Below are 109,398 nucleotides of genomic sequence, written 5' to 3'. Positions count from 1 at the left end.
CACTACCTGCCTGGGGAATGGTATCCAGGTCTCAAAATTAACTACAGAAAATTTGTGCTGTCACCTTACTGAAGTCGCAGGCTCACCCAGTGGTAGGCACTGAATTAGCCTTAAACTTATCTGCACTGAATGACTGCATCTCCTGAAGAAGTGGTGTGAAGAAAGAGATAAAGAGATGACTGATTTCAGTGGTTCAGGAAAGGACCATGACCCATTACTGTAATCCAGCATTTTCCACAGATATTCCCCCAAGACTTCAGAATTATTTTGAATGAGATAATGAGAGAAGTGAGTACAATATGACAGTAAAACTGTGAGTAGACTTATGGTATCCTGAGAAATGCTTCCAGTCCAAAGAGAGAAAATCACAGGGGGACTTGGCTACATTTAGTTATTTATCAGGATGCTTCTGTATTGATTGGGTATTTAGTTCTTCCTGATTTTGACTTTTAATTTCCAGAGCCTAGGGTGACCTTATGGGAACAAGTATATACGTATACCTTTAGTGGAAAGTTATTTAAATTTAACTACTCTATTAAAATGTCCTTCCTGCAATAAAATTTTATAGTGGTCTTACTGATATTCCTGCCAGTGTTTTATATACCAAATATAATTTTCTGATTGTTTTTCTTTGAGAGGAAATATGATGATTCCTAACTTTTTTTTTTCTTTTCCCCATTAAAACTGGTAAAACACAAATAAGTATTTAATGCAGGTCAGTGTTTAGCAGGGATGTTATACACACGTATGGTCTGCTCCGCTCCAGTATGGATGCAGTAGCCTCAGCTCACTTGCAGTGTTCTGCTTTCCTTAAAGGCAGATCTTTCCCTAGCAATTAGGAAATAAATAAAAATTACTCGTTGACAAACTTGCATATTTCTTAATCAGCAGAAACTTTACAGCACTCAGGGGGATGCTTGTGATGACTATTTACGAATAGCAAGGTACCTTTGTAGCAGCAGCTTGGGGGAAGCATTTACTGTCACCTGCTGTATATCATATAGAGATTTTTCCTTTTTATAAAAATACATATTTTACAGGACATACACATATTTTTCTCATTTAGGCCTGTGTCTGAAATAATACCAGGCGCAGTTTACAGAGCCATCATACAGCATGAGGAAGGGCACATAAAGGGAAGTGAATAATGTCTCAGTTCCTCAATCGACTCTTAAATGATGTTTTAACCAGGGCTCTGCTCCCCTTTGTTAGATCAGGAGAAAGGCTGGCAGAAGCATCTGCCTCAGGTAAACATGAAATGTAGAAATACAGAAAGTACACCTGCCTGCCTTAGCTCCTGATTTTCCATCCTCCCACCACCTGCATTTCCCTCTGTAGTGCTAAGCTGTAAGAGCCTTGCAGGGTTACTCTCCAGCTCCTCTGAGGATATAATTCTCTCCTAAGTGGGGTCACAGTGACAGCAAAGTCACATTCAGACCTCCTGCTTGGCTTCAAAAGCACTCAGGCAACAGAGAGATACCCTGTTCCAGCTGCAGTTGTTCGAGTGGCAGCAGGTGGAAGTCCTGACCAGAATCCCTCCTGGATCTGTTAGCAGATTTGATTCTGGATGGGCTCGGTTCAGAGTAAAGCCATTTCACCCTCCCTGCCGTTGTGCCTTGCCCTCTCCCTCATGCAGTTACTGAGCTGCTAACCCCAGCTATCCCCATCCCACAATTCAGATGCTCCAGCCACAAACCTAAGCCCATTTACCAAATACACCTACAGACCACTGCAGAGAAGTTAACTATCAGTACCTACAGTACCTACATCCCCTTGGAGATGTCACAGTGAGGAGCAAAGACCAGCTTCCCTGCTGCTTGGTGTCCCAGAGCCTAACCAAGCTCTTGTTCCCCATGGGCCTGCCTGCAGATGACATGTTCTACAGCCCAGCTGCTCATAACAAGAATGTGTTCTTCCCCTCTTCCCCATCCCGAAAATTTTCCTTACTCAGTCTAGGTGCCCAATGTTTCTCTGTGCTGTTGCTAGTTGAGGTTTCCAAGAAATGCTGTATTTTGCCTTTCCCAGAACAGATACACACTCTGCTCTGCACAAGACCTGGGCAGACTGGTACATGCCTTTTTCTGTGCTAAAGGAGCTCATGGCATTGGCTCCAGGCACTAGGAAGGCTTTGATAGTGGCACCAGGGAGGTGCAGAATCCTAACACGTGGATCCAATGGCAACAACTGGTGATTTTAAAATTGTGTTGGCACTTAAGCACCCCATGAAAGGTGTTTTGGCCTTAACTTACTTGTTAAGAGAGAACTGAGTCTTTTTAACTTCTAAATTCACTTCCTTCCTTCACTCCCCAGAAAAGAGAAGAGAGAGGAGGGCTTGGCAAGAGAAGGTCAAAGAGCCCCTTGGAGAGAGAAGGCGAGAGGGGACATCCCAAGCTGGTGACAGCACTGGCAGGCTGGGTGCAAGAAGAGTGCTTCTGAAGAAAAGCTAAGTGGAGCAGACACAGGATCCAAAAGCCAGCAATACCCCTGGTTTGACTCATAGCAGGCCGAAGCCAGCCCCCAACAGCTGCTTGAGGCACACTGCGACACACAGTTTCAGATCAACTTTTCCAGTACGAAGGCTCTATACATATATATTCCATACACAGTGTTGAGATCTAGAAAGCTTTATTTGCCTTACTTCGTTATATTTGAGTCTAAATTCTCGTAACATCAAACAAACAGGACAGGATCCAGACTAGTGGTTAATTTTTCTGCTCCCAGACAGTGGTCAGAAAGGGATGCTCCAGCAGGAGATGCTCAGGGACCGTGAGTTCTCATACAGCACCTTCTGCCCCTGAATGTAGCTACTCACTTCCCAGCTGTTGCAGGAAGGGAGGGTTGTATTGCTTACTGCTTGGCTGTCATTTCATCCAACTACTTCTCATAGTTTTTTAAAGCAAACCTAGAAATGTCTGAATCATGCAAGTCTGAACAAAATTATTTATGATGCTATTTTTACCAGAAAGTCTTTATCAAACAGTTTCCAATATCCAAAGTAGTGACAATGCAGCTGAGTTTTCATGTTGGGACCTACTGCTCAACATTTAGCAGGAGATCACTGCTAGGGTTACCTTCTCTTTTAAATAAGGCAGCTCTTGTTGGGAGCTACCATCTGTTCTGTGAGTCTCCACCTACCTGCCAGCATGGCAGTGTGACAGATGGATTGACTTTTAAGATCAGAAAAGCCAGAGAGATCAATTTTGATGGGAGCTTTAGAGCTGCTAACTAGAGAGGTGATAGTTAACTATCATTTGGAACAAGGCTGACCCCCAGAGGATTCCTCAGGCTACCTGGGTATTTTTTCTAATATGAAGGGTTGACAGATTTGATTTTCAATGCCTCTGATCAATCCCTCTAAAAAATCAGAATAATCCAGTAGACCTTTACCTGCTTTACCACTCTGCCGTAAGGGCGTATGAGCTGATGTTTGCAAAACAGGAGACCCGAGACACTGACTTCTAACAAAGTTTTGTCAGTACATAACTGTTGAACATGATTTATGACTGATTCTTATCAAATACTTCAAAGGGAGTTAGAGGAGAGTGGTATGAAATGACCCAAGGCTCTGTCATCCACCAGCACAGCACTGCAGCTTTCTTGCATGGAGCATAAGGAGAAGTACAAAACAATCCTATCAGTGTGCATGAACTGAGACTGAAGCAGCTGCTGAATGTTTTCAATAGACTTCCTGGTAATGGCTGGTACAATTTCATTAGGGCTTCTCATTTTATTTAATAAAACATTGGATGGTTTTATTTGTAATACAGCCACAGGTGCAGGAAAACAAAAGGCACATTTCCTGATCGTGTCCACAAAGAGTCCATTACTGACTGGCTGACACAGCAGGCACTCGTTTTGCCATGTGTGGGCTTTTTTTATGTGAAAATAATGATCACTCAGAAAAATAATTGTTCTGTGATAAAAAACTTTTGAGAGAGGAATTAGCTTAAAGTTAGTAATAGCACTACGCAAACAGTTTCAGTTTAAGTTACAGTACAAAGACAGCAAACAACACTCAGTACACACTGATCATGCTTTAGATACAGATCAAAGTATTCTCTACAGGTGGTAACCACTATTAATCCTCATCATGTAAACAGAAGCTGAACACAAAAAAAGGCTAAGCCAATGATCCCTGAAAGTACCTCGTTGCCTGGATCCTGTAAAGGATGAAGGTGCTTACAAGACAACTCCTGCAGTTTACCTTTACTAGTCAATAAATGAAACACAGAATGAAATGAAACACATTTCATACTAGCCTTAACAGTAACACCTTATTTTACCTTCCTGGCATATGAGACTTCAACCAATAATTAATAAAGGTTCTTAGCTGGCAATCACAGCAGCCTAGAATGGTCTGGGTTGGAAGGGAGCTTAGAGATAACCTAGTTCCAATCCCCTGCCACAGGCAGGGACACCTTCCACTAGGCCAGGTTGCTCCAGGCCTCATCCAACCTTGAACACTGCCAGGGATGGGGCAGCCACAGCTTCTCTGGGAAACCTGTGCCAGTGGCTCAGCACCCTTACAGCTAAGAACTTCTTCCTTATCAGAAGATGTAGTTCTGTTTCTTCAGATTGAGGGTGGGATTGAAGTTACACTTCCCCTACTTTTTATCTTCCTTTTAAATGAAAGCACCATTACAGAGTTTAAAATTGAAGTCTGTGAGAAGGTAGTAATACACTAAAAGGTGGCAAAAGATTACTGGCTGCTTTGTTGTTTGTGAGCAACATAACAAGAGTAGGATCACACCTTGCACGCTGTGTTGGTTTCAGTCTTATTTTATTTTCTTGTCATAGTGCCCAGCAAGCCATGAATTGGGTTTTATAAATTACTGTCTCATGTGACACAGTTTTCAGAGACTTGATCTGCCCATCCTCTTTCTAGTTCCCAGAAAAATTATTTGCATCAAAGCCAAATAAACCCCACAAACCCAAAAACCAACTAAGACTACAGTGTCATCATGAGCACAGGCAAAGGCTACACCTGCAGTTACACAAATCAAGGAAACACTACTTTGGAAAATTGCATCAAGACATCAGCTGTGTACTGCATTTACCAGATTTTCACTGAATAAGCAGTTAGAATTCTCTAACAAGCTACCTCCAAATGAAAATTACTATAGAAGTATTTACAGGTTCTTCCCAACAAGAGCCTTCTAAGAACAAACCTCTTAAGATGAGCACCTCAAATGATTCAAATCAAGATCCAAATGCACATTATTAGTTAAGTACTTTATTAGAGACTGAAAATCTCCATAAACACCATACTGTCTTTCTGAGCCATGCAGCCTTTCAGGAACAGCAACTCCCCAGCCGCTTGCTCATCAGCCATTGTAAAACTCCAGTGGCTAATCCTGTGCTGACAAGGCATAAAATCTAACAGATCATTAAACATGCTCAGCAAGGCAACACCCAGTTAAAGGCACATCCAGGAAAAAGAAAAGGGTACAGGAAAGGGTGTACCAGATTGGCACTCATTTCCTCATACAAATATACTCCAGGGATGACATTCTGCACTCAACATGGTCTATTGCCAGGTCTGCTCATGGCTGTCATGTCCATTCATCTCCAGCCTGAGCCATGCCCAGCTCCTTGCTGCTCAGGACACTGATTCTCCATAATGATGTTTTTCCAGGAATTCCCTTTGCAGAGTACAGCTTTGCCCATACATGACAACAAAATGCATAACTACGCATTTGACCTCCCAGTCTTGCTCCCACATGGCTTGAGGTGTCCACAATGTCAACGTAAGATTTATTGAAATACACAAGGTGAGGTTTACATTTATTCCTTATTCTGCTCAACTGAATAAAGGGGCAGATGGCAACTAGTTTCTGAAGCACAACACGTCCCAGACAGAAATTGACGGGGAAAAGTAAAGATTCAGTTCTAACTACATAGGAAGCACAACCTGTACTCCTTCACGTAATGTACATTCATTATCTACACCTACCCATGTCTGAAGGAAACTTCCTGGCTCTGAATCAGCCAACACCAAGGATGAAGCAGAAACAACATTCAAAAACTGCTGTTCCCCACTGGTCATTCTAAGGGACTCCCACAGTCACAGTGAACCATGGGGCTGCAATGCTGAGTTCCATCATGGAAGGGAGGAGAGGGCAGAGACCAAGATCTGTTCTGTGAGAACTCTGTTTGGTCATCCTTAAGTTAGATTTGAAATTAGAGGGACTTTTTTTTTCTCGGTCCTTTGCCTTTTGTCCTAAAATCCTATCCTTACAGTTAAGCAAAAATGAGCAACCAGCAGCAGGAAACAGTCTTGAAGAAGGAAGGAAGCATCTATGCAAATATCTTGTGACTGCAGGGGACATAGAACCACAACATCATGATCTGAAGGCTACACAAACTGCTTTTGCAAGACGTTTGCTGTATCATTTCATGAACCTTCTTCCTGGAGGGAGGCCATCTCCTGTCTTTATTTTCCACACACAGCTGCCTGCATGCAAATATAAATGAACTTCTTAAGCCTGATTCTTGCTGCACACAAACATAAATACAGTGTCTTCAATGAAGCAGGATGGGCTCAAGGCATTGTTTACAGAGTATGGTATTTGTCAAGTACCTGCAAGTTTTCCTACAGAGCTGCAATTGAGCCCATGCTAAAGAAGAGCCAATACTGAGTGTAAGCAGCTTCTAGCACAGCAAGAAGGACCTGCCAGCCCTAAGCAATGCCTTTGTTTCCCAGGGCATCCCATCTCACGTTATGATTTCTATGAAAAACAGGAAGATGACATGTTGTACTCAGGAGCAGAAAACAATCACCTGAGAGTAATCAGTGAGTAATAAGCGAACTTTCAAAGCAGCAGCACAGAGGGCATTGGGGGAGGGAAAGGGAAGCCATGAAGTAGTCCCGGCATTAATGCAGGATGTAACATGGGCAGCAAAGTGCTCCTGTGGGCCACACTGAGGAGCCTGCTCAGAAGGCTCACTGAGAATGGAGCAGACGTATGGTGCTGCACACTCTGAAGACCACACTCATTAGGATTCTTAGCAGCAGAAAAAACTGTCTGAACTGTCCCCATCCCTTCCTGGTTGCTCATTTCCACTGCCCTGGGTATCTATCTCCCCACACAGGCCAGTGCCACAGTTTCTGCAGTCATAAAGCCAAACATGATCAGAAACAAAACAAAAAAAAACATCGGAAAGAAACTATCCAAACAATTCCTTCACTACCACTGGGAAAGCCACTGTCACTGCTTTACTTTGGATTAGAACTAAGAAAACATAGCTGCTCAGCATGTACAGTACCCATCTCAGGTGTGAACATCTTGTTACTATATCACACAGTCCTAGCAAGTACAGTTTGAGTAAGTAAATATTGCCAGTGTGAATGTGAAAGCTGCTTCAAATTACTTTAAGCGCTCACATTTCTTTTCAGAATACTGATCATCTCAGTTTTCCACCCAAAGAAACCCAATTCTTTTTCTCCCTGAAGTTATTTAATCCTTGAGATGAACCATGGACAGAGAAGAAGATGGAAAAAGAAAAAAAAAAAAAAGCTCTACTTACATCTGAATTTAATTCCAAAGGTTAGTTGCTTTCAGAAGAGGTCCTATCAGCCACTTCTCTACACAGAGATCACACACAGCTAGACCAGACACGGATTTGCAGTCTACCCTGCAAGAAGGACAATAAACGTTTCCCTCCCAGTGGCCACTAGACATGCTAAACACGTAGCTGGTCTGTAAGCAAGTCTAGACCCAACAAGATAGGTTGAATTCAGTGACATACAATAAACCAAAAAGCTCCTAAAGGTTTAGCTCCCCTCATGAGGTCCCAAAAATCAGGTGTTCTGCCTCAGTTTCTCAGGCGGTCCAATCTGCAGGAAGTATCTAAATGATGTCATTTATTCCCACCAGTACCTCATTTTTGAGAAAGGCAGGATGTTAGGACACTACTTTTCCCAGATCATCTGGAGACTCACACTAGCAACTCCTGCCCAGTGAATGAGTCTGGACAAGCATCCCATGGAGGCAGAGGAGTGGCAGCACGGGGCTCCAGCCTGTCCAGCATAAGGCAAGTGCTGCAGCATTGAACTCACAAGCTTCCAAGCCTCTTGTTAGATTTAGCCTTGAATTACCAAAACCATAAAGAGAAAAAGCTGTATCGCATACATGCAGAGATCAGGAAACCACTGCCCATTAACCTGAGAAGCACAGCTCAGGGCTCTCAGCAAGCCATTCCTTGGGATGTGCTCCTATCCTACACATGCTGGTAGATGGAAAATAAAAACAACAAATGGAAAAGTAAATGACTACTTTGATCTGAAGAGGCAAAAAGCTGCTACTGTGGATTCTTAAATTCTATTAAGTAGATTGCTACAGGGTGGACAAGCTAAAAAGCAGTCCGTTTAGATCTGGTACATACTTTCAGGATTATCTACTAAAGCATCATTATCGCAAAACAGATAATGGGCATTCCCCAACTTCTCTCCTAAACTCAATTGTTAAAAACCTCTGAGGAAGATGGAGTTGAGAGAGCCATTTGTAAGATTTTTTTTTTTCCAAGATAACTTTCACAGTAAAATATTGCTTAATATTTACTGTATAGGCCTTCAGCTGTATCAGTACCAGAATGTAGTTTCCAGTTAAATATTAAGTTCCCGTGTGGAAGAGAATAAATATACAGTACTGAAGGGTTTGTACAATTTTGTGTTGTAACTCAAAGCCAGATGTGTCCTATAAGACCATGACATGATGTTAAAAATGTGAGCTGTATTGCAAATACACCAGTGGCTGACTTCTGCAACCACGGACTCATACACCGCCAGGCTGGAAGCGACCTTAAGGATCATCTGGTCCAACTGTTTGTGTCAAAAGCACAGGCTAGATGAGACGTCATAGCTCCCTGTCCAGCTGAATCCTTAAAGTATTCAATGCCAGGGAATCCACCACTTCCCTGGGGAGATTATTCCAGTGGCTCCTTGTTCTCATGGTGAAAATAATTCCTATTCAGATTTGTTTAATGGCTTAATCAGTGATAAAAGTAGAGCTATGCTGTAAAAAAGGTGACTAGTCATGTCTTGAGAGGCATACTGCGTTCAGTGTGGGACGGGTAACAGGCGTGTTGAAGCCCGGAGACAAGGGCATTACAGGTGCCCACGCGCTTGCCCATGGAGGGCTCCATGGATGGGGACAGGAGCGTTCTTCCAGCTGACAGACCAGGGGAGAAACAGAAATCAGTTTTCCGCACGTCCTCAGGTTACTTCCATGGACACCTCTGGGAGAGGCCCAGCATCCGCACTCATCCTGACCAGCTCCGTGCAGGTGACACGGGTGCCCGTTTGCCAGCAGGGCTGAGTCCCGAGGCCGGCCCGGGTGGGTGAGCACACACTGTGTTAACACAGGGCTTCGTGAGCCAAACCCCCATGGCCCCTGCCACAAGCGGGCCGCTGCCATCAAGTACGGAGGGCTTCAGGCGCCAGCAGTGAGGACCCTGGCTTCCGCGTGCACCCGCCGAGGCACCCTCAGCGCCCCACCGTCACTCGCTGCCTATGTTCCGCGCAGGTTAGAACGGAAAACGCTTGTCTGACACGCACACAGTGAATGTGCCCCGCCCTCACCGCTCAGGTAGCGACAGGCGCTCACCTCCCGCGCCCGGAGCCGTTTCACTTCCCTCAGCCGCAGCGGGGGTGTGCGGAGGGCGGGATTAAACACAGCCCTTTTCCTCCAGGCGGTTACGCTTCCCCCGACAGGAGCTTCTCACCGCCGCGAGGAAGAACCCGACCCAGCCGGCGCTGTGCGCTGAGGAGCCCCGCAGGAAGCTGCCGGGCGCCACAGCCGCTCGTCAGCGGGTGCCGAGCGGCCGGACCGGCTCCGCTAAGTGCGGGCCGGGGGGGGGAGCCTGGCCCCACCCGCCCCGCCCCGCCCCGCGCGGCGAGCCGAGCCCAGCCGAGTTCAGCCGTGCCCGTCCGCACCCCGGCAGGGTCCCCTCACGATGCGGAGCGGCGCAGGCGGCTGCCGCCTGAGGGGGAGCCGAAGGTGGCCGCAGAGCACGCCGAGGAGGAGTGCGGAGGGGCGGTGGCTGCAGCAGGTGGGTTCTTGGGCGAGGAGGGGCCGGCCCGGGGGAGGACTCGCGGCGGGAGCTGCTCCCAGCCCGGGCACCAGTCAGAGCGTCCCTCTTCCGCCGGCTCCCTCTGGCCGGAGGGACACGCTCTGTCCCTGAGGCCGGCGGGGGATTCCGGGGGACGGGAAGGCGCTGACAGCCCGTGGCTGCCGGAAGGAGGGTGCAGGGGGGACGGCAGGCACGGGTTCTGTCCGCGCCGTTCTGCAGCGGGATTAACGCCGCTTCTGCTGCTCTGCCCGGGGCTTCGCACAGCCGACGAAAGGCCTGACCTGTGCACAGGTGACTTTGCGTTATGATAATAATAACATTACAAACGGATTTGAGTGATCGCTTACATAGCATGACCCTGGTCCGTGTGCAGGTTGCCTCCTTTCTGCATACGCAAGTGCAGCATCCAGTATATGAAAGGGAAAACAGAAGTCTGGTTTAAGTTGCAGTGTAAAATGTGTTCGGTTTAGACGGTGAAATGTGCAGATGAAGAGTGAAGCAGCAAGCCCTTGTAACTGAGCGCAGTGGGTGCTTCTCGAGTTGTACTGCCAAGTACTTGGGGTTGTTATAACTCCGCTTTTCAGGAGACACTGACTCAATGTTCACCAGTTCTGGCAAGCTGGTAATGAAATGTAGGTGTCTGTTTAAATACAAGTGCATCACTGTTAACAGAGATCCTGGCTCTTGGCTTCTCAGCTTCTCAGCTTTCCTCTGCTGTTGCTGAGAATGCTGGCACCATCCTGCTTCTCTAGTAAAGAGAAGAAAGCACATACAGCTTTGTCTAATATGTCTTGCTGATGTACACGAAGCAATCCTGTGTTCATTTTCCTTAGGAATGAAAACACAGAAGAGTTATCATAAGGAAGTCCAAGTGGAAAACATCTGTTCTGAGGTGTCTATCACAGTAGATCATACGTTGCTGAAGGACGAACAAAAAAGCCCAATCAACTAATGAAGTGTGTGTGTGCTTTGGATCTGAAAAAAACCGATGATTTGGGTTGATGCTTTTTCTGCTTTCAGGATATTTCTGCAGTCTGTGTTCCAGAGCCCTGAAACACCCATCCCTCTGCCTGGATGGGCAGAAAGACCCCCCATGCTTTGTAAAGGAAAGGAACACAGACTTACTTTCTAAACCTTTCCTTAGGAAAGTAGCTAAAAAGTAACTTAGATCTATGTTGACCTTTTAACTCTTGAGAATATATATCTGAAAAACATAAAATTTAGGCAGGACAACTTAATGATGTGTCACTGGGCCTATTTACTCTTAATTAAGGAGCCTGGAAAATTCAGATGTAAATGTGGTAGTTGCTGTGATGGAGAATTAATTAATTGGTAGAAGTACCCAGAAATAAGTTTTTACAAGCCTCTTTTTGACTTCCCAGTTATGAAGCACTGTGCCCTGTGATAATTCCTTTGCTGGTCGCACCACTGGAGGATGGCTGCCATACTCTGTGAAAATTGCCCTGGTCAGCACCCCTACACCCAGGTCAACCAGCCGCTGGAGATCAACTGCATGCTGCTTTTGATTATGTTTGGAAAAGTGTTCCTTGATTTCTTCATGTTGCAAGTTAAGAAAACAACCGTGAAAGTCAGTTTTATGGGATACTTCTGTGTTTCACTGGCGCTTCTTGATTTCACACTGCTGATGAGTATCTCCTTCATTTTTTATTTTGAAGACTTTGCGCTTTGGGGTGTGCGATTTACAAAGTACCACATTTGCCTGTTCACTCAGGTGATTTCTCTTACCTATGGTATTCTTCATTACCCAGTGTATCTTGTGGCTGGCCTGGATTATTATATTACTATAGCCCAAACTTCTCAGGTGCCTAAAAGAGGTCAAAGATTACTTTATGTGTTTGCTGTGGTCACTATATGGCTTTCAGGGTTTTTTTGTATTCTGAAAGTTCCCACTATCTATGAAGAACTAGACACTCAGAACCATTTTTCTCCTTATCGGTGTCCCCTCTATGCCAGCCTGCAGAGTTACTCAGTCTCCTGTGCCATGATGCTGCTTACAGGCACAGCTCTCCTGGCCTGTTGGAAGGAAGTTACAACCATGCTGCTATCTGTCAGGCTAATATCCTTTGCCAGTCAGCCTGTTCTGATGTTCTCTTATGTGTCCAACAACAACAGCGCTTACTTTAGGTGGCAGCTCCTGACCAGACTCCTTATCTGTTTTCTTGGCACTTGGGCACCTTTTGTTGTTCTTCAAATCATCATTTTGTTTCTCGGTGCTCAGATTCCAGCCTACATGGAGATGAATGTCCCCTGGCTGTACTTCATCAACAGCTTTCTCATCGCGGTAGCATACTGGTGTCGGTGTCACGATGTTGAAATGACAGAGGAGATGTGGTCTACAGATCCATTTGTCAGCTGGAAATTCTGCTTTATCCCATTTAACAATGAAAGCACAGAGACAGCTGATAAACCAGGCACAGTGATTGTAATCTGCTAATGAGCTGCTGACTGAAAAGACTGCAAATAAGTGCTGTGCAATAGGAGAGTGTCCTCACAGATAATACAGGAAACATCTCCAGAGCAACAACCAATGTAGGAAAGTCCAGGACCCACCACCATTGCACCAGAGCCTGGGACACACCGGGTTCCAGTGGGCAGGGAACGCCTGCCAGTTCAGAGAATTTGACTTGAATGTATGGGTTTGAGGAGACCACTACTTGTAAGAAACAAATTTTCGATAAGCCTCATGTTTATGAGTAGGATTTCACACTTCCTGTAACTGGAATGAGCTCAGGTTTTGTAGTACAGAATGCAATAAAGCCTTCTTTAAAGCTGGGGCCCTTATATCCACGTTATATCCCCATGCTAACCTACTGTCAAAGCTTCAAACAACTGCTGTGAGTTTTTGAAGCGTATTTTCTTGTTAAAGTGTGACTTATTGTCAGTTTGATTGAAGTTAAGGGTTGTTGTCTGTTTAAAGATAAATAAATTGTTTCAGTTAATGTAAAGCAACTTCTACAGCTATAGGAAAGCTGGTGACATTTTGTTGTTTCTTTTCTATACCTCCAGATAAATACATGCCCAAGGTGAAAGAATGGCCAAAATTATTTTAAACTAATTAGATTTGAAGTGGGACTGCTTCAGCAGGGGAAGAATGTGTCAGGCTTCTAGCTAAAATACTCTTAATTTTTGAATTCTTCAGTTGTATGAAGGTCTGATTTAATTTTGTAGAACAGAAATAAGTGATACACAACCAAAACAGACAAATGGAAGTAGCATTTATTTCTGAAGCACTGAACTCACAATACAGTGTTGTATTGAAATAGAAACTGTAAGTAACTGATGCTGCAGGTTGGTTAATCCTTCGCCCAGACCCATGGGGAACAATGGTATCACACAAGAATACTCATTAAGAAAAATCTGCAGGTAACAAAAGGTGCAATTACAAGCAAGTTCAAGCAGCATAGTATAAGGTGCTTTGTTTCAACATCTGTATGATGGATTTATCCATTAACAGGCAGATTAAAGAGATTTCACTTCTACAGGATCATAACAAAGGAGAGAATCTAAAATTCATTCACATGCCAGTTGGTAATAGGAAAGTGCTTTTTTTATAAAAGAAGATTCGCAAAGTGAAGATCCTGTTTTTTACATAGTTCACCGTGTGCTCTTCAAATGTAAAATTTCATTTTGGGGTTATAATGTACACTACTATGTATCAATTACAGACATAAAATTTAACTGTAGAATTTAGTGCTCCATGGGCTAAAATTTCCTATAAAAGAATATTCCAGTATATCACTCCGTAAGAATGCCCAATCACATCTCAGTCATGTATTACAGTTTCGCAGTATATCAAAGTCCAGTTGCCATTCTGATTTATTACTTCACCCCACATAGTGCTTCTTTCACCCACAGTCTGTGGTAAATTTCTCTGAGGTTTCAGTGATGTAACTTTAAGCAGTAGAAAATGGGTTGGGTAAAATCTGTTAAAAAGGCCATAGAAGGGATAGTAAATGATCAAAAACTGGATTTTAAAACTAGCACGGTAAGAGGAGGCGATGCTTAGCAACATAGCTCGGAGTGCTTGGCACCACAGATTATTTCATCCTTTATGCTGGAAAATCTATTTGGAGGAAATTCTATGTTAAAAGCAGGAAAGCAGAGACAATGTTAACGTGAAAAAGCAACCTTAAGCAACCGCTTGCCATTCTCTCAAATTGCAGTTGCTGTTATTTAGCACTTGAGATGCTATAGGATAAGCCATGTCTAAACACATTTTTTTTTAACACAGCATTTCTTCAGGTTTTGTATGAACTGGACACCCACTGAAATGGGGTTGACAAAATATTTATAAAACCTAGTTCTATTTAAAAACTGGCAAATACCTCAAATACAGCAATGCACGAGGCACTGCAGATCGTGAAGTAACTAATCCCTACAGACCTGACAGGCAAGGGAAAACTCCTAAAGTTAATTTAACACCAGATGAAGGCAAAGTTACTTTCAAGAACACTTCAGATGCTTCTGTTTTATGTGGTTGGTCTCACTGTTCTGATTCATTAAGGTCTGTGGGTGATGCACTTCTTGCAGCTCCAGCTGGGTAAGGCTGCTGACATACTTTATCAGTGTGGTCCGGCTTATCAACCCCTAATTAAAGTTTACACAACCCCATCTATCTTGCTGTGGCAGAACTCCTATGGCTGCTGCAGTGCTTCTAAAGCCATTTTAAGGTTTTAAAATCTTAGCTTTTACAGGGAAGACGTAACATGCAGCCAAAGCAAACATTAACATAGTGATGTTACAGCACTGTATCACTATCAAATCCATCTTCCATACTCTTGGGGAAGAAGAGCCGAAGAGAAAAGCTTGGCTGTAGTGGCACTGCAGGTCCTCACATAGCATCTAGCTGTGGTGCCTAAGCCTGCTAAGTAACTAATTCAAAATATAATAGCAACTCTTCTTGTAAGCCCACTTTTATCCTTGATTTTTTAATGGAGGGAGATTCTTCCTAATAACTAAGTCTTTTCTCTTTTGTCTGTTTCTGGGAAGTCCTAAGAGTGAACCTGAGTCCAGCCATACAACCACAAACCATTACCCTACAATGGGATCTCAGTTTCATTGCCAGACAGAAAGAGGAGAGAAGCCATGCTAGGAAACAACTACAGACAGCCACTGAGCTATCTCCTTAGTACATTACTTCTTTTGCTGAGCCAGTATCTAATGGCCTTATATGATTCAAACACTTTAGTCTTTAATTCTTATAGGATTATTTGATATTAATGTCAAGAGCAGCTAAAGTATTAACCCTTTGTGAGGAACTTCTGTACTTTCCTCTTATGAAGGATCCCTTAAAAAACCCCCCACACATTAATGAGATATTCTATGTCTCTTCAACCTTAAATAGAAGTATTTGGCACTCATTAATAAATCCTTTCTTTCTTTACACACATCTTTCCTGATCAATACTGGTTTGTTAACACTGTGACACAAACACTACTTAAAAAGGAGGCTGGGTGTGCATAATACCTCGTTGTTATTTCAAACATCCAACTTTGCACAAAGCTGCCAGAGAACAGCAGCATCCTGGCTGCTAGCACTAGCACACTACCCAGGTGGCTGAGGACAATGCACAAGCCTTACCACAGGCTGACTTGGCTTCACCAACAAAGTAGATATGCTTCATGAATCAGTTATATTTGTGCTTTAGCCTAATCCCATAATAGCAGGCATACGTGCTTTGGTACCTATAACCAATACTGTAAGCCTTTTGACAACCCTACAGAACACTACAGTGCTTTTTACACCCAATTGAGATGCTCTAAGTGTTACATGTTACACTTTAATGATACTTATCGCTATGAATGTCCAGTTCTGCTGAAATTATACTTCCTTCTAGATGGAAAAAAATTCCCTTTAGATCTCCTTTTTCTAGCTGCTTATTGTGCACAGTAATTTGGGATAATTCAGCAGGAAGCTTTAACATTTTTTAACTTGAAATCTGTTTATAACACTGACTCCTGGAATTGTGCTTTGGAAAAGTCAGATCAGTGGTTACAAAAGGTAGACTGTGAGCTTACTACATACCTCCTATTTCCTTCTTTTTCCTTCCACATTACTGTAAGTGATCAGTAAATAATACCCACAACTTTCAAGGGAATGAGTGGGCATGTGCAAGTTTCAATGCAGAGGTTACACAAACCTATAGAGTGGCTTTAGGATGGGGCCTTTAATACACGTGGCAGTGCTGAGACAAGTAGAGGACAAAACACTCCAACCAACATAGCTGATACCCATCAAGGCAAAAATCAGTTCAGAAATTAATTCACTACAAGCAAGTACTACACCCGACATTGAAATTACACATTTATAGCTTTGTTCATACCTGTTCTACTTGGCATTCAACAGAAACAGTGTCTTTAAATGAAAGTACTTTAAAATGCTAATTTCTCTTCATCGCTAATAAATTAATATGGGTAAATGTTTAAAAGAAGTATCCTACATAGATTCCTTTGCAGAGTCATTATCTGCAACCTAGAGCAATTGATGAGTAAAAGTCTAGATACAGAGTTGTCACTTAACCAAATACATGCTAACAGGACATTTCTATGCAATACTGCTAAGAAAATAACCCTGCAAGCATTTATACACATGCTTAATTTTGGTATGAGTAGTCTCAATACAATCAGGAGAACTACTCATGATATAAATTATGTGAATGTCTAATTATTTGCAGAACCAGGACTTGCAATACAGCTGTCATTGAATTCTTTGATCACATTTGTCAGTGCATAAGAAATTTCTTAAGCTATTGAGCTGTAAGTTTGTGTATCAGTATTGTGGTATTAAGATGGGAAGTGTCATCTGAAACTGGCAGTAGTTTGAACTGGTATGCCAGGCAGTGACATACTACACCCAGCAACGTCTTACTACATAAAAAAAAAAATTGTCTTATACATGAACATTTCCTTACAGCTAAGATCAAGGTGAAGAAGTTACACAACAGCTGTCATAAACCTGCTTATTCCATTCCTTTCCTCTTCTAACTGCCACACCTGCAGTTAGAATGGACTGTTCCATCTGTTCTACTCAGAAGGCTGGATTCCCACTCGTGATTTGTCCAAAAAGAAGTTGGGGGGGGGGGGGTGCGGAACTGCTTTCAAAGGAAAGAAATGGGAAAATAGATGCTTGCAGGATATAAAATTTCTATCTGGGATATCTCATTGACACAAATCTAGCAAAAGTTTTACCATCCCCATTAACACAGCTTCATTTCTGGAAAAAAAGTATGCTGGATTAACAGGTAAAGGATGGATTTATGATGCAGTCTCCTTGAAAACCCTGAGGATCCAAGACAAATGGCAGTTTAGTTTGGCAAGATGGTTATTTTTTACTCTCAATATAAGCAAAGGTGATAAAAGTCTTATAAATGCGCCAAATGTGAGGCAATGGGGGCTGTCTGGGAGAAGTTATCCATTCACTGGCAATGCTTGTTTTTGAAGCAGCAGCAGCCTGGAGCTCCCAGAGGAGGTGGCCAAGCTTCCCTGTCAGAGTGCTCTGCTTCTGCTGCAAAGCAGGGTTGCTGAGTGATAAAAACTAGATTAAGCAGAGGAGTCTGCATATCCAATTTTGGCCATTCAGGTTCATTTCTTTAAAAACCAAAATAAACTCTGAAGCCAAGACAAGTGTAGTAGTTAAAACTCTCTTGGAAGAGATCCTTACAGTCACATTCCACCTAGTGCTCTGCCAAAGGGTTTTACCCTGAGCTAATTCTGCAGTCTGCATTAAGGAGCTGATTAAGAGGGAGACCAGTGGAGAAAAAGTGAAAAACCAATCACACCTCTCTTTTAAGCTAAGATCCTACAGCATCCTGTAGTCCTTTCTATAGGAATTGAAATATTGCAGGATTAGCATGAGATGTAGCCCACAACAGCAGCAGTCTGAATACAGAAAACAAAACCCCAGGAAATAAAGCTAACAGAAAGGATTTCTTGTAGACACACCCAGCAGAAGCAAGTGTTAAAAAATACTCAATTAAAATCTGCAATACTTCCTCTTTTGCAAGAGGTAATAGCTTAATTTGTGGGGAAAGCCATGGGAAATGGTCCCATAAGCCTGGGAAAGCCTTGGGAAATGGTCCCATAAGCCTGGGAAATCCTCACTGATCTGAACAGAAACAAGCGATTGGTATGTACAATGGTTCTGGAGGAATATCACTCCAAGGATTGTATTGCTTTTCTGAGTAAACTCAAAAGCTTCTGATGTACACTTCAGTTGCACTTGAGTTTTCCAGTGTACTTGCATGTACAGCTGTGGTATTTTTTAAAACCAATTTTACTGATACAGCTCTACTGGCTACCACTCCAACACGCGTGCATTTCTATCACTAGAGGTAGGTGCAACTGTGTCTGCTTTTAAGTTCTTGTTTAATGCCAAAATCAGTGAAGGAGAAAGCACTTTCAGGATACATAAGGCCCACATTCTTAGTTGCTGCATTCATGAATATTTAAAGCATAACTCACTATCTGTGGCTCTCCCAAAACAACGGGAAGTGTAGCGTACCAGAAGAACCAGGACATATGTGCATTAATCAGGTCTACTCTGAGCTCCTGGCATCTGTCAGTAATTATGTCCAAGAGTTGTACATAAGCACTGGCTGTAGAAGGTCTCCTGAAGCTGTCTAATAAAGCAAATTAGAACAGCTGTGAAATTTTCATGCATGTAACACTGTGGTTAACTGCAGGTCTAAATAAGACTCTTAAGTCCATGTTTTCAAATATGCGTTAAGCCATTATCAAATCACATTTACGTGTACTTGCTTTTTACATTGCCAAGGGGCAGTACAATCAGAAGACACCTTAAAAATTAGCCAGTGAAATTTTCATATAAAAATAATATAACTTTAAGACAAAAGCCAAAGAATAAGTATCTAAGATATCTTTAGTCTTCAATTAGCTCATTAAAACAGAACATATCCTTTAGAACATATGTTACAGATATGCTACATGTTTTATCTTACAGAAATGCTACAAATGGGAACCTACTGTCTCCATCATTTGAATATCTTTCCAATGAACATTGCCAAACATTGTGCCTTCAACTACAAAGTTTATTTTACAACAGTAACTGAAGACAGAGAACACAAATTAGAAAGTGCTTAGCAACTTCCCTCCAAAATAAACCCAGACATCAATTAATTCTCTACAGCCTTTGGTGCCATTTGGATAAGGCTCTCACTACATACTAGCACGCAACAGCAACGGGTTGTCCTAACTTCGAGCTTCAGTGATTAATAAATTATTAATAACATCTGCTGTTAGTAAGCTCAAACAGTTGTAATTAAAACCAATGACTCTAATGTTTATCTCTGGAAGATAGCAGTAGAAAGTCTGTTAGCAGAAACAAAGCAAGAGTCTAATTAAAGGAAAATGAAGCACAGAGTTTTCTGTAATCCCAATTTACTCTTTAAAGTCATCAGTTAAATAATATACATATTAATCTACCTGTCATAAACCTTCCTTTCAGCCAGTGTATGTGCATTGACTCCTTTTGATCTAGGTCAGCAGTTCTCAAACTTTAGATCAGTGACTCCTTTTCAGGAATACTTTACAGTCACCCTGAATGTCTCCCTACACAATCATATATTATGCATTAGTTTGCATAAAATACAAAATACATTATTTGCAGACACATACACATACTTAATTCAAATATACACAACAACTTTATCAGCACATGTGCCCTTCTTTCCCTGTTTAGGGATCTTGGTCTGTACATAATGGGAGTGGAGCTGCGAAAGGGAGGGAACAGAAGGTACAAAATACATCCATACATATATGATGGGAAGCAAAGGCTAAGAAGGTGCTGCTGCCTCAGCCCAAGCAGCTTCTGAGAGTGTCAGTAACTGGGGAAATGCGTACTTTTTCTACACAGCATGCGAGAGAGGGAAGATGGAGACACTAAAACCCCACCGCCTGGGGCTGCAGTGCTGACATGGAAATCTCTTGCTAGAAGGACAAAGCAGGGCCCCCAGCAATTTCCTCCAGAACTGCCTAGTGGCAGCACTCCTCCTACTGACCCACAGCTCCAGGGTCCCTCACTGCAGCAGCAGCCACTTCTACATCCAGCTCTGAAGGGACCTCAAAAGAGCAACTCACCATGCTCCTTCCTCAGACTACTGCAAGCCCAGCTCATGCTGGCCAGTGGACAAGTAAAAGGTGCTTGGAAGCTTCCAGTGAGGCAATAGGAATGCACTATAGAGAAAGACAAGTTAGAAGAGGTATCAAGAAAAAGAGCATCTGAGCTATGCCATCCCTTCTCTACCTCCAGTCTTTGAAGTATGCTTGTCTCAACATGAGCTAATTCTGGATGCAGTTTTTTCAGCTGGTCACACCTAGGCATTTGGGAACCTGAACCCTGAGTGTTCTCACACCTTCTCAGGATCCATTCTGAACCCCCATTTGAGAACTGCTGGTCTAGTTTAACTAGCAGCATGCAGAACTACAAACCTAACAATTTAATGCCCTCTTAGTGCATAGCAGCATACAAAGAGTAAAGTAACATGTGCTTCAGTTACCTCTGGCAAGACTGTTAAGCCATTGCATTTCAGTAGCCTGATGATGAGGATTTTGGTGAGGCGTCTACATGGTTTACAGTATTTCCAGACTTCAAGAAAATACTACAGTGGCAAAGATAAGGGTAAGCCTACACAAGGAAAACTAGCTGCCAACCTACCCCTTACAATTTGCTCGAGACTAAAAGAAACAACTGAATGCATAGCATTTTACCGTTATTAGTACTTCCACAGGGTCTGTGGACACTTCCGTTATTTCAGTCCAAAACCTGCTGTATGTGGCAGAAATCTTTCAGAATACAGCAACACAATTTAAATGGTGTTTAGGCTGGGGTGGGTGCCGGGGTGTTAAGCTTATAAAGTACATGTTGGGGAATATTTAACCTATCACAGCATATTTCACTTCATGTTTTTGCATGAACTACCACTTCAACTCAAAGTATTACTCAGGCTTTACCATGAACCTATTAATTGTTGGAAACTACAGAGTATAGTAGTATAAACCTGGTATAATCAAAAGTACATTTTTAAGTCTTTATGTGGGGAAACCCCCACATATTTAACAAAACATCACAGTAACACTCATGCCACAGTGAAGATGTTGGCGTATTACTGTCAGTTCTGTCACTGAGAAACTGTTGTTTAAACCTTCATGTTCACCCCCTAGGATTCTTTCAATGAATTGATACGTGCACAGATTTTCAATGCAGGTCCAAGCTTAATATTCATTGCACTCATAAGGTGATCCTCCTTCAACAAGAGGAGAGCTTGTCCATCAATTTCTTGTGCTCTAAATTCATCCGCAATATCTTGACAACCTACAAGGAAACAGAAGAAAGAATTACTGGGTTAGAAATGTGCATTCTTAGACGCAATGACTGTCCACACTAGAGCTTTTCAGCTACACAATTTCCAGTGGTCATCCCTTCAGCTTGGCCTAAGACACATGCAAGAATTCAGTATTAGGATGGGAACTTCTGAGATAATCTGAAAGTAATTATTACTACAGCCTCTTAATTGCATTGTAATTATTGGACAACTACTCATTGGAAATTTCAAGTCTTAACAAAGACATCTTTCTCATTTCCTTAAGAGGAACAACCACCATGATCTCACAGTTGGAAGACACTAGCAAAATACTGCTGAAATAGCAATCAAGTAAGAGCATAATTCAAGTGGGCTCTTTCCAGCACTAAAAAGATACACGCATATTCTACAACTCACTGAGAAAATTTACACAGCTACAATTTCCAAAAGGTGTTAATTCCATCTGTATGTTACCATCACTGGGTTAAGTAAACAGAACTTTGATTTATGGCTTTAGCATAACAGTCTCATAATGACATTCGTCATCAGTTACCTCAGTGACTATTCTATACACAGCAGCAACTCCCTTCACAAGTGCAATTTTAAACAAGGTGAATTTTAAAATAAATTACACTCTTTTTCTGAACATGAAATAATATGGTCTCAGGTTAAGGCCTACAATGTAAGAAAAAGGACTATTCATGTGTGGGACTGTCCCAGGTAATTTAGGGCTCCTTTCCACTGAAGAACACTGTGGAAACACAAGATTCCTCAAAAGATGTTCTGGAGATCTGTTAAGTAGAAACAGTTAGTTATGCCTGGATGTGTGGCAGCTTTGTTACATGGACAAAAGTCTTCTAACAGTGTGGATAAGAACACTCATTGTCAGCTGTTTATGTGAAGCTTCTTTCCCCAAAGCTATGTTTTTCAATATACTTATGTTCTCAGTCCCCTGGTCTCGTCATCTATTTCAGAGCCTTTCAGACACATTTTAATTTGTGTTCAACCTAGCATTCCTGCTTTCAATTATTCCTCAGTTACGCATTTTTTTTGGGCATTTTTATATTTTCCCCTGTTCTAAAAGTATACTGTTTCAGAGATATGAAAATACTCTGAAGAACTCCTTTTCCACCCCGGATGACAGGAATTAACTAATTTTGTTCTTTTGTGTATTCAGATTTAAATTCTAGAAAGAAGAGGTAGTCCAATTTCCTGCTGGATTAGAAACGTAAGAGAAACCGAAAGGACATGTGGAAGAAAGTATCAACATCCAAACCTTAATTCGTTTGGATTATTACTGTCTAGTGGTCATAACGTTCAAGGTTGGACAATGTTAGCTTTTCACAAAGACAGAAGCACATTTTTTTTTCAATGATTTGTTAATTAATTTTAGTATCTTATTAATTGCAGACCTCATGCAATAATTAGCTGCCACCCTATTAGGGAAAAATTAAAAGATAATCTGAAGAGGAAAAGGTTTACCGTAAAATAAGGCTATACCTCTAAACCTCTGTAGTTCAGGTTACAATTGTATAAACTACAGTCACAAAGGTACAACAGTTAACTAACTGTAGCAGTTAACTAACTTTTAATCAGAACGAAGGGCTATTTCCCACAGCATTTAAAACAACATAACTTCAATAAACAACAAATTCCCAGTTCTTGGGAATTATTTATTGTAACAAGAAATTAGAGTGGTATCTTTTCGGGGGGAGGGGGCGGGTGTCACAAATAGTATTTCTATAGCCACTAAAGCCATTAAAATGTTTTAGAGCTTGCATGTGTCCCATAACATTTGCTTCCAGTATTTCGGGTGCAGTGATACACTAGTGCAGTGGAGCTACAAACTGTACCACACTCAATAGGAAAACATTTTTCAGGAGCCCAGAGTTGTCAGAGAGCACCTTGGCACAGTGCTGCCAATTGCAGCTATCAGGTGAAGATAATGCTGCCATTAACATGAAGAAAAATCTTAAGACAATTGATCATTCTCAGAAGGATTTAAAAGTTCTAACATCATAACAAAGATTATTATTTATATGTTGACAACAGACAAAATTATGTCTGACTTGAGACCTGAACATGGCAATTGTCACACCACAGCATTTACAAAGAAACTGAGAGATCAAGAGGTTTTACATTTAGGAACAAAAGTGGTCCTATTACAGTAGATTACTGGTTGTAGTTGCAGCGTTTTTTTTTTTTTTCTTTAAGCAGGATATGAAGCATTTCAATGAACTTCTCCTAAAATACTCTTCATCAAAGTGATTTTGGAAAAGCAAAGGATGAAAGTTGAATGTATTTAAGTCCCTTCATCCAAGCACACTGTGTATTCTTAAGCACTTTAGCAATTGGTTGTTGTGCAATAACTTGGCTAAAAAAATGACGGGAAGTGGGTGAAAGACCATTAATCTTGCAGCTGAAGAAAGAAAGGAGGAGCAAATCCACTAGGACTTAAACTGTTGTTGTCGCTTCCCCCAGAAGAAATGAGCGTTCACAAACTTCAGTTCTCCAAAAGGCTTCAGAGGAGTTCATGGAAAGCCTGACAACACTTGACTGCAGTCAGGTCTCAGCTAAAGACTCTACGCAGAAAGCGGTAAATCAAAACAGATGTCCCTGATGTTTGTGAAAAGCTGACAAATCACTGTCTCCTACAACATGGCAGATGGTCTGCATGGACGCCACCAAGTATATGTTGCACAATAGCAGAATGAAAGTCAATTACATTAGTTCTTGTATCATTCAACTCTGGCAGCATCTGAATAATATTTTTTCAAGACAGTGGCTTGAGAATATATTGAGCACAATAAACCCTCAAATTGCCAAACAACATGAATCTAGCTATATAACAATCAAAGCTCTGGCAGGTTCTGAATATAATTTTAAATACCTATTGAACTTATGGGTTTTTTTAAACAAGTATTTAATATGGATGGGAATGAGTAATTATAATAAATTTTCATTAAATACAGAGAAATACAAAGCTGCTTAAAATCAAAGATTACCTCTTTTATAGAATATAGAAATACCCCCACCAAAATAACCCAGATTTAGCAGCTGGTAAAGTATTGTAAAAGTAATGGTTTCAAAACAGAAACCACGTTTTAATATTTTTGTTTTTGTACTTGGAAGTGAACTGTGTTTACGTGGTACTTCAGGTTTTCTAGGACAAGAACTACTGCTTATTCTTTGCAGAACCCTGGATCAGGAATTTACGGAATTAACTAGAGCCTCAAATCTATAAAAAAAACAGCAGCATTACAGTTACATCCCAATAACACAGCTGAAGTACAGAAACATGAATGACTATGTCTCAAATCTAAGGAGCTTTGCTTGTTTTTACAGACATCACTGCAGGTTCCCAAAGCAGATGATGTAACTTGATTGCAAACCTATCAGAAGAAACATACTTCATAGTTTGCCATACTTGCAGTATGTCATACTTGACATACCTCAAGGATGACTTTTGCTGATTTAAGACATCCCTTACTCAATTCTTTGCCTGATCCACTTTATAAAAGATTTTTATCCACTTTATAAAAGATTTTTTCATAACAATGCATATGACTTAGCAATTCCTTACAGGTTATCAGCCTGATGGGATACACACACACAAAAATGGTTTAGCATTCCAGAAGAAGTAGAAAATCAAGAACAGACTTCACCTGGTTTCAATGTTTTGACACGTGAGTTACATGGGTAAGCAACAAAAATTCTTGTATGACTGCTATTGTGGAGACCTGCCTTGTTAGCTGGAAGGGTTACAGTATCTGATCAGATAGAATGGCTCCCTTGGGAAAGAGAGGTAGTGAGCCTTTAGAGCTTGGGATAGTTAGGAAATGCGACATAAGTGTCAAATAACCTGAAGATGACAGAAAGGTAACTGTGAACACTGAGCTAAAGAAAAGGTTTGTAAATAAGGAGAAAGAAGATTATTTCTTTCTGAGATTAGACTGCATCTACCAGTATACAGAGTATACACAGAAGTCCTCTGCATTTCAGTTACTGAGCAAAACTATGCAAAACAGTTTAACTTCATAGATGAAACTTGCTTATTCTTTTTTAATGACTTAGGACAGGTCTTTCAAATTTTTCAGTTGTATAAAGGGAAATAACTCTCTCCTTTTTCTACTAAATAAGCAGTAAGTAAGGAGAGAAGAGAAGAAGCAAGCATAAAAGGGAGGAAGCATGTCTGATCTCTCACTGACCTCTTGAGAGAAGTCAGATTGAAGGGAGGAACAGTTCTAATCTCCATCAGCTGGGATGCAACAGCAGGAGTGGGACTAGTTCTATCAGCATGGGATTTGTGCTGAAGGAACAAGTAAGAGGAAACAAATCACATTCCAGTTTCCATCACCAACTAAAGAGTATAGCAGTTCTGTTACCACACCACCTCATCACACTGATGTTAAAAAGCAAAGAACTTCACTGTTAAAAAGAAAACTGGAACGAGTTATTACACATTACATACCAGGCAAAGAATGTATAAAGGCCCAAACTTCATCAACAGTCCATACTGATGGGTCAGCTTGCACCACTGGTAATAGGCCAATGCTCTCTGGCATTTTCCTAATTCTTAGTTCCCTAAGTTCACGTTCTCTCTCTCTTTCACTCTGTCTTCGCAGACGGGTGGTCATGGCAGCTGGAGCAGCATCTTCACGAGGAGCCATATCTTCTTCTGGGGATGGGTAAGTAATGGGAAGCTGAAAAATGCAATACAAACACACTACAGTATTAGATTTTATTTATAACTCCCCTAACAATGCCATAATTTTAAGCAAATATTCCACAGACCTGTCTAAGAAAATGGTCTCGTGATGCCCCATCAGGGCCACTCGGTCGACGCCCGCGTCGCCCAAGACTTTGGCTATCTGATTTCCGATTCCAGCGACTGCTCTTGTCTGATGCAAACAGCCCAAATTTCTTAGTGCAACTAAGGCTGTGCCTGAAGAAGCAAGATATATTCAATAACACACTAATAGTTTTTTGGACTGATTTCAATCAAGTAACCATAAAATTTCAGTGCTGCAGAAATGCTGCCTAATTAAAGAGAACAGTTGTCACACAAGAGAAAAGTGTCTCAAAGGCCATTTACTCAAACCCCTTGTCTTGATGCAAGATCAAGTGAATCCAGATCATCCCTGGAAGATGTCCATCTTTTCCATTCTTCCATGACAGAAATACTTCTGCATTTTATCACATAGGCTGATCCCTTCTCTAAAAATGTCTGGTAAAAGCCTGAAGTCACATTGTGTCTTTTGCTTCCATTTTCCCTAACTAGCTGATACCTAGGTAGGGAAAAGTTAAAAAAGGATGGAGACAAAAAATCTCGTTTTAACATCAATGGGGCAAATCCCCTCTTAAAATTATTTTGCTAGTAGTGTCCCAACACGTACCAAATACAAAAATACACATTCCCACTACTTAAAATGGGAATGTCTCACATGGAGGATTAAAATAGCAGCAGACATATGAGAAAGGTGGTTTCTAGGCACACTGATGCAACAGAAGAATTAAGCGGTGAAATGAAACTATTCCCCATTTCTGAACATCTGGGGTTAAATATAGATTTTTCTGGCTGTAATGATGCAGTACTTTACATTCAGGTGTTAACTATGAATTCCTTCTCTCTCAACCAAACCAAAATAAAAGCAGCATTTCTAAACCAAAAGAGAAACAGAAACCAGCCTGTTTCTTCTGCAAACCACACACACACACACACAAATGGCATCACTTATTTTCAGGGAAGAAGGAGCTTCAGAAAACACAAAATTATTTATGCTTATAAATATTTCTATTTTACTTCATGCACATAAAGAAATTTTACACTGTTATTAAAACCATTTAAGAATTTTTTTGTGTGTCTATGCAGCATTTCAATTATGCCAAGATAAATTCAGTGTGTTTTTCACCCTAGTATCACAAACAGTGTAAGAAAGCCCACCCAGCCCAGCATTCTTTCTCTGACATTGCCCAGCAACAAGAGGAAGACAACAGGCACATGAGAAATCTGTAAAATCTGGTGGCCTGTGAACCTCTGCACTGATTTCCAAACTTAATAACCCTGAACAAATTTCTCTTCCATGACATCTATCACCTTCCCATAAGTCCAACAGCATGGCACCCTCTGGAAAGATGTCCACAATTTTACTGGAATTCCCCTTTGTCTATCTTCTTAAAATATATTATAGTCTATCATAACTCTTTGTGCTCATATACTCTGCAAATGCAGGTAGCAGGCAGTCATGTTTTACTGTTTCTTTATTTCTCAACACCATATACAATTCAACTGCTATTCCATTAACCAGATACTATTAATCACTAACTAGACAAAGTACCTTTTGGCACAGGATGTGGAACAGAATCTTTTTGACCGTAGAAACTTATTGGAGTATCCCATTTTCCCGCAAAATTCACACTTCAGAAGATCATTTTCAATTTCATCCAGTCCTTCTAAAGAAAGGCGTGAGGTATAAGGAAGTCAGCTTCAATGACACAAAAATATGTTCAAATTTCTAATCTCAAGCAGGCGGGCAGAAGGCATTCAAATATCTAACACATTTAGTTAAATACTATGATATACAGAAAACTGCAAAGCTAAGCAAGTCGTAGATATCATTCCCTACAGAACTGATCTTGAGCAAACTGAACCTTACTGAACCTTCAATGAAGTTATTCAATGAACTTAATCAGCTCTTTTGTTAATTTTCAAGCCATCCATGAGCAAGTACACCCTCAAACATAGCAAACAATTAAGAAGAGGTGTTACAGTCCTCATGAATTGCTTATAAAGAGTTCATTAAGAGAACTGAGCATCCATGGTCTGAATTCAAGCTCTCTTGTAATGACATATTAACCTTTTAAAATAATTTCTTTCAACTGCTACAACCAAAGGGCCTTGTGAAAGTAAGACACTGAATCTTATCTCTGAAAAAGTTAACCTGTATACAATAAAAAACCTCCCACAATTATAGCATCTACTAATTTAGTCTACTGTTACAGAATACTTTTCTGTTGGTGAGATGAGGATGCACTTTTCCTGCTCCTTGTGAAGAATTCAAACACCAGATGAGAGAAATACAGGTAAAAGAGTAGAAGAACTCAAAAGAAGGCAGGTCAAGGCAGCATACACATCACATGCTGAACGTCTATGCTCTCTTTTGCTAGAAGTGTATTTAGTGGATAAAGCATGGTTTGTACATAGTTTAGAATAATGCCACCGTATCTGCAAACCAACTTGACATCTGGCATGGAAAAAACCACCAAAACCAACCCTTATCCTCACATACCACTTGTGAAATACATCATAAGGAGCAAAGGAGTGAAACTGGCATAAACTGAAATGTAACATTTTGTGGTCATTCAGGTCAAGTGAAAGAACTACACACCACATAGCTGTAATCATGGGCAAAATACATGGCTCAAAAATTCTATAGAATTTTAGAGGCCTAAACATACACACATCTCTTCCACGCTTCTGATTTACCTGAGTCACTATTTCATATACTTTGCCTCTTGCTATTCTACTCCCACATTCATATTTTTAATTTTACATAATTAGTTGAAAAAATTGCAAACTACCTTTTTGTTTCAAACTCTTTGTAAAGCTTTGATGTCAGCTAATATAAATGCAGATATCAAAGTTTAATTGAAAGATTTTAGCTATGAATGTGTAAGTCTGTTACAGAGATGTTAACTCACTAAATAGCTTGCACTGATGAGGTAAGAATACGCACTAGTGCAGCAAAGAGATCAAAATACTAAAGAGGTTATTTGAATAATGTATCTCATATATGAGGATATAACTGAAGTCTTCTGGCAGCCTGAAAATTACCAGGTTGCAAGTCTCCAACAAAGTAAGTTGGTATCAGACAGGAAAAATAAAAACTGGAAACAGCTGGAGTTGTTTAGTCTGGTGAGGAGAAGTCTCAGGAGGACCTTACTGCTCTCTACAACTACCCAAAAGGAGGTTGTAGTGAGGTGGGGTTTGGTCTCTTCTCCCAAGTAACAACCGATAGGATACCTCAGGCTGTGCCAGGGAATGTTTAGGTTTGATATTAGAAAAAATTTCTTCACCGAGAGGGTGACCAGGCACTGGAACAGGCTGCCCAGGTGGAATCACTGTCCCTGGAACTGTTCAAAACCACACAGTTAAGCCCCTTAGTGACATGGTTTAGTGGTGGTCTTGGCAGTCCTGAGGTAATGGATGGACTTGATGATCTTAAAGGTCTTTTTCCAACCTAGCTGATTCTATGATTCTAAATCAGAAACATACCAAATCTGACCAACTGAAATACCAGAGATGCATCATTCAAATAAATAACCATCTCTCAAAAAAAAAAAAAAACAAAACCCAAACAACCCCAAAGCACTCATTCCCAAGCCAGGTCATGCTATGTGGAAAAAAATGACAACAGAGTGAAGTGAAATTTGTTACTAAGAGCCTTTTCTTTTGCATATTAGGTGTTTCTACCCTACAAGCAATCATACCCTGGTTTAGTATCAGAAAATCTCCTTTGCTCAGCTTCTACATACATGGATGTGTCTCAGTGTTGGATGTTTCCTACTAGCTCATCTAACAAGGAGTTGCAAATTGCGTACATAAACCTAACACCAGCTGTCAGGAACAATAACTAAAAACAAAACCATGAATGTTTCAATAAAATGACAGCAAGCTGTTTGAAATGTGAGAAACAACATAGTGTTAATACTGAAAAGTTCTTAGGGAATGCTATTGAAAAATCAATTAAGATCTACCCTAACAAATTAAGGGCAAAATAACTGTTGCAAACGGAGCTTCACAGAAGATATGCCAGATGGCAAAAAGTTTCTCTTGTTTGAAATACACTGGGTGAAACAAGGCATTTAAAAAAGAAAAAAAAAAAAAAAGCTGTACTCCTGATCAAGAAAGCAATTTTATTTAATAGCAATTTACTGAGCACAGTTATGAGCTAAGGGATTTACCAGTCTCATTTTTAGAAAAGTAGTAAAAAAGCAGTGTAACTCAACTGAGCTGTAAAATAACCAAAATACGGCAAACAAGTCAAAATTTACCAAATGATTACGTTCTTTTTGACTTTTTTTTTTTTCCTTTTTTGAAGGCTCTTGTGTTTGATGCTTTCATATCAAAGGCCTCCCTCTCAAAGAGCTGTTTAAATGGAAGCCTTCACTGGGAGACTATACCAAAAAAATAACAGCAATTTCAAATTAAATGAAATAAAGGTTTAGACAACTTTCAGTGATGCTGCAAACGTCCACTATTAATATAGACAGATGCTTGCCTTCTGAAATGTAGTCTGCCATGCCTACGTGAAGGTTAGTGAAGAATAAGGTACAGGCCGCAAATTATTTTCCAGTAGAGTATTGTGTAATATATTTAAAAAATGGATTCTGTAAAAATTGTTTCTTCATTTTTCTATGTAGACAAATTACAATAGAAGCAAAAGAAAGTTACAGTCACAAAACACAGCATTTCAAATATCACAGTATCACAGTATGCTAGAGATTGGAAGGGACCTCAAAAGATCATCTAGTCCAATCCCCCTGCTGGAGCAGGAACACCTAGATAAGTTTACACAGGAACGTGTCCAGGTGGGTTTTGAATGTCTCCAGAGGAGACTCCACAACCTTCCTGGGCAGCCTGTTCCAGTGTTCCGTCACCCTCACTGAGAAGAAGTTTCTTCCCAAGTTTAAGGGGAACCTCTTGTGTTCCCGTTTGTATCCATTGCCCTTTGTCCTATTATTGTTTGCCACTGAGAAAAGCCTGGCTCCATCCTCATGACACTCCCCCTTTATATATTTATATACACTAATAAGGTCACCCCTCAATCTCCTCCAAACTATAGAGACCCAGCTCCCTCAGTCTTTCCTCATAAGGGAGATGCTCCACTCCCTTAATCACCTTAGTTGCCCTGCGCTGGACTCTCTCCAGCAGGTCCCTGTCCTTCTTGAACTGAGGGGCCCAGAACTGGACACAATATTCCAGATGAGGTCTCACCAGGGCAGAGTAGAGGGGAAGGAGGACCTCTCTCGACCTACTAACCACCCCCCTTCTAATACACCCCAGGATGCCATTGGCCTTCTTGGCCACAAGGGCACAGTGTCGGCTCATGGTCATCCTGTCGTCCACTAGGACCCCCAGGTCCCTCTCCCCAAACTGCTCTCTAACAGGTCGTTCCCTAACCTATACTGGAACCTGGGGTTGTTCCTGCCCAGATGTAGGACTCTACACTTTCCCTTGTTATATTTCATCAAGTTATTCCCCGCCCAACTCTCCAGCCTGTCCAGGTCTTGCTGGATGGCAGCACAGCCTTCTGGCGTGTTGGCCACTCCTCCCAGCTTAGTGTCATCAGCAAACTTGCTGACAGTACACTCAATTCCCACAAATACCTGCCACTCCCTAAAGCAAACTTGCTGATAGCACACTCAATTCCCACAAATATCTGCCACTCCCTAAAGTTGACTGTTACTGCAAAAATGAAGCAGGGATCTGAGATATGCTAGTAAATGCCATCATATAATCAGCCATAATATAGGAAATCATGTTTTATTTTTCATTTTCAGGCACTGTTTCCATGTTTTCTGACTTCTCTGCACAAATGTTATATCAACACATACAAGGACTGCAACCCATCAATATTTTCTTTTAGTGATGTCCTTCCAATCTACATCAGCTCCTACTAAAAATAGGTGTTACAAGTAAAAATATACTTTTAAATTGAGATACATATCGCCTGACCGGTAAAATGTATCAGCCTTACGCAAAAATGTCATCCATGTTTACTTGACTTCACTACCAACAAATACTCTTCTTGAATTCAGAATGATTTCTAGAGCAAGCTTTCTACCTTGTCTGCAATCCTTGACCTGGGTCTGATCCAATACACTTACCAGCAGTAACGAATATAAATCATTGTGGTAAAAAATGTAACAGAATCTAATAATCTAGGATACTGATCCTTGAGCTCATTTGTTTGTTGAGATACACAGTGGATGCAGCCAACTTCCCTACTGCACTTCGGTCCCATTCACTGAGGCAGAAACCACAGTAACAAAATGCCATTAGAGCTGCCACCCTGAAAGTTCTGGTGAGACAAGATTGGTGAGACAGATTGCTTTAACTATATGACAATTTACAGTGCCTGGAGTGGGAAGTAGTTGAAGCACAGCTACAGTGACAACTGGTACTGCTCAGGACATGCTCTCCTGACTTTTCCCAGCTACTTCCCTGATGCAAACCCGTGGCAGGAGCAGGCACTACATTTGTCCTTTTTTAACCTGCCCAATACAGTTTCGATATGAAAGAGGGAAAAGAAATATTTCAAAAGAACAAAACTAAGAGTTGCATTAAGACAGATTTAACCATACCACCAAAACCAGCTCTTGTGCAATTGCTCAAGACGTGGAACAGAAGATCCAGAGGTGACTGAAAATTCTGGACTTTCAAAACTTGAATGAATAACTTGAATGAATTAACTTGAATGAATATATACAAAAATAAGTTGAAGAATAACTTGGTTTTTCTGGGCCATGACATGATTTAGTTTCCATTTCATAACACTCATGAGGCTACCTACATTTGGGCTTGAATAGTAATAGTGGTGTAACACATCCAAAATATCTGATTGCCAAGTTTTAAAAATCCATGGTGATGATTATGTTGGAAACTGCATGGGGAACACAAATTACCTCATGGGTTGTGCTGGAGACCACTGTATTCTAAGCAGGACAAGTGCTTTCTTGACATTTGTATGCACCTATAACAACTGTCATTATGATGTGTAGCTAGTAAAAAACGTTTGAAAATAGTTTCTATTAGAGACTGGAGAAGGATTCCAGAAGTACAGGTGGGATGGGATTCTGTAATACATACAGAACTGAAAGGAAGTAACATGGGTATTTAAACAAAAACTACAAACCTTCTGCAATCATATCCTCTATCTCTGTGTCCGATGAGTTGTCTGCATGTTTTGCATTCTGCAAGTCTGATTCAACACACACAACACTCATGATCTGACCCTCCACTAGCAATCTTTTTTCTGCAGGCTGTTCTACCAGCAAAGATGAACGACTTACCTATTGCAATAAAAGCAAAGCAACAGTGATTAACTGAACAATGAATAATTGAAAATAATATTTGTGACTTAGTAGTTGTAACTGAGAGTAGAATCACAGTTTCTATTCCCTATCAATGAATCATTATTATATAGTGCCAAAGCTCTAAATACCATTTCTCAAAAACTCACTCCTGCTCTGCAGTTTGCAATTACATTTAATGAAGGACGAAACACATTTTATCTAGAGAAATGAAGGAATGGGAAAATAACAAACACATCAAATTAGTTAACAAGGCAGGCTCATAGGTTTTAAACTTCCATTTGTGGATTTAAAATTTTCTACAGTAATTCTCACCAGACAGTACTAATCACATCGAGCTCAGTATGGGGCTTGCCAGTGCTTTAACCGAAGTTCTAACATTTTAGAATTTTAACACAGACTCACACTCAGAGCTTTAAATTAAGGTATCAGTTAAACTGAGGTACCTAGGAGAGGATGTAAAACGAAGTTATTGCAAATGCTAGCCTAAAAAAATCACTCTCTGTAGTTATCTCCAGATACAACCTGTAACTTAGCTGTTTTTCCATTTTCATTTAGTACCTTGTCATCCAGTGATACTGGCAAGCCAAACAGTATCACGAATTCCAGTTATATATGAAAGACAATACAACAGTATACAAATATACTGAATGCTGTAGGAAACATGTAACCAGTCAGTGGAAAAAAGGTTAAAAATCAACATGTGAAAAATTATTCAAGATCTAAATAGCTGCTATCCACAAAAAAACTTCACCCTTAAAACCAGTCTGTTTCAAAAATTAGTAGTAAGAAACTCATAGCAACTTTTACACTTACAGGGAATGGCTCTAACCCCTCCTGAATCACAAAGCCTTCAATAACATGGGTCAGGATCTGTGGTTTAACAATAGCCTGTGGAGGTTTATTTTCTAGGCTAGGAATGCTATTGGGCATTGATGTGCTGTTGCTCCTTGTTGTTGCTGCTGGAAGCAAAAGAGGTGGTGGTGGAATAGAAGCATGTGAAGGATCAGACGGAGATTTAATTACTGAGGCACTGACTGATGATGTCACTGAAGGTAATCCCCCATGTTCTGAAAAAAAACCAAAACAAAACAAAGTATTTTGTGGTTTTATCATTCATGTCCAACCACTGGCTCAGAATTCTAGAAATAAGAAGAAATGAATACACCCACACCTGCAGCCACCATCCCATAACACAGGTTCTTCACTATGGTTTATAGATTTTATCTTCAGAACAACATGCTTTTCCTTACCAGACTATTCCACAAACAGTTATCACAAAACTTTCATTGACTTAGTATCTATGAACTATAAGCTTAGTTGGCCATTAATTACCTACACAAATCACAGATCCGTAAGTCAAAAGCAGAACCCAGCATTTTTGAACATTCTGTTGTCAAGACTGAGCAGCTGAAATATTTCTAGAGAGAGAATTTCAGACATGATTTAAGCCTCAGTAGCCTGCAGGGTCACAAGTATACACAACAGCAAGCCTCTAAGAACCCAATTATATCCATAGCGTATCTATCTATCTATCCATACATACACCCTGTAACACATAGGGAGAGAGGGTATATATTTGGATATTTAGCACATCAGGGAAGTTACATCAGTTTGCAGAACAACGACTGATACAGGCATGTATATTGTACAATACAGTGAAGAAGAAAAATTTTCATTGGTAGCTTTTGCATTAGAATAGCTACTTACTGTGGTATATATGAAAAGAAATTGTGCCAAAAAGACTCATACAGTGTAGTCAACCACTCCAACAGCAATTTCTGATTGCTGACTCTAATTCAACTTCTGATTGCTGATCCTAATTCACAGAGCAGTCAGCATATTTTGTTCATATCACACAGCTATCAGTTAAACTGAAGACTGACATTCCTGTTAAGATTTCTGTATAAGAGTATATACTACAAAGCTCAAATAAGCATTTCCTCTACTACATAGTATCCAAATACATATATAAGCTATACATCTGGGACCAAAACATTTGTTCTATCGCATGGATTTCAAGCATATTTCATATAGTTTCTTTTACTTAAAAAATTATATCTCTAAATCAAATTAAAAAAATTTACAGATTTTTCCTTTAAACCATCAATAACTAGTAGGAGTTTCTAAGCAGAAGAGCTACTTTAGTTTGATATTTGTTCTCACCTGACAATGGATCTTCTGAATTAAGTGCTTCTCCATTCCCCAAGTTTATGGCTGGTGGAGACAAAGTGGGTGGTGTAGGTGTTCTAGCCATGTGGACACAATCTGATTCCTCAGGCATCTCTTCTTCACATACATTCTCCACTTGGTAAATCTGCGTCCAACAAAATATTGCTTTAGGGAGAGTTCCATTCTATCTTAATACCTTAAAAGAGTTGCATAAATACAGTTTTTAAAATAAATTACCAGTTAAAATGTGAAAATATGCTAATCTAATAAAATACTAGTTTCCAAACTGCATACAAAACAATGAACTTTGAGAACATCACAATGTCTTTGAGAGAAAAAGAAGTATTTTGTTATAAATAGTAAAATATAAAGAGACAAGGTTCTATCAAACAGACCAGAGATCTTACCCTATCCTTACAGTTTGCTGTATTTTTATCTACAGTCACTTCTAGCTATTTAAACACTTCTGCAAAATGCAAGCTTTGTAACATAGAATCATAGAATAGTTAGGGTTGGAAAAGACCTTAAGATCATCTAGTTCCAACCCCCCTGCCATGGGCAGGGACACCTCACACTAAACCATGTCACCCAAGGCTTTGTCCAGCCTGGCCCTGAAAGAGGAATTAGAGCATGGGGAACATAATGAGAAGTCTACAAGTTGCTCTTTATCCTATACAGCAGTGTAATCAAACAGAGTATTTCAGAAGAGTACACCAAGGCTTTCAAGCTATTGCTAGACTAAGGTATTTTCCTGAAAACGGTTGAAGTAAATTTATGTGAATTACTGGCAGCCAGTTTAGCAGATTAGGATGTAAAACACCACCTTGTTGAAAGCAAACCTGGCTTCTACTGTCACCCAATTTCTATACGAAATATCAGAGAGCTGAGATTATTATTACCCTTTCAACATAAATCAAACAGAAGACCTCCCTCAATCTGTTGATAGCCTGAAAAAAGCCTACCAGATCTTTTGATTCTTTTGCTTGCATTAACCTCATTAGCATGTTACCACTAAAGCCTAGCAATGCCAACTTAAACATCACCTTTATCTGCATATAATTTTATTTCATTGATATTTCATTGTGTATTATTTTAGTTCAGAAGGAGTGAAGCTGAAACCTTCAGCTGAAACAAGCTGAAGACATCCAAGACTTACACTGAGCTAAACTGAATGGCAGTGATGGGGAACACCAAGACAGCATCAAAAATTACTCTATTCTTTTACAAAGATGATCTTTTCAATGTTAGTACAAAATTAATTATCGAGAACTCTATTATCTTAATAATCTGCTATTTAACTTTGCACCCAGTAGAGATGATTCTGCTACACAAAATTTCAATTGCTGGTATTATATCTGTATTAACATGAAGAGGTGAAGCTTACAGTACATACAGTTTATTTATCAAAATCCAATTTGACATAAATATCTAAGCCTTGACATAATATTTATGTGCTTTTTAAACTTTAGATATGCTGCCATTTCATTAAGAGAAGATTTTTAGGTCCAAAAGTTGGACTTCCATGATTCTTGGTTGGTATTTTTGACTGATGATCCATTACAAAAAGCCTCCCACCAAAGGAGGAAAAAAACCCCCAACCAACCAAACAAACAAAACCAGTGAAAAATGTCTGTTTTCTTGAAACTTGTTTCTGTTATCAATAGGGTTCTTCTGGCCCTCTGTCTAGCACTTGGTTTAGCTCCCTCTGAAGCCAAAGGGCCAGACTACAGCTCTTTGGAGAAGCTGAGGATAAAGAATAAAGGACTGAAGTATTACCACTTACCACTGGAGACTGAATTGGTACCGATGGTTGCACTTGAAGATTTACTGCAACAGTCTGTGGTGGTGGAAGAGTTTGAAATGGCAGCTGGACCAAAGCTTCTGCAGCAGGAAGTTCTTCCTCAGAAACCAAAGTGTTCTGAACCAAAACCTGGCCCTGAGACAGAATTTCAGGCTGCACTTGTAAAGACTGTACAGACTGCAATGGCAGTTGTTGAATCTGGGTTGAAGATGTTGACAGCTGAGGAGGAGCTGCAAGAGGGATGGGTGCAGACTGCAAGGCTGAATATTGCTGGTGTGGTGTCGAGGACACGATCTGTTGGCCTGGGGAAACTAAGCTGGGCTGATCTACTGACCCTATATGTACAGCAGGGGAAGATGGAAGTGGAAGATGTGATGGAAGATTAAGTGGCTGTGCAATTGGCCGAACTGGATTGGCAGTAGCTTGCTGAGGAGAAGCCTGCTCTGGCTGAAGAGCTGCTGGCACAAGGGAGTTTGCCTGTGATTGAATAAGTGCTTGAGGGTGAATAATTATTGTGGGTGATTGACTAGGGGAGTGAGAAGGTGGAGGGGATACTACTACTGACTGCTGAGCTGACTGGGATGGCGTAGGAGATACTGTTAGAGGTGGAGGATGCATGTGAATAGGTGAGCAATGAGACTGCACACTGCTGGGACCTGGAGGAAGACCATGGCTTGGGAGTGGCAGGCAGTGTTGCGATGGAGGGGGTTCCTGACCCGAAGGAGTCTGAAGTGCAATTGGCTGGACTTGCTGCTGCTGTTGCAGTATCAGCTGATGATGAGAAATCTTTGGAGGTGGTGAATGAAGTGGGATCTGCTGATGTTTTACTAGAGAATGAGGTTGTAATGGAGAATATGAAGCTGTGAGAGGGGGGAAAAAAGTGACAATCAGTATTTATTTCTTAAATCTGGAGAACATTATTAAAATATTAAAAGAAACTAAGTTTCTACTTTAAAGTAAGGCCAGCACAGTTTTTGCAACCCTCTGACCTATGTTTAGAAATATCTTCTTTGACAGCATGTAGTACACAAGAATAATTAGAGGAATATATCAATTTCCAGTGCAAAACATAGCAATGAATAAAGGAATACACCCATGCTTTTTGCATGTACATGCACATACATGTACCTTCTATATAAAAGTATCCAAACTTATCTTTTTGGTGTTAGCTCTAGATTATTGCTGATCCAGCCTTCACTTATTTAAGTATTTAATGCCACTTGAAATGTATTTAATGTTTGCTTTGCAGCAGACTGGAATGAAGAGATAAGAACTTCACAGTCAACAGGATTTGTTGATAACTGCTAAGTCAAAGTTTAGGTAATACCATTTTAAGAGACTAAACAAAATTCCAAGAGTTCAGTATGAATTTAAACTGTTCAAAGTATTTGCCTGATTTTGAACACACAAACTGAAAGGTATGAACCTAAAGCAACTTCCAGAGATACCACACCACTTTTAAGTGAACCAGCGACTCATTAGTAATTCCTTACAGCACACGCATACATATTTTCCTCCACATGCAAACCTCTTCTTGCTTTGTTGTTTCCACTTGAGAAACAACTCAGTTATGTTGTCTTTATTATTTATTCCGCTAGTAAAGATGGATTTTTTCCTTATAGAAGTGAGTTTGAAGAGTATTAGGGCTCAATACCTCAAGAACATCTGCCTCGCAATCTCACTCCTCTAAAAGCTACCATTAAGCCAAGCTAAATTCCACAGAATTCAGACCATTGTCTAGACAACTGTTACTCTTTCAAAATAAGGAAGCTAAAAATGCAAATACACTGCATGCAATTGCATGCTTATTTTGATTTTTCTCTTAATAAAAACCACTAAGGTTCTTGGGCACTATTACCTACGGATTTATGTAAGTACTTCATAGAAAAACATTCTGACGATACAGACAAGACAAAAATAAAAAAGAAAACCCACAAAACAAAAAACCACCAGCAGAAGAGATCTTGATGACAGCAAGAGGCTTGAGGGGGTTTCAGCCCACATACTGCTTCCCAGAGACCAGGGATGACATGTCCTGATAACATACAGACCAGTACAGTAAGGAAAATCATGTTTGTGCTGCGATTCAACTATGTATCGCAACTACACTGTGCTTTCACTGTGATTTAAAAACACTGTATTATCACTCTGCTAAATCAAAATTCTGCATAACATCCAATATGAACAAATTAGTAAATTTACTACGAAACAGTAAACTATCTTTATGTGGAATACCTAAAAGAACCTGGTCAGGGACCATGGGACTCCAACACAATCATAATATACAAAAAACTTTAAAATACCTTTCTTACAGCTCTATCTTCATCCTACCTGGTGTTATTAAGTGATGTATGCTTGATGTCCGTGTGACTGGTGTACTCCGACACTCTGGAGTTGGGCTCTCGCCTTTTCTATCGCTTTCTGAAGGATCTGGTTGGCTGCCCTTGGAACTGGTTACAGGTTTATTAGGGCACAGAGGCAACGACTGAGTTTGACTGCTGCTCTTTGACGGGCCATTCTGTGAGCTTGACAATACACCCAACTTCTGACTGCGCAGTGTCAAGTTCTGAACCTGGGGAATGAGCAAAATGTGAAAAAAAAAACCCACAACCAAAACCCAAACAAAAAACCACCACGTTACAACAAACATCCAGGAAAAATCCATTATGAACACTTATGGCAAACATGCAGGAAAAAATAGCACACCCCCCCCCCCCCCCAGCCACCGTTATGTAATGCTCCTCATCCCATGTGATCAAAATACATGAGAAGTTAAAAATATGCATATCAAAGTATCTTTTGCCATAAAATGTAAAAATCATAAGTTACTTCAGTAATAAATACAAAACTTTCTTTTTGAATTTTTAAAAGAAATTGAGATTGTTTGTTACATTAATTTGACTTAAAACCTGCATTTTTTCCTCTTTTATTGTGCCTTCAAAGTGAAAGACAAAAAGCACCTTAAGCAAATGCAATTCTACTTTTATACAGATGCTGCAGTCGTGCAATGGTCTAATTATGCTTCCAGTGACTAACATAAACCAGACCCTTAGGTACTCAGTAGTCAATGAGACCAGAACCTGCTGTATGTTATGTCCTAACAAACCTGAGCCCTTTACTTCTACAGTGATATTAATGTTTCATGTGTCACGATAAGAAGCTACAAAAGGATTGCCTTCTGAAGTGTAAATCAGTCAGTGGTTATTTTCACAAATGTCTGTTTTACCACAGCCAGCTTCTGTACATAATGATCTGAGCTTTCAAATCCCACATGCTGAGCAAGCATTTTTTTTCCATAATAAAGACTACCCTTGTAACACTAATTTACATCATATTTGACATGAAAAGGAGGACTATTTATTATCTCCATCCACTATTACACGATCCCTCTCTCATTCAACAGTCAGTACGTGTACTATGAACAGCTAGTTTACATTTTATTTCGCACTGTTCAGTGTCTTAACACAGGATGCTTTCATATCCTGATCTGAAGACAAAGGTCTGTTTCTTTACTGGCATTCATAAAGCATTTACTGCAATCCTATCTGCGAGTACAAATCAACCTTCAGTATACCTTAACAGATAAGGTAACTTGAGATGTCCATGTCATACATAAGGGGACACATAAGAAAATAGTAAGAAAGCAAAAGGAAGGAAAATTAAGTAGATGCATCAGTTCACCTAACAGGCCATGTCAGACATGCCTTTGAGACCCTGATAATCACTGATGATCTTAATATTTCTCTGGAATTTCTACATGGAAGATGATACTGTGAGATCACTACACTGTAGCTTGACAAACATCTTGGCTAAGCGTATCATACATATCTATGTATATAGAATCATAGAATGGATTGGGTTGGAAGGGACTTTAGAGATAATCTAGCTTCAACCCCCTGCCATGTGGGGTTCCTTCCACTACACCAGGTGTCTATAACTAAATGCATTTTTTTCTTATTAACTGCCATTGCCTACTTGCCCAGGTTTGCTTGTACAATGAACAAAGACATTTCTTTAAACCCAGCTGAAACACCAAGGACATGTTTATAACAAGGTAAGGAAAATAAAGTGTACCAGTGTTAAAGCTTTCCCGTTGCATCACTTACTCCAGATGAAACTGGATCTTTGCAATGTCATTGCTGCTATAGAAACTACCAGACAACCAAGGTTAACAACATCTGGCAATAGAGCAGTACGGAACATTGACAAAGGACATGAAAGGCTTATGTTTGCCAGGGTCACCACAGCAGACCATCTGACTAACGCTCTGTAGTCTTCACTTTCCTCTGCAATAATGTCTCAGTAGACTGCACAGTTGGGCATGCTTGTACACAGCAGACCTCTAAAACCCTGCGGTACATACAAGACTGTAAAGTGATAAGCTTTATTGATGTCTCTACATTGAATGCAAAAGACAAAGATACAAATGCAAGAAAAGCTGCTAGCACATCCAATAACCTGTCCAAACTTTCAAACTTTATCTGCAAAATCCGGAGGAAGAAAGGCAGCTGTGATAAAGGATAATGAGGATAACTCTATGATTGAAGAAGCAGTCTGTCTTTTCAATGGAAGCTCAACTGATGAACTTTAACATTGTGAGCCTGCTCAGCAACATCCTGCATAAATACACAGCTGGATTCCAGCAAGCTCTGCCCATCTCACCTTCCTACTGTAAAAGCAAAGGGAAGACAAGCTTCAATGATTTACCATTACCTCAGAAGTGACCCACCTTTAAGGTCTTTAAATCCACCAGAATGTTCCAAAGGGGTCAGCATAAGGTCAGAGAATATTCAGTGGGTATAGTTTACATGGATTTCTAAAAGGTTTCTAGCACGGTCAGTTAAAGGCTTTTAAAGAAACTGCTAAGATAGACAAGAAGCTCTCTCATGAAAGTATAAATTTGTTAGACAGGTGTTCACCACCAGAAGACTGACTAATACATTCAGTAGCAATGCGTACAACGTGTATTTTTTCCAAATTATAAAGAAAAACAGTGAGCAGTGAAAACGTTGTACAAGTTCAGCTGCTAACATGACATTATTTGAAGTAATAAGGATGAGAACTGATTACAAAGACCTAAAATGTCATATCTGGGTTCCAAATTTTACATATATATATATAATCACCTCTAAATATGTGATGATGGCAAAGAGCAGGCACTGAAGTTATATATAACCAGTAACCATGGGTAGTTCTTACAAGCAAGTAAACTTAAGTGCAATGTTTCTCTGCTTTTCAGTTTTGGCGCAGTTTACTGGACATACTTCTAATAAATTTACACCAACTCACCTGAGTAGCTGCAGACTGAGAGGAAGAGGAGGAAGACGATGAGACAACAGGAATGTCAGACTGGACAGCAGCCACAGTGGTTGCAGGAGTAAAAATAAGCTGTTAAGCAAGAAAAAAAAAAAATCTGTAAGAGACTGAAACTTTGAAAATATGTGAAAGAAACACAGTATTTCAAAGAGATACATTTAATTTACATGTAGTGATGTACAGCTTGAAAGGTTAACATTTTACTTTTAGATTAACTTACACAAAGAACAACTTATGGTTGTTTAAGTGAATAAAAATAAAATAATAGTTGAACATATTTGTTCTACATATTGAGAAAAATCTTTCATATACACATACACCCATCATCTTTTATACAAGCATTTTAAAGAGGGCTTTCCCTCCAATATTACAAATGAGTGAAACAAGGCCAAGAAAAAGACAAAAGAGCAGCCCAATATCTGCTACATTAAAGAAAGAGAACTTGTATCTCCCAATCTGTCAAAACGTTGTTTAACAAGTAGAGTTTTTATATGGATTTTAACTATGCTAATTTAGTTTCATATTGAGCACAGGTATCATAAAACCAACCTGAAATTACTAACTTCAGCATACCAGCACACCCAACTATCATTAATTTCTTTATAGGCAATACAGCAAAGACAAGTTTTATGGAAAGCTTTGAAGAGACCATTAGTTAGTCTTCCACATTTTTAAAGAGATCTCAACTGCAAGGAGCAGCTAATTAAAAAAACATGAAGGTTTTTTTCTCTGGAACTGAATGGATGTGGTGATGAAGCTGGTATCATCAGCTAGCTAGAGATATGAGTTGACCTTTTATAAAAATATCTTAGTGATGAAATAAAATACTTTATGTTAGCCAGAAACACTGAAAGACAAGTATGATGTGTGAACTATCAAGGCTAGCAATAGCATTCTAAACAGAAACTAATAGGGTAAGTTTCGCTCTTGAAATTGGGGTATAAAGTAGTTATTCAAATACGCACGGGATTTGACATTGAGAGTCTGGATGAAAATTTAGTGTAAATGAATAGGAAAACTGTATCAATAATCCATGTCACCAAGAGTAACTGCTACTACAAAACCCAGCAATGGCATCCTCATATTGCTTCAGCTACTAAGTTCTTAATGCATACTGAAAGACAGGGACATGAATATGTAGTTCCTGTTCTGTTAAAAAGTACTAGGTCCATTCAGCATCTAGCTTTGCTTTCAATCCACGGACTCAAGAAATCCTTTCCCTGGCAAATGGAAAGGACGTGATCTTTAAATCCCTAACTACAAGTTATACTACTTTTCCAATAAACATGTAGGAAAACAATAGCCAAAGAAAAGAACCCCTCATCTTAGCATAACAGCATTGCAGCACGTCTTTAAGAAAAATATCAGAAAAACAACAAAGGATTTATTTTCCCAAACATGCTTCTTCGGTGCAACTCCTGCAAGAACTCATGCCTGAATCTAGTTTTATACATCACTGCAGTCACAGACCTCTGGCTCTGAATCTCAGTGTAGTGTAACAACAATTCTTCCTATTTATGTAGTTGAACCTAACACTAGAGCACTCTGGTCATCAACTCATACAAGCCATAATAGAGTCTTTGGCCTTTACGAAGTACTGATTGGTACCTGAGCATTCATGTACAACTTCATCAATTTCTATGAATTCCCACACAGATTGTAGGGTTCAATTCACATGAAACTAGAGCAAGTATTAAATAAAACAAACAAACAAACAAACAACAATACAAAACAAAAAACCAACACCCCAAACAAAACAAAAAAAACGACACCCCAAAAACAAATCCCCCCCCCCAAAAAAAGCCACATAAAACCCCAACAAACAGCTTTTTCTTTTTTTCTGCCTATATTGACAGGAAACTGCAAAACTCTGATGAGTTTCATGTCTATCTGAAGAGAATGAAAGACCTCACTTGTAGTATTGTGTGCAGTTCTGGTGTCCTCAACATAAAAAGGACATGGATCTGTTGGAACAAGTCCAGAGGAAGGCCACAAGAATGGTCAGGGGACTGGAGCACCTCCCGTATGAAGATAGGCTGAAAAAGTTGGGACTGTTCAGCCTGGAGAAGGCTGCGTGGAGACCTCATAGCAGCCTTCCAGTATCTGAAGGGGGCCTATAGGGATGCTGGGGAGGGACTCTTCATTAGGGACTGTAGTGATAGGACAAGGGGTAATGGGTTAAAACTTAAACAGGGGAAGTTTAGATTGGATATAAGGAGGAAATTCTTTCCTGTTAGGGTGGTGAGGCACTGGAATAGGTTGCCCAGGGAAGTTGTGAATGCTCCATCCCTGGCAGTGTTCAAGGCCAGGTTGGACAAGGCCTTGGGTGATATGGTTTAGTGTGAGATGTCCCTGCACATGGCAGGGGGGTTGGAACTTGATGATCTTAAGGTCCTTCCCAACCCTAACTGTTCTATGATTCTACATACCTAACCTGAACTCTGAGGAGAGTAATGCAAACTACAATCTTAGCTAAAGATAAGAATATTTTAATCAAGAGTCAGAATTCTGAATGTTACGAGTGTCTTGGAAAACAATTTACCTCAAACATAGACAGGCTCCAGTATGCCCTTCTACACAGCCAGAAAAAAACAGGTGCTCTTTCTGTTTTTCCCCACGTATGACCATTTTAATAATTGTGGTACAGCCAGGCTAAAAACACATGAGCAAATTTCACCAGAGAACTAAGCTACAGCAATCCTTTTACTTCTGGTGTCTACAGTGTTTCAGGAGATACATGTTCACAGATTGGTAAGCAAATTCTCAATGCTACCTGATACTAAAGAAAAGTATAAATCATTTATAGAAACAAAATAAAACCTGAAAATGTTAAGGGGGGTGGCATGTGCATAGAGACCAAAGCGAGGGACCAAAGCTAAGCTTTGTCACAGCTTGGCTGTAATTGTAATCAAACTTACCATTTGAGCTCGTAGATACATTTGAGCCTGGCTTGCACTCAGGGTTGGAGAGGTGCTCCCCAGCAACATAGTCTGTTGGGTAATACTGCTGCTGGTGGTGTTGGAGGTCTGTGAACGGCTTATTATCTGTGCAGGTGTAGGAGAGGTGGAGAGGTTAATCTAAGGAAACAAAAATATTGCTTCTGTCATGGAAATTCATTCATTCTAGGGTCTAATGCCAGAAAGCCTTTGACAAAAATGGCAGGGGCAGCTGAACTGTAGAGGTGCCAAAAAAACCATATTGAGCCAATCATCGCAAACACTAGATTCTGTCAAGGTTGTACATTTTAAATCTTAAACTGCAAGCAAATGTTTTGCAGTAAATAACAAGCAGTTGAGTACAAACAATGATATTTTGAAGTCTGAAAATTATACCTCATTGAAGTACATGTTTGCAGAATATGTAGCACGAGCTTGCAAAATTAAAAAAAACAAACTGAATTTTAATATTTAAGCATCTTTAAATGTTAATATTAATTGACTGGACTGGTATCTTCTATTATGCTTGTTATGCAACCTGATGAGGACACTTCTTAGTGCCACCATACACAGACTTTGATTCCTCATTCTACATATGCACATTTAAAAATGACTGGAGATTAGAACTTTCTACAATTTTATATTAAATGCTTCCCAGCAATTGCTCTTTATAACACTTACTCAAACAAAAGCTACTGTGGTTTTGGTTTGGTGGGGTCTTTTTCCACTTTTATTTTCCCCCCTAACCGGTCTAACAGAGTTAAGTGCCCAGCTCTTTCATCACTTACTCAGAAGATTTCCTTGAAAAATCACAGCCCAATTATTTTGTTAGTTTAACAGCAGACATCTTTATAGATTTTCCCTCTTAAATTTAATGAATGAATTATTTTACTTCTAACAGCTGTAAGCCAAAGCAACGCTATGAGAGCTCAAAAAAATATACAGTTAAGTCACTGAAGCTATGCATTGAAGTCATGAACAGCTTGAGGGAATGATTAATAAGCACGATGTCTGTAGGACTAACAAAGTCCTACTCAAGACAACTGTAAATCTGCACATAAACTGCAAATTACATGTCTGAAGATGCCGCTTAAAGAAATACAGCATGAACTGAACACAGAGCTGCTAATAACTGAAACCTGAGCACATGCCTAGAATATGGATAAAATAATTGAAAGTGCATAGAAGATGCATGATAACAAGATGATAATCAATAAAAGAATGAATGCTATAAATATTTAATCGGTTTGTTATACATTTGTGAGCATTGACTTAGATTCTTTAGATTCTGTGCTCTTTAATTGCTGATACACAACGATAGTGCCCTGCATAAAGAAACTAATGTGAAAATACAGTAAGAAATCATGCAAGAAATGAAAGCTCAGGGAGTGACTGACTCCTGCAGTGGCCTAACAGTCACTGGTGCATGTGGAGAAGGCAGCTGTCCCTCGGAGTACCAGGACAGGTCTGGAACCAGGGAAGACTCCAACAGTGCCCAGTGATGATGGCTGACACCACATGTCAGGATGACTGGAGAATGCTGGAAGCACAGCCATCACCTACTAAAGAGTTATCATACTTCTATATACTGTTTCTAATACTAATTTTAACCATACCAATTTAAATACTAAAATTTTTTCTCTTTTTCCAAGTAGGTAAATAATAACCAAGAGGGTTTGAGAATGGATGGAGGGCTTTGTTCAGTTACGTACCGAGGTCTGCGACATGCTTGACTGCTGAGTGACATTCCCAGTGGGGGAAGTACATTGCCTCCCACCTGACAGGCTTGCCTAAATAGCAAGAATAGGTGTCAAATACTGAAATCAGAAAGTGTTTAAGTGATGTTCATATTGCATAAACCATCAGAAACATCTCTCTCTACCATTACCTTTTCTCTGAGTTAACAGTAAAAATGCTTTACTCAGCAGAATTAGTTTACAGCAAAGCTCACTCTGCACTACAAAATGCTCTCTGCAAGGTGGTAAATGCCTTGAATTCCTACCCAATTTCAGGCACTCAGAATCTTGCAGATCAAGACTTGAACAAAACCCATCAGAGGTAGAGTCTATCAACCTGTTAATGATGGAGCTAACTGATCAGCTCACTACCTATGGTGCTCAGAATTTAAAATGTGACCATTAAAAGCTGTCACTAATTTTTTATTATTGAGTGATCTAAAAATAAATCAAAAATTATAAATGCTGTAAAGAATACCTTTATATTCTAGAATGATAACTTATGTATGCAAATCTATTGTCTGAAACAGTACACTATTCCAGCCCTTCAGATGAATAACTGGGCAGTGATTTAGATTATGTATAAACAGACTGCATACCAAAATTTCTTAGTCTTCCCCATCCTGATTTGCTTCGCTATGTCTTTGCAACTGTATAGGCACACACAAATCCAGCACAAAAAAAAAAAAAGACGACAAAAAATGTATGACAACGATTTAATGGTGAAGTCATAGAAAAAAAAAGCCAGGAGCACAGACGAGTCAGTGCCAGTCCTAGCAACAAGCCGCTTTATCCCTGAAGTCTTCAACTTTGTTTTAGCATTTCCATTGTAAAATCATTAACAACCACCTATCTCTGCAAAACAAGTATTCTCAATCAGAGGTCAACTGAGATCAAAGGAAACTTTTCCATTGCTTGAATTTTCCAAATGGGTCTCTCCTCCAGGGTTCACTAACGTTAAAAGCTGTGCTTCAGAAACGAAACGTCATTTTCTTTCTACGTTTCCACATGCAGAGCTAAAATGGAATTTTGCCATAGCTATAATGCAGACAGATGTGTGGCAAAACATACTAGGATACCAGATGTTCATTATTTTTATCTGCTTTCACTAAGATACATTGCTATTCATTGCTTTCCCCATCAACTTTTAGAGAAAATAATGGGATGAAGATTGAAGTGGTCTATTTTTAATATTTACTACTGTTTGATGATTTACATGATGCATCATAATGTATGCAATGAAGCGTGGAATGGTAGCCTTCTGGAGCATGTATAACACTAGACAAAATCTTCCAAATAGTTTGGAGGAAGATACAATTTAAAATAACAAAGTCATTAAAATATAACTGTGACTTATTGTGAAGCATTAAGCTCAGGCACTTAAGCTGTTATTATGTTTGACAATGCTCTAAAATTACAGCCCTACTCTAGAAAGTAGTACACCTTTCTTTTCCAGCAGTCTTCAGTCTCACCTGTGGTACAGTTGCCAGACTCTGGAACTGGGTACTGCTTAAATGCTGCTGCTGCAAAGCAGCAGTTTGTAGCATTAGATGCTGCTGTTGGGCTGCGTACATCTGCTGAAGGTACTGAGCAGCTGAGCTAGGAGGACGATGCAAGGCCTGCTGAATAACCTGTGATGAATCAGTAGGTTAATTAATTACAAAGTATACACCGCACAGAGATGATGTGGAAGTTTAACAGGGAAATAAAACCAAATAAATCCTTTTCATACCAATCACGTAATACTGAACTTGCTCCATCACTGTGCTCAACCAAGTCACAGAATATAGTCAACATAAATATATTCACATTTTCAAGAAAAGCCTGACAATCAGTTGACAATACAGCATCATTCATGACACAACACCCAAGCCTCTTAGCTTCCTGTCAACAAATCCTACGTAACATTCTTTTTGAAAGATCAGGATAGTGTGCGAGATGCAATCATCAAACGCAACAGAACAGACCATAGAGAATTTGAGAAGACCTAATTTAAAGAACGGCAAGATGGGGCTGGATCCAAAGCAGCTGTAACACAGAGATACCTCTAGATCTCTGTAGCTGGCCAAACTCCCAGCTTTATTTTGTGTAATTTTGTATAGGTTCATGTCAATAAACTATACCTTTAGGGAATGGCAAAAAACCCCAAACTTTCCAGCTCAGCATTTCTCTTCTCCCTTATTTGGGAGGCGGGCCTGTATCCTGCACTATTCTTAAGTACCGCTTGGTAGGAAACACTTTCTGAAAATCAGTCACATACTGAGAAAAACAACAGTAATTAGCAACGGAAAGTTAATCTTGTGTAAAGTATCATGCAATGACTGTATTTGAGAGCACTATACAGGATACAAAAGAGTATTTCACAACTCAGTACCTGGACAGCATGCCTGTCGGAGCCACTGTAGACAGATATCTGTGGTAGCTGTGCTCGGGAAGTGGAGGTGGTAGTGATAGTAGTTGTAGATGCAGAACATGTTGTGGTATTTGGTTCATTCTCCATAGCTGTGAGTGTTCGTCCAGCCTGGCAGAATTGAAATAAAAGTGGTTCACAAACAGAAGCCAGCACAGCACACACAGATTTTAAGGAAAAAAAGAAAAAAAAAAAAAAGAAGAAGAAAATCTTCTAAGACCCATCAAAAGTAGCAACAGGTGACCAATTTACGAACACGTCTGACTTCCAGCAAACTACACAGGAGTACTGCCATATCCCTTCTCCGCAAAGCACTGAGACTGCTGGCCAATCATTCTGTACATGGGAAAAACCATGCTCTTGGCAAAAATCACTGGTGACATGGAAAAAGATCGAAAGGATGCAAGGAAAAATCTTTTTACTTTTTACAGCAATGTCTCACAAAACGCAGCAGGTACCAAAGAAAAGCTACCTATTCAAGCATCTCTGGCGATTCCTCCCCATCACTGTACTTCCGTCTGCTGCAGAATATAATCTCTTTGCCAAAATATCATCTTTAAAACTGAAAAGAACCACATATCTTAATATACTGAGGAGCATTTAGTTTCTTTTTCAGTATTAGTATTATGATTAACAATTAATAGTATAGTTGCTGTTTACTGCTTTTAAAAGGATGTTAAAAAAATGCGGGGAGAAAATACGTTTCCTTCTTACAACAAAGAAGAGCTCAAAAAAATACTCAGAGCTGCAATGTACTAGTAAAAATGCAGCATTACCAAGTGTTTAACACTGGATGTTGAATCAAACAGGAACATAACTACGAGTTTCAACTCACACAGCTGAAAGTAGAACGCAGTGCTGCCAGGCTCCTAGCTTCACCTCTCAAAACACAACTGCTTTGCAAGTAGAGAAATAACTGCATATGATGCTGTAGCTCCTGAGTACTTGGAATAACTAAACTTTAATAGATAGATGGTTACCTAAGGACCTCACGCCTACCATTGTATTGTATACTTCTACGTTTTGCTGTCAAAGAACATTTATGGCAATAAAGCATGCTTTAAAAACAGATATTCCCTACTATTAACACTGAAGGAAAAAATATGGCTTTGTTGTTAAAAATTCAGATCTGTTGTGTGTTATCGATGCCATTTGTCTACCTACATCAGAGCACAAGTTAACACTCAGGGGTTAAACACTTCAACTGCAATAAAGCCAGCATCCCTTCTAAAACCACTTTTCATTACTTTCAGATAACGCTACTGAAAAGTACCTTGAAGAAAAAGTCCCGTGCCCCTCCATATAACACTAAAAGCAAATAAAAATACTTGCACCTACAAACTGTCTAGCTAGTTTTAGCAGTTATGCAACCAGTTAAATCAGCCTAAGAAAACATTAGATGCTTTATTTCCTTCATTCTCAGTCTTGTTTTAGATGTATTATTAGTGAGATGTGCAGCATATCCCACTCTACTAAGCTATTCCATCAGCTCAATCCATGAGAGCTGTTAACCCTTTAGTTGGAAGTGCCTCATTTTCAAAAACAGTTGTCCAAGTTCCTCCTGAAATGGATGTACAATGGAGAACAGAAAATTGCTCCCAAACTTTAGTTCAGCGCGGCCTGGCGCTGAGATGCACCTCGCATCCTCCTCTAACGCCACACTTGAGTAAGAGACGCTTACTTGCAGTCCTTCAGTGCTACCGCAACACAAACACAGCACAGCACCACCACGTACAAATAGCGTGCCCTCTTTCGGCTGAAGGAACAGCAAAGTGTTCCAACAAGTAACACTTGGTAGAAACCTTTCTTTCAGTGAGAAGTGGAATGTTTAAAGGAGAAAAGGAAACACATTAAAAGTGGTTATCTTTAGCAAAGCAACCAAGAATCTGTTACAGTTTAGCAGATAGCTATTTTATGACAGAACGCACAAAAGCCATTACAGACTTAAAATCAGACTGCCTTTATGGTCTCTGTCATTTACTTTACAACACTATATGCAGAGACCAGTCCAGTTATTAAAAAACCCCTCAGATAAAATTGAAAATTATCTTATGACATTGCTCATCAAGTACTCAACTAGCAAACAGGCGAAACTCCTACCTTACAGTAAAATTAACTTTGTTAAACATATGACAAATTCCTCCCAGTCATGTTGCCTGTGAGCAACTTTAACTCAAAAGAACCTCTGTAATGTAAAGCAAATTTTAGAAAACAGACTGAACAGTCACTATTGATTTTAAGCAAGCCCAAAATACAAAGCATAACAGAAAACTATATTGAAAATAAGCATTTATTCAAGCAGTAACAGTATGAGACATCACATAATCTCAAGTTACACTGCATAATGTAAATACACTTTTTGTCCACTTTATATGTTTTTTACTCAAAGCAAATGCCTGAAGTTAAAAAAAAAAAACAAAAAAACAAAAACCAGAAACAAACCAAACCAACCCAAACCTGCTATTCTATACCAATAATATTAAACTACGTCAACGTGGATACAAACGTCACCACTCATGTTTTAGTAAGTTTAAATTTTGGTAAACATCACAGTAATAACAAACACCACTGACATATTTCAACCCTAACTGGTATTTGAAAATAGCTTTGTTTTTGTTTTAAACATACAGAGCTTATTCTCTTTCCATTCATGACCTCTCCTTACACCTCTCAGGGGTACACATCACAGAACATAAACTAAAACATCCTCTAAGCCTAACCCCTATGAGCATTTCTGCATATGACTGAAGGCAAAATAAATCCTCTCTTAACTCTGGCTCGAGTATATAGGCCAACCTTGCCCAAACCTTGGGGTGGCTAAAAAACAACAAAACCAGGAAATTTAGAAGTATGCTCTGTGGAAATACAACCCACGATGTGCGGTGCAACCAACCCGCGAACAGGCACGGAGCAACCCCGCAGGGGGCTACTCGGGCCCGACAGCCTGGGCCACAGAGGGAGTCCCGGGGCTGCTCCATGGGCAGCGGCAGGGCCTCGGACAGCAGGCCGGGCCCGCCGGGCTGACCCATCCCCTATGGCCCTCACACTGGGGGCAGCGGCCTCTCCCGGCCCGGCTGCCGCGGTCAATCCCACCACCACCGCCCCCAGCAGCCCCACAGGCTGGTAGCTGCCGCCGGGGAGCGGTAAAAAGGTGGGCGGGAGGGGCGGCGCCCGCTCCCCACGCGGGGCCGTCCCGCGGCGGGGCGCTGTCAGGACGCGGGTCTCCGCCTACGCGCCCCGCCGCGGCCTGATCGGGGCCTGCCGCTGCCGCTCCCCCTCCTCCGCGCGTCCCGCCGGGAGACTCGCCTCGGACAAGGCGCTCACTCCGCTTCCGCCATCTTCTCACCTCCCTCCGGGGAGGTGCCGCGCAGGCGCACTGGGTGCCACCGGCGCCGCGCACGTGACGGCCTCCGCTGCCATGTTGTCGCTGAAGCGCGGTGTCGTTCGTGAGGTGCTGCGGGGGGGGTCTGGGCGGACAGCAGCCGGGCCGGGGGTTCGCGGCCGGGCAGCGGGGAGGGACCTCACCACAGTGAGGTGTGCGGGTTAGGAGGTGCACATCCTGCATAAAGCTGAACTCTGAAGTGTTATATACAGATGCACTACAGGGGGTAGTGGAAAAAAAGAGTAAATTACTTTTTTTTGCTGTAACAGAAGAAAACGAGGGTTCCCTATGTATTAGGATTACTTAATTACCTAGATATATCTGTCCATGCAGGAGACATTGAGCAGTATGTGTTATCAAAGAAGTTGCAGGTATATTAATAGGCCAGGCTGGAAGGAAACACTACTTGCAATGATAAAGTGGCTGATAAGTATCAGTTGTAATAGAGCACCTTTTGTTTACCACACCTCTTCACACATAGACACACACACATACCCCCCAGTTAAAAAGCATCTTTTGTGTTACTGTCTTAACACCTTAGCCATTTGATACAGGTAATTAAAGCTTCAGAGAACTGAATGTACTATCTTGCGGGCGGGGCACACTGAATGAATTCTTTAGAATTCTTACAGGTAAGTATTTTAGCCGACAGAGTGAGAAACACATTGCCACAGATGCTGAGGGGCCTGCTGCCATCAACTCTGTGTTGGCCACTTCTGCAGTGGTTTTTTGCTAAAATCCTGACTTTTTCACCTGTCAAACCGGGTGGGTAGTGACAAAACTGGTACAGGAGTCACAGTACAAGAGCCAGTTAATGTGTCCACGTCTGGTTTCCTTGGTGCTCAGGCAGTAGTGGTGGGTTTGGTTCTATGCCACTGCTCAAGTGGAGAGCCTGGCCCGCGGCTGCGTTTCCACTGCTCGGAGAGTAGCCGCTTTCCACGGAGTGCCGCTGCGGGCGTTGCTGAATCTCCAGGCCTTAGAACAGAGTCAGTCCTCTCTGTACCCAGGGAAAGGGACGAGTTTTCCACCCTCGTTCCTTCCCCAAGCATCGCTCCGGCTGTGTGAATCCCTGCGGAACAGAGCCGCTGCCGCAAGAGGCCCACCCGTGTACCTCAGCAGGGCCACTCGTCAATAACCCGGTACGGTCTCAGTGCCGACGCCACTCCCTACCGCCCTCCCGCCGCGCCGGCGCCAACGCCGGGCAGCCGCCCACCAGCCCCAGCATGCCTCGCGGCGGGCTGTACCAAGTGTGTATGTTGGGGAGCAATGGTGCGTGCCCCTGTTTCGGGCTAGGGGAAAGGTGAAGTGGGGCCGCCGAGTGGCTTTTGGCTCGCCTGGCCGGGAACGGCCCGCTCCGGCACTTTCGCTACAGCAATACCGGCTGTCTCTGCACCGCCGCCTCCCCCTGTCCGCTTCGGCGTGGAGCGTTCCGCTCCACAGGTGTGCGCAGAGTCCCGCGGGGAAGGGCCCACGTAGAACGCGTGTGCGGGGGGAGTACACAGGAGGCGTAGCACCCGCCTTCCCGGACCGCGGAGCTGCTGACCGGCCGCGGACGGTGTGGCTCCTCCCTCCTGCCGGGGAACGACCTGTACTCCCCTTCTGCACCGTCCCGCACGGTTCTGCTCTCACCCCCTGCCCTTTCTCTGGTGCTCCCCACCCCGTGGTCCCGCCCGCCCTGGCGCTGTGAGGAGGCGGCGGGGGTCGCGCTTCTCGCCCGCCGCGGGGTGGGGGGATGCCGACGCAGCGGGACTGCAGCGGCAACAGCACTATGTCGGCTCCGGGCGGCGGAGGGGGGGGCTTCGGCGGCGACAGCGCCCACCAGGTCCGGGTGAAAGCCTACTACAAGGGGTGAGTGAGGGCGCGGAGCTCCGACGGCGGTGGGAACAGGAGGTGGGGCCCGGGCAGCTAGAGAGGCGGCGGCCGGCCGGGGCGGAGCGGTGCGGCGGGGCCGGCGCTGCCCTGCCCGGTACCTCGGGAGCGGCGGGTGCTTGGCTGTGGGTCTGAAGGCGACGCTTCCCTGGGACGGGTCAAGCGGGCTCCCCTCTAGTGTGGGGTTTGGCGGGTCGAGAACGTCTCCGGCTCCCCGGCGGTGGCTGAAGCCAGGCACGGCTGCCCACAGGTTTCTGTCAGTGGTTGCTCCTCAAATGAGAGGTCTTAAGAAGGAGTTTTTCGGTACACTTACTGTAATTTTAACATTTCGACTCCTGGACATGCACTTGTAGGGAAAAAAAGGTAGAGGGGAGCGGAAAAAAAAAACCCTGATACTAAAGGGCGTGTTGAAATGACTTCGAGTGCTGCTCTGAACTTGGGTGATCTGGAGGATTTGTTTGGAGGAGCCTCTCTTGGGGGTTTGGGTGTCAGCGGGGGCTGGGGGCCTTGAGCGCCGGCACAGCCCCCCTCCTCTCGTGGTGGCCTTGCCGGTAAGCGAGGATGGATGTACCAGAGGGGCCTCCACTGCCCTGCTCACCCGCTTTCACGCACCCCAGGGTTCTGGTTGTTTATCTCTTGTCAGTAATGACTACATGTTCGTTCATAACACTTCATTGCAGAACACATGCCAAAATTCATACATGAGAAAATATGTTCAGGGTCCAGTTTTGGTCCTGGTCCCTGTGCTTTAATTGATATTCAGGTCTAGAGGAAGAGGGTGTTTGGACGAAAATCTATTTCATCAGTTTTTAGGCTGTTTCCCAGGGATTGTGACTTCTGAGGGAGTCTGTGAATGGTAATTTAAGACTAATCTACTGTTAGTTATGCTTCCAGTGTAAAAAAAAAAAAAAAAGGCAGAAACAAAAACCCAACACCAAACAAAAAAACACCCCAAACCAAAACAAATATATAAACCCAAGCCAAACAAAACCCAACGTGCTAGAGGTCTGCACAATGAAAATATGAATTTTGCTGGTCTAATTCAGTAGTTCTCCAACAATTATATATAAGGCAGGAGAAGCATCTGGTTTGGCATCACAACCCCCTATTAAATAGTAACAGTTACAGGACCTAACTCTCAAAGTCTTGAGTGCAAGGGTTGATGGTAGTTCATTGGGCCATTAAGTTTGAGAGAAGGTGATCTAAGCAGAAAAAAATGTAGGTTGTGTTTTTGGATTAAGAGTGAACACATGATACTCTCGACAACTTCCTTCCAGTTATCTGTGTTAAGTACAAGAAATGGTTTATTGCATTTACTGTATTTATTATTTCTCTTATCTCTACCTCTGTAATTTTAAGAGAGGTACAGAAATCATGCTGAGTGATTTTTGTCTTGTGTTTGCTTTGGGGCTTTTCATGTCAGAAATCTCTCAAAGTTCTGTAGAGACTGGCACAGTCTGTGGCTTTAAAAGATGAGTGAAACACTGTCCAAGTCACAGTACATGAAATTCTAAACTCTTTGTTTTACAGTTCCTTTAATCCACCATTTCTTGAGGACGTGGAGATGCCCCTGGCTATTGGCTGTCAGAATTGTTCATTTGGTCCAGCAGTGAACTTAAAGTGGGAGCTGTTCTGAGTTAAAACCATTTATTTTTCTTCTGCTGGGTCAGTTTTAATCTTGATCATTTCCACATGCAATCACATGAATTCTTTAGCACAGAGAGGCTGTGGTGCAAGAACAGAGAAAGCAGCTCAGGGTTGTGGGAGTGAGGAGGAAAACTGCTACACTGGACAGGAATGCTGGCTCATGACATTCACAGAGGGAAATGTTTCTTTTGAGTCTTATCTATTGACTTTTTATCTGTTAATGCAATTATTAAGTTTACTTTTAATGATGATACTGAGTCACATAGGGTGTTGGTTAACCATTGCAAATACCAACAAACTAACAAGCTGAATGCCTTAGTCATGATTTGTTTCGAGCGCTAAATAAATTATTCCCTCTGCTTCCTTACAATGGAGGGTGTCAGGCCACCTTCTCGGACTAGAGCTATCAGGAAGTGGGTATCAAAGCAAAACGCTTCACCTGCACTTACACTGCAGCAACTTGGGAGACTGAGACTCTAAATGCTGATTATCAAAGGCAGTATTTTCCCCTTTTGTCAAATAAAGTGTCTCAAGATTAGAGCTGGAGAGAGGATTTAATGGGAAATAGTGTTAATCAGGAAATGTTAATCTCTCTTAATTGCATTTTAACAGAAGCGTTTAAGTAAGTTGTAGAAGTTATTGTGGAAATCTTGACAGGAAGGTCTTTTCATCTTCCAGGAGGAGTTTCTGGTTAAAGAATAAAAACTCAGTAACTCAGAAGCACAGATTTGTTCTTTAAACAGTGGGAATTTGATAGTCGGGATACTTGCTTGGGGCCTGAGATGCCTGCTTACTGACTTAGAGCAAAGAGCTGAACCTGAATTCCCAAAACAGGCTTAGGCTGGCCAAGAGCCTAATTGCTTTTCTCAGCCAAGACAAAAGCTTTCATGAAGAACACTTTGAAAGGCCTTTGTTTCATTCAGCTGTGCAGTGGTAATTCTTTATCTTTAATTAATGAAATATGTGAAACCAGGAAGGAAAATTTTCCTAAAATGAGTAGTGATGATGACAGTAAGGGGGTGGGGAATTCTCAGGACTTCAAAATTAAGGCGTTAGGTTGAGTTTGTCTGCCTGTTTCCTTCTCTTGGGTAAGCCATGCTTATCTTTCTCACAGGGCTGGTTGTTTAAAATGCTGGAAACAGTATTATCTGTTTTAAAGAGTTATGGTAATCTGCGTATGTAATACACTGAGTTCTTATGGATTTACTGTTAAACTGATGTTTACCTACTTTTTGATGATACAGTAGCAAAGTGTAGCAGCTTCAGAGGTGAACAGCATCTGTAATTACAACCATTTCAGATTTCTGATATTGTTCCAAGTTTACTTTTTGTCTTATTTCTTCTAGATGCTTTGTTGTCAGTTCAATACAAGAAGCTATTATATCATTAAGACAGGATTGCATTGTAGTAGTAGAAAGCAGATAGGAGTAATACACTGCTTGTGCTCTAGGAATCTTGTAGAATTAACACTGTTGATTTAAAAAAAAAAAACCCAAAACCAAGCAACAAACTTGAAGAACCGTTTTTCTGTCATGATTAGGACTGCTAGCTTGCATGCTTTCAGTGCCCAGTGTAGATTTTGCTGTCTTTGCCTACTCTGTGTAGGCTGTAATGTAGATTAGACTTCTAATGTAGTTAAAGGCACAGGTTACTAGTGGTTTGCTTATTTTCTGTTTGGTTTGGTTCAAATTAAGAATGCTCCTGACAGTTCTCTCATGACACATGTTAAACTTAACTCCAGGAAATTAATTTCTTAAGAATTTTTGAGTTCGCATGTCCTTTATGCTTTGTCTTGATCAGTTCTTCAGCTCAATGTCTTCTGTTGCCTGTTGAGGATCCGGTTTTCCATAGGAGAGTGTTCAGCTTGAGAAAGCTTTGGTCTAAGCCTGTGAACATGTTTCTACCCCTTCTTGATGTTTCAATACTGATTTGATTTTCTGGTCATAAACTTTTTCCAGAAATAGATTATGGATGCAGGCAGTTTGAGACCTCTGTTTTTACAGTGATTGTTCTCTCAGAAGTTTAACCTCAGAAGTGGAAAATGAGATGCAGATATTGAATTGCATTTAACTGTTGGCATTGGTGTTTGGGTTTTTTGTTTGTTCTGGTTGTTTTTGTTTAGGTTTGTGTTTTTCAATTTTTTTTTTTCTTAAGGTTTATTATGACCGTTGGATGATCCGTTAAAGAAAAGGCATGAGGAAAACTGATCTCAGGAAGATAGTGATGGGGTTCATGGTCTTCTAGAGATATTTAAAACTTGTTTTGTAGCATTTGTGTTTAGATCTGTCATTTGTATTTTCTCAGTCTTCCTGTGGTTTATCTTCTACTGATTCTTAGATTTGCAGGGTAGGGATTCATGCAGGCCTTTTATTAGTGTGAATAAAATGATCCTTTATTAATATTCATTGAAGATATAAATGACAACATGCTAAGTGACTAATTCAGGACAAGTACTGTCTTGTTTATTTGCATATTTCTTACTCTCAAGTCCCTGATTAAGACCTATTATAATAGTCCTAAAACAAGTTCTAAAAACCATGGTGCTTCTGTAGTAAGTGTTATCACATCCAGCTGTGGTGATGCAAAGGCTGTGCTGTAGTCAGATTTTCTTCTACTTCCTCATGTGTATCATGAGAAGACAAGGATATTGTGCTTTAGAACAGCTTTATAACAAACATGCTTATTAAAAGCAGCGTATAAGCTTATCTTCATAAGAAGGAAAGGGCTGTTGTCAAGATTATGTTTGCCCATGTCTTAGTGAAGGAAAGCACTTTGTATTTTTTAATGTAAGGCAGCAGGCCATGGTCTGCATTAACTTCCCTTTGTTCGTTAACTTGGCCTCCTAATTTTTGTTTAAAATGCCAAATTTTCTTCTTAGTAGAGTTTTGACTTTGTCTTAGCTTGAATGAATGCAGGTTTTTTTTCGGTTGAAGACATCATCGGTGTATTTTTCTGGTGCAAGAAGAGCAGAAAGCACCATATTATGCAAAGGTGTGGTAACAGAACTACTCTGAAAGTGAGACCTGCCTCAGTAGAAAATGTCGGTGTCACCAGTGTAGCTAACATGGCAAAATAAAGCTCATAGGAAAACCTGTAATCTTTCAGTCTCTGTGTTATGTAAAGCTGGCTTCACATCTCTGGGAAAAGGGTGCTACACGTTGCTTGTGGAACCTTGTTCATATTCATGTATTTATATTGCTATTAGCTGAAGGTCCCTGAAAGCCTGATTAGTGTTTGGTGCAACAGAGATGATAACATCTTCCAAAAGGGCTTAATAACTGTCCTGTGTCCTGTAATTTAATACATGTCCTGTTGGAGGTATTATAATAGTAATCTAGGGAATTTGCTTAAATTCTGAAATAACTGAACTTTCCTTTTATTCAAAGGGCAACTATTTTGCTACTTAAAAGTAGCAACAAGTAGGAAGAGTTTTTTCAATTTCTCCTTATAGATACAGATACTGGGCTGCTCAGTTTGTGGTATGTTGTGATTTTTTCTTCACTGAAGTACAAATAAATGTATTTTAAGTGAACTTGAATCATCAAGTTTGAAAACCTGATGAATAGACTTTGCTGATATATATATACTTTTTAACCTTCATTTTTGCTAGAGCATCAGTGATGACAGTCTCTTGAGGTTATGCTCTGTCACCTAACTCTGTTTGCTTGTCTGACAATGTCATGTAGTCACCACTTATTTTAACATGCCTTCTCTCATTATATACTAGTTCAACCACAAAATGAGCTGCAGTAATTGAAATATTTAACTCTTGACTTCTCCGTGCCCTTCAGAACTTAACTTTTGTTTAAGAAAATATTCCAAAGTTAATATACCTGCACTAAAATATAAATAAATGAAGGGATGGTAAACTTTAGCACAAAATCAGTGAAGCTACTAAGTAAGCAGTGCCTCATTTCCTTCCCTGAAAAACAGGAAATACAGGTTAAGACTTCATCTCCTAACAGGGCCTCGTGGGTTTGTCTTTGGTTGATGCCTGTGTGTCGGTAACAGTAACACACTGTTAAATCCACCTCTGTTCATGGAGACAAATGTTGGCATTGGGCTTGCAGTCTGTGCATTTTGATAGAGCACGTGAAGGGAAACCTTTATGAGCCAACACAATTTGCCTTGTGGGATGGTCGCAGTCAGGTGTTTCAAACAAAATCCAGTTTGCCCCAAAGTACTGTACTGTGTCTAAATACTGGGATCCAAATACTGGTTTGTTTTGCATTTTTTCTTGTGTGAAAAGAGGAGGAGCAATTCCTTAACCAAATACCTTAGCAGCTTTTTGACTGCTTTATATAGGTTATTGAAGAGGGGTCATTTCACTGCCCTCCTTACTGGAGTCTTTCTTGTAACTACACTAACTCTGATTGTGCTCTTAAATCCAGAAGTAGGCTCACTGTTCTTCTTGAGTGCTTAGAAATTGCTAGTTTATTTTATTCATGCTGCTGAACTTAAAGGAGCCTCAGGCAGTCATGTTTATCATGCGTGTTCTCTGCACTCCTGAAAGTGGTTCAGGGTCAGTGACCACAGCATGTCATGTTAAGTCACCACCTTGATACCAGTGTGCCCAACACACAGGATGATTTAAAGCTGTTTAACCTGCTGTATATGTGTACTTGAGCCTGGCAGCAATGTCGATGTCAATTTTGACCAGATAGAAGCTTTGCCAGTTGCTTCAATATTTCCCCTCTCACCTCTTACCAAATAGTGCTGGTGGCTGGCTTCAACTGAAACAAAACTCAACTAGCTGAGCTTTTTATGGGCAGATTAGTCTTGTAGCTCACATATTTGGCTTATAAAAGATGTTTGAAGAGTAGTGTGGTAAACAGCCTTCTGCCTTCCTCTGAACTCTATCTCAAATCCTTTGTTTGAAGGACTGCAACCCGGAGTCACCTGTTTCCCCCTTAAGGCCCAGCAAATACCAATACAATAGGTCAGCATTTTATGTTAACACAATTTAAGCACCTGGTTAACTTAGCTTTTAATCTTAATTATAACAGAAATACCTATTCTGCATAACAGTAAAGTAGTAGATTTTTAACTCTTCCCCATCACTGCAGTGAAGCATTGTGGGTTCCTTTTTCTAAAGGCACTTTCAGTATTTGGAACGTTCCCCCAGTCCGCTAAGAAACCTGTTTAATAATTTTCATTAATTTTTTTATAACATCTACATAATCAAAATGTAGCTGAACACATGTACATTCTTAACAACATTTTGCTAATGACAAAATAACTGTTAAAGCACAAACCCAGCTATTACATGCTAATAAGGTCCTCCACAATTTTTGTAGCATTTCATTCTTCAGTTTCCACTGGTATGTAATGTATGTCATTTATGTGTGTGGTTAATATCTGCTTCAGCTTGCTTCAACTATCTGAACATTTAAATCTTACTTAAGCAGATACCTGGAGGATTCAGTGTAAAGTAGTTGGTAATAAAAATCGCCTGGAGCCTGACTGCTGTAGGATGGGAACTTATGTCCTTGACTAATATTTTTCTAGGGCCTGCAGCAGGGATGGGTTTTATATTAGTGGCACATGGAAAGTGTTAGAGGTGATGATCAAGTGCTAAATATTACAAAAGTTCACTGATTTTTTTGTTTTCTCTTTCTTAGGGACATCATGATAACCTATTTTGAACCTTCCATATCATTTGAGGGACTATGCAGTGAGGTTCGAGACATGTGCTCATTTGACAATGAGCAGCTTTTCACCATGAAATGGATTGATGAAGAAGGTAAATCAGTGCTGATCATTATGTTGCTCAGCGATCTAGCCTTCCTCTCTCTTTCATCTTTTCCTTTCCCTATACCTTCATAAGATAAGCTTATGAAATGTATGTCGTAAGTGTATTTTTAGGAATAGTATAACTGACTCCAAAAAGAATGGTTATCGAATGCCTCTGTAAGTATATCTTAATGAAAAGGTTGTGGCCTCAAAGTGCTTAGTGTATAGCATGCTGTTTTAATGAAATAAAACCTCAGTGACTATCAAATTGTGAATTCAGTGTTAGGATTTCTTATGAGAGGATTATACTACTGAAGATGACTATGGTTCCCCTTAAGTCTTAAATCTGAAAAAGATGTAAACTAACCTTAAATTATGCAAATTACAGTGTTTAGCTAAAATATTGATACACTTTAATATATAGCCAAATTGTATGTCTAAGCAAAACCATTATATTTTGAGTGTTTGTACGAGATGTTACTTTAGCAACCTAAAGTCTGTTAACACACAGCTGTAAATAAAATTCTTTCAAAAATATTAAAAGAGAAATTACTTGTCCAAATGATACGTAGTAACTTTTCATCAACGTGCAGTAACAGTCTTGGCTGAGAACTTTTGTCATCTCTAGCATTAAAGTTGTCCATGTAAGAGTTTACTTCAGATGAAAAAAGGGTTGGGAGTCTGTTCTCCCTTCCTCTTAGCAGATGTAGTCCAGCTGAGCTGTATGCATACACTAGTAATTTTTTTGAAAACGTTATTTGTAGTTCCTGTTTTCTTTGTGGAATTGGTGTATTCTATCTGCAGTTTTCAACTACATGGAAGAGACATCTAAATTATGAAATAGCTGTTGAGTTATTTTAGCATGCTAAGTACTTGATGCAGTACATAAAAGGCCATAATGTGCAGTGATTTGTTGGCAGTGATTAGTATTTGTGTGCAGTGATCAGCATAAATGATGCTTATAGAACTGTTTCCTCCCCTTCTCAGGGCTTTCCCAGTCAAAATTGAGTGCCTTCCAGTTTACTCAGAGCTTAAAGCTAACATGGACCAATGCTGAGTTTTTGAAAGTGCTATATGGGCAGGCGTGTTGGAAAGTCATGTACTCTTGGGAACCTGAGCAGGTTTTCCTTCTTTCTTTCTACCTTCCCCCCCCCCCTTGTTCCCCTCATCATTCCAAAGTTATTTATAACATGCAGATGCAGTAAAGTAAAATAAACTGTGCTTACGACTGAACTGTGTAGTGGTGCTGTTTGGGTTGAACATTTACTTCACAGTAATAAGTAAATAGTAAATAAGGTGGCTGCTTTGTTATATCTCAAGGAGGAAGATAGGCTCCTCACTGAGGAGTCTGCAGTGTCAGTCACAGTAAGAAGCACAGATCTTGCTTTAATAAAACATTTATAGAAAACTTTGTGTGGAGTCAATAATTTACTCGAAGCAGCAGTTTGTTCTGTCTCAGTTTCTGCTCTTTAGTTAGAAATAGATTGTTTTGGTTTTTTTTTTTAAGGAACATTGCAGTTTGTCAGTACATGAAAACAATGTAGTCATAGGATTCAGTTTTCACAAACAATCCGTGTCTGCCTTAGTCATTGACTTCCAGTTTAATGTCAGTGGAGAAAAAGTCAATCTGGTGACAAGGAGCACGTTTAAAAAAAAAAATCCCCCCAACTTTATTATGAGTCACTCTTGTGTCTACAATACATGGCTTCTTGCCGAGACCCCTGCCTCCTCTTCCTCTCTCCCAAATTCTCTTCAGTGTTTTCAGTTGGTATTCTTTCTAGAAACTCAGAATTGTCTTTCTTGGAGAGTTCTTGTGGCACATCCTCTTGCTAAGACTAAAGTTTACTGTTTAGTCGTAGCACAAAGAAATGCATATACTATGGACTAGTACTTGTTACGCTACTACCTGTGCTTCGCATAGAACAAGGCAAGCAAGATACAGGGGTCTGGGCCATCTCTTCACTAATTCCTGACTAAACTCCTTGATCAGAGCTGTGATGAAACCAGATTTACCATGTCACCAAGGTTTTTATTTGTCATATGCTAAATGTCTTTTTAGCCTTTGCAAGATGCAGAACATCATGAATAACTACTTTTATTTTATAGAGGGAGTGACAAACAAGGCAGATCTAATTTGAGTGGAATCGCTTCAAAAAATGCTCAGATGCAACTGGAAAGTAGAAAAAAATGGATTTGATTTTAGACAAATTTCTACTTTACCTGTATGCAGTCAGTCTGTCTTACCTGTCTTCTAAAATGGCCTGTAGGATGGACATTAGCCTTATGTTTGTGTTCAGTCTGTTGTTTCTTGCTGTATAACTGGAAGGTAAATGTTTTCCTATGACACTTCTCCCAGCTGTCTTTGGCTGCAAAATTTGTACTACTATTCTGCACTTATTGAAAGCGTATGTCCAGAAACCTTCTGCTTCTAGTTGGAAATATGGTGTGTGTTCTTGAGAGCCTCCTTTTCTTCTGCCAGAGAAACACAAAGCTGTTTGCACAGGTGTCGGAAACAAATGAAGAAAAACTGGTTTGTTGATTCTTGTAGACAGCCTGGATAGATACAATTGTTCCTTCTCCTCCCCCGTGCTGTATGCTGTATTAAGTTTATGCAGTGGGTAGGCAGTTTGATGTCCAGATAGGCTAAATTGTAGGGGGAAGTGATACGGTGAAGAATGACTACATCTGCCTTCAGAGATTCATTTTGAGGATTATGACACACAAAAAAGAATAAAGACAGAATGTTGTGAATGGGCAGTTTAGAATTACTACTAATATTTTAGCAATAGAAAAGAATGTATACATTAGAAACAAAAATTAACTTAAACTTCCCGTAGGATGAGTTTTAAATGTTCGTCCTGCCTGCTAAGGGGGTGGTTCCTCTGAGCCCTTAGCAACACCTATATTAATTTTGGTATCTCATAGTACAAAACAAAGAGAATAGTTAATAGAGTGTTTCTAGTTAACTTCCAAACCATGATTTTGTCTAAAGACTGAAAGTGGTGAAACTTTCACACTGTATCTAGTTCAGCTGAGATGGAAATTGTTCTGCTTCCTCCAATTCAATTACCCACAACCAGTTTACCACTTAAGAGTGTGGAAAGTAGTATTTCTGATAACTGGAAATGCTGTATGAAAGTAGACTTGTTATACGGGATTTTGGCTAGAAAGAATCTTGTTCTGCTGACATGCTGGAGTACAAGCAGGCAAAAAGAAATCCCACAGACATCATCTTGTGTAGGTGGATGGAGGAGGGAAAGTTGAACCGATAGTCAGAATTATTTGCTTTCTTTGGGGCTGCGATGATTCAGATTCAACACTTTTTCCCCTGCGTTAGTGCCCTTTCTTTAGGGGTTTTTCCTTCAGATTGTCCTGTGGGGGTGAAAGTAGTAGTTAAAAATCAGAAAAATAGGGTGTTTTCATTTAAGTTACATGATTTGTCAAATGTCTTGATTGAGGTTTGAGGAAAGACTTGAAGCCAGACTGCTTTTGCACCTCCTCATTAAAGTTTTGGCAACGTTGAAGCAGCTGTGAAAACAGAAGTCGACTTGGTTCCAATAAAAAAATCCACAAAATACAATGCAATCTTAGAAGGATTTCAGGTGCAAGAAGAAAACCTGCACCTCCTGTACTGAAACACTGGGTAACCATGCTTCTAGCAGATCATACCAATGATGTTTTGTGATTATGATATGCTTGCCTCTTGGGAATATCTCATATTTTTGTTTTCCCTGAAATCATTCAATATGACTACTGTATTTTCAGATGCTCTCTCTGAACAGCATTGAGAGTAAATGCTACCACACTTGAGAATATTGTTCTGTTTTGCTATGTTAATTATCTTGGATCCAACTGTGAGAGAAGTGTTGAGTGGTACAGAGCTAATTGAGTTTTGTATTGTTCTCCTTTCTACAGGAGATCCATGTACAGTTTCTTCTCAGCTGGAGTTAGAAGAGGCCTTTCGGTTGTATGAACTAAACAAGGATTCAGAGCTTCTAATTCATGGTATGGTGACATTTAATATATTGCTTCTCTTGTTTCTACCGTGAATAATTGGAATTTTTGCCTTGACTTATCTGCATCTTTTGGACAGATTCCTTGATGAAAGCCTGCTATGGCATTCTGTCAAAGAAGATGCTGAAGGGTGTGCGCTGTGCTTTTTTGTTGTCAGCACTTTGTCAATGTTCTTTATTAAATTAAGGGAGGAAAAAATACTTCCTGTTAGTTTATTAGTGAAAGACAGACCCTGTCTCTTTTATTCATTCATCCCAAGCGCCTTTGTATGCTTGCTGGCAATGAATGGTGGAAGAGATACAGGACAGTGTCCTATGCTTTGTTGCTGTTAAGTGCTTTAGAGCAGTGCCTATATTAGCAAAAAAAGGTGATGAGCTCGATTTGTGATGCCAGATTAGTCAAAAGTTTGATTTCTCTAAAATAGTTTTGAATCTAGTAATACTGTGCCCCTGTTTTACGTGTAATAGTTCAACTTTTATTTTTCAAGGTTATATACCTGTTTTGGTAGCTTCTGCAGTATATTTTTCTTTCTGTTTGTACCTTTTTACAAGTAGAAGACAGATTTTTGTTTAACAGAGATACTAGCAGAAAAGTATAGGATCACTGTAAAGCATGTTAGTGGGGGTGTTACACTAGGGTGTCTTAACGTGGTCCTTCTCTAAAAGGGTGCAAAAAATCTAGTTCACAATCAGCTCATTTCTAAGGAAGGGACATCTTTTCAGCTACCCACAGACTTTTTAAAAGTGGAAGAAGAATGTAATCTTTTGCTATATATATTTCCACTCTTTCTGTATGTATTACATCAGCATGCTTTTTGATCTGCCATTTATCCATATATTTTTGTGTCTGATAAGCTTCTGATTAAAATAGCACCAGGGTGTGCTCTGGTCAGTTATACTGCTGAAGCTAAATAAACTGAAATAAAAAAAAAAAAAGGCTAATGGAGACAAGATCATATGTGGCTGTTGGGACACTGTAATATAGTAAGTTTGTAGTCAAGATTTCCAAATACTGACTGTGATGATTGGTCACACGAGAAACCAGAATTGTTACTTTTTTCTACTTAATTTCATTAGGAAAGAACTTGGTTTATTCTGCTTCTTGGTTGTATTTCTCATGTATGTCACTGTGTTGTCCAGCAACAGGGTTTTGTGGCAGCTTTTCAGCTCACCTGCTTTTGCACAAGGTTTTGTTAAAATGCAGTGTGTGCTGAATTCCTGAATGGTTGAGTGCCTTTCAGAAGTGTTGTATTTAACCTAAAGATTTATTTTCTCTCAGAAATAAAAATTAATTAGATGCTAATGTCTGTCTTGCAGTATTCCCTTGTGTACCAGAACGGCCTGGCATGCCTTGTCCCGGAGAAGATAGTAAGTAGGCTTTTTAGTTAAAAAATATGGAAAATCAAGAATTCAGATTTCCTTTTTAAAAATGTTGATATTCTGTGGTTTTTCATCCTACAGTTTGGATTAGTAATAATCAAGTATCTCCAAATTAAGTATTTAAAAGGAATAGAAGTCTTACTAAACTTAAATGTTGTTTATCACTTCTGAATCATTGTTAATAAGCATTTCACGTTCCTGTTAACTCTCTATGTCACTCTGCTTTCCTTGCTTTTGCCTCTTCTACCGTGACAGTTTTTTATCTTACTTCTGTCTCTGGTAGTTACCAGATTGCTGGCTGAGTAGTGTGAACAAAGGTTTGTAACCAATGGCAGTGATTGTTGTTTCACCATTTAGAAATCACTTAATTAATTATAAATTGATGTCTAGATACTACCAGGAGTCTTCTCTGGAAACCTCTTAAGTTATGTTAGCTGATATAGGTAGTTTTCCCTCTGTCTTAAAGTTTTGTAAAAGAGCATGCATATGCTAGGCACACACACATCTGTCAGCTTGACATCCAAGCCTGATAAATGTAAATGTGCATGCTTAAAAGTTAATTTCAGCAGTATGCGTAATGCTGCTTTTCTGAAAAAGTGAGGTTGCAGGATGAATTAGAAATAGACTTGCAGCTCAGTGTAGTTTTGTATGTTGTAGTTTTCAGTTTCGGTTCCTGGTATGTCTCTATTAATAAAGAGTAAAAATCGAAACAAAACAGTGGCAGCTGTGGATCTAAACCACTGGAGGATTTGTGCAAGCAGTCTTGTCAATGAGGGCATGCTGCTGAAATGCACATTCTTTCCTCCTTCCCCCAGCTCCTCCCCAAATTTAGCTAAAAGTAGGTGCATACTTTGCACACAAGCGTTTGTGTTGTTTGGGCAGTTTCCCTTCTCTTCAGTCGCTATTACCTTTAACTTTGGAAAAGCAGGATTAATTTTGAGTTGATAGGGATATTCTGCTTTAGATTTGCTCCAAAACTTAAAGAAGTTACTTGGAACATTACTCTGTGTTTCTGTGAAGTGCAGGGGTGAAACTTTAATCTGCAAATCACTCTACACAGAAACCTCAACGAGAAGGATGTTGTAGTTCTGTGTTTATATTTTTACGGATATAATCGTATGTTTTTCCTCTTAGAATCCATTTATCGCCGAGGCGCCCGCCGGTGGCGAAAGCTCTATTGTGCAAATGGTCACACTTTCCAAGCCAAACGATTTAACAGGGTGAGATTCTTGTTGGGTACTTGAAACCATGATACAGGGATGTCTTACTTTGTAATTACAATGTCACTTCCTTGAAAAATTTTAAGGTGTTTTATTCTCATTTTTGTTGTTTGTCTGTAGTAGCTACACTTGTGGTAACCCTGTAGTTTCAGGGAAGTTAAATTCCTGATAATTTAGTAATGATTATAATAGAAAAATAAATTGGTTGCAATTCACTTTACATATACTATGAAACCATGATATTGATTATACAAAAGCTCCTGTGTTCCCTTAAAGTCTTTGCAGAGGTCAGACTTGAACACTGGCATCAGATGGCTGTGAGCTGCAAATACATTTTCAGTTCTGGGCTTAAAAACATCTGAGCTTGCTTACATTGCACAGACTTTTCTTTCATGATGTTTAAACTAGAAAACTGAGATATTTGTCCAAAGAGCCTGCTTGTGATGGCATGTAGTCAACTGAAAATAAAAAACTGTTTGTAATATTTTCAAGAAGCAATGGTCAAATACAATTAGCTGACGGCCAAGAAGGCTTAAGGGACAAGAAAAAGCAAACCCAGAATACTGGAATAAGCCAGGTTCCTTGACAGCTTCATTAATCTTTCCTTCTTTTCTGATCTTAATGTATTGTGTGCTTAATGCTTGAGATTGCCTCCACTGAATTTCATCTCGAGCATCCTTCATATCTAATTTCTAAGCCCTCTTTCCCGCCCCCCCCCCCCCTTTTTTTTTCTTTTATAAACTCTTCCTGGTAAAAGGCTGTCAAGGCACCATAGCTTAATCACTTTCTACTTTTGCTTTCATAGGCACCCTGTTTTCATGGATCTTTCAGTTGTTTTGTGAATGTCCTTCAGTAATCTTCCCATGTCCTGTTATCTAATGGTTTAATGTGTCAAAACTTCTGCTCTCCTGCCTTACTCTGTACAAATGTAAGGACTCATCTACACAGATGAGGAGATGCATAGCAAATTAGCTTAGTCACAGCAGACTACTGATTCAGCTACAGTGTTCTGAGTTGGAGTTGATTGGCTCATGCCTCCCTGGGGCTGTGCGCAGCAGAAGAGGCTGGCCATGCCTGCACCTTTCCATGTAGATGCAGCCCTTCTGAATAGCAGTTGCTGCTTATTGTTCAGTTGCAGTTTTTGAACTCCTGTGTATTGTATCTGCATGTTTGTTCTCAAGGTTTTCAGATAGACACTCTTGGTATAGTGGCAAGTTCAGCAGGGAGCTTTCTGATCTCCTGTCCTATGGGTTTTGTTAATGATAATCTGGCTGATTAGTTTTTATTGTTTAGTTTTGCTTTTTAATTGGTTTTGTTGATTTGTCGTTCTAGAGAGCTCATTGTGCCATCTGCACTGACCGAATATGGGGCCTGGGTCGCCAAGGATATAAATGCATCAATTGCAAACTCCTTGTTCACAAGAAGTGTCACAAACTTGTCAGTACTGAATGTGGCCGCCATACACTACAACCGGTAAGTAAAACCAAAGAAGAGCTGTCCTGAAAAAAGCAACCACCAATCAACCAACCAAACCCCATGTTATATTAACGGTTTTTGAACTACGGTCTGCAAATAATCATGGTAGATGAAACATCTTTCTTTATGGTTACTGCAACACTTAAGTGTGGGATTCACATAGCAAAAGGCAGTTTAGTGGCAAGACAGGAATCTAATTTTCACATCTTGTATTTTTCTAGTGTCTAATATAAGCCTAGAAGTGACGTTTATCTCATTCTTCGCTGCTCTGTTACATCACACATTATATATATATACACATGCATTAGTGAAGTACAGGTGAAATAAATTCTCTAAATATCTGTTAGATTATTAGATTATTTTTCATTTTACAGAAAAGGAAGATGAAGTGCAGAGGTTTTGTCTTTTCTCCCAAGAAATCCAATCATCTTTAGTTCTTAAGTCCCCAGAAAATTTTAGATTATTATTGCTCCTGGCTTAATATTAAAAGCAGACAACTACATTGACTTACATGTATTGCTGAAGTACTTGAGCTTTTCTGTCTCATTTTTCATCTGCTATACTTCTTTTCTCTCTTGTCCTAAGTTGTCACTTCACCAGCTTCTGGAAGCATGTCATAACTTCCAGAAAATTGGTAAAATAAGGCCTGCAGTGGTTTCTTTTATTGAGTATGAATTAGAGCAGTATGTATGTTGATTAAACAAGTTAAAAAGTAGCTCAGATTATATTCCTTGGGGATCATTTACTGGCTCTAAAATAATGTCTCTTATACTTGCACAGTCTAATCCAAAATCCTGTCTGTATTTGCAGGAGCCAGTAATGCCTATGGATCCATCATCAGTGCATCCAGATAACGTAGAATCAGGTAAGATGAATAATTTTTCTTCTTTAAATTACTGTAAGTTGCTGAAACATGAATTTTGGGTTTTAAAATGTAACAAAATAACTTTAAAATTATTTTTAAAACCATTCTTTACTTTTTTCATAGAACAAGAAAAATAAGACTTGCATCCCTCTTCTTAATGATAAGGGGGATATAAATACAAAAATTCCTGTATTCCATGTTCTACCAGCTTAAGAAACCTGGCTAAAAAGGAGGAATTTAGGCTGTCATAATTTTTCCATCAGTAAGCCATGTACTTTAAATGCCCTGATCAAAAAACCAAAACCCTTTAGCAGAATTAGTTGGGTGTCTACTGGATATGTAGCCAAACAAGTTAATTGTTGTAGCAATAAGAGTGATATGCTTAATGTCTGAATTTGGATATAGATGATGGTCAGTTTAAAAAACAAACAGACCACTGTTCTGCACAAGATTCTCTGTGTGTGGAGTTTGAAGAGATCTGCAATTATAATTACAAGATTTTATATTGGCCATAACGGATTACTAATGCAGTATTGGGAAAGAGTGATTATGATGGTTTACCCTCCTGCACTTAAAAAAAAACCTCAAACCCAGCAGTTTTGAATACTTGTAATAGAAGTGTTTAAACTGTTTATCTCTCTGAGCTTTTGTGTGGAAATTTCAAGCCAAAATAAAATACTGTTATGTCACATTGGTCTAACAGGTTTTGTTTTTTATTTTTTTTATTTTTCACCTTTAGTTATTCCATATAATCCCTCAAGTCATGAGAGCTTGGACCATGTTGGTGAAGAAAAAGAGGTAAAGTGTCTCAACTATGTGATGTGTATTCAGAGATCTCAAAGCCTGTGTCTGTAAATTTCAATATTTTACTAATTTGTCACAAATGAACATCTTACAAGCTGTTTTATTTTGAATCTTGAGTTGAGATATGCTTTATTTAGGAAGTATTCCAAAATCCTTCAGTCTCATCTGTTTTCTACCTGCCAAGTCTCCTCTGCCTCCTTTCTTTCCCCTCACATTCCTCTCCAGGACAAAGCAGTTTTAAGAATAACAAGTGTTAATTGAATTATATGCTTATATTAATTTTGCTGTTCTGTTTGAAATGCTGACTTTTGCAGTTGTTAAAATTGGAAAACCTGCTTACTCATTTCGAAGTATCTTTACCAATAGGCAATGAGCATTAGAGAAAGTGGTAAAGCTTCCTCCAGTCTGGGTCTTCAGGATTTTGATTTGCTCAGAGTTATAGGAAGAGGCAGTTATGCTAAAGTACTGCTTGTTCGATTGAAGAAAACTGAACGCATTTATGCAATGAAAGTAGTGAAGAAAGAGCTCGTCAATGATGATGAGGTAGGCAAGCCTTTTACAATAAATCGGGCAACTCTTCCACAGAGCTTCAGTATTTTCCTCAAATTGGGAGATTAGTGGAAATTTGTCAGAAATTGCAGTATTAAACTGCTGAACACATGCTGTTACCAAAGATTTCCCTTGTGTTTCTTTAGGCTACTCTGAAAAGAGTTGAGTGTCTGTGATTTGCTATCCAAGAGCTTTTGTATTTACTTCTCTGTCTTTGATCTATTTTGCCTTTTTTTTTTTTTTTAAATGCTCCTTTGCATCTGTCTGCACCAGTTTCTTTTATAGCTGAGTGTGTTTTCATTCACAAGTATAGTCGCACAATGAGGCTAACAATACAGAATGCTTAAGACAAGAAACCCCCCCCAGTACTCTGCATTGTCTTACTTCACATTGGAAAACTATATATTTAATTTCTTTTGAGTAAAATGAGGATAGCAAAACACTTGAATATCTTTCTGCTAATTGTCATTAATACATACTTGACTTAAAAAAGTCAACAGTCCTTTTCTGAATGTCTCTTTTCTTAAATAAATAGGATATTGATTGGGTTCAGACAGAGAAACACGTCTTTGAACAGGCTTCAAATCATCCCTTTCTTGTCGGACTACACTCTTGCTTCCAGACAGAAAGCAGGTAAAAGTAATGAGATAATAAGATAATCTTACTTGAAAAATACTTCATACTGTTAGGCACCTCAAAGGCCTATTTAAATCATTAAGTGTTAGGCAGGTAGTGAAAGACAATGTACTGTAGTATTTTAGACCAAAAATACTGTAGTGTGTAGAGCAAAAAGATGTTTGTCATCTAAGCTTTTAAGATTGTGAAGATGCAACAGAATGCAAAGTACCAGCAGCTATGATGGGAAGGATTCTCGACAGGAAGAGAGGTGCAGCTAGCATACAAAAAAAAAAAAAAAGCTTAAGGATATAAGGTAGAAGACAGAGCCTGGTATGAGTGGAAAAAGAAGTTTAGAGAGACAGAAATCAGAAGTACAAAAAATTACTGGGATGGACTGTGTGATGGTGAGACTGAGCAAGACTCAGAAAATAGTATCTGAATTTTTAAAAGGAAAATGGTAATAGAGATGCAAATTATTATTCTACTATGTGTTTATTTCAGTATATATAAAATATAGTTACATATTCAAACAATATTCTTGCTGTTTGAAAAGGTGACAAGATAGAGCAGGGAAGTGAGAAGAAGGAATGTTCATAATATACCAGTAATATTAACTCTGAACAAAGAGGATTTAAGGGATAACGATGGAAAATTGGAAAAAAAAATTCTGGTTTGTGCACAGAAACCATGTGAATCTATTTGTATTGTCACATATGTAATAATGGCAAGGAGTAGCTTTACTGGATTAGGAATGGGAGAAGGTCTACTTACTTTTCTTTCACAATAAAGGAATTATCTAGAGAAACTCCATATACTTGATTTTTAAACTGGGAAATTTATTCAAAGGGAGGCAAAATGCTGAAGCTGGCTATGTTACCAGAGAGGTGGGAGGAGCTGAACTGACATTGTTCAATAATAGACCTGTAAAATCTCAAACCTCTTTCAGCCTTGGAGAATATAATTTATATCAACCCCCTGTGTTTCAGGTTATTCTTCGTTATAGAGTATGTAAATGGAGGAGATCTAATGTTTCATATGCAGAGACAGAGAAAGCTGCCGGAGGAGCATGCCAGGTATGTCTAATTTCAGATTTTTTTGCAGCAAAACAGTTTGTTTTCTGGCACAGTGCAGTAGTGCAGAGATTATGATGATGAGCTAGCAAATCCTCTCCAGATGTTAAGGATTTAGGAAATGTGAAACTGCATCCTCATTTTAATGTTGCAATCTACGATATTTTTGTTTCAAGGAGGAACTGTAATAGGAAGCACTTCAGTATTGCTTGCCTTAGCATTACCCTACATGACTTCAGTCTGATCCTGATTTTTTTTTTTTTTTCCTAGAGAAACACTTTTGTGGTTGTGGTTGCTTTTTTTGTTTGTTTGTTTTTTGTTTTTGTTTTTTTTTTAATTTCTAACGATGTGACATCAATGTGTTTCTCTTAGAACAACCACTACCAGCTGTCCCGGCAAATGCTGAGTTTTTGGTGCATATGCTTCATCTCAGATGGTGAGATGAAAGGGATGATTGCAGTAGACACTAATATTAATTAAAAATAATTTTTGAAGTGACTGTGGATGGAAACATTTGCATGATTATAAGCAATTTATCTACTTATCTGATGAAAAATAACAATACATGTGATTATATTTAGAGAAGAATCATACTACAAAGACTGTTGTGGTTTGGGTTTTGATTATGTGGGTAATCAATATCTCCTTTCTACACTAGGTTTTATTCTGCTGAGATCAGTCTAGCCTTGAACTATTTACATGAACGAGGGATAATCTATAGAGATTTAAAACTGGATAATGTGCTACTAGATTCTGAAGGGCATATTAAACTCACAGATTATGGCATGTGCAAGGTAAGCTCTAGTTCCTTGCTAACCAATAATATCAACAGTTAAGAAATTGTCATAAATTAAAAGATGCAGACACATAAAAATGTAAAATTTCAAGGTATTAATTTATACACAGTGCAGATTGGCATTTTTCTTTCTTCCGTTTATAGAAGTGAAATAAATATACAGCCTAAATGCAGACACTAGGTATATATACTGTTTATGATTTTTATAAAGCTGCTTTATCGACTTGACTGAGAGGGGTAGGCTGAAACAGAATCATAGAATAGTTTGGGTTGGAAAGGACCTTAAGGTCATCCAGTTCCAAACCCCCTGCCATGGGCAGGGAGACCTCACCCTAAACCAGGTTCCTCAAGGCCCTGTCCAACCTGGCCTGGAACACTGCCAGGGATGGAGCAAGATAGCTTGATTTCAAGAAGAGCAAGAGGTTGAAATGTATCAGTTGTGCTTGCTCCCATTGAGAATGTATGACACTACCCCTTTTCTCTCAAAACTACGAAGACACTGGAGCACAGGTTTGACTTTGCCATGAAGTGCCATTATGCTGACCTGTTAGAACTATTTTGAATGCTATAATTTGGCTAAGCAACTGAAAAGCATAAAGTAGTACAGGTTGGAAAGGGCCTTGGGATGTCTAATCCACCGTCCTGTGCAAAGCAGGGTAAGCTGTCGTATCAGGCTCAGTTACTAAGGGCTTTATTCAGTTTGTCTGTGAAAACCTTCAAGGATGAAGACTGCAGAACTTCTTTGAATAACTCCCTCCCCATTCTGCATCCCATGCTCTTCTCTGTCCACTGTATGCTCTTCTCTGTCCACTTCTCTGTCCATCCCATGCTTGTATCTGTCCACTGCAACACCTCAGTTATGTAAGCTGTTCCACCATGCCTTAGTTATTCCCATTTCCCTATCACTGGAGATGTGATGAAGCTTACTACTGAAAACCTTAAAGATGTTGTCATCAATAGGTATGTGTGCTATCCTCCTGAGACTTTAGATAAATATTTACTTTTTTAGTAAAACTATAAATAAACATAAAATATATAATATATAAATAAACAAAAATGTTTAATTTCGAATAAACAAAAGCAGTTTATTCTGGATACTTAATTCAAAATCAAGTTGTCAGCAGAGGGGGAATGTGTGATCCTTAGCTAACTGTATTTTCTTTCCCTCTTTCTTAAAGGAGGGCCTGAGGCCTGGTGACACAACCAGCACATTCTGTGGGACTCCAAACTATATTGCACCCGAAATTCTCCGGGGAGAGGATTATGGTAAGCTGAATTTTTCACTGGTACCATGTAACTTTTACCTTGTCTCTTACAACTGAGTCAAGTTGTTCAGCAGTAGAAAGTCTAAGTCTCAGTTAGAAACGTGATCATTCTTAATTAGGCATCCTGTCTGAAAAAGTAAGTGAACCCTTCAAAGGAAAGACGGCGAACATCCCTTTAATTGTAAAACCTGTTAGCATCTTGTTCCATTTAAAAAATTCCAACAACTAAACAACAAAACAAAACCCCAAGAAAACAAACAAAGAAAAATCTCAAGACAACAGAAAGAATTTGTTTAAAGTCTGTGGGATGTCTGTTCCAGACTGGCTTCGCGTGTTACTTCCTTATCACAGACTTTCTAGGCCAACCAGCCTAGCTACTGGAATTCTTCTTTAGCAGTGAATAGCAGAATAGCTGTGCTTAGCTCCATAGATGACTGTCTTGCTACCATTAATAATCACATACTTCCCCCTTGCCCCCTGCCCTGGATAATGCACTGTTAGTAATGCCTAGGCTTAAATATTATCTAAACCTTTGATAAGGTCCTAATACCAACTTTTAAACTTTCTGCATTTCCTTTTCTTTGCACCGCATCCCCTTCTGTAGAGCACATAATGAACCAAGTAACGTCATGTACAATCATGACCTCTTTAGTTGGGTAATCAGAAAACTGGCAGTACTTAAATTTTTTTTAAATCATTCTTTTTTCTCAAAACATGCTTGTCTTTAGCCCCAAAAGCATTGGCATTTTTGCTCCAAAATGCTTCCAGTGGCATTTTCTCTTCTGACTTCTAGGCTTCAGTGTAGACTGGTGGGCACTTGGTGTGCTTATGTTTGAAATGATGGCGGGCCGGTCACCATTTGATATTGTTGGGAGTTCTGACAATCCTGATCAGAACACAGAAGACTATCTCTTCCAAGGTAAGTACCCTGGGTATTGTTTCTATTCTTCTAGGCCTTTGTTTCTACTTAACTATAATCAAACTTTAAGATGTGAAGGCTTATAGGAACCTCGTTTTCTTGCAGTAATTTTGGAAAAACAGATCCGAATTCCCCGATCCCTTTCTGTTAAAGCAGCAGGTGTTCTAAAGAGCTTCCTTAATAAGGTAAGATCCAAATGGGATTATTTGAGACTTCTTAAGAGCAGCTGATTTGTTTTTTGGTTTTGTTTTGTTTTTTGTTGGGTTGGTTTTTTTTTTTAATCAGTTGACTAATTGATGTGTAGGCATCACACATAGACAGACATACTCTGTCTGGGTAGAAAAAAAAACAGAAAAGGTGTGAGCTTAACGCAGACTTTTAGTGGAGCTGGTAGACCTATTCTAGATACTTGTGTTGAAATCTAGATTCTCCGGCTGGGACTGTGAGTAAATTTCAAATTGAAAGGCACAAGAAAATTCCAAGTGATTTCTTTAATTTAGGGAACTGGACAAACTTACCAGGTTTATCTTGTTTCCTAAAGAGAAGCAGCAAATCACTGACAACTTCTGATGACTTTGTCAAGGAAGCTGCAGAGGCTGTGTACACTTGCTGATAGTCAAAAGGTGCATACGTGGTAGTGGACTAGTCCTAGCCTTAGTGAGTGTAACGTGACAGGGGAGAAAGAGGCATGGGAGAAAATAGATTTGGTTATATTATTTTAAGAAAGTAATATTTTCAAGAACAGTGCTTCAGTTTCAATTCCTTGGTACCATGTGATACACGTACGTGGAGGTGGCACTGTCTTGTTAAAATGACCTTCTGTCCACTGTATTTATCAGTAACCTGCAATTGCTCCTCCAGTGTGATTGCCTGGCACAGTCAGTCTGCTCAGGGAGGGGCAGGGAAGGAGTACATTCACTTGTAATCTAACCCAAGTTTTCTCGAAAGATACAGTATGTTTAAACAGGTCTGAGTAAAAATGAAGAAAGATAGCATGATTGTTCATATAAATTTCAGTTAATGGCTTCTATATATTCATGCCTATTTCAGACAGTAAATTGAAAGAGTTTCCAAAATAAAAAATGCTAACTCAGTTCTTCAGTATCCCTTCCAACTCTGGTGTTTCCTTTCTCAGGGAGTTTGTAGCATTTGCATGTTGTGCATGTGTAGGCCATAGCACTCATTTAGAAATATTTTCTTCCTTGCACAGGATCCAAAGGAACGTTTAGGCTGCCATCCTCAAACAGGATTTGCAGATATCCAGGGACATCCATTCTTCCGCAATGTTGATTGGGATCTGGTGTGTGAATTGGCTTATTTCCTTCATATGCAGTGATGGCCTTGTTTTGAGATCTGAGATGAACTTAAGCTCAAAAACCTTAAGCTCTTAACTTAAAATGTATCACAATGATAACACAGAATCTTTTAACACTTTTGCACACAGTAAGTACAGTAGACTAATAGAATGATTGTACAAAGTATAGAGAAGAAAATTAACAGTAACTTCCAGCCTTGTTTAAAAATAATTCCACGTTGTAGCTCATTCTTGGTGTCACTAACTGCATTTATTCTTAGATGGAGCAAAAACAAGTGGTGCCTCCTTTTAAACCAAATATATCTGGAGAATTTGGTCTGGATAACTTCGATTCCCAATTCACCAATGAACCTGTACAACTCACTCCAGATGATGAGTAAGTAATGTAGAATTTAGGAAGTTCTGATAAGCCAGCGAAGGAGTTGTAAAACTTCATTTTAACAGCTGTACTTGTTGCACAAAGAGTATACGTGAAGTAGTAAATATGATTTTCTTGTGTTAGTTTGGAAAAAAATCTATTATATGCCTTCCTGATAGACTTAGCATGGCTGGATTAAGTCTTGTACTCTGGCAAGATGTAAAAACCAATTAACAGTTGGAAAGTTGCTATAAAGAATCTTAGTTCAAGGAAAGTGTTATTTTACAAGTTTCAGTGGTATCTTCTGCAAGAAGTGAACATGTGAAAGAAAAGACCTTTTTTGTCAAATGGTTTATTTTTGCAGTACTTTAAGCCATGATATTTCTAGAATATTTGGTTTAAGTTGAATTCATCTTGGGTGTTCTGAACAAGACCTGATGCTTCGTTTGGCTTGTTTGGGTATTTTAAGTTACTAGTTAGCCAAGTGAGATTATGCTGGCTGATAAACACTTGATAAAATGCATGATAATGCATTTGATTTGGTAGTGGATTTGTGGTTCCTTACTCCTGAGGGGCCTCAATTTGGGATGAGAAGGGAAGTACCTTTCTAGTTTGACTGAGCCACTTGTTCACATTTTAGGACTTTTTCTAGGGTTGTATATATTGTTCACGTAGTATGTAAACACAAACAATGAAAATAAAATGTTAGCTACATACCTTAGTTAGGTCCGAGATCCAACTTCCATTTCGTCTATTCAAATGCAAAATGTACAAACTAAATTTAGGTAAGTTGCTGATGCAGGTGCAGTATCTATCACATTCTATTCAGCTTTTTACAAAAATTACTGTTTTAGAAGTTTTAAAATGGCACACTTTGCAGATTGCTTTGTGGGGAAAACTGTGGGACAAAAAATAGATTTTCTCAATTGCAATCTGCTGTACAGGTCTAAATTTTAAGACCAACTCACTTAATACTTTTACCTTTTTAGTTTTCCTGAACTAATGACTGTTTTCTAATCTTAACAGTGACATTGTGAAGAAGATTGACCAGTCAGAATTTGAAGGCTTTGAATATATAAATCCTCTTCTGATGTCAGCTGAGGAATGTGTCTGAATTGTCCACTTCTGGACTGTGCCAATTGTTATTCTGTTTCTGCATGGATAAACATCTCTTCATTTGGATGCACTTGCACAAAATGAGTAACTGAACATTTTACCCTTGCCACCTAGTGTGAATTACTCACTAATTTTCTTTTTGTATTAGTTTTTGTCCAGGACAGTTGTTATGCTGAACCTTCAGCTGCCACATTTTAAATGTTCAACTTTCCAACAGCCTTGCCAAACTTGAACTTTAAGATCAAAGTTGGTCTCTGGGGCTCCAGACTGCACAATAGGATAATCTGCCAATACAGTGTTCTGATAAAGGAAAGTTTTCTTACTATTTTAAGAACACAAGTTGCATTAGGGGATGTAGTAAAATATCAGTAAAGGACTTCCATTTTTCCAGCAAGAGAAGTAAGACCTTATGACTTCTGTCATTCTAAATCTGAGTATCTGATTCCCTGTTCTTCTGGACTTAGAGCTGTGTTACTGTCCTTTGAGTTAAAAAGATGGTAAGGAGAGCAGGTTTTAAACTGAATAGGTCAAGAATGGCTGCTTTCACAGGGTATATTGATCCTTTTCTAAAGGATGTGTTTATTAGAATCAAGACTTTGCTCCAGAATTACACACTAGGAATCGCACGCTGAAACGCAGAGTGCCTTTCTGAGCCTGTCACTTTCAGTGAGGGTTGTCCATGGTATAAAGTGTCAGTTAAAATAAATGGAATTCACTTAATACTTTTGAAAAGTTAAAATCTGTACTGTGTAGGTTAGTGATAATGGGCAGCTAATATTGACAGACATAGAATATCATGCTATTACTTCTTGCTTTTATACTTCCTGTCTGCCCTGTGTAGGAGCTGCACATGTTACAGCCACTGCCTAGATAAGGGCACTGTTTCCTTTATGGCTCTTACTGCCATACTTTTGGAAATTCATTCCACTTTGCCAGTGGAAAAAACACATTGGGGGGGGTAGAGGGGGAAAGGTGCTGTCTGTAGTAATTCCCTTCACTTCTCCACTTGCAGATGGTGATTTGTGATCACAGTCAAACCTTGAATGTTGATAATAGACTCAATAGGAAAGCAATTGGAATCAGATGAAAGTACTGTTCAAACTAGGACTTTTGGGAGTTGTGATTCTTACATTTCAGGTTAGTGAACAATGTAATATACAGCACAGATAATTCTTATTTTTAATGCTTAAGGAATAGTTTTGGGCGTCTCAGGCTGAAGAAATGCCAAATGTACCACTTTTTTATTATTTTGGGGAAAAGGGATTAAGAGACACTGAAGAAAAGAATCTGTGTTATATAAGTGTGAGCTGTAAGGGAAAGCTGAGTGTTACTGTAAGCAGATCTAAGTATCTGTAAGCACAAGTTAGCAAACCTTACCTAAAACTTCTAAGAAACCTGCTTGCTCATTGCGTCTCCTTGAAAATCCTTGTATGGCCACACTGTAAATCCATGGCACAAATCTTGTGGTGTATGTTTTTTCACTTGCATATTAGCTTCAAGGAGAGAGATTGCACAAATGCACAGTATTGTCATGGTACACAGTATTTAGTTCATATTTTTCTTTGCAGTGTGAATGGGAAACTTTTAAGTATCAGGACAAGTTTTTCAAAACTGGGAAGTGACTGGAGGGGCCTCAGTTTCAGGAAAGCATTAACCCTCCACACTGTTAAAAAATCAGGTTCCCTTAAATTCAAATTGTATATTTTCAAATGTAAAATATTGCAGTAAACTTACTTCTAAAGAGCAGCTAATAACTTCAGCACATTTAGTTCATGCCAAGTGAACTGCTTACATGCAGGTTTGAAATTGTGATTGTTTAGCCTCTGACTTCTGCACCTGCATGCCTAGTTTTAGACATCAGGACTTAATGTTGGATATTAAACTTGGAAGTTATTTAAAGCAAACAGGAAAAGCCTTGTCTCTACAGTAGCTTAATTTCATATGGGGTATTGAGTTAAATGGCTTTACGTAAGGAAGGGCATTTCTGCTATTCATCACAGCAGAGTAATGGAGTAAAACACTGTCTTCTGTGCTTAAAGCAGAGATATTTTTTTTTTTTACAGATGTCACAGAGGATATACTTTTTCTATGTACATGTCTAACCATTAAGAATGTTGCTAAGTGACAGACATGTTAAATGACTGTAAATCCATTTTTGAACCTTAATTTTCTCCAAAGTGCCATGATATTAACGGTTATTTTTCATTGTTAAGTATATAGCAACAGTCGGAAATATTCAGAAGGGACACTGTGTGTAAACAGTCCAGTGCCGTAGGCTTTGTCTTTTGGAGAAAGTGTCTGCATCAGAAGCATGTATATTATGTGGAATTACCTCCTTTTTGTATGTGAGTTGGATTCTTATGGGTACTCTGCTAGTTAATATTGTCACTACTGTTTTCCTGTTTCATATGGAATATGGTCTTGAACGTTGTTGTGTAATCATTCCCTTTATTTGTGCACACTTTTTACTTTAAATAAAACATTTGTATTAGGCCTCTGTGTGTTAACTTCTAAAACAAATAGTGTGAAATGATGGGCTATGCTTGTCATCTGACTCTTAACTAGCCAAGTCACAGGAGAGTTGTTCTAGTGGTGTCATTCCTTCTAGAAGATAGCACTGGGATGACCCCAGCAACCTAAGAAACATCTCACTCAGCCTACATTCCCCAATCTTAGAATGTGGGTCCCTCTCTAATGCGGATTGCCAGCCTTATGTTCATCATGCCTTGTAGGTTCCCTTTTATTCCAACAGCAGTGGTGAGACAAAACCAGCAAGGCTTCAGTCAGCTGCATAGATACAGAAAGCTTTCAAGTAAAACACTTGTAGCTAGTTTGACCAAGGGAACTCTTTAAGCTGGAACTTGTAAGACGTCATCTCAGCTGCCAGAGCTGGGGATTTGGAGCAACGTCCTCCTCTGCTGTGCTTACTTCTGCATGATTTCTTTCTTTGTTTCTTCAACTCTTTCCCCTGTGTTCCTTCAGATTTCTGACACGGAGGGCAAGGGCACTTACCGTGTATTTCCATATATCTGTATTTCAGTATCTGTGTATCTATATTTTAAAAGAGATTTCCTCTTGCAATCTGGCTTGTTATTAAAAGTGTGTATCAGCAGTCCTAGGCAAATGCTGCAGATGGTTGCATATCTTAAATGCTTAACCTCCCCCCACGCACGCTTCTTGTTTCTGCTCAGTTTGGTGGCCAACTGCTCTCGGCTCAGTCTGAGCAATTGTTTATGTTAAGACACTCTCTAAAAGAAATCAATAGCTTGTGTAATCTATATATATACTTGATACCTTAACTGCTAAGCATGCGTCCTCGCTTCATGATGGATGGCATAAGCAGTTTAAGCAAGGAAGTTATCTGAAATTGCCTGTAGATTATTGTTTTCCTGGAAAGAGGGAAGTGAGGTAGGAACCCCTTTCGGAAAAGGGATTTTATCCTATCTCTACATCTTCTTGTGAACAGTTCTGTTAAGAGTTTTAAGACTTCTTTTTTTTTTAATCCTGTTTATGATAAAGGGATCTGAACTGTATATTTGAAATGTGTGATCCTACTATTTAATCACCAATGATTAACAGCAGGGAAGCATCTACCTCCTAGATCCATCTGGCTTTTGGAGGTAGTGGGCTTTGTCAGGTGTAAATAGAAGCAGAAACCTGTTGCGTCTGCATTTGACTTCTGAGATTAACAAAGTGGGCTGAACCCCTCCTGTGTTGGACAGTGAGGTGTCCAGCTGCGCAGCTGAATTTGGCTGTGATTTCAGATGTAAGAGATACAGTTCTTCATTAGCTGTTTTGTACAGACCTGCTTCTAAAGTAGCTTGTTTTGTAAGATGCGGCACATGTTAAAATGTATCAACCCTTTCTGCGTGTAAAATCTGTGATCAGGTATCTGATACTGTGTCTTAACTATGTCATTTGACATCAAAGGAGACTTCACAAGCATTCTCCTAAGTATTACAACTTACCATTAAGAAATGACACAGAAGTGGGGTTTTTTTGCTTTATTTGGTATCTTCAGAGAATAAAATGAACAAGTCTTATTGTATGGTCAGTGTTAAATTGTGCTTTTCAGCATCTTCAGAGTGGTTATGGGAACAGCTTAAATATATAAATGCTGCTTTCTGTAGATCCCCCCCCGTGTTCATCACTACGCAACTTGAATCTTACTTCTAAAACTGTGACAAAATTCTTTATGCAGCTAGTGGTTTGATGAACAACTTTGTGTCTGTGTTAACCAGCTCAGCTGAAAGATCATTTTTTTTTTTTTTTTTAACATGGTATTTAGCACTTCACTGTGAAGGCAGTAGTTCAAAAGAATTTTCTATTTGTACTCAGAAAAGCAGATTATTTTGCCCCTCTTCCTAATGTGTGAGTGGAAGAGGTATCAACCCCAGGGACTGTCTGAGGTAGTCTGCAAGGAATTCAGAGGGGCATGTCTTGAGGGGAGGGCAGGACTTACTTGTTTTTTAAATACCTGTTTTTTATTTCATGGTATTTTGGAGGCCTGTCTTTGAGTGTGGCCTGCTTGGTATTATTTTGGAAATACATGAAATAAATTATATACATTCCTGAATATTTTATTATTTATCCCTCATTTTTTTGTTTATGGATGAAACTTTGATAGTCACTGTTTAATTGTAAAGTTCAGTACAGGCTGCCTTAGTGTTGAACCTGAAGTGTTCAAATCAAGCAGTGAAGGTGCCATTTGTGCATTACATCTTAAGACCACCTCAAATGTTAATTTTGTATGCTTCCAAAGAGTGTCAGCACCTCTTAAAAATTCAGGGGTGTTAATAATAAAAGAAAGATTCCTCCTATGCTCTGTTAGCTCAACTTACTGCATCTTGCAACGGTCTGTAACTTGAGTTTTAGTTGCACAGTGTCTTTGGAACTGCTTCTCACAGTCTACAGCAGAAGTTGTAGGTAGGTTAACATCTTTTTTTAGACAATCCTCTACCTACCAATTTGTCTTACATTGCCTGATTATTGTAGCTCTATAGCAACACTATCATTACAGCACAATAGCTACCATAATTTGCAATCTGAAATGGATAATGTGCAGCAGAACCTGAACCCCCTAAATTAAATAATACCACTGAAAGCTTTTGTGACCTCAGTAGGTGTAATAAAAGATTTAATGTATCTGCCTACATATATTGCTTTCCTTACATCCATAGATCAGTCCAGCTCTGGTGTAATAAATCTTGTGTTTTCTTCAGTAAATTAAAAATTGAACTAGAACATAGTGTGTTTCACTGACTGGCATTTGAAGAGAATTTTTTTATTTGGATCCCAAACTCCTAAAGGTTGCAGAAGAGAGGAATGCCCAGAAAAGAGGACAGATGTAGATTAAATACTAGGAAGAAGTTCTTTCATGATCAGCTCCAAAAGCTGGTTGGTGGATCTGGAACTCATTTTATTCGGCTGTACTGTTGTGGCCTTTCAACAAACCAGGTATCTGCTTAGTAAGTGCGTGCTGGTATTCTTCACAAATGTGTTAATTTTTCCATAAAGCTATTTGTTGTCCTACCCTCAAACATTTTACTGCAGAAGAATCAAGAATTAAACTGAATTTAAACATACAATTGAGATCAAACATGCAATTTTGTATAGTCCTGTTGATGCCTGATTTCCAGGAAGACTTACTTTCCTGTGTCTCGCTGCTCTGCACAGAAGCAGTTCATGTTTTCATTAGCAGCTGTACTGAGACTGCTTTGCCTTGTGTTGTCTGCTTAACTATAAATGGAGAAAAAAAACCTCCAACCCAGTATTTCTAAGATTCTTCTGCAGTTTTTGGGACACTTTTCTCTCTGCTTTGGCCTACATGGGTGGGAAGGAGTTTATGCCTTTCCTTACTTATGTGAAAAGAGAAGTTACGTCTTTTTTTACAGGCATTCTATGAAATGTTAATTTCAAACAGCTTAAAAAAAATACATTTAATTTCAGGTAATTTGGAGGTCTACATCCCTCAACAAAATTAAAGTTTTTTTGGTACCCCTTCATTTATAGGAAAGCCTTCTGCCTGAGTGCTGCAATATGGCAACAGTAAAATAAGAGTCCTTACACACCTTCCACTGAATATAAAAATGGAGGTTGTGCTCTATTTCAGCTTTAAGGCTCCTTCAACTGTACATGAATTCTTTTGTAAGAGAAAGGTCAAGTGGTTTTCTTTAGGTTTAAAAAATAATTATAACCATTATTGTCTTTGCCATCACAGAATTGCCATTAAAAGCCCAGGCACTGCTATTTTTATTTTTATTTTTATTTATTTTTTATATATATATACACTGCTATTTATATATACTTATCTACATTTTCATATATATATATTTAATCTCTATTATACTATTTAATTGTCAACAGTTTATTCTTTCTGCAATATAAAGCACCACAGGTCCCCAGGATGGCATGAGTTGCTGTGCAGAGGGATAACTCCTACCTGCAAATGTGACCATTTAAGGTTAGCAACAAGGGGAAAACCTGTGCGTAAGCCAGCACCAGCTAACCCAGATTGCTTTTTGTCCAACCATCAGCAGAAGGAATGCAGATACAGTTTTAGATATCACAACTGATGTAGTGTTTTAAAAGCAAGTTATGAGGTGACTCGCAAAGCAGCTTTGCAAGTGATTCTGAACGGCCCCTCCATCAGGAAGCGCTGAGGAAATCTGAGTGTATCAAAGGTGAGAAGTCATGCATTATCAAACCCCTCTCTCGACCAGCAGCAAGGCAGGTTTTGTGTGCTCTATGGCAATCCTTCTGGCATGTTGTTAGGAAGCGGCACGGGAGTGAGCCCACTCCTTGGGAGCTGTGCTGTCCAGTGTTAAGTGGTGCCTCGTGGTTGTGCAACTGCCCCATTTTATATTTGTATCGCATTAAAACATGTAACTCTACGGGATAAAAGGCAATGGCAAATTGCATTGTGCCTTTATCTCAGCTGAAAAGCTGTCTTTACAAAAAGACGAGGTAAACCAAAAAGCTTTACGCTTCTTGCAGACGGAAGAAACTTCTAATACATGAAGTATTTGTACTAAGCAACCCCTTACGGGCATCTTCCTCCTCCAGTAACAAGACCGAAGTGGAAGAAGCCCCTCGAGTAAATGCCTCTCCGCAGTTGGTTGTACTGCTTCCCAGCCAGGCTCTGGAATGCTTCTGACACCTTCCCCTATGCTTCACCGTCTCACTCCCGAAGCTGCACGATGAGCCTGCGACTGGAAGGAGAGGTCTGTGAAACTGTTTCGGGGACAGACACCATCATGTTCGCCCACTTTGCCCCATACCGCAGCAGTGGGGTGTCAGAGCAGACACCACTGTTCGTGGAGGCGCTCAGGGAAGGAAGGGCTAGTCAGTCACTGAGGCACAGTCACTGACGGACCCCCGCTGGGGCAGGCACCCAACCTCCGCTGAGGGACGCTCGCCGCGCCTCAGGGGACCGGTTGGCCTGACAGCTCCCCGTCAACTCCCGGGCCTCCTCCCTCCTCTCCCACCGTGGCTCCTTCCCTTTTTGTGCCATGGCTGCTCTCGCCCCCTCCCTCCCCTCCCCGGCTCTCGGCGCCTCGCCGTCTCCCCGGGCGCTCTCGTCCCCGTGCTCCCTCTGGGGCTGTGACGGCGGCAGGGCGGCCGGGGCTGTGTCTGGCCCGGGGGGGCTGAAGGGCGGCTGTGGGACGGCGAGCTAAGGCCGGCATGAGTAACTCCTTTATTGTATGTTCTATCGTTTTCATGTCTCCCCTTCCTGCCAGGGGGAGGGCCGGGCCTGGCCCGGCTGGGGGAGGGTTTCCCGGCACTGGGGCGACAGCAGGCGGGGGAAGGGCAGCCGCTCCCGCCGCTGCCCCAGACAGTGGGCGGAGCTACAGCGGCGGCGGGAGGGGGAGGGGCGGTGCGCGCTGCCGGCAGTTCGTGCCCGCGCGCCGCCGCCGCCGTCTCGGTGGTTGTCTCCGCCGCCGCCGCCGTCTCCGCAGTGAGGTCACGGGTGGGCGGTGCGTGCGCGGCGCCTGCTCCGCTCCCCTGGTGCCGGAGCCCCGCCGCGACGGGTGAGGAGCCGGGGAGTTGCCGGCGGCGGAGGGAGGCAGGGAGGGGGGGGGGACAGAGGGGGAGCTGGCTGCCCCGCGGCGGGGGAGGGGCGGGAGCGCCTGAGGGGGATGGGGCTGCGGCGGGCGGAGGGAGTGGCGGCGGCGGGCTGGGGGGAAAGGGGGTGCGGGCGGTGGAGCGCGGGGGCTGTGGGGAGTGGGGCGGCGGAGCGGCTCGGGCTGTGCCCCCGGGGAGCCGGACTCGGCGGAGCGGCGAGACCGGCGGGAGGGGGAGGGAGAAGGAGAGAGCCCAGCCTGAAGCAGTGCCGCTGGGGCTGAGGTGAGTCACGGCGCGGGAGGGTGCGAGCGGCGGGATGCGGCGTCCCGGGCCCTTCCGGGAAGGAGCTGCGGGGCGAGGGTCCGGTTCCCCGGCGGAGGGCAGGGATGGAGAACGCCTCTTGTCGCTCCGGAGCCCCCGTCCTTGCAGAGTGTGCGCGCTGGGAGAGAGCCGCCCCGGTGCCGCCCCTTCGCCAGCCCGCCCGCAGCTCGCTCAGCGGCGAATGCGGCGCTCCGGGAGTTGTCTGCGGCTGGCGCCGGCTGTGCCGCTTCGCCGGGGTGGCGGTGGGGCTGAGGGTGTCGGAGGAGAGCTCCGTGCGCGCTGGTCTCCCGCGATTAACTGGGCAACTGGTATCTCCTCCTTCGACCCAGCAGACTCGGAGTGGGTTGTGCCTGACCTGTTCCCCTTTTCACAGGCTGTCTGGAAGGACTGACCTCTTCGTTAGCACCAGACATGCACTGAGCCGATGGCCTGGATCCTACCTCTATTACTAATAACGTGGGGTGGGAAAATTCTGACACAAACCAGTGACATCTGTGCGAAAGGTGACTCTCGAGGGACGTTCAGTTTTTGACTACGATTTGGACCAGCCTTTAATTTGGGGATTTATTTGTGAGCTGCCATAGTAACTCTAGTGGCAGTGGTGAAATCATGAAGTTGGCAGCACAATAAAGAGAACCCTTCAGGTTGCGTTTGATCTCCAGGAGCGGAAAGTGCCGAATGAAATTTTCATACAACTTAAACTATGGTTTGGATCAGCTGTGTTAAGATCGGTGTTCTTTGAACCGAGACCATTTTTCTACTTTAATATTTAAACAGGGACGTACTTGAAAAGGCTGTATATTTTTTAGAGGAAAAAAAAAGATCAAGGATGCACGCTTGTGTCAACATGTTGTTTTTTACTGAGTTGCTGTACGAGACTACTGTGTGAAACAGTGGGAAGGGTATGAAGGGAAGCTTTTTTATACATATTGCAGTGGGGTTTTTATCTTAGAAAATTGAACAAAGAACTGTTCAATTAGAAAATTTTGCACAACCCTCCATTATTGATTTTATGGTACAGTGTGCAAAATGTGTTACAGTTTTTACCGTTGGAGGTTGAAGAAGTAACATTTTACTGAAAGGGGTGCAAAACTTGGTGTACTTGAGCTTGGTAATCAAGAGCACTTGACTTCGGGTTTGTTTTGTTTTTTTTTTATGAACAAGCAGGAAAATGCACATTCAAGACTTTAATTAATTAAAGTTCTGGTGTTTAGCAATGGAAAGCCCTCAAATAAACTTCCCTCTAGGTCTAGTTTCAGACCAAAAAAGGAGTGGGATCCAAGAGGATGGGAGTCCTCCATTAAAAAAAGCAATGACAGAGATGCATGTAAATGGCAGAGTTGAAGTTGTAATGAATAAATTGCCAACCATAAAGAAGGAAAACTTGGACGAATATGATGAAACTCCTGTGGAGGCTGATGGGGAAACTGCCAAGCCAAACAGTACTTCGCTTTCTGAGCCTTTGAATTTAAATCCAGGTTTGAAACACACATTGGCACAGTTCCACCTCAGCAGCCAGAGTTCTCTTGGTGGACCAGCAGCCTTTTCAGCTCGTTATTCCCAGGAAAGTATGTCTCCCGCTGTCTTCTTGCCTCTTCCGTCACCACAGATACTCTCTGGTCCGCTGCTCATTCCTCCGGACAGCTCCACGGAACTCACCCAGACTGTTCTGGAGGGGGAGTCCATCTCTTGTTTTAAAGTTGGAGGAGAAAAAAGGCTTTGTCTGCCTCAAGTGTTGAATTCGGTTCTCCGAGATTTCTCACTGCAACAGATCAACACGGTGTGTGATGAACTGTATATATACTGCTCAAGGTGCACTTCCGACCAGCTTCATATCTTGAAGGTTTTGGGAATTCTTCCATTTAATGCTCCATCCTGCGGATTAATTACGCTTACCGATGCTCAGAGACTATGCAATGCTTTACTGCGTCCTCGCACTTTTCCACAAAATGGCAGTTTTCTCCCTGGTAAGAATACCTTGGCCCAGTTGAAAGAGACTGGCAGTGCCTTTGAAGTAGAGCATGAATGCCTGGGCAAGTGCCAGGGGTTGTTTGCACCTCAGTTCTACCTTGCGCCGGATGATCCATGTATCCAGTGTTTGGAGTGCTACGGAATGTTCTCACCCCAGACGTTTGTGATGCATTCACACAGATCCCCGGACAAGAGGACCTGTCACTGGGGATTTGAATCGTCCAAGTGGCACTGCTACCTGCATATTAACCAAAAATACTTGGGAACGTCGGAGGAGCAGGAACTAAAGCATCTGTTGGAGGAAATGAAGGAGAAATTCAGTGAGAAAAATCAGAAAAGAACTCGGTCCAAAGTAAGTTCACCTACTCTTGTAAAACTCCTAAATTTCTTTTTGCTCACATGTAAATACTTGTTTTGGAAGCACCTTGTAAGTGCCTTTTGCAAGTGGGAATACTTGTCAAATCAAGCCTAAGTTAAATTTGTGGGAGAGCTTCACCATGGAAATACTTTTCTCATTAAAAGGTGTGGTAATTTCTTTTGGTTTTGGGCTGTAAGTAACTTCATTTGAGCTGGTTTGGCTTTGTTGGTTCTTGTTCTAAGGTGCACGGTCTCTAGAAAATTCAGAGCTATTGTGGAAATTTTCATTCTCCCATTTGACCTTTGAGTGTGCTTCGTGTGGTATGTGTTGCAGCAGATGAGCAAAGCAGAAAGGAGCTTGAAAATCAAGTATGAGGAACTAGTTCTACATTTGTCATTTTTACTCCAGACACGTATGGTGTATGGCGACCTGGCTTGCTAGCCAGGGTAATGGTGCATTGATAAGTTGCTGTTTGGAAGCCTGAAGTCTGCTTGTTCAGCAATAGCTTTCTGTTTAAACTACTTGTATAGAGAAATAGGCCCAAAAGAGGGAGTTTTAAGAAGCCCAAGTAATGAGCTGTAGGCCGGTATCTTGACAATGGTTAATAATAGATGTCATGTTTTTTCCCTAAAATGCTGCTGCAAGTCTATGCTGTGGTTCAAAAATACCACATTTCCCTTAGAGAGCTTCTGCTTTAAATAATAAGCACCAGATAAATGTTGAACATCATATGTGTTTCCATTCGTAGAAGGTACAATCCTTTGGGTATAGTCTGAATGTAAGAGGATTTTAAGTGGTTCTTGGCCCATGATTGTGTTTCTTTTCAGTGTATTTGGCATTTATATGTCTGCTTGGTGGCTACTGATCTGATTATATATCAGTTTTGCCTGCAAGATGTTTTGTGGTGGATTTTGAAATATCAAGAGTAGTCCAGATGGCTGAGCCCAAAAAGGTGTGCTGTAAGTTTACACCTTTCAGGGTATACCTCTGAAAAGGTAGTATTGCAGAAAGGCTTACAGTAGTAACAGGTATTTCTGCAGTTGTGCCAGTCCTCAGGAAGGGATTTCAGCAGAAAATTTCCATCCAAGCTGGAATGCTTCCATATGCTGAATCAGTTGAAGGTGCAGAGTAAGAAGGCTGTAAGCTGTATACTTGATTGGCACCGGGTTTCTCATTTTTGGTTGAGTTCTAGACTGCAGCGTAACATCCACCTGCTCTTGATGGAACAGCTGCTACGGTTGCCGCTAATGTCTGTGCTGTCAGATCTTCATTCCCTTCGACTTTGTGACAGTTTCTGATAATTGCTCTGTACTAAAAATTTGCCTTGCTTCTCAGACTACTTCCTTGAGTTGGTCACTGTGCATGGGGAAAAGTTCGCAATGTGGATAGTTAACATTTCTTCTGAGCGTTTTTATAAATCCCATCTCTGCTAATGGCTTAATGGTTAGCTGTAACCGCTGCTTACCTTTTTTTACTTAAACGACAGCTTTGTTCAGCTAGCTTAGAAGAAAATTAAAGAAATTTTTCATGTAGTGCTTCCAGAGAGTTTGGGTAGAAGTCATTTGATTCAGCTTGGTTATATTCTGTTTACAAAATTCTTTAAGAGTATCTACACTAAACAGGTTGTTAGGTAATGTAATATACCTGTATGTATTTAAGTAGATGCTTTATTTTATTAACCTGGATGATGGGGAAAGAATAGACTTAGGAAAAGGCTTCATGTTTATTCATGGTTACCTTTAATTTCCTTTCCTAAGTAAAAAATTGACTTCAAGTTATGAAATTAATTTGCAAAATGCACACTAATGGGGAGACAGTAAAGGTAGTTTCCATTTGAAATAGGTGGGAATGCAAAAATCTGACCAAATAACTTGAAAATAGCAATTACCCAATAGATAGTTTCAAATGTAAAAGTATAAACGTGTTAAGTGGACAGATGTGGTTCAGAAGTAAAAATTGGGTTACTGTGTACTAGCTGCAGGATAAATAGAACATGTGTACATTATTAAAATTATTAGAATGATCTGAATAAGCAGCAAAACTTGAGAAGTGTCAGGATGAGGCCATTTTTCTGAGATGATTATTTCAAATCTTTGTTACTTAAAAGCTTGATTATGAATTTACTGTTTTGGAGCTTAACTCCCTTGTACCCTCCCTCCTTTCTCTGTGTGTTGGAACCCATTCGAGGAACTGCAGGGGTGGAGTTAAATTTCAGTTTCATTGCTACTCAGCTTTTAGTGGGCTGGAAGTTTTGACCAGAGTATTGTAGATGTGATTTGGTCTCTCTTACAGTCAAGTGGGGCTTGATTCTACAGACTTTGGTATAAGCCACACCTGTGTAACTGCAGAGATGAAGTTCTGTGACAGTTTATTTCGGTGTGCATAAATAACGTATCTTTAGTACAGTAAAGAGTTTTGTTGTTGTGGGGTTTTTTTGTTGGTTTGGGGTTTTTGTTTGTGTTTATTTTTTAGCTTTATAGGCTTCTTTCTTTTTTTTTTTTTAATTTTTTTTTGATTGACCAACTTTCAAAAAGTACTGGTTTTGGCTGGAATGGTGTTAACTGCCTTTGTAGCGGCCTGTATGGTGCTGTGCTTTGGATTTGTGACCAAAGAGATACTATTAAGCTGTCTTTATCTTGACTTAGGAGCTTTCTTGCCTTTGTGAGGGAGTGGCTGCGTGGGTACTTAGCTGCTGGCTGGGGTCAACCAAGCACACCTTAGTCCAAAACCTGCTTCCCAAGGCTATTTTAATACAGTGAAATGAAATTCCTTAGCTGTGTGTCTGTTTAAGTATATGACAAAACACCTTTCACTTGAAATTAACTTTGCAGTGGGGCACAAGGTATTGCTAGTAACTTTGACTAAAGAGTAATTCAAAGAATATTTTTGAAACAAACAGAACAAGAGGTGTTATCCAAATACAAAATGCACAAAAGTTTTTTAAGATCATGTATTCTGATGCAACTGGATTAATTTGTTACTGCAAAGGGAATGGAGTTGTCATGTTACTACAGGAACTTTGCCCAGTTCTGTCATAAGAGTAATAAGAATTTGTGACAACTGAAGAGATTTCTGTGTCTGAAACACTAGTAGTTCTTCCATTTTATTAACAGGTTTCATTTTGTAATAATGTAATCTGGCAGGTGTTTACTATGGTGTGGATATCTTATTGCAGAAGGGTCCTACCACCTTTTGAGAATCTTAATTTCTGCTTTCTGTTTCTCCCAAACATGTTTAGCATGCCCCTGCCAGAGTTCTGGAAACTCAGCAGGGTTTTTATATATGTTTGTAAAGAGTTTTTCTTTTAGTTTTGCTGCTACTTTGCATAACACGGGAAACTGGAGATCAAGGAAACTTCAGTGGCTTGAGTCACCCTGCATCTATGCCAAAGGCACTCTGTTTTCCACTACCCCAAATCTGTAGTGTGTATGTATTCATGGTGTAAATGCCATTCCACTGAGGAGCCTTTATGGAAATGTAGGTAACATGTACCCTTCTTCCACTTAACAATTTATTTTCTTTTCATTAGGCGGAATCACAGCAGACCCTGGAATTACCCCAGTGGTATCCAGTGATAAAGCAAGAAGCAGAAACTGATCCTCAGCCACCCTCCTTTATCCATCCAAGGTAACTCAATTTCCTGTGTAGAACTATAAGCAGTGTATGGACAAGTATTTAAATACTTTTGGCTACTTAAAGATAATTCAGAATGAAAAAAACGTACTTGCTTCCTAAATTGTTAGCTGAATCCTAGCTTTTTATGCATTTCTTAGTGTAAATATTAATGAACTGCTTATGAGGGGGCTTTTGGTACAAGACTCAAGCTGTGATCTGTGAGTGTTCTTCAGTAAGCAATACAGTTGAAATGTTGTTAAAAATTCCCTTTTCAAAATAGAAATGACCAAAGGTAATTTTTGATCTTTCATATTATAATACAATGCATGCATGTGGAAATATGCATAGGGCATATTTACCATTAGTGCAACTTAATTCCCTTTCAAAAAAAGACTTGTAAAAGGTGTTTGAAGGTTTTCTTCACACTGGAACAATGGCTGTGGCTGAGTTGTCTGTTGATTAGTTTCCTGGTTTTAGAAACCAAGTGCATTTGCTTAACATAGTACACAGTTTGTCATCTGCATTAGCGAGGGAAGTTTTTCTCAACATAGCTCTTCCCCTCCTCCCTGTGTGGTTGTGCATTTACCGTATATGGGTGAGATCAGACTCTTTTGGCTAGCAGCATGCATCAGAGCAACACACACATCAAACCAGTTCCCATGCAAGCGCATGAACGGTGGAACTTCTGTCATGGTCCTTCAGTTTGCTGTTTCTGTCAGTGCCTTCCTTCAGAACTAGGAGAAAGGGAAGCGTTGAGCACAGCAATGAGGACTCCAGCGTAGTGACACTGATTGTTTTGGCCCTAACCTTAGCACATTTGGTGCTCTTTTCCCTCTGTACTAGTTAAAAGTTAGTAAATAGGTTAGGGTGGTATAGAAGAATGCTCCCAGGATTCCAGGAGCTGTGAAAATACAGATGTATTGCTCAATATATGTGGGAAAGGAGGTCCAGCATTGGTCTCAGATAATACCCCAGCACTGTCAGTATGCAGCTTTGCTATTTAGAGTGTCATTCCCAGATCACTGATCACTTCCCCCATCCTCCATTGCTAATACAAGGATTATGAAAATGCTGGAAAGTCTGGACTCTCCATACAGCAAATTTCACCCTTTGCATTTAAATGAAGACTTCGCATGATTTTCTATACAATTTTTTTTTTAATCAGTCATGTTTGGAAAATCCTCTTGTTTGATAGCCCCCAAACCTTATCTGGATAATCTACTCAGTAAAGATTAAGTGGATCGTTAAGATTTCCTTTGGCATAGGAAAAATTTAAAAGGGCGTGCTTATTTTTCACTGAAGCTTTTACAGTTTGAAATTATGTAAAGGTAAATTTGTGCTCTCTACTAGTCATAATCTATTATGTCTTACCTTTCGTTCTTAATTTTACTGTTCTACTGTTTCAGTTACTACCTTTATATGTGTGATAAAGTGGTTGCCCCAAATGTATCTCTTGCATCGCAATGTAAGGATGTTGCAAAAACAGCAGTCAGAGCTTCAGAAATAATTAAATCCTCACCTGGACAGTCAGAGAGAAAGCTCAGTAGTGGAAAGCACAAAAAAGCTGCCTCCTACCCAGACCTTTCTCTGGAAGAACAGGAAAAAATTGACTTGAAAGCAGGTGTGGAGCAGCATAAGCGTTTGGGTGAGTAGTGAAAATTTCATTGGAGTCTTCTTTTTTTATACCATACCATTTTGGAAAGCTCATCATCAAGCTATTATTTTGTGATGTCACTTAAGTTTTCCAAAAGTTGTTTTGACCTTTTTAATCATCTTCTGTTTTCTTTGTTTTTCTTCACTCTGGAAGTTTAATTTTCAGTGATTATTATGCTGTGTTGTTTTTTTATCTGCAGATCCACCCATGGCAGTTCGTTCTGCAAGAGGTGGAAGATCTGAACGTGTTTCTTCCAGAACCACCCGAGACCCTAGTCGTATTGAAGTAGGTAATGATGTACGAACCTTGTCCCCCACTCTCATGAAGGACATCAGTTGTGAAGATGACAAGGGAAGGATTATGGAAGAAGTAATGAAAACCTACATCAAACAGCAAGAAAAACTAAATACCATTTTACAGAGAAAACAGCAGCTTCAGATGGTACAGTGGCAATCTGAGTGCATTTTGCTTTTTTGCCTTTGACGTCAGAAAACTGATGTTAGCTGGCTGGTTTTAGATTGATATCACAGATTACATTCATTTAAAAACACAAAGCGCACAGATAATTTCCCCTCCAGCTTGAATCCAGACACCAAATCTTTAATAGCCCCTGTGCTCATTAGATTTGAGTCCACTAATAACTGGTGTCTTTTCAGTTTGCAGTGGCATTCAAGCAGCTCTTTCTTTTGTTTTATTCAAATATAAACCACTTCTTTAATTTCAGAATGTTTCCCAAGTATTTAAGTGTTTTGGCAAATATAGCTTAACTCCTGTAAAGTTTCTCAGTTTCCAGGATTTAAAAAATGCAGACATCTGCGTTCTAGGAATGGTCTTATTGCTGCCCTGTATTAAAAAAAAAATACCACCTCCCTCTTTCTATTCAATAAGCCCTTGTTTTTAGGGGGATTTTATTAGCCTTTCTTAATAATGGATGACATTAGAAGCTGGTGTTCATTTGTGATTCTGCCTCCTTTCTGTTTTCTGGATTAAGGTCAACACTGTCTTTGCTTTTTACATTCATAGACCAGAATCCTCTAGAGCTGCTACTTTTAAGTTGTTCTGCTGTTGGAGGTAAAGCTTGTAAATAAGTTAAAAAAAAATTAAGACTTAAAAAAAATAAAATCCCAAGATGCTAATGGAAAAATAAACACATTTATTCAGTTTTCTTATGATGAACTTCTTACATCTTCAAAGTATATTTTAGTAAATCAGCGCTGCTGCCTTCTGAGGTTCATTGTTGGAAGTTGTGAATCTGTTTCTAGCAGTCCTGTCTAGAAATGATTTCTTAAAAGTGAAATGCTTGGTACAGAACTCCAGGCTGTCATCAAGGAGATACCTACCATTATCAGTTTATTGTTATCAGTAGATAAATGTGCCCTTTTTGGCCTAATTGTTTACAGATACACATTTAAATGCAGCTTTGTACTTTCCTGATCTTAGAGCCAAGGTGTATATGATCCTGGTTTTTCTTGACAGGAAGTGGAAATGTTAAGCAACTCTAAATCTATGAAGGAACTAACTGAAGAGCAGCAGAATTTACAAAAAGAACTTGAATGTCTGCAGACAGAGCATGCCCAAAGAATGGAAGAATTTTATTTTGAGCAGAGAGACTTGGAGAAGAAACTGGACCAAGTGATGAAGCAAAAGTGCAGCTGTGACTCCAATTTAGAAAAAGACAAAGAAGCTGAATATGCAGCACAGGTGAGAAGGGAAAGTTGCTTCAAACAAAATGACATTTAACGTATCAGGAAATTGTGAAGCTATTGCTCAGTCACCTTCAGGTTTCATCTCCTCTGTGTGTTTTGATACCATAGTCGAATACCAAAATAGGTTGCAGTGACAGCAATATTTATTTCCCTGTTCCTTGACTGAAACTGAGGTAGAATGCAGCTTGCAAAAACACGTGCTGTTATTGACAAAATACTAATCTTTAACATCAGCTCTGTTAACTCCTCATTTAAAACAAACTGTGTTTTTAATGTGTGTAGTCTTGCCCGTGTTACAGAATTAACTATTCTCATTTTAGTTACAGAAATAAGCCATTTCTTTTTTTTCTTCCTTGTATGTTAAAAAACAAACCCAGACTTCTCGACCACCTTTTTGTCGAGATAGGTAGCATATCTTGGTCACTTTCTGATCTTTGGTGGTATAATCTTCTGCACTGTCTGATAGAGCCCCCATCTGTGCTCTGTCAAAGCATTCAGGCAAGTGTTCTCTTGGAAGTTAAATTTTCCATTTTCTGTCTCTCATTCCTGCCTCTTGGGTTTATATATCAAAACCTGTGGAGATTGTTTCACTTTTTTTTTTTTACTTTTATTACTGCTTCCTACGTAAGTTGGAGATAATTCATGCTGTTCCAATGGGAAAAATACAGTTAATGCCCAAGGGAGCCTTGGAGTGCCTCTTCAAAATCAGTTGCAATTATGATTAGATGTACAATAATGTATTTTGTACCATGTCACAGGAAAAGAGTCTTCACAGCTTTTCAAAAGTAAACAAAACTAAAACTTAAGCTCAGGAAAGCTTTGTGGTTGTTTGATTCTAGCTTTGTGTATTTCCTGTTCTTGCTGTGTCAAACTAAGAAACAGGCAGTACTTGAGAGACAGGTTTTGGTATTTTGGGGGAGTAGGGCAGAGACTAGCATCGTAAATCCTTCTCATTAATTTAATTTGATGACATCCCACTCCACAGATTCCTGGCCTTCCTGCCAGAAATAATCCTCTCTAAGGCCTGATTTACTAAACATCTGGTACAAGCCCTGTTACTGCAAGTAGCAACATGTTCTAATTTATGAAGATAATCATGTATAGCATGTTTTATATGACTTGTGTAGCTTACTCTCTTCAGAGGGTAAAAACCATACTTTGTTCCCCATAGAGACTGGTTGATTGTTTCTTTTGAAGTTAGACTTTGGAAACTAAATACGTTTCTTTCAAGAAAGTTTACTCTGTTATTACCTGTGTGGTAGAGCTATTGGCAGCATATAATTTGAAACTTTTTCTGTTTATCACATCTTACAATAGATTTTGGACCCTAGGTTCCAAGCAGTTGTCAAAAATACCCACGTTAAACAGAGGTCCTGGCAATAGGCAACTTCCCCAAGCTGCATGTACAGCATTTTAAAAAAGCCTTCATCTAATGTCTTCTTGAAGCAGCTGCACAGGCTGCTTTTTCTGCCTGAGAACTGTGAACTGGGAGGAACCCTGTCTTACGTTAAGCAAAATGAGTAATTTGGGGTTTGCAACTTGCTTAAATGTCTGTTCTTTCTAGGCCTGTCTGAAGATGCACTGAGTGTCCTCTCCCCTTTCTTGACTTCTTTAATGAATTGTGCAGTTTCGTTGTTGCTTTACCCTGTCAATTGAAATAGTGTAACCATAACTGAAACCTTTCCTTAGAGTTGGAAATTGAAACTCAGAGACCTGCTTATGTACGTGTTGCAACATGTAAGCAGTGGGCATTATTGTACTGCAACAGTTTACTTCATCGAAGTAGTGGAGTCAAAAGATTTGCTGTTAATATCTAAGAACTGGTTCAATATTTCTGGTTAGATGAAGAACCATTTAAGTATTTCGGATGATACAAGTGGAGAGGAAGGTTGCTGAATGCAGTGTTTCTCTAAAGTAAGCACAGCAGTTCCTTTGCCCAGCAGTTTTACAGCAGTTGGTGAACACCAGTGATCCTGCATCCTCCTGCGTCTCGTTCTCATGAGCTTAATGATGATTTATATCAGATAGATACCTATCATTATAAAGGCAGATTAATTTTTTAGATTCAGTGAGGCTTTTTGTCTTTTTTTTAAAGAAATAACTCCTTAAAATCAGTGATAGAGAACTGATTTCTAGTCTCCTCCCTGTTTAACTGTTGGTAGTATATGGATAAGCAGTTTGACAGTAACTTTCACACACTTGAAAAATTATACAGTCATTTCCAGACCTCACTGTGAATAAGTTCTGATGACACTCTATGAAGTTCAAGTTTTACTGTACTCCAAAGATGAAAAATACTACTTAATTTTTGTGTTTAAACACGAAACATTTCGCCAAAAAATGTGCATGGGCTCATATTTGAACACATATATAAATGCACAGGCGTTATGTTCAAGGTTTTCTGAATGTCATTTATGGTAAGTCTGTTTTATTTAGACTGAAGGGTACTGAAACAGTGTTGGTGGTTTTGTTTGTTCTAGAAGTGCATTCAGGCTTTGAAATAAAGGAGTAATACTTTGTCAGTAAGAGAAAAGAAGCTGATAAATGGAAAAGTGCTCTTTATTCTGGGATTTGTGAAACACCTGATTCTGACATAATGACAGTCTTCCTAACAGATTGTGTGTATTATTACATGGTCTAGTGTGACAGTTAATATAACTACAATTTATATGTATATGATGTTTATGCAACTTTACATACTGATGTTATTTGCTAATGGTGTAGTATGCTGCATGATTCTTGGTAACAGCAGAAGAGGAGATGATAAATAACTGGTGAATGAAGTCCTTTCATCTGATGCGTAGGGTAGTCACTAGTGGTGTCTTGAAGTGAATAGTTGATGTTACAAATAAGTTCACTAAAATTTGCTCTGCCTCTCTTTGTCTTTTTTACAGCTAGCAGAATTGAGACAGAGACTGGATCATGCAGAGGCAGATAGACAAGAGCTTCAGGATGAACTGAGACAAGAACGAGAGGCAAGAGAAAAGTTAGAAATGATGATAAAGGAGTTGAAGCTGCAGATCTTGAAATCTTCAAAAAATGGGAAAGGAAAATAGAAATTGAAAGAGGAAACTTGACTAAGTCCTTCAAACAGGGTGTTTTCATTTTTAATGAATTTTGAGCAGTTTAGTGTGTTGAGAAGTATTCTCTGCAGATTTCTATTTCCCAGACAAGTCCAGATGACGATATACATAAATAAATATAGATAGGTGTACATTTTTAGATTTTCATAACCAATAAAAATCTGCATTTATTTGTACTGGTGTTTTTCTCAAACAATGAAAAATGCAAACCTCTTGATTTAGGGTGACCAGTTCTATTTCTAATGCAGTCTTGAGGACTCTATACCTTTTAATATTGTCTGTTAAAATATATGTGGTGATCTTTTATTCTGCTATCAATTGCACATTCAGCTATAAAAGTACATTTAAAACATTTTGAGTTCTTCAAGGGCAAAAGTGTAAATTATTCATTCTTGAACTGGGGAAAGTAAAGGCAGCTTTCCATCTGTAAGGTAATACTCAAAATTTCCACAGAGACAAATGATGGATCATCAAAAGTGATTTAGCAGCATGAGTTTTTCCCATAATTTCATTGTGTGAAGTCAAGCTGATATTTTCAGAATTTTCTATTTAAGAGCTCATTAATAATCTAAAGAATTTTAGAGCCAGCATTTGCTTGCCGTGCTGGAAGAAGAAAACATTAGGGTGTTTTTGTAAATGAAAAAAATCACAGTTATAATGGAATCTTTGGGAATTAAAAACTCACTTTTTTTTTTTTCCTTCTATTTAGTAGGTATGAAAGCAATGTTAATAAAAACTTACAAGTGGGGGGTTTCCTTTTAGAAACTGAGGAGGCTTGACTTAACTGGTTTTCAGATAGTAAAGCTTTCAAGAAAAGTAATATTTATTAAAAAATATTATTAGTTTCTCTCGTACCGTAAGCCTCCGCACTTTGAGCTTCTTGCCAACTTGTGGATCTTTCTTCCATTACATAGAACAGGCCTTAACTGACATTGCGAGAATAGCTTAAAAAATAAACTTCTGAGATATGGCACTTTGAAAACCATTTTGATAGTCTCTGTATTTGAATGGCATGGTAGTGTTACCATGAATTAAGAAATTCAGCATGTTTGTTAAGCTATAACATTTGAAAGTGTGTGATTGTACAGAATTGCTGTTTTATGTATATATAATGTTTGAGTACTTCAGAAGTCTGGTTCCTAGTGGATTAAACGCATGACTACAAAGTTGGTTGAAGAAATACTTCTTGCACTTCTTTCCAAAAAGTCTGATACAGCTGACAGACATTAGCTGATTTATGTCAGTGATTAGAAATATTTTAGTAATTCTAGCATTTCACTATGTAGTTTTAACCTTTACTTTGGCTTCTGTTTTTGAGGTATTTAGGTTTATTACTCTCTTAATAATTCAGTTAATTTGGGATGAAACCACTAGTAAAAGCCTACACTGGTATTTTTTTTATTAATTTTTAATCTCCCCCCTAACTAATAAAACTGAAAACTTTTGAGTTCACTTTTGTTTCAGTGGTATGACAAGAGTGAATATCACAGAGAAAGATAAAATTGCACAACTCTTTAAAGTGGATGAGAAATGAGGTGATAAATTCCCATGGAGTCACAGAATAATTCTTTTATAGCTGTATACAGTTTTGTTTCTGAGCTCTGTGTCATATTTACACTGGTAATTAAAACAGGTTAGATGGAAAAAAATCCCAACCATTTTTTTTCTTTGTCAGTGTTGATCAGAAACTATTACATTTCTTTCCCTTCATCTCTAAATTTTTGCTTAAAAAAAAAAAAAGGGGGGGGGAAAAGTCTGTGTTTGCAGCATAATTTGGCAGGAAAGGTGCTCACTGTAGATGGTTCCGATTGTTTACACACCACTTGCTTTAGAAACACAGTGTTTTACTGTAACAAGCACCAAAACCATGGTTAAAGGGAGGGAGAGTAGGCAAGAATGGTGATAAAAGTGGTTGTTAGGGAATGGAGCTTGAAGTAGTCATTGATGGACTGAACGTATGTTGGTTTGCTTAGATGGGCAAGAAGCAAAATGCTGTCCTAGGAAACAAAAATTTCAGCTGAGTGTTACTGAAGGAGCAAAAGAGAGCATTTCTATTTGCTTTAACAGTGTTTTGAACCAGACTTGTTTGTTTGTCAGTATAGGTAAGGCCATACAAACTTGTTTAATACAGCTGCAGTAACTAAATTACCACAGTATTTATATTTTAGCTGTTTAATTTATGCAATCCTCATGGAATTATTATATTAGAATACTGTATAGTCTGTTTCCATTCAGGTCTTGTCTGTGTTATGTAGCTTCTGCTCAAGTTTGCCCTTTTGTCACTGGTGTATCTTCAGCAGTGGCAATTGCAGCAGAGTGCTGGTGTATCCTGGGTTACTCTGTGTCAACCAGCTGTTAACTGGCTTACGCTGTGGACTATTAAAATGCTGGTGTCCATAATTTGTACTAGCATTTTCACTGTTTCAAGAACTCAAGCAGCTATATGAATTTTAAGCAATTCCAGCTATGTATATGTCCTCCTAATCATTTAAAAACATCTGGTTGAAAAAGCTGGTAGAACATTTATTAAAATAACTTTAAAAGCAGCTTTGTAAATACTCCATTTAGTCATCTAACGTTAGAATGCATTTTAAATTATTGTAATATTCTTAAAATTCTTAAATATTACTTTCAGGCTCTTTAACATAAGCAATTTTCATATGTGTAGACTTAATTTTATACTGATTTTAGGTAATAATGTATACATAAATGTGCCATAGATTTTGTGTGTTCACAGCCTTTGAAAGATAGTTTTTTAGTAAATTGTAAATAGTGCTGTATCGGTTCTAGAACAAATATGTTGACCTTTTTTCACTACCTTATGCTACTTACATTGAATGGTTTATTTTACAGCCTAATATAGGAACTCGGAATGCACATTTAAGGGCCTTCATTTAAGTGCACACTTAATGGTAGAAACTAATTCTGTCATTAGGTCCTCCCTTTTAGTCATAGCATGCTCATTTTCTGTATTAATACTTGTTTTGTCTTCAGTTTTTGCTTGCTGATCTTTCAGGCAGGGAGTAATTTTCCTGGGTAGTTGTGATGTGAAACCTGTAGGAAAAAATTCTAAAGTTGTCTGTAATCTTGAAAGTTGCATTATTAAATACCCAAACTGAGATCAAAGTTGCCTAGTGTACCTTCTGGAACAAAGTAAGTAGGGTTCAAGGTGAATAGCTAGTTTCCTCCTATATTTCTTCCAAAAGAGAACTTCCACATTGCTTTGTGTACTTCAATCAACAAGAAAACCTAAGAGCTTAAAGAGTAAAACTCCTGCAGTTTTGGCAGTCTGAAAGCACACTCTTTTGCAGCGTAGTGATGTATCCCAAGACAAAAGAGATTTTTATCTAAATCTCCAGACTTAGTCTGTGTTTTAGTTTTTGTAGTGTACTGTTCAATTTGAGTATTTAGATAAATGTAGTTATGTTTTGCGTTCTTAAACTAATTTTATTCTATATTTAATATATTGATAGCTTAGCTGTAAAATCACTTGTATATAGTAAAGGCATAAAGCAATTAGTGAAGTAGAAGTTGAGTGGGATCATAAAGCTACTGGTGGCCTGAAAGAATAAGTCTTGGCCCGTATTTTAGAAGTCACAATGTTTCCTTCATACACTCTTGTTTTCTGTTGGGGAGGGGATAGCTAGAATGTGTTACGAGATTTTTGGAGGAGTTTCCTAGCATTAGGTATGAAGTTGGCCTTGCCATGCTGACATGGTCAGCTTCCTGGAATTCACTTGTTTGTAGAGTATATATTTTGATTGTCAGTTAAGATAACGACTTTGTATTTTTTTCTGCACTTAATTCATGTAATTGACCCACACAGCAGTTTTCTATAGGGTGGTGAAGTTGACAAAAGACATAATTACACCTACCTGTTAATCTGTGCTTACAATATTTCAGTAATTTTATTTAAGCTGTCAGTAGTAAGCAGAAGAAAGCTGTAAATTTTAATTTTCTTTTTTTCTCATTACACTGGCAGTTTGAGTAATCATCAGTTTTCATTACAGAAAATGTGTAGAATTTTCAATTTGTTGCTTATTTCCAAAAGACACCCAATTTTCGTTTAGCTTTTGTGATAGCAGTTACTACTTACAGCTTCTGCGACCGTGTTGTATGGTGTCTTCACTACTTGGAAAATTGTGTATTTTCAGGGTTAGTGGTTCAGTTGGAAAATGCTTGAAAAATGAGTTCTAAGCACTTCATCAAGCACAGCAAACAAATGGTATAAAATTTTGCTATTTGAAAATTGATTAAATGTAATAGTATCAATTTTTTTTCCTTCGAATATAGATACCTCACTTAAAGGAAAGCACAGCTGTACTGTATTTAAACTAATTCTAGGAAATAATAAAAAACCGGTCTAAAATACTTTGTTGCCGTTATGTTGCTTTCTGTGATTGACAAAATCTGGTTTTGTGTTTTCATACTCTTGAACGTATTGATGCTGACATGCCGGTATATAATGATCTCAAATTACAGAAAGTAGCTGCAAAACAACAGTTTGTGTTAGCGCAAGGCAACAGGTTGGATGGCTATTCTGAAACCGTAGTAAAAGCCTGTGAAAAATGATCAGTGCATTCAACAATTTTTAGTACTTTGCCAATGATGTACAGTCGTATTGTTAAGAGTTGCTGTGGTTGCATTACATGACACACAAAACTGTCCTCTACCTCACGTGAGATTTAACAGATATTTTATATGGTTTTAGTAAACAAGATGCATCTATCTGGTCACTTAGTTTACAAATTTTAAATTATATTTATTGAAACATGACATACTGTGCTCTTAGCTTATACCTCAATTGTATTTTGTGCTGTTATCCATTTTCATGCTTTGTAAATACCTGTATAGATTGTGGATTCACAAAAATAAAGAACTGTAATGTCAGAACACTTGTCTGTGATGTTTTCAAACACTGACTTCTAAACTTGACTTCTTGGAAGGAGTTTAACAACACAGACTGACTCTTCCTTGCTCTGGGCACAGTAAATTAAACCCCAATTACACTGACTTGTTTGCAGAGCTCCCACGGCCTGCCAGCAGGTCCCGGTTTTCTAAAGGGCATATTTAGCAAAATTGACAAGACGATGGCCTGCCCTCCTCATGAGTCCATTGAAGACTTCTAAAGCTCTTACGACTCCATGAAGAGATTATTGACAGTAAGATTTCTCTGTATCTTGACATAAATTTGGCGTGTATACACGTTAAGTACAACCACTTGCATATTTGGGTTGTTCTCTGGTGCGCAGCTTTTGTTGCTACTTGGAAATTCCAGCTATGTTTGAGTTATTCACACCTTTAATAGCTTAGTAATGAACAAGATAGATAAAAAAAATCACACATTACTCAGATAAAATGCTGAGACTATGCAAAGTTAAAAATCAGAAATGAGAATTCTACTGAATTGGCTGAAGAAATACCCCTGGTAAAAAACGTGCCCAACAGTGACTCTCAGAAGTTCTTAGTTTTTGTGAATTATGATTACATTGCTTAATATTTCTGTGTATCATCAGGGAGCCTAAATAGCAGAAAATTGAGAATAGAAGAGGCAGCCAGGAGGAAAGTGGGAGTTGTTCCTATAAGGTGCGTGTGAATGGGACTTCCATTTAGGTTAAGCTTCCACCACTTATAACAGCAAACTATATTGGTTACTTAACCCCCCCCCCACACACACACACATTGTAGTAAAAATTACAGCCTTTACTACAACTAATATTTTGGAGATTTTCTATGTTATTTTATTCATACCGAGAGGTTTTTCCTGACAGGTACGCAAGTGTGGTCACATACACGAGATTTTTTTCCTTCTCAAATCAGAGCAAAACCGCTTTGTCCTTGTTTCAAGGTACTGCTCTTGCATGTGGGAAATCCTGATTATGTTTCAGATTATTGAAAACCCTTAATGCTACTATGTACTGGCCTGTGTTTTACAGCTGAAGAGAGAAATGAGTGGAATGAGCCACGCTGAAGATGAATTTTACAATATTTTGATGACCTCAGCCCTTAGTATGGAAGAAAATTAATAACTAGCTGTATCACTTAAACCTGTTGACTTCAGCATCCCGGGCTGGATTTTTATCCTGCTGTATTTTCAAATGAGGGGGAAGCTAACAGGGTGAAAAACCTGCAAAAAGCAAGTTCAAGGTGAGTCATTTTGTATGAGAAAAAGCCGTAGGGTGTTGATAACTTGTGTAAGAATGACTAATTGAAGTGCGTATTATTTGTCAGAGAAAACAATGCTGCTGATCAAGGGAAATCTGTTGGAGTGACAGGGTAGAAAGATTGATATTTAAGCTGTTCACACTTGCCGAAATGAATAGCTTTAAAAATGGCAAGTTTTAAGGGTATTTCCCTAAGCGTATCAGTTTATTTAGCATATAGCTGGGAAGTCATTCTTTGCTTCTTATTTTATTGATCTTGTGAGTCGTTGTTCACTTGTAGCATACTTCTATTCACTTAAATATCAGTGGTATTTATAACAGTGACAAAATAGTACATGTTTCCTGTCTCTAGCCACGTTAATGAAGTATTTCAGACTGGGCACCAGGTTGAGTCCTGTTGAGTTACTCTAGCTACTAACGTGTAAAATTTACTTCTTGCCTGTTGAGCTGCTGCACACTCTGGCAAATAAAATACATTTGTGAGGGAAAACATGGCAGTGTTAAAAACTTTTGTAGTTAATAAAACCATAACTGTAGGGGTTTGAATTATGGTAGGATGTGCCCATGGCTTGCACATTAGTATCTCTCAGTATTTACAAGTCTTTTTTTTTTTGTGCATTAAGATGTGCTGGCACAATCACCATGTAAAATGCTTCTAATCTCAGCTTTGGAGTGAAATGGGGTATCAAGATGTTGCGAAATTTTCTGGTACTTTGAAGAAACCCAAAATGCTTTGAAGTATGTTCATACTAAGTATTAGTGTGATTTCAGAGAATATGCATGGGTTTTAACTTCAAAGGACTGTGTGGAGGCAGTCCTTTTAGACAACAGAGGTTGGTATTGCTCATCCCAAAGTGGTTAAGTATTCTCATTTGAAGTTAGGTGTATAAAGTTCTGGACTTGAAAAAATGCGAGCTATATCAGCAAAGGAGAGAGGCAGGAATGTGTCTGTTTGTGTGTAGTGTCCTTACAATATACTAGTGTATCTCTTGAAGAGCAAGTAAGCAGGAATGTTGTGTGGGGAGATTCAATCGATCTAGAATCAAACCCTTGACAGCATGAAAACGGTGGTTGAATGTAAGGAGCGGCAGGCTTCACCTGAAGTGCGTGCAGTGGAAGAATAAGCTTCGTAGAAAGATGGAATCACATTGGGAAAGTCAATGAAAGGCCAGCTGGCAGCAAGGCCTCTCAAAAATACCATAAGCCAGGTAAGAAGTAGCCCACAATATAAAACAAAAATAACAAATTTCTATTTGTTACAAAAGCTACTCTCCAAAGGTAATTTTCAGCTATTTATGTTGTAACTCCAGCGTTCAGACAAAGCTTTGACGAAACAAAACTGTGGCCTTATGTCCTTGAATTTTGAATAGAAGGAATATGTGATGGAGCTCAGGATGATCCTGGTGATGCTTTTCACTTTATTTGCTAAAGAGTGGGATAAAACACAGTTGGATGAAGAGCAAGATAGTTTTCTTTCCCAGCACTCAGAGTAAAAACCAATCATAATAAAAATATCTTAGCGTGTTGCTTCCATTATTTCTCTTTCACCAGCAGCTCTAGGAATGAACCAAATTCATTGTTCTCTCATTTTCTTGCCCGGTTTAGCCCTTCGTCTGTGCAGTGGGGACAGCTCTCCACTAGTGGTCTCTCCAGGCATGTTTCATCTGCATAGATCCGAGGTTCCCTTCACAGAGTCAGAAGCACAGTCAGAAGCACTGGAGGACAGCAGCGACTAGGGATGTGTTGGCACACACTAACATATATATATATGTGTCTGTGAAAGTACAAAGTAAAGACAGGAAAATACCCTGCCTGCCTATTTCTCCTGATGCAGAGCAGGCTGTGAAGTTTCTCTTTTGACATTTTGAAGTAGCTGTTCCCCGTTCTGTCAGGTAGACTAAAATTCACACCTATAATGAATCCAAGTAAAAAGCATCTCATTCTAATTTTAGCATTCAAAAGTGGAAATAGGTGCTGTTAAACACATATTTGAGAGTCCATGAGTGTTAATTAATACTTCTAAAACCCCAGGCAGAAGCAGAGAGTACACTGATGGGTCTTGTGTTTTTGCAGTTACTGAAAACATCAGGAAAGACTCAAGAGTGGTTTTATCCTTTTACTGCAGCCGTGCTGATGGCTTTGATGAGATTATCAATTCCACCTTTTGAGTAACTTTGTCCACGGTATTTCT

At 39.8% G+C, this 109,398-nt stretch overlaps 4 protein-coding genes across 11 annotated transcripts; 3 read left to right on the top strand and 1 right to left on the bottom strand.

Moving 5' to 3' along the window:
* Positions 1-9,749: 9,749 nt before the first annotated feature.
* Positions 9,750-13,060, top strand: GPR160 (G protein-coupled receptor 160). Of its 2 annotated transcripts, none has more exons than XM_061374807.1 (2): positions 9,750-10,050; positions 11,454-13,060. In XM_061374807.1, the coding sequence occupies exon 2, from the start codon at positions 11,507-11,509 to the stop codon at positions 12,524-12,526; it is 1,020 nt and encodes a 339-aa protein (XP_061230791.1). In that variant the 5' UTR covers positions 9,750-10,050; positions 11,454-11,506; the 3' UTR covers positions 12,527-13,060. The 2 variants fall into 2 exon arrangements, with proteins under 2 accessions (XP_061230791.1, XP_061230792.1); XM_061374808.1 differs by lacking the exon at positions 9,750-10,050 and adding an exon at positions 10,211-10,362.
* Positions 13,061-18,951: 5,891 nt separating this feature from the next.
* Positions 18,952-53,348, bottom strand: PHC3 (polyhomeotic homolog 3). 5 transcript variants are annotated; one of them, XM_061374801.1, is made up of 15 exons: positions 53,183-53,347; positions 49,841-49,987; positions 48,939-49,097; positions 47,443-47,520; positions 45,713-45,871; positions 42,768-42,866; positions 39,810-40,050; positions 37,461-38,338; positions 35,672-35,822; positions 34,322-34,575; positions 33,328-33,484; positions 27,748-27,862; positions 26,204-26,354; positions 25,881-26,112; positions 18,952-21,420 (listed from the first exon to the last, which is right to left on the bottom strand). In XM_061374801.1, the coding sequence occupies exons 2-15, from the start codon at positions 49,964-49,966 to the stop codon at positions 21,266-21,268; spliced, it is 2,955 nt and encodes a 984-aa protein (XP_061230785.1). In that variant the 5' UTR covers positions 49,967-49,987; positions 53,183-53,347; the 3' UTR covers positions 18,952-21,265. The 5 variants fall into 5 exon arrangements, with proteins under 5 accessions (XP_061230785.1, XP_061230787.1, XP_061230788.1 ...); XM_061374803.1 differs by having other exon boundaries at positions 45,713-45,838; XM_061374804.1 differs by lacking the exon at positions 47,443-47,520 and having other exon boundaries at positions 53,183-53,348.
* Positions 53,349-54,958: 1,610 nt separating this feature from the next.
* PRKCI (protein kinase C iota) lies at positions 54,959-82,764 on the top strand. 3 transcript variants are annotated; one of them, XM_061374820.1, is made up of 18 exons: positions 54,959-55,106; positions 62,396-62,517; positions 66,423-66,512; positions 67,838-67,888; positions 69,035-69,120; positions 70,453-70,593; positions 71,407-71,461; positions 72,201-72,259; positions 72,632-72,808; positions 73,350-73,447; positions 74,419-74,505; positions 75,161-75,296; positions 76,477-76,564; positions 77,357-77,482; positions 77,588-77,667; positions 78,693-78,782; positions 79,058-79,173; positions 80,182-82,764. In XM_061374820.1, exons 1-18 carry the CDS (start codon positions 54,991-54,993, stop codon positions 80,267-80,269), a joined length of 1,806 nt encoding a protein of 601 aa, XP_061230804.1. In that variant the 5' UTR covers positions 54,959-54,990; the 3' UTR covers positions 80,270-82,764. The 3 variants fall into 3 exon arrangements, with proteins under 3 accessions (XP_061230804.1, XP_061230805.1, XP_061230806.1); XM_061374821.1 differs by lacking the exon at positions 54,959-55,106 and adding an exon at positions 55,152-55,252; XM_061374822.1 differs by lacking the exons at positions 54,959-55,106; positions 69,035-69,120 and having other exon boundaries at positions 62,481-62,517.
* Positions 82,765-88,134: 5,370 nt separating this feature from the next.
* SKIL (SKI like proto-oncogene) lies at positions 88,135-105,951 on the top strand. The gene is made up of 7 exons (XM_061374819.1): positions 88,135-88,301; positions 89,030-90,979; positions 94,515-94,612; positions 96,007-96,245; positions 96,454-96,695; positions 97,731-97,955; positions 100,855-105,951. Exons 2-7 carry the CDS (start codon positions 89,873-89,875, stop codon positions 101,014-101,016), a joined length of 2,073 nt encoding a protein of 690 aa, XP_061230803.1. The 5' UTR covers positions 88,135-88,301; positions 89,030-89,872; the 3' UTR covers positions 101,017-105,951.
* Positions 105,952-109,398: the final 3,447 nt, after the last annotated feature.

The sequence above is a fragment of the Neopsephotus bourkii genome, unplaced genomic scaffold (genome assembly GCF_033783945.1).
Source record: "Neopsephotus bourkii isolate Nb327-2 ecotype Australia unplaced genomic scaffold, CSIRO-AGI_Nbou_v1 NB_1654, whole genome shotgun sequence".
Taxonomy (NCBI): domain Eukaryota; kingdom Metazoa; phylum Chordata; class Aves; order Psittaciformes; family Psittacidae; genus Neopsephotus; species Neopsephotus bourkii.
The sequence above is the reverse complement of the archived record's forward strand: the minus strand, read 5'-3'. Positions and strand labels throughout refer to the sequence as shown.

Excerpts from the sequence above, each read along its gene's own strand:
- GPR160 (XM_061374807.1), top strand. The coding sequence starts at position 11,507 with ATGGCTGCCATACTCTGTGAAAATTGCCCTGGTCAGCACCCCTACACC.
- PRKCI (XM_061374820.1), top strand. The coding sequence starts at position 54,991 with ATGCCGACGCAGCGGGACTGCAGCGGCAACAGCACTATGTCGGCTCCG. Across the intron at positions 55,107-62,395 it reads GTGAAAGCCTACTACAAGGG|GGACATCATGATAACCTATT; the intron begins GTGAGTGAGGGC and ends TCTCTTTCTTAG. Across the intron at positions 79,174-80,181 it reads CAACTCACTCCAGATGATGA|TGACATTGTGAAGAAGATTG; the intron begins GTAAGTAATGTA and ends TAATCTTAACAG.
- PHC3 (XM_061374801.1), bottom strand. The coding sequence starts at position 49,966 with ATGGAGAATGAACCAAATACCACAACATGTTCTGCATCTACAACTACT. Across the intron at positions 34,576-35,671 it reads TTCAGAAGATCCATTGTCAG|AACATGGGGGATTACCTTCA; the intron begins GTGAGAACAAAT and ends GTTTTTTTTCAG. Across the intron at positions 26,113-26,203 it reads GAGACCATTTTCTTAGACAG|CTTCCCATTACTTACCCATC; the intron begins GTCTGTGGAATA and ends TGCATTTTTCAG.
- SKIL (XM_061374819.1), top strand. The coding sequence starts at position 89,873 with ATGGAAAGCCCTCAAATAAACTTCCCTCTAGGTCTAGTTTCAGACCAA. Across the intron at positions 90,980-94,514 it reads AGAAAAGAACTCGGTCCAAA|GCGGAATCACAGCAGACCCT; the intron begins GTAAGTTCACCT and ends TCTTTTCATTAG. Across the intron at positions 96,246-96,453 it reads GGAGCAGCATAAGCGTTTGG|ATCCACCCATGGCAGTTCGT; the intron begins GTGAGTAGTGAA and ends TTTTATCTGCAG.